The sequence below is a fragment of the Mya arenaria genome, chromosome 16 (assembly GCF_026914265.1).
Source record: "Mya arenaria isolate MELC-2E11 chromosome 16, ASM2691426v1".
NCBI classification, from domain to species: domain Eukaryota; kingdom Metazoa; phylum Mollusca; class Bivalvia; order Myida; family Myidae; genus Mya; species Mya arenaria.
In genome coordinates, this window is record NC_069137.1 from 3440027 (window position 1) to 3584205 (window position 144179).

The 144179-nt window shown below is 33.9% G+C and overlaps 1 protein-coding gene across 6 annotated transcripts; it reads right to left on the bottom strand.

Annotated features, from left to right (window-relative positions):
• Positions 1-24779: 24779 nt before the first annotated feature.
• Positions 24780-110967, bottom strand: LOC128221261 (trichohyalin-like). 6 transcript variants are annotated; one of them, XM_052929802.1, is made up of 37 exons: positions 110618-110967; positions 76210-76287; positions 74768-74799; positions 71800-71857; positions 71218-71295; positions 70713-70802; positions 70408-70470; positions 70104-70190; positions 69706-69747; positions 69257-69298; positions 65935-65976; positions 65443-65484; positions 64366-64455; positions 63980-64042; positions 63355-63450; positions 62949-62990; positions 62521-62562; positions 62046-62087; positions 60878-60934; positions 60130-60171; positions 59756-59797; positions 53046-53087; positions 51165-51212; positions 50961-51002; positions 48893-48934; positions 45483-45578; positions 44833-44895; positions 44074-44166; positions 42593-42634; positions 38523-38618; positions 37834-37899; positions 37072-37164; positions 35581-35622; positions 34648-34689; positions 28344-28379; positions 27218-27259; positions 24780-26641 (listed from the first exon to the last, which is right to left on the bottom strand). In XM_052929802.1, exons 4-37 carry the CDS (start codon positions 71826-71828, stop codon positions 26593-26595), a joined length of 1965 nt encoding a protein of 654 aa, XP_052785762.1. In that variant the 5' UTR covers positions 71829-71857; positions 74768-74799; positions 76210-76287; positions 110618-110967; the 3' UTR covers positions 24780-26592. The 6 variants fall into 6 exon arrangements, 5 of the variants coding, with proteins under 5 accessions (XP_052785762.1, XP_052785763.1, XP_052785760.1 ...); XM_052929803.1 differs by having other exon boundaries at positions 37834-37896; positions 44833-44898; XM_052929800.1 differs by having other exon boundaries at positions 44833-44898.
• Positions 110968-144179: the final 33212 nt, after the last annotated feature.

A 144179-nucleotide genomic window follows, 5' to 3' on the forward strand; every position in this document is an offset into this window, starting at 1 on the left:
ACTTATAGACAAATGGTAAAGTGCTGTACTCTTAATTTTAAGTCAAATTTAGCCTTCAAAACAGATACTTAAAGGGAAAAAAATGGGCATAATAATGCTATCGCTGCATTTTCATGTAGGCCTAACCAGTAGATTACCTCTATTGTTTGTTTTTGGAGTCATCGGGCCAAAGGCAAGGAAACAGTGAGCTTGAATGGTAAAAGGTTGTCCGAGTGATAAGTCGACATGGCCTGCATCCATGGCCTCCATTCTTAATTTGGAGGTTGGGCTTGACCAGTAGATGACCCCAATTGTTTTTGGGGGTCATCGGGCCAAAGGTCAAATGTCACAGTAACCTTGAATGGTTAAAGGTTGTCTGAGTGATAACTCGACAATGCCTGCATCCATGGCCCTCATACTTGACTTGGAGGTTGGGCCTGACCAGTTGATGAACCCTTTAGTTTTTGGGGGTCACCGGGCAAAAGGTCAAGGTCACAGTGACCTTTAACGGTAAAAGGTTTTCAAAGTGATAACTCAACAATGCCTGCACCCATGACCCTCAAACTTGACTTGGATTTTGGGCCTGACCAGTGGATGAGTCCCTTATTGATAGAAGGGTCATTGGGCCAAAGGTCTAGGTCACAGTGACCTTGAATGATAAAAGTTTGTCCGAGTGATAACTCAACAATGCCTGCTCCCATGGCCCTAAAACTTGACTTGAAGGTTGGGCATGACCAGTAGATGACCCCTTTTGACTTTGGGGTTCACCAGCCCAAGGTCAAGGTCACAGTAACCTTTAACACAAAAAGTTAAACAAATCTTCTCGCAGTGATATCTCAACAATGCCTGAACATCAAACTTCACATGGAAGTTTGGACTGACCAGTACATGACTCTTATTGATTTTAGGAGTCATCGGGTCATAGGTCAAGTTCACAGTGACCTTGAATGCGAATTTTTTTCCAGTGATAACTCGACAATGTCTGCACCCATGGCCCTCAAACCTGACTTGGAGTTGCGTCTGACCTGAAAATGACTCCTTATGATTTTATGATTCATCAGGTCAAAGGCCAAGGTCACAGTGACCTTGAATGAAAAAAAGCATGTGTGATAACTTAAAAAAGGCCTGAACCCATGGCCCTCAAACTTGACATTTAGCTTTTTGGTGACCACCTGATGACTCCTATGGCCTTCACGTACTTGTGATGCACTTAAATGATCTAATTGGTCATAGTCATATTATGTCATATAAAATGAATTTTGCCTTTGACACTTGTTAACCAAAGAAACGATGTACTGCATTTCCAGTTTCTGTAGTTGATAACATACATAGAGCCCGTCTAAAGCAGTGCCTTATTTCATATTATATTAAAGTTGATTGACTTTGATTTTGTCATGTACAGTTTATCAAAGCGTGTCACCTCTGCCCGTTTCAAATAAAATCCACACATCCGCCATATTGTTTTCAAAATCAGGATGAAAAACTTACCATGTGGTTTAAGTAAATAGTCTACTTATTGCAGGATTTGGCAGTTTACGGCTATGAATGTTTTTCTCATACTCTGCTTTAATGAGATCTCCTTCACAGTAGTCTAGTTAATTATTTCGTGGACTGATGATTTGTATTTGTTAGCTCCTATAGGGCGCCTTAAATAGGCGAAACAACACCTCAGTTTATTAGGCTAAACAGGTTAACAAGAATGTTACAATAAGAGACATGGCTCGTTTTAGCAGCAAGTTTATGACTAGACAAATTAAAAAAAAATTGGCAACAAGGGATATGAGATTTGAGATTATGAAAAATGTGATGGTACAGTGAACATATTGAAACTATACTTTGGTTGATTAATGGTAATTTGAAAGGTTTATGAAAATTGATCCTATTTCTAGACAAAAACACCTTAACAGATGTTTCATTAACAATTACATTAAGAAACAAATATAACAGTTGTTAAAAAATACATAACAATGAAGTATTAGCTGTACGCTAGTCAAAAACAATCATTAAACTGTGTTATTTTGTAAGTTTGTCGCGAGAACGTATTACAACAATACATATTTGCTCATTACTTTATAATATTACAATGTCAATTTAAACAAAAATGTTAGAGTAAAAGACAATTAAAAAAGTTGTTGAATTATACCAATTACTTCGTTTGACTTTACCTAAAATAGACCAAGAAACACTTCAGTTTATTTGGCGCATAAAACAAACACGGCGGAAGTTCGAAATTATCTCCGCCAGTGACGAGTGTTTCGTCTATAATGCGTTACCGCTATATATGGCTATTTTGTAAATATGTGTGGGACAATCGATTACAAGCTGCCAAATTAGTTGCAATATTTTCCTATTCTTAAAGCTGCACTCTCACAGATATACCATTTTTACAACTCTTTTTGTCTTGGAAAGATAGATAGATAGATATATACTTTTTATTCCTCCATAAGTGAAGAGATTAACATATATACAGATGTACAAAAAATATATACACACATCGATGATATGATATACACGAACATCAAAAGAACATTGTGATATAATATAGATGGACATTACGAACATTAAACATTTCCAGTAATCATTTACAAAACCAACATCTTCCATGCACATACAACTATGTATAGATAGTCAGATGTAGTCTAAATTGGCAAAATATATGAACGATAATTATTCAGAGTTATCTACTCAAGATGTATTACAGACAATCTCTACATGTCGCTTTCTGTGTAGAATACAGTCAAATAAAGCACATTTGTCCAGATTAGTAATAGCCAAGCAAAGTTAACACTAAGGTTGCCTTAAACAAAACGAAAATTAAGACAGTTTATAGTGAAAACCGTTTTTGAAGCTATTTAGTAATCTAAAGTTACACCCTCCGCAATAGTCTGACTATTGCAACTGTGACAGGATAGTTGACAAAACTTTCATCATAAATATCGTTACTAAGTGAAAATAGATACACACATTGATCAGTACATGTCATTGTCATTATCGACTTAAAAATGTCGATCCCACACTGTTCGTAAATTGTATCCCAAAGGGAATTACGGTACTCTTCTTTCGCATGAAAATAAAGTAAGAGATGAACAATAATATTGTCTGTCCTTAAATTACAGCATTTACAAATTTGTAAATATGAGCGTGACACAAATAGACCAAAATCACTTAGAATCTGCTTAGAGATTGATCTCAGTTTGGGTTTATTTCTTGCAATAATCCATAGTGGCGAACAATTATTAAAAGATATCATATTTTGCATTGCTCGATTTTCGTTCACGGTTCGTTCAAAATGAGTTTGTCTAGGTGGGAGTAACACGCTTTTATGAATAGTTTTTTTCCATTCATATTTGGATGGAAATTGCCCAGTATTTATATATTGCGTTATATAATCGACTAAAAGGTATTTTTGGCACAAGCGATAAATGTCAGGTACAAAACCTACAGTTTGTCTATCAAAGTTGATGTAGCGTATTAGTCTACTGTTGAAGATGATCTTCGCTAAATATTGACACGGAAGTCTGCACATTTGACCGAAAAATTGAAGTTTTTTACAATCGATAAGTACTTTAATAGATGTAATGTTCAAAGTAGATAAAACGAATTTAGTAGCAACACTTCTTTGAAATCCTTGCATGTGTTTTACACAAAATCTATGCGCAACTTCTAGTCTCTGAATTTCATTCTTTGATATATTAGTCCATAGTTCACACCCGTACAGGGCCCGTGGTAGGATCGCTGACTGGTAATATGTCCTAAGGGTTTTGGCACTGACAGTATCAGGGTTTATACCACTGCTGCATATATTTAGATAAGATCCACGAAGTTTTGTACACGCTTCTTGAACACATTCCTGCACAGAGAGAGTCTCATTGCAAATAATACCAAGATGGGTGTATTTCTTCTGTGTTGGGACGAGGTCGTGTCCTAGAGAAAAGGACGGTTTTACAGATTGTACTAGCACACCTGATTTGTTAAACACAACAATAGCACATTTACTCGAGTAATATAGAAATCGCCAACGTTTTGAGTAATTAGAGCAAATTTGCAACATATTGTCCATGCCGGTCTTCCAGAAGAAAACAAGTACCATGTCATCGGCAACTGTAGGCGCACTCATATTAATGTCATACAAACATAGTCCGTTATTACTTTGTTGTAGTTCATTAATCAAGTCGTTGATACAGATTAAATACAAGATCGGGGAACTCTTGCCACCTTGGCGGGTCCCCTGCAGTACCGGAAGTTCCTCCGAGAAGAGCCCCCGATACCTCACACGGCTTTTGGCACCCTCGTACATCTCGCGAATGGCTAACAGAGTATTTGCGTCGATCGTTGGGTTTGGAGAATTGCAGTCCAAGTTCATTTTCAGTAATTTATAAAAGAGCCCATCGTGCCAGACCCGATCAAAGGCTTGTCGAGCGTCCAAAAAGCAGAGATATACTGGAGATGAAAATTCCTTTGCGTAATGCAGACATTCTCTCAGTGAAAAACTGGTCATGATGCATCCTAACTGATCTTGGAATCCGCCTTCTTGTCTATTCAGTTTTTCCACAATATTTCCCTTACAGCGGTCAAGCAGAACAGATTCATAGATTTTGAGAATTGTAGACGACAGGGTGATTGCTCTATAATTGTTAGGATCGTCTTTCCTCTTGTTTCCACCTTTATGTAGTGTTATGATCTCCCCTTCTTTCATTTTCGCAGGTATGTAGCCAAATTTCAGCATCGCAGTGTACAAAGTAGCTAGGGGTTGTACAAGTACCTCTTTACCATATAATAAGTGTTCATGACTAATTCCATCGGGACCACAGGCTTTTCCAGTTGGTAAAGCTTTTATACACTCAGCAACTACTTCCTGTGATACACTAACGTCAGGGTCAAGAGTAATATCTGTTATTGCTTGATGAACAGTATCTTCAACTATTTGTTTCCATTCGGTTTCGAAGTCTGCTATTTCAGACGGCATGTAAAGTGTTTTGAAATACTCGCCAATTGTTTCACAATATCCTCACGGTTTCGATATGTAACACCGTTAAATATAATTCCATCTCTACTTTCATCTTTGATTGTTCTTTCCTAGCTTTTACCGTTTTCCAGAAATAGACGGAATCTGTTTCCGCCGAATGTTCTAGTCTATTGTTCAGGAGTATTAAATACTGTTCAGCGTGAAATCTATGTATTCGTCTGAACAATGCTTTCTCGGTTTTATAACGCGCCGTTATTGGATCCTGGGAGTTCCGAGGCCATCCAGCTCGACACCACAAATCACGTGTTAATTTCATATGGTCATGGATTTTTGTAAGTTCTTCACACCAGTACGGTTTTAAGAATGTTCGAAACTTTTTGACAGGCAAACTATCAGATGCATTTTGACGCAACGATTCACATAACGATTCATAGAAGCGATCAACGTCCGTTATATCTGATAATGAGTTGTTAAGTACTTCAATATCATTTCTTAATGCACTATTATACAAATATAACATATTATCATCGTTATTCACCTTTTTCCAATTAATACGATTCGTTGAATCTGCATTATTATCATAGGGGCTCTCATCACACGTAATACTCACACAAAATAAAATAGGTCTATGCCTTGACATGTTTAGACAACAATCATCAGCCACTTCGCAATGTATGAACAAATCAACAAATTCAACTGGTATACACATGTAGTCAAGGGTTGACGAAGCGCAGTCGTCATAAGACACATAAGTATCGATAGACCCAAAACATGTATCAAGCAAATTCACGGCACACAGATTACAGTCAGAAACAAAATTATATAACCTACGGTCTCTAGTTCTAAACATTTGTGCATTTAGTTTGGCATTAAAGTCACCCATAAATATAGGCATACCTTTATCACAGTACATGTTATACAAATCATACATCTTATCTAAATACCCATAATAAAATTCAATCGGGTGATTTATACAAGGGAGATATATCTGAAAAATAAATAAATATTTTCCTGGCATAATTCGCAACTGAATTCCTATAATTCTATCATCACCAATATTTAAAGGTACAACGAAATTGTCCAGACGATTATGCCATAAAATAGACTCTCCCAAAGTGTCTTTTGTGTAAGGGGGTATTTTCACATATTGTATAGTGTTTATAGTCACATGAGATTGAATCCATGAAATGTAAATTGTTTGACGTTAGCCAATGTTCTGATATTCCACAGATGTCAATACCACCTTCTGTCAAGATATCACTTAGATGGGCGGCACTAGACATAATACCAGTGATATTCCACGTCAGCATGTTTAAACATAACGCAGCCATAAGAAGAAAAGCACAATGTGTAACTGCCATTTTCAATTATATTATGATAACATTTCTGTATACATTGTTACCAATTAATCTACATTCACTGGCAGCATACTAAAGCGGTTCCCGGGTAGCTCCTCGACGAATTGCCCGCTGTCAAACGTCTGTACCATATCCGCCTGCCGTCCGGTCGCCCGTTTCCGTACCGCCAGTCGCTCCTCCGCCTGTCGTCGAGCCGCAATCTGGAACCTAGGAGGGACCTCCCGGTGCGTTCATACCGGTGTGTTCATTGGCGCTCTGTTTCCCCGCGTTGTCGGCAGGCTATCGACCCTACTACGATGTGATGTCATCTGGCGTCCAGATCGGCGTAGTGTTTCACGTGATCGCCATGGCTCGCACGTTTCATAATCAGGCCAGAATCCCTCTGTTAGAACAAGATCTGAACAGTCATCAGCAATCAACGTTAATTTAATCAATAACCTATGGCGGTTTCTCCGTAGTGGGAATACTCGTAAGGACTTAACTGTAGTCCTTTGCTATCGACAACGGAACTTAACACTTCCGTAATCACGCTCGCACTGAGACCTTGGATACAGAACCGCTCCGTGCGCTTGCGATGAACGAATTGAAATCCATCATTTTCACGTTTAGTCACGATAACTGGGTTACTGTCAGTTGTAAACCTACGTTTGTCAGAAACTCCTACATCATAAAACATATGTACGTCACTTCCGGTATCTGTGTTTGAATCAATCACAATATTTTCGGTATCCCAAGCCTGGTCATTACATACCGTTGAACAGTGGTAAGAATCTATGTCATTTTGCTGCAAGTTGACGTCGCGTCCATCTGAAAGTGGTGACACGGTCACTATATCTTCGGTGTCTAGGAACACCTCCAAATGTCTCACCCTATCCTCAAATTCTGTTATCCTTCCAACCAGGGAACTCGTAAGATGTCTCATGGCATCAAGTGTCGAAGAGGTAAATAATCGAATTGAGCTACTACACTCAATCAAGTCCTCTCAGTGCTACATTTAGAAGAGATAACTTGCTCTGATCTCAGTTTGTCATTAGCATATGTAGTTTGCTTTAAAAGAAGTAAACCAGCTTGTAGTGACGAAACAGTGTCTTTGAGTAAAGCTAATTCATTTGCACATGTGCACTTCTCTTTTTGTTGGTTTGTAGTCGAACAACTCTTGTTTCGCTGCTGGGCAACGGATGCACGACGCACTTTCCCAGCACTAATCATATTTTTCAACACACTAAAGTCCCCACCCTCAGTCACTTCAAGAATGTAAAAAATATCTTGGGCTAGCCGAACAGCAACTGGTTCACCTGTGCGCGATGTCATCCGGCGTTTCAACTCTGCATTCTGGTCAAATGGAAAATCCTCACTTGTTTGTTTTAAGTGTTCAAAATACTGGCATCTGATTCGGTCTAGGTCACTCTCACAAGATGCGTATTCTCGTACTATGCGTTGGACACACATATATTTTGGGTACTCCCGGTAAAGTTTCACAAGCACCCGGTATTCTTCGACAACCCGGAAGTCAGCGTCTTCCAAGTCATTCAATCCATCATGGTCATCAGAATCACCATGACAACTGTTGTGATCACGTGCATGACCGGTACCGTTGTCCAAAACACGTGATGCATGATCGTCTGACCACTGACCCTCATTAAATGATATAACTGTCTCGGTGTCAGACTGAACAATCGACTGATCACACTGTCCTGGAGCAATATCCGATAATTGGGTACTGGTATTGTCCATGGCGTCCAATGTGTTATAATCCATTAAATAGTGAACACTTATCACGTAAACTTACACTTTCAGACTAAATTTTAAACAAAGAAAAACACCAAAAATGTTAATTCAAACCCTTATATTCCACATTTCTAGTATTTAAGTTATATGTTCCAATAGTCCACACAAAACACTTCATCCACATATAAATATATCCGTTGTTGCTTTGTATAAGCCTTACTTTTTCAAGTAAAACCACGGAGCAGATTTTTGCACGACTTCTGCCTTCGGGTGTTTGCTTTGCTTATCATGTTTTGAAATTAAATATAAAAATCTGCGATCTAATGGTTTGTCAGCAGTCTTATATAACTGGTTTCCATGTATTTTTGCAAAAGTTGGCTCGTTCCAAGACAAAAAAATAAAATCAAAATGTCAAAACGTTCAATCTGTGACAGTGCAGCTTTAAAGATCATGATCCTTATTTGTTATCTTAATTTTAATTATCAATGATAAAGACGTAAGCGATACCGGAAGTGGAAGAAAAACAAACAAAAACTCCAGACAGCGCATTGTGTCATTGTCAAAGATTGTAGGGTCGTTTTAAGTTTAGAGACCCTGGAAAGAAGATACATTTTACCTGTTTGATAACTAATTACCCAATGCTGTCAAAGACGTTCTTTGTAAAAAAAACGTATTTGAGCAAATAGGGTAATTCTGGATATAACTACATATTGCGTCTACCATCATTTTCGGAGAGCCTCGAATACATGTACGTGTTCAATAAGGCCACCAGTTTGGTTTTATTGGATTAATTCAATAATCCTCAATGGTCTTCAATGCTATTAGTTGAAATGTTAACCCCAACCCTAACCCATTAAACTTTCTAATAGTGAGATCAATAGAACCTTTCCATAGTTATACTCTCACATCTAGGACGATCTAATAAAACATATTTCAGGTAAGTGGAACAATCTATTACACCTCTTAGGCTCATATGATAAATGTTTGTGATGCTTTAATTAAAATATTATTTATTTTTTATGTTATTTTGATATGGAATTTTCTTTAAGCATGATTTTTTTTGTTATGACTGGGCCAAAAGTGTTACTCGAAATGCACCAGTTCGCAGATAACTATCAATTTACTTTACAGGAAGATGATCTCGGCTAATCTCATACGTGACAACGCAACGTAGGAGATCAAAACCACCCTCCTGAACACCCATCTAGTTTATACAAAAATGTGCCAATTTTTTAGATGGAAGTATATGTGTATACATATCCTTGCACACAAAAAAATCCATTTTACTGACAATCCCTCGAATAGTCGAGTGTGCTGTTTCGCCCCTCCACCCTCCATGCGCTTCTATGTTGGTTAGCCTGATTTGTTACTAATCAGAAACAAACTATTGGCACAATAAAAAGCGCAAACCAGTCTATCGTTTTTATTTACATGATCAGAACAACTTAACTCAACTCAACTTATCTTTATTTCCACCACACGTGATGATAGTCATATCATATACAAATAGTAATTAATAGTGGCAACACTGTACAAAAGAAGCAGATTAGCGTTTCACTTTGGCATTAAATACAATTTTACAGTGCAAAAAACATTATGTCTCTTTCATGTTTTAAAACATAGCTGCGAGTCAGCTGGTAGTCAGAAACTTTGAGTTCTGCGCTAAGAAGTGAGGGGAAAAATGATTATCCGTCCATTAATGCTAGTTCTTGGACAAGATTGACGTCAGGTTCTGTGACGTCAGCAATGAAACACCACCACCTATCCCGTTGATGTACACTGCATTCATATACGCTGTGTATTTCTACGGTATTGACGTCTTTATCCTAGTTGTAGCATCGTTGAAGACAGTTCGTTGGTATTTTACAACAGAGCTTAGCATTTAACATTCAGATGTGTTTAAAATAGTTCGTGTCAAAAATATAATACACTGTTGCTTTGGAAACAGTTGGCTGTAACACTTTGAAATGTCTAAAATCTTCATTCGACATAGTTCTTTTGACATACAGCAAAGTTTCTTTAGAACGCACGAGACAGTTCACAGTAGTTTTCCATTGGTGTCTCGATGGTATTTGTTCAAGGTATATTAAAGCATGGTTAATAAATGTATGAAGTCCAAAGGCAAATAGAATCTTACAGATGTCAGGTATAAAACCTAAAGTAACATTCTCATCTTGGACGTACTGGAAGTATCGTCTTAAAATATGTATTTACTAGTACATTTAGAGTCAAGGGATAGGCAGTAAAACAACAAATTCCTAAAAGATACCGACGAATATAACTTGTTAAGTCCCAGCATGGACTCACACATTTCAGATCTAGATGAAAAGTGAAAACCTTGGATTTTCTTAACAAAAAAGTGTTGGAGTCGATTGATTGTAGTAATATTACTAGCTGTAATAGTATTCCTAAATTCGCTACAATATAGAACAATTGACATAATTATTTTGATATACAGGTCAACAGACACTAGTGGATTTGAACCATATGTATGGACTTATTGAGCGGTCATTGCGTAAAATGCATTTCTGACATCTCGTTTCTATTGTAGTTTTACATTTCATGTTGGAAGCTTGCTTAACACCCAGGTGCGTTGCCGAATCTGTATGTGTGATAATATTGTTTCCAAACATAATTGTAGCATTAGGAGGTTCACGTTCCTTGCTGTAAACAATTATTTCAGATGTGTTCACGTTCATATCGATTCTCCATGACTTGTAGTATGTATATATCATATCCATCATTCGCTGTAAGTTGAGGGGAGACAATGGTATCAGAGCTATGTCGTCTGCGTATGGAGGGTTGCCAGCCTTTGGTGATTGTACGGTGTAGCCATGGTTATTGTTTTCTAGATCTTTTAGTAGTTGGTCCACGTATAGTAAATAATAAAACGTGGAAAGAACGTCCCCTTGGCGGACTGATTTCCGTATAGTAGTGTTCTTTGAGGTATTACCGTTCATTTTCACTATACATTTTTAGTCACGATATGAAAACTTTTGTTTACGTTATGCTTTTCCAACTAAGCCAAATTGTCCCATCTTAAGAAAGAGGCCTTCGTGCCATACAGAGTCAAAAGCAGCCTAGAACGTCTCTCGTCTATCCACTTCCGGCGTAAGTGTCGCGCTCTGGTATGAGCCGCCTTTATTACTTCGCACTAATAGGGTTTAGCATTATTATTGAAGCGACTTGACTGGAGTACACTACTTGCTGATCGAACTGCGTGTTTTATAATCCTGTTTAAAAAAAAATCAGGGCAACATTTCGAACTGTCACATAAGAGAATACAATTCAATTCATTGTCTAGGATTTGTTGATAGTACATAAAATGTTCATTTGTACACCTGTTCCATGCTATGTTAATGCGAGGAGGTGGCCCGCCGAGTAACATGAACTCTCGCTTTATAATGGGCGTGGCTGCTATGCTATAGGTAATCGGTAAGTGGTCCAAAGATATAATATCTGAGCTATCTGCTACGACGAGGATAGAAACCATCTTTATAGATTCATCAAGAACATGGTCGATAATCTTTCCAGCTGGAATAAAAGTACATCCGTTGCTATCACCCACTGCGTATTGTTATTGGTTACAATAAAGTCTGTGAGTAAGATAGAGCTTGCACTTGCACATCGACGGTCGCTGTTTAATATATATTGGCCATTGAAATCCCCGGCCAACATTCCGTCCCCAACCTTGGTTTAATGGGAGAAGAGCGATTACAGCTAGCATAAAACTGACTTATAGTACTCAATGTTATTACACGAGGGCATATATACGTCAAACACATACACCGCCATGTGTCGCGCTGAGGATCCCAGTCGTCAGCTTCTTCTTCTTGTTCACTGAGGCTATCCCAGTAAGACTCATGTTGTCATTGTAAGCGTTGTCATGGTAACTCCTGCAGTGGGCGGGCGATGATCGTCTGTTGTTGAAGTTGTTATTATCGAAGCTGTGAGAGGCCGATTTGAAGCGCGTGTCTTGTACGTCGGTACTGTCATAAGTTTCGTTGCGATATCTGTGTTGGTAGCGGTCATGGTGTTGGGAGCGCCGATATGGCTTGCGCTTATTTAGATGTTCCTCCGTCCTCTTCCATTTCCGGTAAGTTACGCCGTCCTGCCAGAAATATTCGTTGTCTAGAATGTGTTCTATTTCTTCTGGAACGTTAATTTAGGCAGATGACACATATCGGCCATGAAAAAAACTGATGTAGGAAACATATACAAAGTACGTCACTGTCCTTGATAAAATCGTACATGTCCTTCTCGGTGGTCCTCTGATGAATATTTCCGTTGAAAAAGGCAACACTCTTTCGCCGTTTGGCAGATATTTACCCAGCAGAGTCCTTGTTACTCGGCTGGCACATGTACCGTTTTTTTGTTTGCTGCCAAGCTGATGCAGCTGTTGCCTTTGTGACATCTGCTTGACCCAGCAGTGGATGCTTGTTGAGGTGGTCGCCGGTTGAGATAGGCCGCGGTTCTGACGTCCGGTCTTTGGTCGGGTCGGTGTTGGTAGAACAGTGTGATGTTGCCATTTCCCCATATGCATTTCCCGCTTCATTGATTAGTTCGTCGCGGTCGAGGTCAGTCACTATCTGTGTAGTCACTAGTGTTCGGTCACTGGTCGTACGATCATTTAAATGGTTACTGTTTTGTCATGGTCTTTCACGATTTGAGAGTATGACTTAGCTGGCATTGCGGTCGGAGTTTGGCTACCCTCAACCAATGGCAATAACTTAACCGATGCATTGAACTTCTTTTTGAAGCTTGCATGGGTGGGAATGGGCTGTGATATCTGGGAGCAAATATGCTTCTATTCATTACTTTATAATTGCTTGCAAAGTCTGTAACGTCCGATAGGATAGATGTAAGCAACGCCGAGTCAATTGATTGCTGCATTGAGATCTTAAACACTTCCATGCTAAGGTTAGAAATAATTGCTAGTATATCCGGTTTCAAAATTTCGTCGTTTTAGGAATCGTTCTCTAGAATAGTTGTTTCACATGTACCTGTGTTAAGAAAAAGGTCATTCATTTATTTTGAATTTTCTCCAGATACAAAGGCATTAAGCGAATTAAAGTCAATCGCACATTTGCGTTCTCACGAGATCTGAGATGAGTTTTTTTCGATTCGCTAGCCAGGAACTTGGACAACCGGGAAGTTCGTGCACCCTATCCGCAAGCCTTTGCATGTAGCTGTCCACGCGGCGGTACTAACGATTGAACAGTTTCACTAACAGCTGCATATAATCGTCCTTAGCTATCCCAGAGAATTAAAGGTTCATATCATAAAAGAATCGCCGGGGGAGAAACGCCTGAGAGCAGCTATCGTCATCAGTGATACCAGCATCACTGCCGCAAAACGAACTAGGTTAAGGTGCTCGCTGTCCAGTTTTTGCCGCTTTAGACGTAGTTAGTTAGCATTGATGAGTGTTTTGGGGTCCGTCTCATTGATGTCCGCATGCAGTGACATAGTGTTTATTCAACGGCTCTTGGTTACAGTTAATTAGTAGTAAGTGCTGGGTAGCATAATGTCCCGTTAATTCACAAACGGTCCGACGCCCACAGAAGCGTGACGAAATTTTGGTTGCTAGTGGTGAGCACACTAGTCCGATTACCATGTACAAAGTTAATGCATGATGGCGTCATGAAGTTAAAAAATAAGAGACAAAAAAAATACTAATTCGTGTTTATTGTCAAGTTATGAACGAATTACACTGTATTTTCAGCGAAGAAAAACAGATTCACTAAGTGTCCTAACTGTCCGACAATTATTATCCAAATCACTTTTTAGAGAAACAGAATCAATACTTTTTCGCGAAAGCATTTTTAAGTGCGTTTTATTTATACCGGAAGCGGAAGTAAATTAGCAATTAATATCATCATGTCATCATAACACATTCATACATGATCGTGCAAAACATGAGCATAACACAGGCAAATACGAACACAGGTTAGGATTCATATTAATTACTCCACACTTCTTGTAACTGTTGTGAATACATGTCAACACATTGCAAAGACAAATTTAGGATAAACTAAAGTTTTAAATATTGGCAGTAGGACTGATCATGTTTTGCTCGTCTAACATGTCCTCACAACATCACCACTCAACATGACTGAAAGGAAGTTAAACATGTTCAAACATGTTCAGTAATGATATCATGATCAGGATTTTGTCAGGGTAGTCTGTTAAACCCGAGCATATTGAAAATGAGGTGAGGCAGCATACAGAAATTAGGCAAAATGTAACTCAGTTAAAAAAGGTTGACAGAGTCATTTTTTTTATGTAATGATATTGTATATGCTGTTATTTAAACCATGAAACAGATTCCAAATTCATAGAATCCTGGAGTCAGGATTGCCCATCATTACACTGCTGTTGACTTGACAGATCATGTGTCTGTTATGGATGTTTCTGATCTTAAAGAATTGCTTGTATATATGGACACTAGAGATAGTGAAAATGTTCAATGTTTGGGGCAAATTATCCCCAGGTTCCTGAAATACTTTCAATAGAAGAATTTGAGAACATTTCAAGAACACAATAATTCGTATGTTGTCTCTAAACTGTTCTTTGATATATTCAAGGTCATTTGTAGAACATTTAAAGAACATACATTTTCTTACATCCCTTAAATTGTTCTTAAAATAAGTTTTGATCAGTTGTGGAATATGTTAGGGACATTTAATTTCATGAATTGTTCCAATGTTCAATGAACATTTCAAGGATTATTTAAGAACTTTTTGTGTTCTTAATATATGCAAGAACTATGCTTAAACTGTGTTCTTGAGCAGTTCAAGTACAAATGTTCCTGAACAACAAACAAGCATAATTCTGGCACTGTTCTTATTGTTATAGAACGGTTTCAGAATAGTTCTTAATCATTATATAACATTAACAAATATAGATACACATGTCATTATCTAATGTTGCTATAGTTAAAGGTGTCTCTACATATCTGTACCATGCAATTGATAAATAAAAAGTTCGACTTGAAGAATGAAATTCTAAAATCACTATCCAAATAAAAACAATATTACTGTATAGTTTTTTCGTTGCGTTTTTTTTTTGAAAGTTCAATTATGATGCTATTACTAAAGGTGTCTCTACGTAATTGTATCGTGCATTAAATGAAACAAATAAACTGTTTCATTGTAAATAAAGGATTTATTCTTTTTTATTTTTTTGCAGCATGAACGCTCGGCCGCGATTTTGCATTTCCGTTAACCGCGCTAGCTGTTCTTAAAAAAAATATGCAAAATCGTGGCCGAGCGCTCATACTGCGTACATGCACCAAATATAAGAATCAGTACTTAAATATACATTTTCCTTTTTATTTTATTTATTTTTTTTCGACCTAAAAGGTTCGAGAACAAGTTTTTACTTACAATTACGGGAACAAAACGCGAAAGCAAATATAAATGGAAAGAGCAATTGGTTTTGAAGCTTCCCGTTCTTAACATTAGTATCGGAAAAAAAAAAAATCAAGATTATTTTTAATTCATTTGGTTGTTACTGTAATACATATGGTGGTCATAATGATTTCCTTTGCAATACTCTTGTTTTTATCACGAAACATATCAATATATTTCAACTTCTGTTTTACATATGCTTACTACTCGCAATATACATGAAAATTAGACTGGTTCCATTCATTTTATGTATTTAAATATTGTTGTTTAGAAGGTTTGACATTTTAAAATATTCTTCTTTAATATAAGGGACACCATTTTATTATATGCCTATCAAATTAATTTTCTATATCCAACAGTGAAAATATAGCACGCCGTATTGAAAATCCTTATCGTGATACTGTCGTTTTCAGATTCCATATCAAGCGAGTACCGTGTGTAGTCTCGGAACTACTTTCGCGTTGCTAAAAATAGCGTGACCAAAAAAACGGTAAAACCTGTCAACTGTTAAATAGAAAAAAAAATCTAATTTTACTCACGCACCAGATGTATGTCAATATTCAAGAACATGGTTCTCCAGTTCTACAATGAACCATGAGGATATGCACGAAGCAGAAAACACTTCCAATCTATATAGACAGCCATTCAGTGAACTATTTGATTGTTTGCCATTTCGAATCTTACATAAATTGTTGCACTATCCATGTTTATTCTCATATATATGAGCCGTCTACACAAAGAAGAAGGCGAATTCACGTTATCGATGGAAATAGCGTTTGACTCATGAACTACCCTCAATTTTGCATATAATGGTCATCAAAAAATCCCAAGAATATTTTCTTTGTTAAAAATGGCCGCGTTACGTCTAAAGGAAATGACAGGAATAGTGTATACTCGTAAAATAAGTACAGTTTTTTGTTGTTGTTTTTTTGTGCGGTGACATTTAATGATTGTTTACGTATAAGCAATTTGTTAATTTTGCTGAAACATAGAATATTTTGTTCTTTTTTTCTCAATAATTAAATTAAGAGGTAATTCTGTAACTTCTGATTTCGTTTCGCTGTAGTAGCCTCCCTTGACTTCATTACACAAAAATACGTAATACATTCAAATTCATACGCGCATTTGACAGATAGCGGTAAAGATAAATCAAATTGAAACCGAAAAATAAAAAGGAATAATTCAATGGGCAGATATATGATAAACGGAATATTACGATTAAATCATTTTTGGTGACCTGCATGACGTCCCGTTCAATGAGTAAACATGTATCCATCTTGCAGTCTTGACGGATACTGGTTTACACACCGAACTCGAATTGATATAGGTCACCAGAAAAGCTCCCTTTCATAATATCCCCTTTATATCATCCTATGACGAAAACATGCATTTGGACATTTTACGTGTCAAATGTTTTAAAACAGTTGTTTGTGCTATATATAGCAAAAAGTAGATCGTGGTAAAATCCTTACTCACGATGATTCACCAGCGCCTAATCAGAGCGTTGCTTTCTAGCAAAACTCTGTCTACAAAGGTCACGAAAGGTCGATTGACTCGTGCAAATTGAACGTATAGTTTAACTGCTAAATCACTGTATCAAAACAAGCACATCAATAACAAAGAAAACGTTTGAGTGATTAACCTTTTACTTCTTTTAACAAAATGCCTTTACTGCTAACACAATTACAACGTGTATTTAAAAGCTGAATACACACAAATATCAAGTGGTTGATGATGGCTAAATATTTACTACGATCTACTACGTCTAACCAAGTAGACATACTGTGTTTACTCCACCTTTTTTTAATTAAAACTCTAAGAAAAAATTGATTTCGTCATTAATTATTCCTTTTTGGTGTATTAAAAAAAAATATATTGATTGTGGTAATTCTTATGTGGGAGTGAGAGTGCATCTGTAACTCCTTTGAAGGTAATAAACGAAAGAAGCAAACGTTTATTCTAATTTTATACAAATATAATTATGCATGTTATAAAACATTTACGACAATGCAACACTCGCTGACGTACTAAATCATCTTGTTTTAGTATTAATTAAATACAAGTAAATTGTTTCTGTTTCAATAAGCCTTTTTTTTTTAAATGTTTTTTTTTCTGTTTCAATAAGCCTTTTACAAAAGCTTGTTTTCTGTTTCAATATGCCTTTTACAAAAGTGAGTTTTCTATATCAATAGGCCTTCTACAAAAGCTTGTTTTCTGTTTCAATAAGCCTTTTACAAGAGTGTGTTTTCTTTTTCAATAAGCCTTTTACAAGAGCTTGTTTTCTGTTTCAATAAGCCTTTTACAAAAATGAGGTATCCGGGTCACACATATTTGGAATGTGGTTCCCTTGTGAACCCGTATTAAGGTATCCGGTTCACATATATTTGGAATGTGGTTTCCTTGGAAACCCGTATTAAGGTATCCGGTTCACAAATATTTGGAATATGGTTCCCTTGGAAACCCGTATTAATGTATCCGGTTCACACATACTTGGAATGTGGTTCCCTTGGAAACCTGTATCAAGGTATCCAGTTCACACATATTTGGAATGTGGTTCCCTTGGAAACCCGTATTTAGGTATCCGGTTCACACATATTTGGAATGTGGTTTCCCTGGAAACCCGTATTAAGGTATCCGGTTCACACACATTTGAAATATGGTTCCCTTGGAAACCCGTATTAAAGTATCCAGTTCACACATATTTGGAATGTGGTTGCCTTGGAAACCCGTATTAAGGTATCCGGTTCACACATATTTGGAATGTGGTTGCCTTGGAAACCCGTATTAAGGTATCCGGTTCACACATATTTGGAATGTGGTTGCCTTGGAAACCCGTATAAAGGTATCCGGTTCACACATATTTGGAATGTGGTTCCCTTGGAAACCCGTATTAAGGTATCCGGTTCACTTACATTTTGAATGTGATTCCCTTCGAAAGCCGTATTAAGGTATCCGGTTCACACATATTTGGAATGTGATTCCGTTGTAAACCCGTATTAAGGTTTCCGTTTCACACATATTTGGAATGTGGTTCCCTTGTAAGCCCGTATTAAGGTTTTCGGTTCACACATATTTGGAATGTGGTTCCCTTATAAACCCGTATTAAGGTATCCGGTTCACACATATTTGGAATGTGGTTCCCTTGTAAACCCGTATTAAAATATCCGGTTCACACATATTTGGAATGTGGTTTCCCTTGTAAGCCCGTATTAAGGTATCCTGTTCACACATATTTGGAATATGGTTCCCTTGTAAACCCGTATTAAGGTTTCCGGTTCACACATATTTGGAATGTGGTTCCCTTGTAAACCCGTATTAAGGTTTCCGGTTCACACATATTTGGAATGTGGTTCCCTTGTAAGTCCGTATTAAGGTTTCCGGTTCACACATACTTGAAATGTGGTTCGCTTGTGAACCCGTATTTTGTTAGTAGTATTTGAAAGGAATTTTGTCTGCAGAAAAATAACATGTAAACTTAAATTACAGTCAATATAAAACGTCCATATTATGTTAGAAAAAAACATATATGCAAAGTGTTAAGACTTTATAAACAATGTTAATTTGGCTATTTATTTTGTATAACTATAACTGCATATTTTCTAAATGTAGTAACATTTTAGGCAGAAATTATATCATGATGAATACACACATGATTTTGTGATAGAATGAAGAACAAAAACAGCGTTGCCAAAACCTAAACTGACTTAGAGGGTGAGCGATTGCCATATAATGTAATGTGTGTTACTGAAAAAAGGTTTATTGAACTTCGTTTCAATCATGTATAAATGATATAAAAATCAAAATTGAACTTGTCCTTTTTTTTTATAAAATAAAAAAAACATATGCAATATAAAGTTTAAAATACGGCACCGGTGTGCCGTCTGCATATAATGGCACACCTGGTGTGTAATGGCCTGAGGGCTTTAGCAATTATAGACAGATGTCATAATGGACAGACGGCACACCGGCGCCGTTTATTAATCTCTAGTTCATGTACATGCATGCGCTGACATTTATAAAGGTTCAACAAAGAAGAGTTGGTTTGAAGACGGGATGGAGCGCCTGTATTCGTCACATCATGGACTGTCACGTGCTTCTTCTTTCAAACATTTCAACAGGTATTTTGTCACCTATGTTGTTTTTTTTCATCTAGTCGAAGCCAACGTTTCTATGATGTGTATGATTTCATGAAATGTTATTTAATTTTGCATGCAAGTGTTCATAAAAGCTAATCCAAGTTAAAATGCAGAATTGTATACATGCGTATAATTTTAAGTATCAGACACCCCTCCCCCCCCCCCACACACACACGCACGCACGTTAAATTATTTGGTAACGTAGGGACAAGTGGGAGTAAGTGTTTTGTCACCGGTTAAACCCTTGTTACGTCTTGTTCCGATGGCCGCTTTAAAGTGGTAGCGCCAACATTTAGTATTGAAGATATGTTGATGAGTGTGTGATATGGCTACAATATGTAAAAGCAATGCGAACTTATAATACTTATGTACACACGGAATAATCATTTAACCTGTGTACGCTCCCATAACGACTTAAAAAGGCACACCCAGGTTATCAGTGTCTTGAACAGATTATTGTAATTATTCATATGTTCGACATCGCTTGATACCTTTATTTCAAAGCGTCTGCTTTAGAAGCGGGAGATCTCGGCCGCGTTATTAGGTATAAGTGCATAGCATATGTATTGTCTTTTTTTATATCAATAGGCTATTTTATATTCATGGGCTATCTATGATCTGATCAATATACATTACGGCTTATAATACGTTGCATCGCATTGCTAGATAGATCTGCGCTGGTATCCACCGTAACCCTCTGTGAACAATCGAACACAGTGTTTGAAAAAAATATATTCAACATGTTTAAATTAGATGATCTAGTTTCTATAAAAAAATGAATTATTGGCTTTACTCAGAGGATTTTTAGGTAGTAACTAGAACGATGGGCAAATGAGGCGCCTCTTTTGATAATTATTATCCTTTTCAGTTCTGACTTGCCTGGACAATTTTTGACAATAATGAAGGATGATCAGTCAACCGATCCCTCTACCTCGCTAGCATTCAGTGTGTGTGACGCCGACCTCCCTGGTTGTCTGACAGGCAGGCAGCCGCAATTATCCGTACATTGTATTGTTTGATGCCCAAAACAAACCTTTGTGTAAGTAATGATTATCAAAGTTTTGGTAGCGTTAATATTATCTATATCGATAAATAGATAAATAACGGGGTAACGGTTTTCACATATAAAACTGTCATTATAATGTATCTGAATCAATGTATTGATTCGCACTTGTCAGATAGTATGTGAGTTACTCTGGCGGTGCGCTCAGTTGGAAGACCACCTGACCTACACACTAGTAGTCGCGGGCTCGGTTCCTGAACTGGCCGCATACCTTTCTGTAACGCGCAACGTGAGTGCCTTAGAACGGTTATATATTTGTCTGCTGTCAGGTACTGAATCGCATATATATGTCAGAGAGTATGTGAGTTATCGGGATCGGCTAGCTCAATTTGTAAAGCGCATTACTTGCGAGCGGGAAGTCCCGATTTCGATTTCTTATGTGCCTGTTACATCAATCAAAGAACACAATTGATCATAATTTATTGAGAGGCATTAATCAGGTCATTAAATACCATGTTGGGTCAAACTAAAGGGATTGAAGTACTTAACTGGCGAAGGTGTTATCTGCATCAGATACATTTACGTGTGGGCTTTTATTGGAGATCTGCGTCATTGGTGTGTACACTGTACATGTTTAAACGTCCAGTTGATATCGAATACACATTAAAGATATGTTTCTAAGTAAAACAGGTTTCAGAATGCATATCGAAAGTGAGCATACGCTTATCAGGTGTACACATTAACTGTACAGCATCACGAGGAATTCGTAAAATCGCGTACACAGACGAGGAGGGAGTCCCCGACGATTTTTACGAAACGTTCAGACTTTCAAAGTGTGCCCACATGTAATACATCTATTATAAGAGGATACTTAAATCTCCATGCTTATATAATTGAGCCGAAAAAGTTTTTTTTTATTCCCTGTTGTTTTTCGTCACCAACAAAGACATGTAATAGGGGTTTGTAGAAATCATACAATATATTTTAAGCTGATATCTTGCCTACTGGTAAACACATGACAGCTTGTTTAATTGATATTATAGCTTACCGTTGTTGTTTCAGTCCATCAACACATCGTGATATGAGCTCGATTCAAATGAAACCGGAAGCGGTACCGGCGATTTTTTAAATATATATATTTGATATAGTTCGTAATTTGGTGTTTGATTTGCATTTATTGTATTTGACCTCTCAGTAACTCATTAACTTGATGATGTGAGAATTGTATGTTGTTTATAACTTGCAATAGGTTTTGTTGTGTTATTGAAATGAATTTTGCTGTATGTATGTAAAACATTTAACCATTTACATTTTTCTTGTATATGTATCTGTTTTGTATATATATTATATGGTACTCATATATTAAGTCTAGCGAGAATATAATTTTCTTTAATATACACATGTTGTGAACCGATCATTCAATCTTATAATTGTTTCTTGATATCTTTGCGAGTATGATTTATTTTTGAAACAGAATGACTTAAATTAATTTTAATAAAACAAAAGCAACCACATCAAATTTACAATAGTACAATGAAAACTTCACGGACAAGCCCTTTAGTATTATATTAAAATATAAACCCTGTTTGGATGTACACGATAAGGGCTCAAGAGACCCTGAACGAAAAACACAACCGTACAGACACCACAAACAGACCACACACGCATCAAAATAGCTTCATCAATAAATGATGGTATTACCGCCTGTGAACGGTCAGTGAAATACAAGTGAGAACAACAGACACCACCAACATACCACTCACGCACTAATATAGCTTCATCAATAAGTGATGGGATTACCGCCTTTGAACAGCCAGTGAAACACGAGTGTACAGACACCACAAACAGACCACTCACGCATCAATATAGCTTCATCAATATATGATAGGACTACCGCCTTTGACCGGTCAGTGGAATACAAGTGTACAGGCACCACCAACAGGTCACACACGTGTCAATATAGCTTCATCAATAAATGATGGGATTACCGCCTGTGAACGGTCAGTGAAATACAAGTGTACAGATACCACAAACAGGTCACACACGCGTCAATATAGCTTCATCAATAAATGATGGGATTACCGCCTGTGAACGGTCAGTGAAATACAAGTGTAGAGACACCACTAACAGACCACTCACGCGTCAATATAGCTTCATCAATAAATGATGGGATTACCTCCTGTGAACGGTCAGTGAAATACAAGTGTGCAGACACCACCAAAGACCACACACGCATCAATATAGCTTCATCAATAAATGATGGGACTACCGCCTGTGAACGGTCAGTGAAATACAAGTGTACAGACACCACTCACAGACCACTCACGCGTCAATATAGCTTTATCAATAAATGATGGGATTATCGCCTTTGAACGGTCAGTGGAATACAAGTGTACAGACACAACCAACAGGTCACACACTCATCAATATAGCTTCATCAATAAATGATGGGATTACCGCCTGTGAACGGTCAGTGAAATATAAGGCTACTGTGGGTTTAAACTAATTGTTGACATTGTTCTTTGCATTGATACATTTGCAATTACATACATAAATATTGTATTTTGTAGAAATAATGCGTTTGAATTCAAATGTTTATTTTAGTTCTTTTTTATAATACATTTTTTCTCCTTTTTTTGCAAAGCTCTGTTTATACACCTGAACAAGTATCAAATAGTGTGTTGTTATGCTTGCTAAAATATGAATCTAAGGGTGTAAGATGCTTGGAAACGCTTTACATATTTTTATTTGGCTGTAATGCTACAAAGTAATGACCGGTGACCCCATATATGTGTGGTACATATTTTTCATTTGCTGTAATGCTACAATTTAATGACCGGTGGCCACATATATGTGTGCTTCATATTATTTCATTAGCTGTAATGCTACAAGTTAATGACTGCTGGCCCCATGTAGGTGTGGTATATCTTATTCATGTTATAAATATTAAACTATTTATTTACTTCATAAACATAACAGTACTACTAGACAAATTCCACAGAGAAGGTTTTTTCTATGTCGTACAGTAAGCACTGTCTCCACACATATGAGATAGTGATGTTCAAAATCACGTGACGTTATTCACAACGTTTCAATTGTATTTCACTTTATTATTTTTTATAAACTTCGGAAACAATGTAATATTAAGCACATTTACAAACATATTGAACTAATACGTATTGATGTTTTTTTTTTTTGTTTTTTTTTGTTTTTTTTTAAATTAGAACTGACAACTGAAATCGATCTGTTTTTAAACGTTGTGGCTGGTATTGTATATATTCATCAAGGGAGATCATTTCGTATGTGATTGAAATTTAAGGAGGTCGAAATGTTTAACAGAGGATTCAAATATTTCTAACCAATGTTCGATCTGCTTTACATATGTTGTAGTTTAGAATAGCATAACACGATTCGAAAGAAACTCAACTCGTAAAATTGTAAAACAACAACGTTTGTTGTCGTTTCCTGCATGAGACCTAGAGACGGTTGTCCGGTTAGCGCAGTGGTTAGCGCACTCGCTTCTCACCAAGGCGACCCGGGTTCCATTCGCGGCCTGGGCGTATATGAGTTTGGTTAGGGGTCACCAAGCAGGACAAGTGGGTTTTCTGCGGGTACTCCGGTTTCGCCCACAACACAAGACCACACTCTCGCGTTACATCGTGCCAACGAGAGTGACTTAGTATAAGCTATCATAGCTTTTTTCACAATCGTTAAAATGTATAATGTTTAAATTAAACCTAGAGACGGCACGCTTCATTCAGCCAATACGGGTTCGATACTTGATAAGGGTCAAGAGTTTTTAGAGAAAGTGTTGATAGGTTTTCAAAAGCGTTGATGCATTTGTGGACATAGGTGGTATTCAATCGATTTTTCTATATCAAAAATTGCAATCAGCAGTAAACATTTTTGACATGATTCATATATTTTTAATCTTACTCGAAATTGACCGTATAGTTTCAAATTCCAATTGTAAATCCACCCATCATATAAATGAATACCATTTCACAAAACAAAAACAAAAGTATTGAAACATTCAAAATGTGTTTAAACACTGAAGTACATATTTCCGAAGACGATAATATCGGATGAAGTCGCTGGTCATTAAACGGGCATGTGTCATTGTTTTGCAAAATATCGACATACTTGAAACATTAAGGAAATATTAGGGACACTTATTTTTTATTCATTTATTTATACAAACTTCCTCACAATGTCATTAAATAGCAAAAGTAAAGTTAACACTTTGATCAAATTTGTTTTTTCGGTATGTTACCTAAAGCAGGATTTTTTCTACTAAATACACCTAATACTTATACTTCAAATGTATGCCTTACAACAAATAACTCGTTTGTTAATTAAAAATAAATAGTCATATCTGTTTGTATTTACTTTTAGACACTTTTACCATTCATACAATTCATACACACATAGGAGTCACATATATAAACTAATACAAAACATAAGCTTATTCCTACTTTTGGAAATAATCAGATATTTGGACGAACAATCTTTAACATAACCATAGTAACGCAATGTTACGACTCTTATCATACTGCTTGAAACTTCCAGCAGTATCTGTCAAATACCTTTGGATATACTACATAATCGTATTACACTAACGCAAATATTTTGTATCGTCAAAATGTTGACATTCTTTGTCCACTTTGCATGGGACATAACTAAATTTCGCCCATCATTCCATACAGTTATAAATCCAATTATAGGCTTTGACTAAACATAGACTTTACTAATTTAACAAAGAAAAATCTGTAGACCATTATATTTACAAAAATAATGAGGAGGTTGGATTCGACTCGAGTGGATTGTCGCACATAAGAATTTCACGAGGCGCAAATCGAGTCAACTCAAAACCTGCAAAAATACCTGTGAGTCGAATACGACACTGATAAATAGGTAGTATCAATAACACTTGTATTTTATGCCCTCCTGGTAAAATCATTTTGAATACATCCATGTTCTTATGATAAATGTCATTTTAATGAGGCGTTTTAATTTCTAATACCATATGTGTATAGCAGTTTTTGTTATACATACACTAAACGATCAAAAACACTGTACACAATTCTTATCACATCTATGGACATAACATATAAAAACTTAAAACATCATTATTCAAATTTCATAAGTAAGTACACAAGAATGGTTGACATGTTTGACTATAAATATTAAAAAGACGCATTCACAAAAAAAATCAGGATAAAAGGTACACGATATATCGAGAATGAAGTTAATAATAATTTGACATTTTAACATTAAAACAACCTTTAATGTCATCAAAGTGAAACACTGATTGATAATAATTATATACACAATTACATAGATACTAAATTTTAGAAATATACTTAATAAAGCCTATTTAAAAACATCATCTGATGTCATATTAACATCACACATTTTATGCAGGACTCTTTTAAAGGGAGATAAATCTAAATTATGCAAAATGATAGGGGTTCCTAACCACACTAATTAAAACATAACGATAAGGTATAAATTGGAAACGTTTAAGTCTTGAAACTGTTAAATGCAGTTGTAAAAACGTAATCTTGTACCACAAAACACATTTTATAAAAGAAAAAAAAGACAAGTTCTATATAATAAGAAACATTGAAACAGGTTGTAGATGGCTTTTGCACGAAACATTTACAATCATTATCACTAAATATAATCAATGAGTTTTTATCCTTATTAGGTTTGGATAAATGATGTCCTCGTATTTGTACCTTGGTATGTAATATTCGATAAATTATCGCTGTGAGAGCAGCTGCTAGCACACTGTTATCCTGTGTCCACATTGTTATGATCCATACCAATCGAATTGAACTATTCATCGATAGCGCACACATTCAACGCGAACAAAGAATTATGTTATTTTTTGATTTTCTCACGATAGCTTACTATCGTCCTGTTGAGATGTTTATGAAGTTGAAAAAGGAAGTACAATACGGACGATTGAAACTTATTTATGGTCCTGCTGGCTTAACAATGACTTGCATTATGATAAGCGACATTGTTGGGCAGTTTCGAACGTCGCCACCACCCTCCTGGAGTAGAACAATTGAATTATATACACTAAAGGTCGATGCTTACGAGATATATGTTATTTATAGTTTTTTAAGCATTTATATAAGTTTTTCTACATCGACAGATACAAATTATATTTGCAAAGCGTTTGATGAATTTGTAAAAATCGTATCTATCAAAATTTCTAAACGATGTCCTCGAGTAGTGTATGAACACACAGCAAACTATTTAATGTCCTGTGTAGTGTACAATAACATGAAGGAAATTGGTCAGTTCAAATTGTTAATACTCCTTTTAAAACGACCTTTAGTAATAGCAATACAACATTTAAGAATATTTATGGCTTGCGAAGTTGTCAGATAGTTGAGTGGATTTCAACACTGAGGCTAATGAATCGTAAATGCGTATTCTAGAACAAAATCAGAAAAATCATATTCTTGATATATTTTAGCTATTCATTTCTTGTTAAACACTAAAATAATTCATTAAAGAGTATTCCTCTCCTCGTTTCAATGCACACTAAACTCTAACACTGCCGAATAAAAATAAATTTACAACAGCTGATCATATAAAATCATAACATAATATAAACTAACCTTTCGGCTTGTTCTCTCATATTTGAAGCTGCACTAGTTATTCTGAAATATCTTCCTTATTAGCATACTTGTATATGTAAATGTATAACTACAATATTAAGCAGCAAAGAAATGCAAAGTTATATAAACCACACATGTTTGATATGTCCAGGGGATAAAACTACTTAAGTACAACGCATGAATATACACAACGACGAAAGGGGTACATGGTAAATATGGAGCTCAGTTTATACATCCTATAATCAATAGTCAGTCTGATGTTTTAATCACTAAGACTTAATGCTAGTGACCGTATACACTTGTTCATAATATCATTTTCAAAACCGGTTCAACCGACCCTCATGCGAGTATATTTACCTCCGGTACAGTTGTCAATTTAAAGCCATTGTCAACCATTTATTTGTTTGCGGTTAAGGCGGGTCGTTTCATTTCCTAACTTGGTGTAAAAACATTAGCGTATGATTGTTTTAAACTATATTTAGTATTTTATTAACAATTCCTGAAATAATCAAAATCATATAAGTGCAAATATAAGTTATAGATAACATGAACTTAAGTCAATAATCATTTTTACTTCCTACTCTATTTAAATTGCAACAGTATTTTAAGAGTGCTGCAGAATTAAAGTCTATTAACTTCAATTGTTTTCAGTATAAAGAACGGCGTAACTCATATATCACGAAATGCAGTGTACGGAACATTGCAGTATGTGTGAACATTGTCATTGAAAATATGTGTACCAAGTGTTTTATAAAAATATTAAAGAGTCTTCCGTTGTAAGTACATCTCTCTAATTTCTGCTGGTATGAATATTTTCAATTGAAATCCAATTACAGTAAAAGAGTATAACGAACTAATCAAGACGTCTTGCATATCGCCGGACAGACCCAAGCTAGTGAAATGTATATACATGTATTTTTGGCAAAATCCACTTTTCATATTTGACAATAATTGCATTGTCTCTATATGTTGCTACAAGCTATGTAAATATACGGATCGCATCATTATCAAAGTTTCTAACTCGCTACGTATAAATGCACTCCAAATTACATAATTATTTAGGTAGTATCATAAATTACTTTCACAACTGACGATAATATGAATTCATAACATTATACAAAATTACCTTTGCAGCTCTTCTTCCACCACTGATTGTCCATACCTGAAATGTCTCCATATATAGCAAACGGCGTTATCGGTTTTCATGTCATGTCCAATGTTAATGTGTTTGTTTACCGAATACGACGCAGGTGACAACAAAATTTCCTTGATTTGTTTATATTAAAGAGAAGCGCGTTTAATCATGATAACTTAAGTCAGCAGCCGGATTACGTTTGCAAATCCGGAATTATTGCAAATTGAATTTCCTTTGTTAATGCAATATGTTTTATATTTTTTACATATTGAAATCGATTCGGTGATACTATTAAAATACATTTTTGATTCCCGAAAGTTGATTTCGAAATATGTTTTTTTTTTTGTTTAAACTGTTAATAATCCATATCAGTTATCGCCGTTATACTATTCTATGGTTAGCATGACGCTTGAACATCGCAAATTCTTTATTAACCATGTTTAAGATATGTATATATATATGTACATAATTGTATCCGATTGAACAAAACACAAACCAAAACAAATCCATTTCCATACTTTTCATAAATGCCATAAAACTCGTGTAGTTAAGTTTAATTATATTTGTCATCTAACCGAATATTTGCGAGGTTAAAGGCCACTAAAATGTTGTCAAGAGTTACCATTCTTAAAAATAATGTAATACTTTACATTATGAAGATGTGGTGTTGTTTTTTACCGTTTTGTCATTGCATTTTGGAATGGGGCCCTGGTCAGCAAAATTTGGAGTACCTCCCTGCGTACCTATCGCTTGAGTCCCGAGTATCATATAAAAAGCCCCAGGCGAAAAGGTGCCTATAGGCGAGTACGCCGTTGATTCCACATAATTCTGACAACAAAGTACAGTCCAGCAGTCATTATCATATTTTTCATTGACTTAATGTATGCTGTTAAACACACATGACCATTGAAAGTTAAATTATAAAGTTCAACGGCCAAAGAACAGAAAATAAACTTACATTTGACGTTATTAAAATAATTTGGACTAACAGAACGCCCGCAATGCATAAAATGGTACCATCCTTTTCGTAATGTTCAGGGGGTGGGAACATGCTCCTAGACCCCACTAGAACAATGGTGAATCCACATGAATATAGGGCTAGCTATGCCCCTGCCTTTAATAGTATGTTACGAACGGATCAGTTTCAGCCATTATTGCAGTTTTATGAAATATGAAGACGAATATATAAATTACACTTGTAGTTTTATGTTTGTTAAATATGACATGATTATTTTTATATGCTGATTCAAATTATAAACGAGTGGGAGAGGTGGTAATTGGGGAGAATGTATGAAAATACTTAATTTATGGTATGCATAGTTAAATTTAGTAACTAACAACTCGCGTATGCTGTCATATTTTCGTGCTATGTGTTATATGAAACCGGAGAATACCACCATGACTGATGAGATGCAATGTGCCAGGCCGCAAGTGTTATGTTGGTGGACATATTAACAGAAAACTAAAATATTACATTCCAATCCCAGAATGTAATATGAAATCAAGTCGAACCCATAAAAGAGTAAATCCAACAAGGTAGCTCAAGAAATATGGTACCATGTGCAATGCGTAGGCCGCTTAAAAATAGTTATGAATGTTATGTCAGTGGAAATATTTACAGTCAATTCAGATGTCGCATTTAAACCCCAGAAAGTAATATGAACATATGTAGCTGCCATAGTTAAAACAAGTAATTGAAACGATGTAGCTCAATGATATTGGATGAGGTGCCATGTTTCGACAAGCTTGATGCTATTTAATAGCTTGCTGTTTCTGGTGTGAATAAACCTAGATGTCACTAGAAAACTACCAGTAAGAGTTAACTGCATTTTCGTACACCACAGCGTTGTTTATATGCGTGCCGTAAGATCACAACCCTGCGTAGTGTTAAGATTTAGCATAATCAAATGAAGAGGAATTTTAGCGGATAGCTCTTTACTTTTTGTTTTAAAATGGTGAAAAGCCATAAGCTTTTATTATCATCCTCGAGTCTTTTTTTCTCGTCCTTATTTTGAAAGGCAAGAAAAATGTTCCTGGTGGAGATAAAACCACAAACCTTTGCAATGAAAGTCATAAATTTATTATAGGCTTAGCAGGGGATTCTGGTCATAGTTCGAGTGGATTTTGGTCTGAATTTCATTTGATTTTGATTTTAGACCATGGGATCTTTCACAGCGAAAGTTAGCACAAAATCAACATTATTAGTTCAAGATTAAATACAGAAATATAAATGCGTCTTTACAAACATTTATTTATTGCTCTAATATAGATACAATTAAAAATAAACACTATATACTAAAATCATAAATTGTCAATTTACAGCATCAATATATAATGCACCGGCATTAGATAACGAAAAATATTATGGAATGTTTTTAACTTTTCCTAGCACATTCACTCATTATAATAAGTAAATTCTTATAGCATAGAATTATTGCACCATAAATTTTATCAGCCATGATTTCCAGCATCACATTCGAATAAAAAATGGACTTAGTTAATATTGTCTTCGATGGTACAAAAAAAGATTCAGATTGTATGCTCATTGAATTTAACATGTTGCATAATTTTGTATATAAATAAAAAAGATCGTTCCATTTTTTTCTTGCTACTTGTAACAACGGCCGATCTTTTTTATGCAGCATTTAAACCTAGATTAAACAGTCGATGAATTGTATCATAAGATTTGCAAAACACTAGAGAAACTATTTTATTACTTAATCAGTTGCTTCAACATATACCTCTATTAATCCCTATAAGAAATTAAATCAAGACTCAGCCATTGAATTATTAATCCTATTGACAAACAGGTAACACAAAAAGTTCATATTTGTATTCATTTTTTATTATTTATTTAAAATGCGTTTGATATCAATATCGATATAATATACTTCCAACAGTTACGTTCTGTATTAATTAATGTGTAAGATGAAGTTGTACAAAATGTGTAGAACAAAGGTGTCTTTTTGAGTGTACTTATATACTTATTAATGTTCACAGTTTATAAAAAAGTTATTTCACTTCGAATAAAGGTAGAGTTCAAAGTTGCATTCTCACAGATTGACGTTCTGACAACTTATTTACTTTTTGTCTTTGCACGAGCATTTTTTTTTGAAAATCCATGGAAACCATTTATATAAGACTGCTGACAAACACTTAGATCGCAGATTTTTATATTTAAGTTCAAAAATTGATTTTTTATGCGTTTTTTTTAAACCGTTAGTAATGGTTTAAGCCATAAAACATTTATTTTCGAACGGCAATATGAAAATCGGCCATCTGATCTTTTGTCAGCAGACTTATATTATTTGTATGCAGATACGAGTATTTATGGGAATAATTGCCCTTTCCAAGACAAAAAAAAAAAAAAAAAAAAAAAAAAAAAAAGTTGTATAAGTAATTATGTGGGATAGCAGCTTTAAACAGTCATATGACAAATTCCTTAAATTGGGCCTTATCAGATGGATTGCTATTTTAAAAACTCTATTGATGTTTGAACATTCACCTGATCTGCCGAATAGTAGCTAAGTAGACTCTTTGAATTAAACGTATTTTGAGTAATTTAGGGTAATAACGACCATCTGGCACGATCCTTACAATGTTGAGGGTAGTACTTATAGAATAGAATATCTACTTGTTAAGTGAAAAATTTAATGTTAAAAAAAACTAAAAGTTCAAACGGTATTTATATATATAACAAATTTGTCTTGAAGTCAAAGTTATTTTCACAAACTGATTTGCATACACGAATGCTTCATGGATAAATGAATGAATGTCACATGGGTTGTTTTATCCAATAGAGTTGAAGCATTTACTCGCACCTGCTCAAAACAAACTTTTAGACGATTTTAGGGGAGTACGCCCCGTTTCACTCCACCCCGAGCCGCAAGTAGGGTTAAGAACAGGCCTATTATGAACGAACTTAGTGACGAGTTGTCCTACTTCTTGACTGTCCTTATAGAACAAACAACACAAATATATATGACTTACCAATGTTTGATATATCCATTTTGCAAAACCTAAGTGCCATTCAGCGTCATACAAAGCTCAATAAAACAAAATAGTTCCCTTGACACATTACAGCAGAGAGTATTAATTATTGTGACATGTTTGTGTTTATCTGGTTTGAAGGTACATTCACTCAAGTATTAATAACTAATTAAATTTACGGAATTTTACAATCAGAAGAGTTGTCCTTTTTTCTATCAATTATTTTTCTTTCTGCTTGTGACTTTTAAACACAATAACTAAACGCCTGCAAGCACGGGTTCAGCAATACAAGACATTGCGTGGGCGCAGTCATTCGCAAACTCAGCTAATGCACAAATTCAGGGGCGGTTCCAGAAGTGCCATTAGAGGGAGTGTCATGTAGGTGCGTAACCTCTTGACTTTGACTTTGGTTTTAAATAAATCCAAGACCCGAATTCTGGGCCATATATTACTTTGTTTCCCCTATATTTTACAGAGTTTTGTTTTTAAATACCAAATAAAGTGTTTAAAAATGTTAAAACTAAGATACAGACATCTGGAACCCTTCAACAGATTTTCATATATACTAAGATATAATCGTTGAATTTACCATTTCAAAAACAGTTGCTCACGCAATTCAGCAAAACAGCAAACACATGAAGCGTGATTTGTAAATTGACATTATCACTTGATGCTTTCAAGGGATAAATGTAAAAGTATCCCGTAAATTATGTTATTGTCCATATTTTTATTTCCATTTTTTCATTGTTATTTGCTCTGCAATTCTGTATCAAAGAATTAACTTACTAAAGTGTTTTCAGATGAATTACCTGGAAAATGATTATTTGGTGCCAAGACAAGATAAGATAAGATAAGATAATGACATAACCGATTCCCTTGGAATGACGTGAACAGTAATATCTACAATCTTCAGCTAGTTTACAAGTTTAAATTTCATGATTTACATATCAGTATACATCATATGTTTGTTCGCTCCTATGTTATCCTTTAGTATGATCGGCTTAGATACTGCAATGTTATAAAGTGACAATATGGCAATACCATTATCGTTTATTTTGTAATGCAATATTCACTAGTGTAAAACTCGCATATGTTTCCAATTGGAAGATTTCAATAGGAGATTTTCAATTTCTTGATTTTTCTGATATTGAATCATGGGAAAGTTCCAATTGGAAAAAATGGTCGACGGGATTTTGCTTTTACAAAAAATGATAAACAGTACTCTTAACGCAATTTTTAAAGTGAACAGTATAACCATTGATGATAATGATTGTGATTTATCACTTTTTTTTAAATGTGGAAACATTTTCCAACAAAATTCTTTGGCTGATTTTCCAATTGCAAAAAGCAGTTTCCAACTTAAAGGCCATTATCCAAATGGAAACCATTGACTTTAAATACATAAAAAAATATTTATTTATCAGGAAACAAAAATATATCATATTAATATTACCGAACTTATTGCAGTTGCAAATTAAAATAAAACAACATTGGGTGAAAAACAAAGACAATAAGTTTGCAAATATTCCGGATTTGCAAACTTAATACGGATGCTGTTTTATGATTCAGCGGATGAAGATTCGTATATATATATATATATATAAAAGACAATGGATAAGCTCAACATTGGAACATTTTTAAAGGATGTCGATCTTCATTATGATCGTTTCAGTTTCGCTTTTCGTTTCACAATAAAACGTCGGCATTTACCTGCTATGACATTCATAATTAAACACGAAGTAATGCCTTACAAATATTCGTGCAGAATGTATGCAGTACAATATGCAATACATATCGCACGTATGTATTTTTAACATCAAATAGTCATGGTATAAAATTCGAGTTATATTACCAAACGCATATTTTGATTATTCTCAAAGGTAAGCCTAAATCAACTATCATTTTAATCTCATTAACACCACACAGTATTTCAACGGTAACACAAAATTGCTGCGGATCGAACATCACTCGAAAACCGTCGATATGAATACTTTCCAATGGAATTTAATTTAAGTACAAGCAGTATTACAAAAGTATCAAAAGGACTTGCATATCTGCAGGTCAGACCCAAGCTAATGAAATGAATATACATTGTCTTCTTGGCAAAATATCTGTTCATATTTTAGAAGAATTTGAGTGTTTATATATTGCTACAAGATATGTATTGTACGTATCGCACCACTATGACAGTTTCTACCTCTCTATATATGCATATCTCATATAAATGCACACAGTATTATAAAAAAAGATAGTCGTATATATTAATTTCACAAACGAACATAATATAAATTATTCACAAACTTACGTTCGCCGCCGTTCTTCAATCACATCCTGTACATACCGCGACCTGAAATGTGTCTTTATATAGCAAACGTCGTTATCGGTTTTCATGTCATGTCCAATGTTAATGTGTTTTTTTACCGAATACGACGCCGGTGACAACGAAAATACCTTGATTTGTTTCTATTAAAGAGACGAGCGTTTAATCATGATTACTTATGATACTGCTAATGCGGACTGGTTTATATGTGACTGTCTATAAGCCCATATTTAAAAAAAATCAAGTATGCCTCAAATAGTTCTTCTTTGAAACATTCTTACATTTCTCTTCTTTTTATGAATATGTTATAAATTCAATAAATGGGACCTTGATATTCATGTTTACGTTTTATTGTTGCTTTTCCTGTTACAATAATACGTCGGAAATATCCTGATATGACATTCATAAATACACGTGACTTAATGGCTTACATATATTAGTATATTATATATGCAGTACAATGTGTAATGCATTTCGCACGTATGTATTTTGCCATCTTATCAGTTCGATATCAATAAAACTCTAATACGTTGTAATCATACGAAGTCATGATATACAATTCTAGCTTTATTAACGAACGCATATTTCGATTGGTCCTTCTATTTCTTTCCAATGAAATTTAATTTTAGTACAAGCAGTATTACAAACTTTTCAGGAGGACTTGCATATCTGCCGGACAGACCCAAACTAGTGAAATCAAAATATATTGTCTTCTTGGCAAAACATATTTAGATCAATTCCAGCGTTTTTATTAATTGCTACAAGATATGCTAATTTACGTATCGCACCACTATAAAAGTCTCTACCTCGCTTCATATGAATGCACACACACACACAATTACATAATTATTCTACTTGTTGAATATATTAATTTCACAACTGATGATAATATAAATACATAACACTACACAAACTTACCTTCGCCATCGTTCTTCTATCGGTGCCTTTTCACCCCGCGACCTGAAATGTCTCGGTATATAACACACATCTAGTGCTTTTCTTGTCCTATGTAAATGTGTTTGTACGCCGACTAGGATGCCAACGACAAGAAAGGCCATGAACATACCTATCGCAAATAAGACGAGTGTTCTTATGATACTGTGTATGAAGACTTGTATGAATTTGTGACCGTTTATAAGCCCAACTTCGTAATCTTTGTACTATTTCTACTGTTCTATCGTTTACAAAATAACGTCGGAAATATCCTTCAGTGGCATATTACTTAACTAAACTAAATACATTAAAGATATTTTAATAAGATAAATACAATATAGTATACAATACACGTCACTCATATGTATTTTCCCAATCTAATCAGTTCTATAACTTTAATATAACTTAAACGTTGTCAACGAATCAAATCATGCTTTACAATTAATTCTTATTAATCAATAATCAATTAGCTATAAGCAAACATATATTTTATAATCAATAAGATAGCAAGACAGAGTAGTCCTCACAATAAAACAACATACATATAGCCTGAAATAGACAATTGCGAGCTTCACTCTGTTAAGAGACCCTTTTATATAATGCACTAAGCATACAAAAGCATTTCTAAAAACTCTTTAAAACTTGAAATGAACAAGTGTACGGTTCGGCGTACTGCAGCCAGGATTTCAGTAGTAGCCATTAACCTATATTAGAAGCAGTCAACATATTTTAAAGTGATGTACCGTGGTGGATATATACGAAAAATAAAACAAGCTGACGGACTGATACAAACGTCGGTTGATATAATTCAAACTGAGAGGACCAGTTTAGTTGGTTGATACATTTTGTTGTTTCCAATAGCATAGAAATCTGACTCAACGATACAATTATAGCTGTTTTGCCTTATTTGTGCATCAAGATCAGACCTTTACTGCATTGTACATAGGTACACTTACGGATGCAATCTCAGAAACCATTCAAATATAATCAATTTTAAGCTGAAAAGGCTCCTTGTTTCTTTAATATAAGTGAAGTAACTGTTATAATTCAAAATGTGTTAAGCTTTTTTAAACAGTCATAGGTATACTCAGTTTAGAAAACAATTTTAGTCTTATTTGATTACATTGATTCGTCTTCGGAGTTATGCTTTATCCTAAAAGAAGAAAACACACACAATCTTAGATAAATCTATTTTAAAAGCGTAGCCAAGTAATCTATAAATCAGATAAGTATATGTTTACAACAGTCCATGTGGATCACCGAAACCACACAACTATATTTTACGCAAGAACATGTTTCAGATAGAATTGTAGTAATGTGCGGATATGTATCAAAGTCATAATATTTGCGCTATGCAATGGATACAGACTTAGGTTTGCTGTTGTTTCTAAAGAAAAAAAACACCTCGGACAGTTCAAAATGCCATTTTATTCAAGAAATATATTGTATACGCTACGCGTACTACTTAATACTTACTCAATTGATTTTCGCAAAGTTGCTAATAGCTCACGTTTTTCTTTCAATTCGTTTTCTTTAGCTTTTAGTACTTCGGGCGATGTACAATGTGTTCTGAAAGAAACAATGGTATCAACGATTAAATTCCATACACATTCGGACTCAATTTCGCTGGCTAAAACCTTCATTTTATAAGACCAATTGTCTTTATTTGTTGTTAGAACATATGCATTTAATATTTTAAAGACATTTATGTCCTATACTATCAATATATGTCATAATGGTGAGGTTCAATTGTATTATTTTCTGCACCTCCAAATAAGCTGTAAAAATCTCGTACTCATGAATAATTAATAAAATGAAATCCAGCCGCTTGATTGGTCGCATGAGACCCACCTCATGCGGTGCGAAAATGGCCGAGAAGTTACGGATGTAATCTCGGTCCGATATAGTCCAATGAGATCACGGCATACAAATCGTTTTAGGCAGGATATTGTTAAATATGACGATAGCTCTTTAAAAAGGGGATTCTTTCCTGTTTGTAATCGGCTATTGGACTGATCGGAAAATGCTTATGCATATTCAAGATTTACGAAGTTGCCCTAGCCATGTACCGAGTATCATATATGTTATAACACGCTCCAGGATGCCGACAACGAAATTGTATATGCTAAATGATTGACTGTCCTAGATTACATTTCAGTTGATAGTCTTCCAGTTGAATGTTAAAAAACATATTTAACAAAATAAAATATTTACACTGGAGAAAGTTCAAAGGCTTACCTCAGCATTAAACATTCCTCCTCCAGTTGTATTATTGTCTCGTTCAAAATCCGTTCACTTTCGCTACTTGGAACAGGATAAAAGATAATAAGTGCATCTGGTCAAACACTAAGGGGAACTTAAAACTTACTACTGCTATTACTTTCGCATTAAACAGTATGCTCCATTATGGCCAGAGATAGTGTTTAAATTCGCACAGTGTAAAGTCTGATTAATCATAGTTTGCATTCTTACAAAGCAATTCGACAATGAAATATATTATTTGGAAAATAATAGCTAAATTAACAATTTCGAAACAAGTCACCGAAAGATGTGTTACTGTTAATAATAATATTAAAACACTGCGAACTTTTGTTTCATTTTGATTATATGTACAACTCATTTCCGGTAAGAAACCAGTTTCCTTGTACGAGTGGTATTCTTAGTTTTTATATTTCTATTCAAGTACGTAATTTTGTGTGATTTTTTTTTTGCATTTTGAAAACAATGCTAAATTAAAAATAGTTTTTTTGATAAAATGTCTTTTTCATAAATGGATAAGATATAGTTTAACGTCTTCTCGTGATTTTTTTTTATTTCGTTTTTAAATCTACTTAGAAGTGAACTTGAAAACACAGTTAAAGTAACGGTCGCATTTGGCTGTATTAAGTCAGGTCGATGCATTTATCATAATTTTTTTAGTAACTTACCTATCTTGTGAAATGTCTTGTCTACGTCTGTATTTACCAGTGTCAAAGTTTTGCCCTTTCCATTGGTCGATTTGTTGGTCCTTCTGCTTAGTGTGCCTGTCAAATTTGAAAGCGATCACTTTCTATTTTCCTTTTAATTGAAAGTACATTATTGTTGTGCAATGATTTTAATTAACAAAAGGAATAGTAAGGAGTAGCTCGGAAAAAAACCCTACACGATACGAAATGAGGATTTATAATACAGCTCAACGGTATTTCCAAATTAAAAAAGGTTAATACAAATTGCATAAAGCTGAAGGTATACTTTTAAAGGAAACTACACTTTAAAAAGTCATTGCTGTGTATGAACTAAATACAATACTTTTCACTGAACTTAAAACTTTAAAAAAAAAAATCAGGCCGTACATAATATTGTACATTTAATTATCAATATATATTTGGTATAACGAATTTGCAGACATGTGGTCTGTTTGCGTGTATAATAACAGGCAGTTGACCTTATGCCGTCTCATATTTAAGAAAACCTCGTTAATTGTTCAATTTGTTTGGTTGTGATTTGTTAATGTGAAATATAATTGTAATATTGTTTAATTTTTATATTGGGCAATGATGAACTTATTATTTGACTTTATAAATATACGTTTCGATATAATGTACACATATTTGATACGATATATATGTTTTATTAAACCTTTATCACATGTAACTACCCATCGCGGGTCACAAATAATAAATGTTTATAGACATATTGTTTTCTCCAATAGATGTTGTTCAAAATAACCAAGACATGAATGGAAACATTCCGGATTCATAAACAAAAAGTAGTATATCCCTACATATTTGTCATCATTTGTTGTGTTTGCCCATATTTATATTCTTTATAACACGACATGTGTATCCTATACTGATTCGTTCTAGTAGTATGTCCATGAGTCTTCCTGTTACAATATAAACTTATGAAAGCGTAGTCCAAAAACGTCTACATTAATTAACTTATGATACTGCTAATGCGGACTCGTATACAATAGTGCTGCGGAACGAACGTCCATCTAAGTCCGTTGATTTCAGTATAACAAGAGTGCTGCAAAATGAACGTCAATCAAAGTCCGTTGATTACAGTAAATCAAAAGGGCTGCGAGACGAGAATCTTTTGAAGTCAATTAATTTCAGTATAACAAGAGTACTGCAGAACGAACAACAATTGCAGTCTTTTTATTTTAGAATAACAAAAGTGCATCAAACCGAACGACAATCGAAATCCGTTGATTTTTAGAATAACAAGTCTACTGCGGAACGAACGTTAGTCGAAGTCCGTTGGTTTCAGTGTAATCGAATACCGTTAATTTCATTACAACAATAGTGCTGCGGAACGAACTTCAATCGAAGTCCGTTGATTTTAGTACAAAAAAGTGCTGCAGAACGAACGTTAATCGATGTCCGTTGATTTCAGTATAACAAGAGTGCTGCAAAATGAACGTCAATCAGAGTCCGTTGATTACAGTAAAACAAAAGGGCTGCGAGACGAGCATCTTTTGAAGTCAATTAATTTCAGTATAACAAGAGTACTGCAGAACGAACAACAATTGCAGTCTTTTTATTTCAGAAAAACAAAAGTGCAGCAAAACGAACGACAGTGCAAATCCATTGATTTTTAGAATAACAAGTCTACTGCGGAACGAACGTTAATCGATGTCCGTTGGTTTCAGTGTAACAAGAGTGCTGCGGAACGAACGTCATTCGGATGTCGTTGATTTCAGAACAAGATTGCCGCGGAACGAACGTCAATCGAAGTCCGTCGATTTCAGTTTAACAAAAGTGATGCTGAACGGACGACAATCGAAGTCTGTTGATTTCAGTATGACAAGAGTGCCACAGAACGAACGTTTATCGAAGTCAGTTGATTTCGGAGAAACAAGGGTGATGAAGAACTAACGCCAATCGAAGTTCGCTGTTTTCGGTATAACAAGAGTGCTGCTTTACGAACGTCGATCGAAGTCAGTTGATTTCAGCATGACAAGAGTACTGCGGATCGAACGTCAATCAAAGTACGTTGATTTCAGTATAACAATAGTGCTGCGGATCGAACGTCAATCAAAGTACGTTGATTTCAGTATAACAATAGTGCTGCGGAATGAACGTCAATCGAAGTCCGTTGATTTCAGGATAACAAGAGTTTTGCGGAATGAACGTCAATCGAAGTCCGTTGATTTCAGGATAACAAGAGTAATACAAAACGAACACCAATCGAAGTCCGTTGTTTTCGGTATAAGAAGAGTTCTTCGAAATGTACGTCAATTGAAGTCCGTTGTTTTCAGTATAACACGAGTGCTGTTGAACTAATGTCAATCGAAGTCCGTTGATTTTAATATAACAAGAGTGCTGCTGGACGAACGTCAATCGAAGTCCGTTGATTTTAATATAACAAATGTGCTGCTGGACGAACGTTAATCGAAGTCTGTTGATTTAAGTGTGACAAGAGTGCTAAAGAACGAACGTCAATCGGAACCCGTTGTTTTCAGTACAGCAAGAGTACTGCGGAACAAACGTCAATCGAAGTCCGTTGATTTCAGTATAACACGAATGCTGCGGAACGAACGCTTATCGAAGTCCGTTGGTTTTGGAGTTACAAGAGTGCTAAAGAACGAACGTCAATCGCAACCCGTTTATTTCAGTACAGCAAGAGTATTGCGGAACGAACGTCAATCGAAGTCCGTTGATTTCAGTATAACAAGAGTGCTGCGGAACGAACGTTTATCGAAATCCGTTGGTTTTGGAGTTACAAGAGTGCTAAAAAATGAACGTCAGTCGAAATCCGTTGATTTCAGTTAACAGGAGTACTGCAGAACGTACGTCAATCGAAATCCGTTGATTTCAGTATAAGAAGAGTGCTGCTGAACGAACGTCAATCGAAGTCCATTGATTTCAGTATAACAATAGTGCTGCGGAATGAACGTCAATCGAAGTCCGTTGATTTCAGTATAATAAGAGTGTTGCGGAATGAACGTCAATCGAAGTCCATTGATTAAAGTACAACAAGAGTATTGCAGAACGAACGTTATTAGGAGTCCTTTAATTTTAGAATAGCACGAGTGCTTCGCAACGAACGTCAATCGAGGACCGTTGATTTCATTATAACAGGAGTGCTGCGGAACGAACGTCAATCGAAGTCCGTTAATTTCAGTATAACCAATGTGCTGCAGAATAAACGTCAATCGAAGTCCGTTGATTTCAGTATGACAAGAGTGCTGCTGAACGAACGTCAATCGAGGTCCTTTGATTTCATTATAACAGAAGTGCTGCGGAACGAACGTCAATCGAAGTCCGTTGATCTCAGTATAACAATAGTGCTGCGGAACGAACGTCAATCGAGGACCGTTGATTTCATTATAACAGAAGTGCTGCGGAACGAACGTCAATCGGAACCCGTTGATTTCAGTACAACAAGAGTGCTGCGAAGCGAACGTCAATCGAAATGCATTAATTTCAGTACACCAAGGGTGCTGCAGAACGAACGTTGATCGGGGTTCGTTAGTTTCAGTAAAGCAAGAATGCTGCGGAACGAGCGTCAACTAACGCTTTTGGTTTCAGTATAAAGAGCGACATAATCCTTATATCACTAAATTTAGAGTTTGATGCATTGCTGTATACATATTTGATGAATTGTGTCACTTAAAAGATGTGTACCAAGTGGTTTATAAATGTACTTAAGAGTTTTCAGTTTTAAGTACACCGTTCTGATTTCTGCTGATATGAATACTTTCCAATTGAATTTAATTTTAGTACAAGCAGTATTTCATGCTTATGAAGAGGACTTGCATATCTTCCGGACAGACCCAAGTTACTGAAATGAATGTACATTGTCTTCTTTGCAAAAAAATATTTCCATATTTTAGAAGAATTTCAGTGTTTATCAATTGCTTCAAGATGTGTTAATGTACGTATCGCACCACTATAAAAGTCTCTACCTCGCTTAATATAAATGCACACAAAATTACATACTTATTTTACTTGTTGAATATATAAATGTTACAACTGATGATAATATAAATACATTATACTACACAAATTACCTTCGCCATCGTTCTTCTATCGGTGCCTTTTCATCCCGCGACCTGAAATGTCTCTATATATAGCACACATATTGATTGCTTTTCTAGTCATGTCCTATGTAAATGTGTTTGTACGCCGACTTCGATACCAGCGACACGGCCATGAACATATCTATTGCAAATAAGACGAGCGTTCTTATGATACTGCAGATGCACACTTAATCCATTTGTGACCATTTATAAGCCCAACTTCGGAATCTTTTCTTAGATATTCCTTTAAATCTCCTGTTTGCTAATTGCTTATAAATCTACTTTGGTTGGAATTGATATTTACATTTAATATAAAATAACGTCGGAAATATCCGTCATGGGCATAATACTTAAACACGACTAAATACATTACATATATTCTTATATTTAATTAACTGATACGTTGTCAACAAATCAAGTCATGCTTACAACAATCAATTATTTTTAAGCGAATATATCTTTATAATCCATAAGATAGCATGACAGAGTATTCCTCACAGTAAAACAACATACATGTATCCTGAAATATGCAATGGCGAGCTTCACTCTATTAAGAGAACCCATTTTATAATGCACTAAGCATAAAAAAAACATTTCTAAAACCTCTTGAAATGAACAAGTGTACTGTACGGCGTACGGCGGCCAAGATATTTATGATAGCCGTCAGCCTATATCAAGAGGCAGTCAACACATTTTGAAGCAAGTGCAGTGTTGGATATATACGAAAAGAAAAAAAGTTGGCGGATTGATACACACGTTGGTTGATGGTTTCAAACTGAGAAATCACGTTTTGGGTTTCCAATAGCATAGATAACTGACTCAACCATACAATTATATACAATTATAGCTGTTTTGCCATATCTGTGTTACTTTGCATTAGTATTAGACCTTAACGGCATTGTACATAGTTACCCTTACGAATGCAATCTCAAAAAACAATCAAATTTCAGCAGTTTTAAGCCAAAAACGTTACCTGTTTCTTAAATATAAGTGAAATAACTGTTATAACTCAAAATGTAAAAAGCCTTTTTAAACTAACATAAGTACAAATTTACATTCAGTTAAGGTCATAATTTTAGTCTTATTTGATTACCTTGATTCTTCTTCGGAGTTATGCTTCAACCCATAAGAAGAAAACACACATAACCTTAGATAAATCTATTTCAAAAGCGTAGCCAAGTTATCTAGATATCAGATATGTATACGACTGTATATTTTTAGAACGGATAATATGGATCTCCGAAACAATACAACTATATTTTACGCAACAACAAGTTTCAGGTAGAATTGTAGGAATGTGAGACAATGTTTCAAAGTCATAATATTTGAGCAATGTAACAGATACAGACTTAGGTTTGCTTTTGTTACTAACAGAAACTCTGCTCGGACAGTTCAAAATGCTATTTTATTCATTAAATATTGTGTATACGCACCGCGTACAACTTAACACATTGTAAAACCATAATACTTACTCAATTGATTTTTGCAAAGTTGTTAATAGTTCACGTTTTTCTTTCAATTCGTTTTCTTTAACCTTTAGCACTTCGGGCGATGTACAGTGTATCCTGAAACAAAAACGTGGTATCAACGATTTGATTCACAGACGGACTCAATTTTGCCGGCTAAGAATATTTGCAATTTTAACCTTTACTTTATAAGACCAATTATCTTTATTTGTTTCTAATCATATGCAATAAATGTTTTAAAGACAGTTATATGCTATACTATCAAAAAACGCCATAATGGTGAGACTAAATTGTATTATCCTAAGCACCCCAGCGTATCCCTGAGCAAATACTGTACTGAACAAGGTCTAATCCAGCCGCTTGATTGGTCGAATGAGACCTACATCATGCGGTGCGGAAATGACCGAAAAGTTTCGAAATAATCTAATGAAATCCTGGCTGACAAATCGTATTAGGCAGGATATTGTTAAATATGCCGATATCATATCCCAAATTAATAATAAATAAAATTCCTTTTTATTATCGGCTGTTTTACTGGCCGGAAAATGCTTATGAATATTCATGATTTATGAAGTTTCCCTAGCTAATTTGCCCAGGGTATCATATAGGTTTTAATACGCTGGGGTGCCAAGGATGAAATTGTATATGCTACATGACTGATGGTCCTAGAATACATTTCAGTTGCTACAGTTACAGTTGATTTTTCAGAAGCGTAGTCATTTAACAAAACAAAATATTTTTACTGGAAAAAAATCAAAGCCATACCTCAGCATTGAACATTCCTCCTCCAGTTGCCCTATTGTCTCGTTCAAAATCCGTTCACTTTCGCTACTTGGAACAGGAAAACAGATAATAAGTGTATCTTGTCAAACAATGAGGAACTTTAATTTGCTACTGCTTTTACTTTCGCATTAAACAGTATGATCCATTATAGCCAGAGATTGTGTTTACATTCGCTCATTGTATTGTCTGATTAATAATATAATTTTGCATTTTACCAATTAATGCGACAATGAAGTATGATATTTGAAAAATATAGTCTAAATAACAATTTCGAAACTAGTCAACGAATGCAGTATTACTGTAAATAATCAAATTTAAACTCTGCAAACTTTTGTTTGTTTTGACTGTATGCACAATTAAGTTTTCCTTAAGCAACCAGTTTTCTTATCCGAGTGGTATTCTCAGTTCTTATATTTCCTTTCGAATACGTAATATGTGAGAATTATTTTTGAAACTAATGCTAAATTAAAAATATTTGTTTGATAAAATGTCTTTTTCATAAATGGAAACGACGTTTTTTTCGTGTTTAATTTTTCTATGAATTGAACTTGAAAACACAGTGTTAGTATCGATCGCATTTGGTTGTTGTAAGTCAGGTCAATGTATTTATCATGAAAGTATAAATAACATACCTATATTTCGAAATGTCTTGTCTACGTCTGTAATTCCTACGGTCAAAGTATTGCCTTTTCCAATGGTCCATTTTTTGGTCCTTCTGCTTGCTGTGCCTGTCAAAATTTCTAAGCGTTAACTTTCTGTATTCCTTTTAATTGTAAGTACATTATTGTTGTGCAATTATTTTAATTTACAAAAGGAATTTTAAGGAGTTGCTCGGAACAATAATTTTCGTACTACAAAATGAGGAGTTATAATACAGCTCAACAGTATTTCCTAATCTGAAAAGGTTTATACAAGTACAAAATGCTTAAAGATGAAGGTATACTTTTAAAGGAAACTACACCTTAAAAAGTCATTGTTGTTTATGAAATATATACAATACTTTCCAATGAATTTAACACTTTATCACGCTGAATAAAATATTGTAAATTTAATTAATAAAATATATTTGGTAACACCAATTTGCAACGAGTGGTCTGTTTGCGTGTATAAAAACAAGCAGTCGACCTTGAGATGCGGACTTACGGCTAATGTTGACTTGTATTTAAGAAAACCTCGTTAATTGTTCAATTTGTTTCGTTCTGATTTGTTAATGTGAACAATAATTGGAATTTTGTTTCATTTTTATATTGGACATTGATGAATTCATTATTTGACTATAAACATACTTACCGGTAGAATGTTATCACATATATTTGATACGATAAATATGTTTTATTAAACCTTTATCACATGATACCACCCATTGCGGGTCACAAATAATAAATGTTCATTGGCTGATATCTTTTCTCCGATAAATGTTGTTCACAATAACCAAGATATGCATGGAAACATTCCGGATTCACCAACTGAAAGTTGTCTATGCCTACATATTTGTCATAATTTGTTGTGTTTGCCAATTTCTATATTCTTTATAACACGACACGTTCTAGTATTATGTCCATAAGTATGAGTCTTGCTGTTTATATTGTTTACAATATGGACTTATGAAGGCGTGAAGCAAAAACGTTTACATAAATTAAATCATGATACTGCTGATGCAAGCTCATATATAAATGTGACCAATTATAAGCCCAATTTTGGAATCTGTTTTTCAAAGTGTGCCTTCAATAGTTCTTCTTTGAAAAATTATTATATTTCTCATCTTTTTATGAATAAGTTATAAACTCAATGAATGTGACTTTGATATCCATTTTTATCATTTTATTGTTGCGTTTCCCTTAAGGCCAAATAAAAAAATAGGTGCGTTTCAGGTAACGCTGCCAAAAAAATAAGGTAGGTAGGTTGGACTATTTTTTATTGTTTTTTATATATATTTTTTTTATATCGATTTCAGTAGCTGTTGACTCAGACTGTACCAGAAATAAAAGTCATCAATTTTCAGGTTTATCAGCAGTTTTTAAACATGTTCCATGCTTCAGAGATAATCTTTATTTGTCTGGTTAAATACTTTGACAATGATGGTTGGATTTTAACTAAGTTATGGTACACCACTCTTTTATTATTAAAGACTTTCCAGGAGGTTTTACCTTTCTTTATGCACCCTGTTGCTTTCAATCACCCGCTGTAGTATCACCTGCTCACCTGCCTGTTACATAATTACATGGAGAGTGGGACAGCAAATTTACCATATAAGCCATCAGCCAAGGAAACCTCAATGCTGTCAAGAGGTCCTGGGGATCAGGTTTTGAAGAACAAGTAACATGCAGGTTTTATTGCCAAAATTGCACACTTAAGTCTGACATATCAATCCGATAGTCAGTATCTGACACATTTGTATCTGACAAGAAAATAAAGTTCAAGTATTGAAATATACCTGTCACACAAGCACAAACTACCAGTAATTCACCTTAGAGTTTGGACACTCTAAATATTTGGACACCCATTAATTATTTCAAAAATAATTTATTTTGCTTAGTGACTACCTAATTTTACGACACCCAAAGGACATCAATTATGACTTTTACAGTAACTAAGTCTCACAGACAAAGATTATTGATCTTTATCCTTTGAAGGTATTTGCCTGGCTTGATTCTCTAACAGTATATATCAATGTGACAAGTTAATTAGTTACTACCCATCCTAAACGAGTTATTGCCTGTTGAAAAGGAAGTGTGATATATATAATGGAGGATTTAAGAAACAACAAGGGCAATCAAGGGATTAAGAAAACACAGATATGACATGTTTGTAAAACGATCCGCCAATAAACTTTGAAACTTGTACCACACTTTTAATATATACTTTATGAAGCAAGAATCGTACAGTAATACTCATTGAAACATCAATAGAACAGTAAAAAAGCACGTTCAATGATACAGGTAACTATTCAATGTGATGAATTAAAGTTAAAAATGCAATACTTCAGTTACAATCGAAAACACCACCCAGACACATTAATCCTGCATAACAATATCCATGCTCTCCACGAGATCCTCGTTGGTATAACTGTGAGTTATGTGACGTCACACAGTGTGACTGTTTAACATGAGCCAGTTTCCAGTTTAGTATTTATAAAGACATCGAAGGGGCTGTTAATTTTCAATTGCTATATCCCTTAGTTAGAACAAAGTTGTTTACATAAATCAGTCTAATTGCCTTGCCTGTTTTAAATCCTAAATTGAGTCAATTACATCTTGTAAAATCAAAATCCTTCAGAAGTGGGACATCAGAAACACAAGGAAGAGGAACAGTAAGATGACTTTGTGGTTGAAAATGTTATTCAAAAAATTGCCTTGTCAATGTTCGATTCGTAGACTATGACGTCGTGGATGAGAGTGGGAATGTGTTTGGACGACGTAGGACTAGTTTATTTTGAATAGGTTTCCAAAAATCTGATGGGGGGAAGTATTTTCTCGGAGTTTCAAAGCAAGTTTTCTTATGATTAATTGCTTGGCAGTTCTAATATTATGCATGCTATTCTAAATAAACTAGATTAACTTTCTTGTAAATGTGTCTTGACCACAAGCAGTAACTTTTACTTTTCAGATTTTCATCAGACCGCAAGTTGTTACAGCTCATACAAATACAAAGAATTTCATATAAATACAGTTTACTTATAAAAAAAACATGACTGGTAATGTCACCTGACTTAGCTCATGAACACAAATTAAAGGAAAGGGAACTAGTCGACCTGTGTTACCATTTGTTTGGTTTTCGTTGATTGAAGTTAAGACTAAGATCCTTGAATGAAACGAGTACTTGTAATATTTTAAACTGAACTTGTCCGATGACTTGTTAATATTGTCGCAAACTACAATCATTAAATTTGCTTTGCAATCGGCATCACTATTGGCATGACCATTCCAATCGTGTCAACGCGCATCCAAGTGTAAGTGCAATTCGTACCGAACCTCAATGAAGCAAAACTAAACAATAAATTATTATATTGTTATGAATACAGTATATTCCGTAAAACACTTACCGGAATTCAGGAATTTCTGGTCTGCTTTGTGCAACGTCATCTCTGGAAAAAATGTCATGCTTCAAAAACATGATTGTTAGAGTTATAATACAACAACGCTCTCCGACGTTATTATTCTTTCACTTTTATTCTAACAAATTATTAATGAAATAAGATTTTACAAGTATGCCAAGATTGGCATATTGTCAAAGACAAACCGTTTATGAAGGCTAATAACCGTACTAAGGGAAGTATCGGCGTTTCAAAGCCAGATTCAAACCCTTACGGGTATGTCTAAATTTGTGTTAAATAAAGCTTGATCCTATTTCGTTTAACATCATTATTTTTTGAAAGTATTTTTATATGTTAAACATGACTTTTATGTGCAGTGTCATGTTTAGAAATTACGGAAATAATAAATCGCTTTTAGCGAAATCTACGCTGAATTATATTGTTGTAATATTCAAAGCTTTTCATTTAATAATTTAGTGACAATTGTTTTTATCATCGTTATCATTGATTATATAAAATACTAAATAATCTTGCTTCATAACATTTTGTACAGACTTTTGTACAAGCATTCGCATGAGCGACTTTTTTTAAATCCAAAAGCAATAAAACCAAGATTGTGTAAGTTTACTGTTAATTAAAATGAAAGGTGGTAAACAACTCAGTGACATGTGTTTCAATATATAGCGAATACAAGTAACGCCTGTAACAATAATAACATATAATGAACAAGCTCAACCAATACGAAGACCGTTAAAAAGCTCATGGTAAATGTCTCACCTATTCTTAGGGTACGAAACAAGCCTATGTTCCACTATGAAAATATGTTCTGGTCATTTGATTAATGACGTATCACTTGTACCGAACCGGACCAAACAAAATAGTATTGAAGCTAAACATTCAAACGTGTAGTCTAGCTTAAGAATTTACTTACTTAAAATCTTTGGAACTTCCTTTAAACCGAGCTTTTCCATCATCAAAGAAAAGGATTGACTTCAAACACAAATGCTGGCAGTTCAAGAGACCATATGTATTGAATAACACATAACACATAAAATGTTTGTTCAAGTAATACCTCAGATACTTTTGTTCAAACTTTATATAATCTTCAAGACAACTATATAATTGCCTCTTTTATACTGATGCCTATGGCTTATAAGTTTAAACCTATTTGGACTCAGTGAATGTTTTTCTTAAAAAATGACAGCTGTATATACAGAAATTCATGATGCACAGCACACATACTGATATAATTGTTGCTTATCAATCTCAACATTTACTTCAAGATTTAATTAGTTTAACCATGCACATAACGTATGTAATTGCGCATGAACATGTAAAAGCAGTCATGACGTTAAGACGTTACGTATTTAAAGAACTTTTAAGGAACGGGTCGAATATATGTTTAGAGTATGTATATGTGATATTATCAACAAAAGTAATTTAAATAATCAACAAGAAATGTATACTGCCATAAAATATTTTCCCAAAATTACCGTTAATCCAAACTGGCAAAACATATCCTAGATGGAACTCGCAGCATGGTTAACAAATAGGGGAGTTTTAATTCCGTAAACACATATCAATGGTAACAGCCTTATTCCAACGTTAGTCCATGCTGTACAACTTAAATGTTGCAAGAGGTTAACCGTGAGCATTATTAGATTTTAGCTTGCTTGAATGTGTATTTCAAAACAAAGAGATTAAGACCAACTCTTGTAATAGCCTTTATAAAAAAATAGGCTTAATATGATAACAGTTTACTTGTAGTAACATGATTTGTAATATAACCTGACTTAAATACTGAATACAAAGTTAAAGAAATAAAAGAATCAACTTGTGTCCCCATTTCTTTTGTTTTAAATGATTGAAATTAAGCCTAAAAGGTTTAAACTAAAATAGTCCACGTGACACTTCAAATGGAACTTGCTTGTAGACTACCTTACATTGTCGCAACATATACTTTGCAAATTAAGTCATCATAACTATTTAATTCGCGTTTACGCGTTGATAATTGTAAAGGCCATTCGCACTGACACTTAATAAGCAAAACCATTATATTGGTCCAGAATGAACTAACCTGTTTTCGGAACACTCTGATGCGCTCCCCGTGACGTCATCTCTGAAATAAATCAAATGTAAGGCTAAGAAACAGACTTCTTTCACTCTGATAGTATGTTCTGGACATTTCATCTAGGACATATCACCTATACCGAACATGACGACCCGAACAGCCTAGGAAGTAAACTAGCATACGTGTTATCAAGCTAAAGCCTTTACTTACTTAACATCTTCTAAACTTCCTTTGAACTTAGCAATTTCTTCCTTCAGTCTAAAATGAAGAAATGTTTGTTATAACATTGATGTTAGAAATAAAAAATAAACCAAAGGTATAATATTTTATTGCCTCTTTTATACAACTAGGTTTAGTGAAACTTATATCAGAGCAGCGAATGACGGTTCTTTCTTAAATGAAAGAAATGACAGCATCTTATACAGATATAGATGATGCACAGCTTATACTTTGTAGGAGTAGTAGTAGTACTAGTAGTAGTACAGTACAAGTAGTAGTAGTGATAGCAGTAGAAGCAGTACTAGTAGTAGTAGTGGTAGTAGTAGTACAGTACTAGTAGTAGTAGTAGTAGTAGTAGTAGTAGTAGTAGTAGTAGTAGTAGTAGTAGTAGTAGTAGTAGTAGTAGTAGTAGTAGTAGTAGTAGTAGTAGTAGTAGTAGTAGTAGAAGTAGTAGTAGTAGTAGTAGTAGTAGTAGTAGTAGTAGTAGTAGTAGTAGTAGTAGTAGTAGTAGTAGTAGTAGTAGTAGTAGTAGTAGTAGTAGTAGTAGTAGTAGTAGTAGTAGTAGTAGTAGTAGTAGTAGTAGTGGTAGTAGTAGTAGTAATAGTAGTAGTAGAAGTAGTAGTAGTAGTAGAGGCAGTGGCAGGAGTAGTAGTAGTAGTAGTAGTAGTTGCAGTAGCAGTAGCAGTAGCATTAACAGTAGTAGTTACAGTAGAAGTAGTAGTAGTAGTAGTAGCCTTCCAAAGTCAAGTACTGTGTTTCTGCTAAACCGGCGTAATATTGTTTTTATTATTTTGACTAAGAAAAGACTGGTTTGCGTCTAGATGTTTATCATAGATATTGAAATCGTACCCATCCGCGGTGTGACCTTAAAAAACGCCATTTCAAAATGTATAGCGAAGGTTGTCATATTTCACAATATATTTTTCTATTGTTTTAGTTTACAAGAATGAATAAAGATGAATGTCAATTGTCGGAATATTGTTTATTTTATCATCTTTATCTTACATAAATTGCCTATTGTGATCATTAATATCAATTAGAATATTGGCAAGCGATGCATACAAAATACAGATTTACGTTAATCAAATTATCTCTACCAATGTCCTCACTTTCCAATGATTAGGTTGAAATGCATTGCAGAAAGCGTAACCTTATAATCAGCGTGAAAATGCATTACACCAATCGGTTTAGTGACTATTCACACGACAACTAGAGTTACCAGACACATACAAAGCTTTGACTGAGGCAAAACACGTTGTCTGTACAATTAGGTCAACATTTTAATATAAATTACATAATACATAATGGAGAACAAATATCTTAAAGCCAGGGATAAAAGATTGACAAATTGATGTTTTATGCATTATTCTTAAACCGTTAGTAACGGCTTAAGTCATAAAACATTAAATTTGGACTAGAAATATGAAAATCTGCGATCTGATCTTTTGTCAAGTCTTTCATAACTGTTTGCAGATATCTACAAAATTGCTAATTCCAAGACAAAACGGTAAATCTGTGAGAGTGCAGCTTTAAATAAATCAAAGAACGAGTATTGGTTTATATAAGTTATTGCGTACATCCAAAAATTTTCAGTAGAATTGTGCATCATTGCTCTAATACAATGATATTGCTGCCGTACGATTATAGCAGACAAAGGGGACTTATGTTAATTTGGGAGTATTGGGCTTGAAAATTGCATGGTAGCGTCAACATATGCACTATGAGTTGTGCATCTGTGTAGTGTGAAATTGGTCAGTGTTGTCGTTGTCAGTCAAACGATATTGCTACGACGTAGAATAAAATTAAGTCGTATGATTACTCGCAACAGGAGGCCGAAATTGATCTTAAGCAAAAAGCTTTAAATTCCTAAACCTTTTTATTTCCTCTTCCTTTTCCGAAAGTCTCTCAGTCAACCTGAAACAAATTAGAATAAGGTTTTATTATTTTCTTTACATACTTCTCCATTATAGTTTATAGCATTTCATTGACTATCTTAACAATTATTGTTTTAAGTGATTATTACTTTCGATAAATGTAATTGGAGTTATACAGGCTTGATGTGCGCGCAGTTGGGTAAAGGTCCCCTTGCGGTATTGACGAGAAATTAACTACTGTATGCGCATTTTCGACAGCTTAAGTAAACAAACGATTTGAAACGCTGATCATTGTGCCAGCAAACGGATTAAAGGTAAATTAAATAAGGAATTATACATGTTTATACATGTTATTTGAACAATAACGACTCTATCTTGTAGGCTTCAAACGAACAAGCAATCGGTATACACATACTCGATGACCTCAGTGTCATAATTGATGACTCGTCACTGACTGTCAAATGTGCTTTTGTGTATATCGTGTTATGAAATTTGTGAATTTTAACCATTTTTTTGAAGAATTGTATTACAATTTAAATACATCATAACATTCGGTTTCTATTGAAAATGATTGAGCACATTCACACAAAATGAGTTATGACTCATGTAAACAAAGCAAATACAAACACAGATGCTGATTTCTTAGGGTGATGCAGTTTTAGATTATGAAAATCAATATTTTGTAATTATCAGTATATTGTTCAACATTGTGTATAAATAACAAGCGACAGTTGTATTGTTGATTGTGTATAGTATTTATATTATAGTGTATGATCAGTATGCTTTTTTTATTGACTGGATAAACTTCAATAAGTCAACATTATAAAAAGCTCATAAGATGCGCATAAGGTGCAAAATCCATTAGTATAGTAAAACGGTTATTTTCTTGAAAATATATCTACGCTCAAATCATTATCAGACGAAATCATCAACTTGGTCAATTTGTTGATTAGAACAAACATATTTTGCAAGTTAGTCCGAAATATTTCCATATGAATTCAACCATTTGAATAAGTTAATATACACACGCAATTCCGCTGAATATTTTGCTAAGCTCTACAGCTGTTTAAGTTTTATTTTTTTAAGGTTCATATATTTTGAAATTAAATGGGTCATTGACGTTATAAAAAATGTTTATTTCAGTTTAATTATAATTTCAATTTCTTCAAAGACAGTAATAATGTGTCTGTTCACATGCATTGGAATAACTTTACTGTAACTTGAATTCGTATCGCAATTACTTTAATTCTAAAGTTTATATGTATTACTTCTGTCAAAATCCGCAAAAGGCATATTGCAACAAAGCATACCATTTAATAGAAATGCATTGGCTCGGAACTGCCAGTGCATAGGTAATTTATGGCATGCTTGTCATGTTCATTTAATTTTCAGTAAGTGTCACTAATGTGCAAATTTCTATGCCTTTGGTCATAGATTGAATAAAGTTCTCTCATAATAAGCTTGATCAAGATAAGTATTTCTTTACGAATTTAACAATTACTCTGTGTGATATACAAATGTTTCATATTTTGTTACATGTTTTGCAGGTTTAATTTTGTAAAACGAATTACAAATGTGGTTGACATTAAACGCGTTGACTTGCAAATTACCTATTTCATGGCTATGCAGAGACACTAACACACTGAACTAACCGGGCGGCTGGTTTTTACTTCCACACACTATTATATTGAAATCCTTTGCATGGCACTACCGTGCTAGTATTTTAAATATGGAAGTTGTTTTAATCGGCCAGTGGACTAGTCAAGGGCAACGCCTTTACCTTTTTGTTGCATGGAGGGGTACTTATGCGTAATACATCTAACAAAAATTGAAATTTTGGAACCGCCCCTGCATATTACACTGGTACTGGTACACCCCACTGTTCACAGATTCAGACTTCACATGTTTCAGTAACACAGGATGTATCGTCAATTTGATGTCTAAAATAAATACAGTAATTTGGTTACCGGAAGGATCATCATGAGCATCACTAGCAACATTTAAATACTTCGATAGTTTAATAAGAATCGAAATGATTTACTCGTTATTTTGATGATAAATACTGAAAGGGGACAGAAACCTGTGACAATGCATGTTTGCGTGATTAATTTTTATGAACTGTTTTATTGCTTAAACACAATTTAACCAGTTTTTTTTACTATCAAGCAAGACTAATTATCACATTTTTACTTACTACACATCAACATTCCATGCTGTAATTCTCATGTTTATAATATTACAGTTTTGCTATGCAGATGTATATGATTTATCCTGTAGGTATACTCTTGAAAGAACTAACCATTTTACAGTGGTATGTCAACTAACGGAACCGTGCGCGGGTGGATTACCCGTACAGCCGGGAAAATTCGTTGATGCTATCACTGTTTAAATGCCCTAATCCAATTCAGTTTTGTAATTGTATGCATGAATATAATAAAGAACAGCTTTGTAAATGTTTATATGAAAGACTACAGAAACAAGCTCAGCAGCAAAATGTTTAAACATACACCCGGTTTAATGGCACAGAGTAAACGCCGAAGACATAGAACACAAAAACAATCACAAACCAGAAACATGGAATAACAGCACAAAACAATTCAGTACATATATTCTACATACAAATCAACTAGTTGTGTTTATCAAGGATAGTAAGGTACCGTCTTGGAACGGTCAGTAAAATGTAAGTTTACATGAGGTTTAAACCAGTTTACGTGCACAAACCTCACTCTTATTCCAACAATATGGAATAACGTAAAAACGTAAAAGGTAAATCTTATCAAAGTATGCATTACTTGGAGGAATCTTAATTATAAAACAAATAATAGTAATGAATCGATAAACCCCAATTATTTCTATGCTTTGGGAGCCAAACTCTATCTGCAAATAAAAATACAATTCAGAGTACCTTATGCAACAACTTTCCAAAGATACGATGCAGTCATTGTTTGAACATATGAGCATTACACTGTTTGCTTTAGAAAATAAGTTTTAAGACTATGTGATCATATAATTTCATAATAAAAAGCATCATATTACAACAACTGGGAACAAAAAAAGAAAACATGAATAAAAATAAAAACGACATGTATTAGTTAAACTTTTCTTCTAAATTACCCCTAAACAAATAAGGCACTGCCTTGGACGGGCTCTATGAATGTTATCAACTTCAGAAAAAACTGTTTATGACGAACAATTTTCCTACGTATACAAGTGCAAATGGCAAATTTGATTGTATAGGACATACCACGACTTTGACTATGACCAATAAGATCATTTAGGTGCATAACAGGTAAGGTAAAGGCAATGCAAAATATATATTTTAATGGTTAAAATATCGCATATATACAAAAACAATAAAGTATTTATCACAATACTGGATATCATAAAAGCACGTAAGAGTACAAAAAAATTCTTAAAATTAATTATCACAGACTCTACTTTTTTCTGACACTCAACCTGTACATCACTATTTTAATATGTACGAGGGATGATCAATAATAACGTAGACTTGTCCCATATTTAGTTCATACTACTTGCAACATATTGAAATTGGTACCATTTAAAAGAGTTAACTTTATAATTAAATTTCCTATTTACTGCCTTGATAAGAATAGCATGACCTAGCATAGTGCGAACAACATGATATTATGCAACCATAGTTACGCGCTAACGGCACAAGTGACGTTTTGTCGTACGTATGCTGAATTAAAAACTTAATGAAATAAATATCAGCTGCAGAAATTCTTAAACAAATCCGCGAATGTTTGACGACGTTTGTGCGAACGTTTGGAAATTCGCGCAAACATTAAATTGTACAAAGAAATAGGGAAAACACCATCCGAAACGTATTAGCTACTAAAACTGAGACAATTACGTTTGTCGTGCATTGGTTTTCAAGTGGCATCGACGCTTTTCTGATGGCCGACAGTCCCTTGAAGATGTTGCAGGTCGTGGACGGAAGTCAACAATCGGACCGTCAGCTATGACGTTTATTGAAGAGAAACTGAAAGCGGACTGCAGAATGATTGTACGGGAGCTGTCAGAGGCTGCCAATGTCAGCTATGGAACCGAACACAGCATTTTGACCACCAAATTAAACATGCGGAATGTATTTAGCAGTATTCACTTATCTTGCATAATGATTTTTAATTTACAGTAGTATAACAATTCATTAATGTTGGATCGATTGGGGAATATTGCAAATTATTGTGATGATCACTAAAATGTTATAAATTGTTCCAAGTAAGGAAACGCAAACAGTTATTTTTATCATATTCAAAATCATTCTTTATTACTCTGATAGCCAATGTACATGCATTTGCAGGTGCACGCGCGCTGGGTGCCACGCATCCTGACCGACATCGAGAGAGACAGGCGCGTGAAGGAGTCGGGGAAGTTTTTACAGCGCATCAGAAAGAGCAATGACTTTCTGAACTACGTCATCACGACTGATGAGACCTGGCTATATCTGAGAGACCCAGAGACCAAGGCACAGTCGGCTGTATGGAAGAGAGCTGGGTCACCGCCACCGTTCCGCCGGTAAACAGATGTACAGATGTTTGCGGATTGTCAAGTAATGATCCTGTGTCACGCGGTGCCTGGGAGGACGGTAAACGCGGAGTATTATTTAAGGTAATATTCATTTAAAGTAAATACCAATAATATACATTCAGAAGAAGTTCAATTAATTTTACTTTGCATATTACATATTGTATAACATATCCAATATATCAACAATTGGGGTAAATCCATTTTGCGCAAATAGTTAATTCATAATAGAGATAATCATATTGATCTTGTAATTGCCAAACACTTGTCATGTGTCACACACAAGTATTTATCACACTTCTAACTATAATGTGACAGTATGACTCATAAAACGGTTTTAACATTGTGAACAGGAACTCGGCCGTGATCTCATCCGGGCGCTTAAAAAGAAGAGGGGTGACATTCTGATTGATAATTTCATCCTCCATCAGGATAATGCCCCACCATAAACTGCGGCGACCACTCAGCTTAAGATTAGCGTCCTAGGACTGGAGGTTTTTCCACATCCGCCGTCCTCACCTGACCTGGCTCCGTTCGACTTTGCTATTTTCCCGGAGTTGAAGTCCCACCTCAAAGGTCGCCGATTTGAAAGTTTACGGGAGCTACAGACGGCTGCAAACGCATTGATACACCAGTATCCGGCAGAGCACTATCGGGATATCATCTTCAACAAATGGCCAAAGAGACACGAAGGCTGTTTACAATGGTCCGGTGCCTACTTTGAGAAGAAGTGAGATCAGTTTGAAATGAAAATAAATCCCCTGTAGTTAACGTTGTTAACGCCATTCAAACTCATGGTAATTGTTTATAAACATACCTTGAACTATTTCGGGGCGCTATTTCGCATATCGTAGTTTCAATTGTCATGTGAATATATTATTCACGGAAACGGCGACCTGGCGATGACGAAAACTACCGAACGCAGTTACGTCACGCTCTGATGAAATGTCCGGCATTCTCGCGCTCAATATGGTTTATGAACAGAAAAATACTGGTTCCATCACCTTTACGTCTTTTTTCAGGCTGATTGTTGTTGCACTTTTGAAAGAAAGTAGTGCTTAGTGTATACGCGCATACATGAGACCTTAATAGGGCTCTGTCAAGCTTTGCTGGGTTTAGAGCCCGTATTAAAGCTATCAATATATTTTCCAATATATTTATTGGTGACCGAGTTGAAATGAAAAAAAAATCATTTGACATTTGGCATTTTTCCTGTATTTTGCCAAGACGAGGATGTTGATCTTTAAGTAAATTTTAGGATATTACATAATTTTTGGCTATATTGATGTAAAATGAGTTCATTCTATTCATCACCAGCTTTAGATTAGAAATCAATTTCCGATTTTCTCAAAGGTATTTATGAGAGACTGTCGTCAAGAAGTCTTTAGATCTTGGTCTTCCACTTCTTGGAGATTAACAGCTATAGATTCTTTTTTGAACTATGTTTCAATGTTTCTGATCTGTGTGTATTTTAACCAGTTTTCCTTGTGATTGGGGTTTTTGCATAACGAGCCATGTAAATAAATTCATGTAAGACGTAGTATTCTATTTTGGTGTTTTCAGTTTTACTGTGACATGCTCGTCAATGACTTGTTTATATAGGTGTCCGTGAGCCCAATATATATCACCCATATCCTCAAGGATGTGGGTTAGATGCAACGGTACATTGAAAATATTATTAAAAGATCTGTTATCAAAGTTCTTGTATGTCTTTAAAGAGACAATTCATAAAGGGCTCACTTTGTTCTCTTATATGTGTTGTTATGATGTTTTAATAGTTCTTAAGGCCGCAATTAAAGTTGACAGTTTTACAAAATAAATACTTTGCATTTGGTGATAATGACATCAAGTTTGGGCCTGCAGTTTTTCATAAAACATGTAGGTTCCAAGATAATTTCTCCCGGCGAAAATAATAACACTTAAAGTTATAATTTCAAAGTCTGTGTTTGATCTCTAATAGTTAACTAAATCATAACGACAATATAAATAAACTACACAGTGTGTAGTGTGACTGTGTTATGTGAAATCGGTCAGTGTTTTCGAAGTCAATTCGTTCGACATTACTTCGACAGACGTAGGATATGATTTAATTCATGTGATAAGCCGCGACTGTAAACCAAACATTTTTTTTTAAGGCAGAAAAGGTATAAATTTCCAAACCTATGTATTTCCTTTTCCTTCTCCGAAAGTCTGCTATTTAACCTGTAACAAATCATAATATTGTTATATAATATTCATTTATGACTTTGCTAATATTTATGACATTTCTTTTACTACTTTGACCAATATGATACTATTGATAACTATAATTAAAGTATATTTATGCAATCATATTCGAGTTCAACTGGATGTTAACTATCAAATGTATGTTGTTGTTGTTATTGTTGTTGTTGTTAATTATTACGAATACTTGTAATACGATGATATAAACACAGCCAAAGGTCTAAACACTTCCATTTATAATAATAATTTTACGTATTATACGGATATACAAAAATAAAAAATAAATATTAACAACGCCAATTATTACTTGCCTTTTGTTCTCATCATCCAACGTTTTAGCTTTTTTGTCCGACCTGAAGAGACAGATATAATCTTACTAGATAGTATAGCAGTAAACTAAACTAGACATTATGTTTGTTAAAGAGATATTTGTATATTATATACTTTAACTATGCATTGAAATGACAGTGATCATCCCTAATAAATCTAAGTTCAGCAAAGTTTTCAACATCATAATTTTAAAATAATTAAAAAGTGTATGTGCATCCGTTGCATCACAAACGCCTAACTATGAGGGGAGGCTTCAAATGCACCAAAGAATATCACTGAAAATAATAAGTTTTCTGTTTGCACGACTTTAATCAAGTAGGCGTGTCAATACGCGATGGGATAATCAAAATATATCGCAATAGCATGTTTTGAGGCTATGAGGTAGTTAGAGAGTTATTCAATGGGCGTGTCTAGAGGCGATGGTGTAATCAAAAGGCAATGCAATAGGCGTATATAGAGGAAACGAGATGATCAAACTATAATGCAATTAATAATTGATAGTATGAAAATGCAATATGTTTGTCTAATAAGTGGTCTGGTGAGATTATATGATCTGACGATAACGCAATAGTCGTATCTTACTGAAATGAGATGATTGTATTTCTTGATGAAATGAGATGACCAGAAGATTCTTCAAGAATACTTGTTTGCAAGTTTTTGTGCAAGTAATGCTTTTATCACACTGTTGACTATGATCTAAAAGTGATTGAAAAGTAATTCACGTTATACTTATGAAGTTTTTGCACGTGTAGATGTAGTTCTATATCCAGGTCTTCTTTCAGGCCACTGAAATTAAGTTGGTATAGCAATACATGTAACGCATTTACGTCTTATAGCATTTCCACGAAAAAAAATGCACTTGAGAACGGAACTAACATAAATAATTTGTACGTCTCCATTTGTCTTAAGGTAAATTTCCCTTGGAATATAACTTAATACATTCATTCCTATTAGTAGTGAATTCTATATTCTCCTCATTTCAATTTTGAAGGAGCTTTGATATAAAGAAATGCTTACATTGTCAGATATGTATAAATTCTAACGACTTTACCATCATGTTTAATTATTCTGTGAAATAAACTAAGACTGTTGACCAGTATATCGATTTGTATTGGAATTTGAAAATAAACTTGCGATGATTGTTATCAAATGTCATGCTACGTTCAATATGAAGAATATGCTCTTTGTCGTTGAATATAATATTTGAAATATGCACCCCATTATTCGAACACTTATAAGTATCTTAATACAAAATCAAGCTAAGCTCACTCTTGTTATTTGTTGCAAAATGTTCAATGTTCTTGTTAGAGAGATTTGAACCCTTCAATGACATTATTTTTAAGTTGAACAATAAAAGCTGTGTTTGTGTTGATACATTTGAAATAAAGTATTTTGACGAAAAAAGGGAACAGCCAAAATCCGAATTATTTCATTTACAAGTACGTTTAGTACATCCCCGAACAATCAAAGGGTTGAAAATGTACATTAAAAATATTTTTGCATGAAATGTTTTTTATTGACGGAGCACTGTGACTGATCTATATTAAACCTCTAGCATGCGCGATTACTACTAGTGTTATGCAATTAAATAAGACTACGGAACATTTAATCATCTTCAATGAAAAAATTATCATAGTGGAGTCAAAAAGAATAGAAAAACATATTATAAAACTAGTGTTTACATTCACATGAATTAATTTGTATGTACACAATTAGCATTGACTTGTAACTAAAAAAGGATACAGTTTGTGATGTACACAAAGTTAAAAGGGAATAAGGTTTATTGTCTTTTTCAAAATCGGGTAGAGTACATTTTAAACTCTAAATGAGTTATGCATCATTGCCCTTCAATTAACATATCAAAACACATCAATTAAGGTGATAAATATTGGCTTACCTTAGGTGTTCTTGTGATTCCTTTAAATCCATTTCTTTTAATCTAGGGATAAAATACATATCATATGTGTTTTATATTTAAAGAATAGACAATAATTCATCACGGTGTCTTTATCCCTATAATTCTGTGTTTTAATGATTGTTATTTCGAATTTGAATATTAAAAGAAGTATATTATTGTATTGTCTTGACTTTATGTATTCATTAAAGGTGTATTAATGTTAAGTTCAGAACTTCATGCTTAGGTATTAAACTACAATACAAATGCACATGAAACGACATGATTTGTCTGTTGTTGTTTTTTAAAAAAAAACTCTTCGACTGTGTTATCTGAAAGTTATTACAGTTTGTTTCTTGAAGAGAAAACAGAGTTTAACGGTACTCACACATTCATAGCTATACTTTTTTAACGCATTATGGCCCTTCAACTTACATATCGAAAAACACATCAAATAACGTGATACGTATTGGCTTACCTTAACATTTCTTCGGATTCCTTTAGGGCATTTTCCTTGCAGCTAGGTATAAAATGCATAGTATTTTAAAGTATTACATACTAATTCATCGGCGCGAGTAAATCCCTATAACGCTGTCCTTTAATTGTTGTTATTTCCAATTTGAATACAATACTTGTATAATCTAGTATTGTCTTGGCTTTTGTATTTTGAAAATATGTTAACTAGAAAACCTTCTTTTCAGGTATTTAACTACAATGTACATAAACGTTAAACGTTATCATTTGTGTTTTTTACAAAATTGATCTTGACCTATGGTATCTTGAAAATGTGTTTTTACAGTAGTAAGGACTTTAAACGGTACTCATACATTCATCACTATATTTTGTAACGCATTATAGCCATTCTAATAAAATATCAAAAAATAATCGAGATACATGTCTACTTACCTTAATTCTTCTTTAGATTCGTTTAAAGCTTTTTCCTTGTTTCTAAGGATATAAAACGTATCATGCCGTTAAAATGAAAATGAAAATATGTTTCTGTTTTTTTTTTCAACATTATTTGTTCTTTTATTCACGATGGTGACTATGACAAAGTCGCCCTGATGATACACTTTGAATAATATACGTGATAACTCGACTGACCTGATCAAGCAAAATGCATCAGACACACCAGTTTATGTTCAAGCGAAATAATACCATTGTTGCTAAATTGGTGTAAGTATTCGCAATGGTAAAATGTTTGAATTTTTTTTTTTTAATGTTACCTTGATATTTATATTTAATAAATCGACTTCATATGAGAAACCTTGTATAGAATGTTAACAATATCGTGTACCTATGTAATGCTTACTCTATTTGGTCTTGCAAAACTTCTAACTGCTCTCGTGTTTCTCTCAATTTGTTTGACTTTGCGGCTAGAGTGTCATAAAACTTTTTGCCTTTTTCCCTGGAAATTTTTTTGTACCAATCACTCAATTTAGATTAATTATAACGTTCGAAGAGAGGGCTTAATCAATATTAATTTTACTCGTTTTATAATTAAACACGTTGAAAAATGAGTAATAATACATGAATAATCAACACCACCCCCTAAATCTTGCTAATAATACGAACTATACTTCATTGACCGATTGCTCAGAACTTAACAACATTGCTAACTTTGTCACGGTTAACCTTTAAAACGTTCCTGCTCTGGAAGCTTGATTAATTCAGTTGTAGTCTGTTGCATTTTAAACAAAACTTAAGACAGTTATTGAGCTGTATTTGTTAAATTTCACGTTTAATTGTTAACATTATCAACACTGTTTTAAAGAAATGGTATCTTCAGTGATAAAACGCTATTTCAAGTAGCTTAAGGGCAATATCCTGTTTAAACTAGTTTCAAACCCCTACCTTAGATTTTAAACATTGTAGTCGTTTTGATTGATATAAGAATAGTTTAATCAAAATGAAAAAAATGATATACATAGCCTTACTTCAGTTCAGTACATTCCTTCTCCAGTTTCTTTATTTCCTCTTTCAGCTTCGTTTCACTTTCTCTTAATGCGACAGAAAATATACAGCGTTATATATGTCTAATTTGTTAAACACAAATTGAACTTTAGCATTAATGCAGCGATCACAAGTTTGGCCAGAATATAAGTTAGTTACCAGTTACCCAATATTAGATTGAAATAGAACGTTTCATTGCTTCTGCTACTAATAACAAAACGGTCTAAAGAGAATATGTTTCTTCTGACTAAAGATTTACTATTTTAGTCTGTTTTTCCTATACAACATACAACATATATAAAACAAAGGTTTAACTTCTTTATTCTTCCTTTGTACTAGATTTAATAAAGAATTCAACAAAACTACTTACCTAGCTCTTACTAGTTCTTCTTCCTGACCTCTAATCCGCTCCATATGCTGTATCGTCTCCATTGAACTAGCCTCGAGTTTTTCTTTGTTTCTGTTAAATTTAGTATTAACGCAACTTTAATGCCGTTGCCTGTTTGTAAAATGCTAGCGAAACTGTTTACCTAACATTCAAATGATGGTTATATTCTAAAGAAGTATCAATAATAGAAATAATTTCTTAATTGCACTAATCAGGCTCACTATAAAACAACTATATTTAATGGCTGCAAACGATATTTCACCTTTTAATTATTTCATTTTAGATAAAGTTATAATTCAATTCAATCAATATTCTATCCCAAAATAATATTCAAATCAGTGGCTTTAATTAATTAAAACAAAACATATTCATATTAAAAACACAATGTAATTGTTTAACACATAAATGATGTGACATTTTGGCCAGTTAAAAAATAATGAATCACTAAAAAGTAAGATTAACGATCACAATAATAAAAAGGAGCACAACATGGACTGGTGTTCCACAATGGAACATCCAAAGTTCGAATTGTATCATTCAAGAGAACATTTAGTATATTATCATAACTTTGAGGGCATAGTGTAGGACATTAAATGGTACTTATTGAACTAACTTTATACAATGCCGGGCCTTTGTGCCATAACTTAATGACACAAATTAAGCAAAAGTACAGAATATCAAGTATTATTTACTATTGTTTGTTCAGATTTGTTTGCATTATCAAGCAAATCTGTCCATTTATATTGCATTGCATTACTTACGATTTCACATACAAAATGACTATTGTTAACATGTATTTATAAAAGTATTTCGTACGATAAATGTGGACCGAATGAACTTTAAGTTGGTTTCGGAGAGCTGGGTCTGAAAGTTGCTAAGTAGCGCTAATATTTGAATTTTGTTTTGATCGACTGATTAGTGTGAGCTTGGTAAGTGCCGTCGAATTCAAATTCAGTAAGATATTGCTTCCACAGTAATGAAATAAAATAAGAGTCGTATGTTTACTCGCGTCAGTAGACCAAAATTTACATAAGGCAAGATAGGTATACAATCCCAAACCTTTGTATTTCCTCTTCCTTTTCGGAAAGTTCCATAGTTAAACTGAAACAAATTAGAAAATTTTAATATTGTTTTTGTTTCTGACGCTATTATTTATGACATTCCTTGAATAATTTGACAAATAGCTGCTTAATGAGATGATTGAGAGTGTATCTATGAAATCATGTTAGGGTTCATCAGGATGTAAACCATCAACTTTTTGTTGCAAGTGTTGCTGATATTATTGTTGTTGCAGTGTCTTTTGTTGTTGTTTTTTGTTGATGTTATTGTTGTTATTTCTGTTGTTGTTGTTATGGTTGTTGCTGCTGTTGTTGTTGTTGTTGTTGTTATTCCAAATTTTATTATTGTTGATATTATGGTGGATGTTGTCTGGATTTACTATTATTTGTAATAGAAAGCCAGAATTATGGACATTTGTGTTTTAATATTTTATTCTAAATCTAATTCGAAATTCTAAGATTAAAAACACTAACAACAATAATTTTCACTTGCCTCTGGTTCTCATCATTCAACCTTTTAACTCTTTCTTCGGATCTGAAGTGAAATGTATCATCCTACTTGATAGTATACAAGCAAACTAAACTATGCAACTATTATCTTTGTTTTTAAAATATATTTGAATATCATAAACTAAAATTATGCATAGACATAAAAGTGATCATCTCATTTTTTATTTCAAAACTAGTTTTCAAGATTATATTTTGTAAAGAAATTGTTTAGTGTATAAGTTACATCAAAATGTGTCGATAATCACATACGCCACACTATGCTGGGAACTGTAAAATACTGTAAAATACATCCATATAAATATAATTGAGTATAAGACCTCTGTTTGTATGACCTTATGGCCCTTTGAACTAGACTACACAAACAAGGGTGTCTATAAAGAATGAGATGATCAGAAGACAATGCATAAGGCGTATACTGGTTGACGGTACATTTCAGAACAGGGCACAAATCCCGAACACCAGCTCAAACACGCGTTTGTTTACCGTGATCGATTATTCGATGATCTAGATCAATACAAAGGCTTGCCTTGGTCACCCTTGCGAAGTTTTATCTTGTTTTGTTGAGTATTTTTCTAAAAAATGCCATTCAATGTTTATACGCTTAAAGATCAAAATGTAGCACATGGGGGATTGAGGTCAGAGGGTCTCGCGCATCTTTAGATTTTGCAGTTATGTTGACCTACATTCAAGATATTTATAAATAGAAATCACGGTTTACATTTGAAGTGAATGTTTTGAAAAAACATCGGAAACAATAAATCACTTTACAGCTAAGTGTTTATTTAACATAGCATACTTTTTAATTATGATTGTATGACCATGTATTTTTCGCTTTTCAGGTGTTCGGTATTTGTGCCCTCCATAGAATAATTTTAAGGGTGATTTACTGTCCATAAAATGAACGATTTACAGCATAAAATTGATGAGATCGTGAATCGGTACTTTGGCAGCTGTTTCCACATGAACCAAAAATGTTTCATACGAAATTTGAAGTTACTACAACAAAAACTCTCCAAGATGATTGTAAAAACACTCAAAAAGTGTTCGGATTTGTGACCTTAGCCAGTATAGGCGTATCTATATAAACAAGGGTGGTAAAATAAAATGCATTGTGGATATTTGTTTATTACAGTGTAAAAACGTATTTCATTTCACGAGTGTCATAGAAAAACATTTTTTCACGAGTGACGAAGCTTTTATGAACACTAATTAATGAAGTTTTATACGTGCCCATATGTTTCCTAAAAAAAAGGAAACACTTTAAGTTTGAATGGGGCATGAATACATAACCAAATTACTAAGCTGCCATTTAATGAATGAAAATTTGGAAGGCCAAATGTGTCAGCAAAACATATGTGGATACTCATTGGGTTTTAAAAAATATTTCTCAGTTTAAGACTGCATGTGTTTCATGATAAATGAATATTCAGTTATTTTGCAGTCAGAGACCAGTCTGTTTGGCTTGAAAACAGGTTTGTTTTTCAGGAAAAGTGTGAATATCACGCTAGTTTGTTGACCAATTTGGTGGTGTTGGTGGGGTAAACAATATTGGATTATCTGTAAATTGTTGTGTGAATTTTCCGGGAAGCTCATTTTACCGATTACAACGACAAACTGTTCAAAAATACAGTTGAACGATGATATAAAATTATATTTTTTGTTCGAAAAGTTGTTTTCTCTTTAATTTGTTTGGTATGAAATCAAATGTTCGAACTATCAGCTTCAAGATAAAGAAAATGTTTGAAAAAACGGGCTAATCGATAAAAAACGGTTAGTTGTTAATTTCCAAATAAAAAATCATTTAAATTTATAAATCATTTCTTTAAATTTTAAACATTTTCTGCCAACATTTACTGGTTCAAAGTGAAGTGTTTTGTTTTGATCAACGGAAGTAACTACAAAGGAATTTAAAAGTAGTTCTGAAATATTTTGCAGTAAAATATCAAATTTTCACTGTTGTTATTTCACTGTTAAAACACAATATTGTCGAAAAGCATGAAAGAAAATAGGCATTTTTGGCTGAAGAGATCAATTGATAGTAATACAATAGGGGTATATTCGACAGGTGGGTAAACCAGAAGATGATGCGATAAACTATTTAAGAGTATGTGATTTGATCAGAAGGTAATGCAATACGTTTATATTGGGCAGTCGGTACAACCAGAAGATGATGCGATAAACTATTCAAGAGTAGGTGAGTTGATCAGAAGGCAATGCAATAGGCGTAAATTGGGCAGTCATGATAACCAGAAGATGATGCGATTAACTATTCAATAGCATGTGAGTTGATCAGAAGGTAATGCAATAGGCGTATATTGGACAGTCGGTATAACCAGAAGATAATGCGATAAACTATTCAAGAGTATGTGAGTTGATCAGAAGTTAATGCAATAGGCGTACATTGGACAGTCGGTAAAACCAGAAGATGATGCGATAAACTATTCAAGAGTATGTGAGTTGATCAGAAGGCAATGCAATAGGCATATATTGGGTAGTCGGTATAACCAGAAGATAATGCGACAATCGTTTTAAGAGTATGTGATTTGATCAGAAGGCAATGCAATAGGCGTATATTGGGTAGTCGGTAAAACCAGAAGATGATGCGATCAACTATTCAAGAGTTTGTGAGTTGATCAAAAGACAATGCAATAGGCATATATTGGGCATTCAGGATAACCAGAAGATAATGCGATAAACTATTCAAGAGTATATGAGTTGATTAGAAGGCAATGTAATGGGCATATATTGTTCAGGTGGGTTAATCAGAAGATGATGATCAATTCGAGATAAAGTAATTTGACCAGTAATAGGAACCGCCAAAATCCGAATTATTTCATTTTCAAGTATGTTGAGTACACGGTCAAAAATTAAAATGGTTGGTAATGTACATTAAATGTTCTTGATTAATATGTAGTCATTGCTGGAACATTGAGATAATGTGATACAAATATACATATGTATAGCATGCGCAACTTCTACTATTGTAGTAAAATTATGCAAGAAGGTATTATTAGTTATCTTAACGGAACCTTTTTATGTTGTATTAAGAAACATATCACACTATTATAACTAGTATATACATTTACATGTAACTAATTAGGTATTGTTTTTACAAATTTAGTCCTGACTAGTAGTTATAAAACAAACATTCCGTGACGATCTTTACAAGAGTACACATAGTTAACTGGGCACTATTTCTTGTCTTATTTCAAGATCGGGGAGAGTTTACTAAGATTGATAACTCGCAATTTGTAAAACATTAACATATCAAAACACATAATATAATGTGATACATATTGGCTTACCGTAACTCTTCTTCGGATTCCTCTAAAGCCCTTTCTTTTAATCTAAGTATAAAATAAATATTATTTCATTTTTCATTTTAGTTATACATACTGATTTTTGGTGTGTCTTTATCCCTTAAGCTATGTTATTAAATTATTTCGAATTTGAATACAATACTGGTATTTTATAATATAATTCTGATTTCATTTATATTTTATAGAGACAGTTTATTTTTTGTTAACTTGAGTACTTGATGTTCATTTATTTAACCACAATGTTATGTCACAGATTGATTTGTGTTTTTACAAAGTTTGACTAAACCTATGCTATCTTGAAGTTATAAAGAGTGTTTTAAGAAGAGTAAGCTTAGTTTCAACGGAACGCATGCATACATTCATCACTAAAATTTGAAGTACACTACGGTCGTTCAATTTACTTATACAAACACATGAAATGTCGTGATACATACCCTAATTCGTCTTTGGATTCCCTTAAAGCTCTTTCATTGTCTCTAAGGATAAAATATTATTCCATTAAATAGAAAATGCAAACATATTTCTTATTTATGATTTTATATATAGGATTAAGGATTATACCCTTCGAAAAACAAACGAGATCACTCACTCATACTGCAAATTAGTAATTGTATTTTGTACAAATCCTGATAACTTTATCCAAGCAAAATGTATCAGGCACCCTATTACCATTTCGATGCAAGCAACATTACTACTAAATTTGAAAGTCACAAGTCTGAAGTTTTCATTTAAATTTGCCTTAAAACAAATATTTATGAAATCGAGTGTTCAGGCGAAACCTTATGTCATTTAATGAATTTAGGTTTTGACGTACAAATGTTTTAACACTTACTCAATGTTTTCCTGCAATTCTTTCAACTCTTGTCTTCTTCCTTTTAATTCCTTTTCCTTATCTGCTAGAGCATCATCTAAACTTATCCTGCAAATAGTATGAAAAATTAATTTATCGAGTTTTTAAGACCTCAACATAACATTTTACTTGTTGAAGACTTCAGTTCTATAGTATTATCGTTTAGTTAAAGTGAAGACAAACTACAAAAGTTATTCTGAAGAATAAATACTAGTGAGATACAAAAAACACAAATATTAAATACGTTTTTAACAACGATAAAGAAGTAAAAACACCGTAACCTTACTTAAGTTGGTTGCATTCCTTCTCCAGTTTCTCTATTTTCTCTTTCAGCTTCGTTTCTTTTTCTCTACACGACACAATAAACATAAAATTTATGTATTTATGCCTTGTTAAACATAAACTACTACTTCCGGATTAAGCAGCGATCACAAGTTCGACAATAAATTTTGTGAGATTCCATGCACTAAATATTTGGTTGAAATAGGCTGTTTCATGGTTATTTTTATGATAGCCAAATTGTAGAGAAAAGTTTATAGTTGTACTAGACATGGTTTTAGATTGAAAGAAGATTTTAACAAACTACGTCACCTAGCTGTTCGTAATTCTTCTTCCTGACTTTGTATCCTCTCCAAAAGCTGTGTTTTGTCCCTTTTCCTAGCCTCAATAATTTTTGTTTGTCTGTCAATATAAGTAACGTATAAGCGCAACAACTCATGTATTTTATTATCGATTTTTGAAGAACATTCAATTCTTTGCAATGATGTTTGGTAACCGAGTATAATTAAACAAATGATTTGTTATAACGCTTAATAAGAAACGATCGCAATAATTTAGTATTTGTTCTTCTGAATGTTAACACATGATATTTAATCATAAACAAACATGATTTTAAACCTTATATTATTAAGAATCCTTTTTGTGCTTTTGTTTATTTTTTTATTTAAAAGAAACATCAGTAATACAAGGTGAATTTCACTCATTTTTTTCAAAGCAGATTTTAAGCTATAGAAGTTCGACCTACCAGGTATGCCAGGGGTAAACGACTTTAAAATATAATAATAATATTGCTTGATTTGAAAACATTAAATCCAACCGTTTCACTGTATGACGAATAAATTCTTTGACAGACGCTTGGTCTTCCTCTTCTGTTTCGTCCATTGTCTGTGTTTCCCTAAAGAAAACATTTGCTATGATAAAAATATAAATATATATAATTCACTACAACAACTACTATTACTACTGCTACTGCTTCTGCTGCTGCTGCTGCTGCTGCTGCTGCTGCTGCTTCTGCTACTGCTAGAAGAAGAAGAAGAAGAAGAAGAAGAAGAAGAAGAAGAAGAAGAAGAAGAAGAAGAAGAAGAAGAAGAAGAAGAAGAAGAAAAAGAAAACAGAATAAGAAGAATTTTGCTTAAGCAAATAGACAAAATCAAACTTTATTCAATATTATATCGTATCTGCAAATTGATTCATTTTATTTCCTCGCCATCTTCTTAACTACTTAAGGACAGTTTTTCTATTATTCTTTTTATCAAATAATACAGGTAATTTTATAATCTGACACAGACCATGATTTACATACCGCAATAGTTTACGTCAAATGCAAAATAAAATATTTATGTTTATTTGGGCATCAGTCTGTCTGACATTGGTATAGTTCTATTAAATAGTGAAATACCTGTCTTGCATTGTGTCGCCTCTGAACATTCTTCGCTCCCTACTTGAAATAATTATCTCTGAAATAAGAAATCAAAGCTTCTTTGCATCATGGTTATTTCAACAATACAAAAGTAACTATGTAAGCTACTTTTAAATGACAACCTTGTTTAGAATGAAATTTCGTATTATCTTGACGCTACCACATGTTGTTTGTGATATAACATTCAAATAGCGAGTCTTTATTCACTATAATTCATTCATAGCCTCCAATAGATATGGTAATTTTATAAAGATGCTATGACCTTTTGTATAAAGAAACTCGAACGTGTATACCCAGCAGGATTTTATTATCATTTAGTATAAGGCATACGATGAAAACTTCAAAGACATACCCTGAAGTCAAATATTCCAATATCAACCCTGTTTAAACACTATGTTTTGTGAATCACTGAAGAAATATTAAAAATCAGATTTAAATGTATAGAACAAAAAAGGTCCATTGACAAAACATGTCTTTTTAAACCTTTTATTATCTTTAATAATGTGCATCAACCATAACTATATACTGAGTACCATTTAATGATTCCAAGTATGTTTCAACATTTTTTGTGATTTAAAAAGTATTACTACTACTTCCTTCCTTGCAATTACAATCTTGCGGGATTGTCGCTAACAACGCAAAATATCAGATTATTTATAAATTGTGATGTTATAAAATGTGTAACTATTATGTACAATCAACATCACGTTAATTATGTTTATGAATGTTGTTTTGATATGAATTAATTACCAGTTTCGACTATTTTAAAGTATACTATAATACAATTGCACCGTAACAAATATAATTCAATTCAATTTCTCCGTTAAGGTTTTGCATAAGTCTATTGTTCCGACGGTTAACTGAGTTTGTCCTCGGGTATCTCCTGGTTTGGCGGGAAATAGCTACGTTATATAAAGCGGTGCAATTTCTATTGGAAGAGGGATTGTCTTCCTTTGGACTTAATTGACGATATTTATACTAGTTTGAATTAGATTTAACATCGAAACACCTTTATTAAAAATAAACAAAATATTGTTGGAATATTACATTGTTTCTGGATTTATTCCTTGAATAACAATAGGTCTGTGTTTGTTAATATTGGAACAAATTACAATTAAAAGAATGTTTAAAATGTGTTTGTGTATCTCAAACTTCAGTGTGTTAAGTTAGGGGTCTACTAAAATGAAATGAACCTCGCCACAGACCGCTCGTAAAATGCATACAATCTTACACTAAAATATTCACAGCCGGTGCGCTTAAAAGTATAATCGTTCACTAGCAAATATGCTTATGCAAAATATGCTTTAAAAGTTTAATTCATGTCCAAAGCATTTGTATATTTTTCATATATCCTTTTCTATTTAATTAATCTAGTATTCCCTATTTCTCCAGGCTCTATTGTTTACCCTACAACACAATGCAATAATCTCGCTCGACATCGTTAAAAAGATTGACTTAGCATTAAGTAAAAATAAATCTTCACCAACGTTGTAAAATAAATAAGGTTTAAATTAAAGCAGCTATACAATGTTATCTCTTATTATTAGGTGGTATGTTTGCAATGCTTTTGTTAAAAAGGACTCAATTTGAGGTTTTATTACATTATATTAATTAGAAGCATGGCCTTTTGATAAGGTATGAACATTGGATTTATGGATTATAAAACTCCCAACGCAGAGTGATCAATTTAATACTGATCATTCTTTGCATAAGGCTATTATTTGCTTCACCCGATAAATGTTTGGCCTATTCATTGCATGGCTGCAATTGTTTATGTAAAGCACCACCTAAGTAGGTATATAATATACTTGATCTTGAAAGAATACACCCTTAAGTATTCATACAAAGATTGTTTTAAACCAAAATTATTTTGGCACATGCCACATCTCATTATAAAATTCAGATATTTAAAGATTCTCAAACGGTCTGCTTTAATTAATAATTTGCTAAATGGGACAATGAACGTAGTGCAATTGCAGCATGCTTTATTAGTGCCGTCTGGAAATTGTCGTCTGAACATATCAACATTTGTGTTCCAACAAATGTGGCATTTTTATAACAGTTTGGCATGTCCCTTTTATGGCTTTGATATACATTCCCAAACATTGCTTATATTTTTGAAATGAGCATCAGCGACTGAATTAACAGATAATCATTGGATTATCATTAAAGAGATTATATTATTTGTATTTTAGAAAGTATTTCATATCATTTTCCTTTCGTTTAACTGAACCATAATGAACTTTATTTTGCCTGAAAAGACATGTAATGTATAACTCATTTTCAAATTCATTTTTGCAAAATATTCATTAGATTTCTAGAGCAATACGCGATCAACATCACTTATATTCACAAATCCTGTCAACTTGATGACATACATTCTAAAATGGAATGATTATTGTGACCTAATGTGTTTCGTTTTAGCATTTGTTATTGTGTCAACATAACTCCACTGAATATAGTTTACAACTACAGTATATTAGCAAATACCAAACTATTAAAATACCACTTAGTTATAATAGTTCATGCTATCACATTCTAAAGGAATATATATGTTGGAACTATAAGTGTACTTCCAATGTATTTCCAAACGGAAATGAAATGGAATATTATCGTAGGCAAATTTCCATTGATTAGTTAATACAAATCTACAAAAAGTTACCATGGCATTATAGTCTTGTCGATTTGTTGATGTCGACTTCAGGAGTTATTACGAAGGTGTTGTTAACAAAAGTTGATTGTTCACTTGTCAAGCAAATCGACAAAATTAAATCAACGCAATTAGCATATACTATATAAGTTCGAAAATTCAGTTATGGTGGGAAAAAAATCCGCAAATCTTCGTAATCATTTGTATGTTTATTTCTTGCAATTCATATTTTCAAATACATAAAAATCATGGTTTGTTGAAATCTTATTCATTTAAAATGTAATAAAAATGTTTTACCTGTGAAAGATATATACTTAGTCCGTCCTAATCTGAAATACCAATGATAGATGCAATTAGTATTTGTATGAATAATTAAACTGGCTATTTATTGCGTGCAGACACTCTTAAAATGAACCAATAATTTGTATTGATTGCAAACGGTATCATTAGATCTATGATTAGCGATGAGCCTTTTGTTAATATATTTACCACAATGTCTTTAATCTAAGGTTAATGAATACTAACCAAACGCAAAACCATCCAATATACAGTAATCCGAGTATTTATTTAAGGAATGAATTGCAGGCTTGATGTCATTATCGGGGTATGAACGCAATTGGGCTGGTCTAAGTGTGTGGAGTCCGAAGGACTCCACGCGTACTTTGACCAGCACAATTGCGTTCATATTCCCGATAATGACATCAACCCCGCAATTCATTCCTTATATTTACACCAATAGTTCATTATTTTATTCAAGAAACGTTAAAAAAATATTCATTTCATTTCGGATTACATTTCAGTAATCCTTTCTTACCCATTCTGTAAATAGGACGACCCGACCTTTTTTTCAAATGACGTCATAATAACGCGGGAAAAGATCAACCACTTGAAATCACTTTTAAACGTAAAATTGAAACACTTTCGGAAACAAAACATTTCAAATATAATAACTTTGCACTTTCTAAAATGTTGATTTATATTTTACGGGACCTGCTGACAGAATACAAACAATAACAAGATCAAATTTTCATGTTTATTGTTATGCGATGAATTGCGATCCGAACATATCCGAAGATGTTGCGTTCATCGATGGATGAACGCAATTGCCGAAAGGCAGTTCATGTAAGGAATGGAAGTTGAGGTGTAAATATTAACTAATGCAATATATTTGACAATGCATGCAGAAATACCATACATTTAAACATAACCTTATGCCGAGGCCCTTTTTGTTAATTATTCTTATTGATAGCAAATATGGTAGAAAGATCAGAATAATGATATAGTATATTTCTTTTCTTAGTTTCACTAGTTATTGACGCCTTAGTCATCATTTTTCCGAAATGACTGAACACCTGCAAACCGCACAAACCGACCAATGACGTTGTCATCCTTTTAACGTTGTAAAACGTGTTCTACATCATTTCCAGACCTCAATCTTAGTAGTATATAATTACCAAAACATCCGTCGTATGAAAAATCGAATACGCGTATGGATTCCAGTACTTTAGTTAATATAGTATATTCGGACCACGTTCGTAAACATGTGCATTCTTAATATATAATAATATTTATTAAATGAACAACATTGTTCTGTGCAACCGAGCACCGGCTTATCGTTTTACAACTGTGCAAGTCCTTGTAGTTTTCATTATATTATTAAGAAATCATCTTTGTCGAGAGACATTAGGGTATAATATTGAAATAAAACGAAGGAAATGTATATCATGTACTTGAAATACCTTTAAGCTTTTTGCTGATGTTTCTACCTGATCTATTGCTGTTGACAATCATAGAGCAGCAGGTATCACTCTTCCGACCTGCATAAAATAAACGAATTGGCTAAACGTTCGCTTGTCACTTTTAATTCACCAAAAACCGAATCAATTCTCCTATCACGAAAACATAACAGGCCATATCACCCGCCTCTCTTTATGAACGACATCCCAATCCAGACACTCGAAAATCGTAAGCACTTTGGAATCACATTATCCTCGAGCGCAACCTGGTGTGAACATATAAACACCATTTAAAAGAATGCATGGCAACGTACCAATATCATGAAGCAATTTAAGTTTACACTCGATTGAAAACCATTGGAGATTATTTACAAAACATTTTTCAGGCCCACTCTGGAGTATGCCGACATTGTGTGAGAAACCATAACACAGGCTGAAACAGAAGATCTAAAACGACTTTGAACTGAAGCAGCTAGAATAATATCAGGAGCAACACAGTTGGTGTCGCTAAACAATCTTTACAGGCAAACTTTGTCTACTCTTTAAAATGTATCATTCACTTGCACCTACTTATTAAAACGACATGTTGCCACCATTTGTTTGTGATGTAACGACATACAAATTAAGAAACGGTCGCAATATACGCAATATTCAGTGTAACTCTCAATCACTCGCCTTATCCTTTTTTTCATTTAACCATTTCGTTATGGAACTCTCTGTCCGATTCAACAAGAGAATCACAATCGCTTTGTTCTTTTGAGCATTCACTCAATTAAAAAAAAACTTTGTTGTTTCAGACCATTTTCTATGCTGGAACCAGATACATATACACTCAAAACTCACGACTTCACATCACATGAACATCTGTTTTTAAAGAATATAATTGACCATCCATTATCTATCTATTTCGTACCAGCAGTAGTGTATAAAACACTTCAAGAAATAGTTTTTACAATTATTTTACCCACCATATCTCTAACAATGAAACCAGAAGAGAGATTTAGTAAAACTAATTATGGTCAATTTTCAATTTTGTGATATACTCACTGTTTATGCGTTTCATTACTCGTTATTTTGTATGTATGCTACGCATTTCGGTAGATCAAATGTTTATTTACTTTGTTCAATATGTTATTCAATAAATACTGGTTAAGCCAACACTCGGTGAGATTTAAATCTGGGGGTTAATAGTGATATGGTTTTGGTCTTGCTTGTTTAGAGCGCAAATCGTTGTGAGAAAATCACAAGCTATACACATATCGCCAATTGTTTATGTTTTCAATAAATGTCAGGACTGATATTGTATATCCATTTCGTCCATTGTTAATGTATTGAAAAAAAATCAAGTAATGTTTAGTACGCTAAAACGTATAAACCTATCTTGGTCTATCGCTCATTATCGTCATTCAATTGCCCGGGTATCTTTTTTTGCATTGGAAGTTGAGCTAATTATCTTCTTAATCGCTTGATCAATTAGGCGTCATATCATCGCTCGTAATGAATCAACTGACCGATTAAACCCCATAAATATTGTCTGCAAGACTTAAACGATTTCAAAGTTATAGTGTACAGCCTATATAACTAAGTATAGGTTTAGAAACTCAAAACAACATTAACATGTTCTTAAACATTTTCATTAACATTGTCTATTCACTAGCCAACTGGCATGACTCGCCGCTAAATAACTAACCTATGTCAGACTGCGTTTCACTTTTTAAGAGTTGAATATGTTATTTCGGCTTGATTTATACAATTTGAGGTGATTTATATATCCAGAAGATGAGTTCTTTGGTACCTAACAACCCTTGATAAAAATACCTATTTTTAATATAGTATATATGCACTGTGCTGTTTGTGGAGTTTTGTGCTGTTGTTTCATGTTTCTAGTTTGTGATTTGTTGTGTTTGTGTTTTATGTCTTTGGCATTTGCAATGTGCCATTAAACGGGATCTATGTTTAAACATTTGAGCGTGTTTCTTTAGGTTTTTTTGTAGTTTTTCACATAAGTATTTATGTTCTTTGTTATGATGCGAGTTTTGCTTTATACTCTGTTGTTTACAAGTTGATTGTGGCTCCGATAAAACATATTTCATTTTTGTAATTATTGATAAACGTTTTTTTTAAAGAAACCTTTATCAGTAGCATTTTCGTCCATCTATTTTAAAATTTAAAAAAACAACTACACATGATATATATGTAGCGTGGGTGTACTAAGACAAAACCACTCAACTTCGGAGTTCGAATATTTATTTATACGTAGTCGAACGAAACCAGGCACGTCTAAATAATAATTAAATATGAATGAATATTTGAGCTCAAAGATAAGAGCGAATATTAAATAAGTAAGAATATAGTAACAACTGTTACAATTGAAATCTTGACTTGCGTCGATGATGATTCAGAACGGAATGATTTATGTGTTTATATAAATAAGGGCGTGTGCAATGAAGCGGGAAAAAGGGGAAAAGGCATTATGAACCAATAACTCACTCTATAAATTTAGACAAATTCGCATAACCAGTATTCACGCTCTGACGCACTCGGACATAGACGGACAGTAACGCACAGAGGACAATAACTACGTAGCACAACACTAAACACGACGATACACAAACAATACAAAACGATATACGATATAGAACCATACCAAACACACAAACTAATAAAATACTGAAATATGCACCTTGCTACATATAGTATGGTTTTTAACCACTTTTAAGACCTAAGCAGATATGTTTTGTACTTAATAAAGCTACCTGCAAGTTTCCAATCGATAACATGTGAAGTGTTTGTTTGTTTATTTGAGTTTATCAAGGTCTTCCCGCACCCATTGGCTTGACCCCGCCGTGACGCCATCACAACTTAAATTGTGTTTATATCCCATAAGTGACTTGAGATAGAATTGACAGCAATTTGCAATCAATTCCAGAGATTGGAAGACTTGAAGAAAAAGAGTGAGATACAAGATATACGGGTGCAATACCCCAGCTCATTGCAAAGAGACCTCTTGGTTCTTTAACATGCTCGGTGTAAAGCACCGATACACGGGATACGACTTTCCTGAGTTGAACCAGTACTGAGTACACTACTTTCAAGCACTACCCTTTAAATGCCGAGCGCAAGGGAAGGGGTCACTTGTACCAGCTTTTAACGTCTTTCGATATGACGCACCCCGGAATCGAATCCACGACCTCCCACACCGTAGGCGGACGCTGTAACCACAAGGCCACGGAGACGGTTAATTTGAAGTGGTGGAGGTGCCCTTGGTTTATAACGCTGGTTTTGGAATGAATAAAAAAGGACCAGAGGTAAGACATTTCTTAAAAGAAGTCAAGGAATTGAAATATTTTAATAAGAATATGTGTAGATGTTATGGGTTACGCGAGTTGCACGGTGTTTTTAAATGTTCTTTCTTTGCATTTCATCTGCAAACTTCGCTATCTTTTTTATCACTGGAAAATATCTTATTTCTTAATTATAGTATCCATCATAACAAGGTTTAACTGGAATTTAGGGAAAAAAATATAGTGTATCGTATTCAGCGCCGCTCCTTCTGATATGTAAATCAAGTATTAGCAGCTGCAATACTCGTTTAAACGTTCAAACAGAGCTCGTTTACGGCTAAATGACGGGATCAACACGGAGAAGAAACTCAGCTGCCCGAAACACGCAAAAATATATTTTTATGATTTTGCTGTATGCGCGGCAATTATTTTTAGCATAACGCAATTATATTTTGTGATGCAAAAACATTAAAATTGACTTCCAAACAAGTAGGGTAGCTTAGCCATTTAATGCTAAACCTTTATACAATTTGGTCGTGTCCCCTGTTTGCCTTGTACTCAACAAATCCCTCAACATTGTTTTATTAACCGATTGAACCCAGACAGAAAATCAGTCAACAGTCAGTTTATTTTAACAAGGCTTTGGGCTTCAGGGCAAGCACTAGCTGATTGTGTTTTAACGCTATGAGCAGCGCTTGGGTTTCAGTGATCTAATTCAGTATTTGTCTACAGTGACCACATCATCATCATCATCAGCAGCAGCAGCAGCAGCAGCAGCAACAGCATCATCATCATCATCATCAGCAGCAGCAGCAGCAGCAGCAGCATTATCACCATCATCATCATCATCATCATCAGCAGCAGCAGCAGCAGTAGCAGCAACACCAGCACCAGCACCAGCACCAGCACCAGCATCACCACCAGCACCAGCACCAGCAGCACCAGCAGCACCAGCAACACCAGCATCACCAGCATCACCAGCAGCATCATCATTGACATCAGCATCATCATCATCATCATCATCATCATCATCACCATCATCAACATCATCATCATCATCATCAGCAGCAGCAGCAGCAGCATCGTCAAGTTGAGATAAACATTTATAGGTTTAGATTTTTTTGTAATTTGTTTACTAGCTATTTGTTGATTTGGTACAAAAGTTTGTCAAAATTACAAGCAAGCAAAATATTAAACAAGCATTCATGCACTAAACATTTGTTTCAATTATACTGCCCATACAAGAAAGTATGACAGATTGGACACAATAAGGTATTAACCAGCATTTCTAAATTGAGGATATATATATTGTCTGCACGGACGAATTGTCAAGTGATGAACAGAAGTGATCTATTCTAAAATTATTTATATATCAAGCCTTTATTTGGTAAATTCTTCAATACCGTTTCGGAGATATATAATGTACAATAAAATAAACACGATTTTTTTTAAAATTGCAGTTATATGGTCCAAGAGTTGGTAAATAATATATGTTTATCAGTCTTTTATACAACTATAGACTTTTTGAAGATCATGACGTTTAAAGATACAGCTTAATCTTAACATGCATTTTGAATATATGTCGGCAAAACGGTTAACTCATTATGGAAAACTATATGAACTTCGATCATTTTTCCGTGTATTGGAATTATCAACTCCAGCAGATTAAGCAACATTATTTGCATTTGCAGCCACAATCTATATTTCATTGATTAGATGTATGCATCTCTCGTATTTGTTTTCAATGTCGGATCTGCATCTTCTTTAGCAACATTACTTTCATCTTTGGCCTGATTGGCACAGTCGGACAATTTCATTCGGAAATCACGTATCGTAACGCCTTACATTGTTAACAACAGTGCGAATGCTGTTATATATAAGTCTAGAATGTCTTAGGGTATTTGAAGAAAACCTGTATTCAGAAGTAAGGAATTAGGAGACAGTTTGTGTCCACCTCATAATTGGCAGCGTGTTATATTGTGTAACAGATGTCTCGTACCCGATTTAAATGTATAATTAAACTTACTGGAATGCTTAAGCAATAAACAACCAAAAGCAATATAAATTAATTCATTAATATAAGTAAGTGTTTGGTAGTGTAGTATTGCATGCAACTAGCATCTTTCGTGTGTACGTTTAAGTTGATTTAGCAATCACAAGTGAGGTAAATATACTATATATAAGTAAGTAGAAAACATGGTAATTATAAGGAACCAAGCAACCAGTTACAGAAGAGATTGTCAGCCTGCTTTGCAGGAATCGATTCAGTTCTGAAGTCGCGAAAATACACGAATAGCTATGCTACGGTTTAAATGTTTCATGGGCTGTCTAAATATACTGAGCATTTCGATCTGCGTGGAGTGAAAACCTCACGCTTATGTTTACTCTGATCATCGCAGAGTAACGTATGAATCGCATTTAATAAAATTACAAAAAACTCGCAATGTCTCGTTTATAATCAATTTCATCAGGCTCCTTCTATATATATTTAATGACTTTTAACTTTGTCGTACCCAAATATATTTGAATATGGTACCAGTATCTCTATGACTGGTGTTCAGCATTACATCTTTGGGTTTATGATGGGTCAAGTGTGAATACTGTCCAATATCCTTGTTTTGAGGCCCGATATGTCTAATTACCTTATGTATATGTATGGCGTTATTGGTTGTTTTTCAACTGAATTAAAATGCACTCTGAAAAATCGGTATATACATGAGCATTTAACTGCTATACTCCTTGGGCACCGAATACCCCTTTTCAACCTGAATCCCGTGTGAAAAATACTATCGAACTATTTCGCCCACTTGAGTCAAAAGTATAAAACAAACAGCAATGTTATCGCTAATCGAAAGGTTTGTTTCCTTTTATCATTGTTTTTTGGTGCTCCATTTTGTGTTCTGGTACTCTCATGATATGACATTATGATTGAAATTTGAAATGAGTGGCGTACATGAGTCCACGATGATATGACAAACAGAAAGCCTTGTTTTGAATTACACGAGTTTTTAACTATGTTTAACAATGTATATGTACCAAAAAATGCGAAATACATGAAATAAGCTAGCAAGAGCAAAAATAAACCGGAACTCAAGAAGCACTTGTCCATTTATTGTCCAATTGAAGTGTTCTTAATACTTAATGATACTTTTACTTGCTGGGTTGTTTAAAAAACCAGCAAAGTTCCTGTTTTCGCCTATTGGAGTAAGAAATTCGTTTCAGAAATTATCTTTGTTCACGAAAACAGTTTGTGAGTGACATAATTACAGCAGCGATTTCATGGTTTCTGTTTTATTACATAATACCAAAGCACACACGCCATGTAGTATGGCGGAAAGCTTTAATCACACCATTTTAGTTAATTTGGAATTAACGCAGAACAAAAATACAAAATCATTTTAGCTGTAGTCCATGCACACTTTATCCCATGCTGCAGAATATCATTGGATCTATAAACTCTTTCAGCAAGATATAATAATATTATGTAATTACATACTTGACACATTACACTACCTTTATAACTATACAAAATCATTTCTTATGTTTGCTTGCACAGATATAAAGCTTTAATGTCATATTATAATGTTATATTATGTCAAAAAATTTCACACATTCTATTACAGACAAATTACCAAAATTGGCCCCTAATAGCCATACAGTTATACAATATAGATCTTTTAAGAAATTTAAAAAAGAAGCTTATTTGGCTTGAAATTAATGGTCTATATTGCAAATCGTTCTTAATCAATTTCATTTTTCGACCTCCGAACTCCCAACAAAAATGGATTGACTTATATGATAAGCAGTTAGAAATAGCTGATAGTTCTAATATTGGGTTTCATTTAATTGGAGATTTTAATATCAATTATTCGCCGGAAAGTGGCAAATATAACAACACTAAATGGGCAGATCTTACCACGAAGTATGGCTTGGAACAATTAATCAAATCACCAACAAGAATTTCAAAAAATAACTCTACTATAATAGATCATTTATATACGAATATGAGTAATCATGTCATTGCATCCTTCCAAGACTAAATGCATGTTAATAGGGTCTGCAAATAAATTAAAAAACACTGGGAATCTTGAACTTTGTATTAATGATGTTCAAATAGTTAATGTTGTTGTGCAAAAGTTATTAGGGTTGTATATAGATAATACACTAAACTGGCATGTGCAAATCGATTATGTTTGTAAAAATCTGAATAAGAAAATTGCACTTCTAAAAAATATAATATATTTCCTCACACCTGATACAAAACGAATGTTTTACAATGCATATATTCTGCCAAATTTTGATTACGGCTGCTTGGTCTGGGGCAAGGGAACCAATTCATATGTGAATAAAATAAATAACTTACAAAAACGAATTGCAAAAATCATACTTGGTAAATCTAAACGAGATTCATCAACAAATCTATTTAAAGAACTAAAATGGCTAAACTTCTCGGATAGATGTAAATACCACGCAGCAGTATTAGTTTACAAGACGTTGAATAGCATGGCTCCATCATATATGTCAGAATTAGTAACAGTTTCAGACAATAATGTATATATGCTAAGATCAATGGCACACAAAGATATTGTTTTACAAACTAGACCTCGTACTAATTATATGAAAGCATCGTTTACATATTACAGCAGAATTGTTTGGAATAATATACCTTTGGAAATACGAGAATCAAAAAACTTTAATACGTATAAAATAAAGGTCAAACAGTACCTCATAGGAAACTTGTGATTATACAAATTGTGATGTTTTATTCATAATTATATTTAACTGAGAGTATCTGTCTAATATTGATTCAACATCATCATCATGTCATCATATGCATCATTATCGTCAGCATCAACAGCATACTTATAATCATCATCATCATCGTCATCGTTGTTAGCATCGTCTTCATGTTTGTCTTATGATTATTTGCCATATTTGCATTCTGTTTCAGAGGGCCATATCGAAAATAAGATTCTGTAGTTTTGTACATGATCTTAATATGTCACCTTCTTAAAATAAAGATATTATTATTATTATTATTATTATATATACACATTGTCAATCATAGGGCTTCCATTATCCCGTTCGCCAGAAAGTGTGGGTCGTTCACACAGCATGACAAATGTTACAACAGAGAGCTATCCAGAACAGCCTGCCGAATGCAAGTTTTTCGCGCGATCGGATCAATTTTCTGGCCACCAGTATTAATAATTAGACATCGTATTAGAACAGAACAGAACAGAACAGTTTAACGATTTAATCAAGCAAACTATGATACATAAGGTAATAGCACAAAAGGAATATCTTATAAGGAATATATAAGTTTAAACCAATTCACTATATAAAGTATGTTCACTTTACAAATAACATTGGTGTATAGAGTATTTAGTTCAAAACATAGTGAATAATAACATAATGCAAATAGTGGTATAACATGTTGATAAAATATCTTATTACATTAAAAGTATTGAATGTGCCTTTGAAGCTTTGTAAGAATATATAATAAATTGACATAAATCTTTCTGAATTATTTTCTGATGGCAGTGACTGTACAGATTTAAAAAAAACGTTTTATTTCTCTCTAAAACTTAAGCATTGTTCAGGCTTACTCATAAACGTATTCATTGCTTTCACTTCTTTCCCGTGCAAAGTCCGTATATTAAGATTATAATTACTAGTATATTTTATTGTGATAACTACAACAATTACAATCATCTACAACGTCGAAGCTTTCGTTACCATATATCCATAACTCATACTTTAAATACTACAATGTTTACTGAGCCTCAATGATATACTATAGCATTGTGAAAACTAATTATTTTGCGTGTATCATCATTGGTTAAGTTAAACACATTATGCGTATTACCCTTGGTTCAATTAGAGGCTATTTTGCGTATAACCATTTGTTAAAAGTTAAAACTGTAATACATATCACAATTGGCTGACATGCAACCTACTGTGCATATCACGAGCGCTTAAAGTGTAGCCTTTTGTGCTTAAAACAACTAGTTATAGTAAAGACTATTGAGTTTTCCACAAATGGTTAAAGTGTTACATATCGTGCGCATCACACATGGTTAAAGTGTAGCACATTGTGCTTATTACAATTTGTTAAAGTAAAGACTATTGAGTTTTTCATAAATGGTTAAAGTGTTACCTATCGTGCGCATTACACATGGTTAAAGTGTAGCCTAGTATGCTTGTTACAATTTGTTAAAGTAAAGACTATTGAGTTTTTCATAAATGGTTAAAGTGTTACCTATCGTGCGCATCACACATGGTTAAAGTGTAGCCTATTGTGATTATTACAATTTGTAAAAGTAAAGACTATTGAGTTTTTAACAAATGGTTAAAGTTTTACCTATCGTGCGCATCACACATATTTAAAGTACAGCATATTGTTCTTATTACAATTTGTTAAAGTAAAGACTATTGAGTTTTTTTAACAAATGGTTAAAGTGTTACTTATCGTGCACATCACGCATGGTTAAAGCGAAGACTATTAAGTTTTTTTACAAATGGTTAAAGTGTTAGCTATAACACGCATCACACATGGTTAAAGTGAAGACTATTGAGTTTTTTTACAAATGGTTAAAGTGTTAGCTATTTCACACATCACACATGGTTAAAATGAATTATAATGTGCTTATAACAATTTGATAACTTGAATCAGTAGAGTGAGGGGTATCAAATTGCTTATGAAACATGTCCAATGCAGAACGTACGAGGCATAGTTTTCAATTAATTTATTTAGGATATTTCAAGGGTCCTATGCTGTATGTACAAAAGTAATCAATACATGATTATATTGGTTATTTAATGTTAAACTTATACCATATAGCATTATCAAAGACTATAAACATGCACAGCATTCTAGAACTTTGTACTTATTTGCTATTTAAAGAAAAGGCGATGAATTAACGAACATATAGAGGTACGATATATATTGTGTTGTTATCGCTAAAGTGAAAAACTCTCTACTTATCACTTCACCAGTGTTTTGTAAACTACACTCGGTTATGACTAGATTTTGTAAACTACACTCGGATATGACTAGATTTTGTAAACTACACTTGGATATGACTAGATTTTGTAAGCTACACTTGGATATGACTAGATTTTGTAAACTACAATATAATATGACTAGAACTTGTAAACTACACTTGGATATGACTAGATTTTGTAAACTTCACTTGGATATGACTAGATTTTGTAAACTACACTTGGATATGACTAGATTTTGTAAACTACAATAGAATATGACTAGATCTTGTAAACTACACTTGGATATGACTAGAATTTGCAAACTTCACTTGGATATAACTAGATTTTGTAAACTTCAGTTGGATATGACTAGATTTTGTAAACTACACTTGGATATGACTAGATTTTGTAAAGTACAATATAATATGACTTGGTTTTGTAAAGTACACTTGGATATGACTAGATTTTGTAAACCTAACTTGGATAAGACTATATTTTGTTAATAACACTTGGATATGACTAGATTGTGTTTAATACACTGCGTTCCTATAAGCTTGGATTAATGGTTGGTTCAATAGCAATTTTTTATCAAATATTACAATAGCTGAATTTATCTGTATACCACGTTATCATTTATATCAGCAGATAACGTTATTTTGAATATATTAACATACATACAAATGTCGTTCGGGTAATCTTATTTGATAGCTTGTTATCAAGGTTGATATAACTTCGGTAGGTAACTACATGTTGACTACGATGTAAGATAACTCAGATAATGCTAACTGAATAGTAAACTTGATTTATAAACTTATTAAAATATTGTTAAATGAATGATGGTAGCGGTTGAAAATAGTTATGCACGATTTTATGATCACTTATTTACAAATCATAATTATACGACTATACGTCAAGCAGAGCCAATGAAAAAGCGGACCGTGTAATAGAATTTTAAGAAATCCCACCAGCCGATACATTGTATTTGAAAGGCCATGATAATTATCTCATGTTTATCTTTCGAAAAAAATGTTTTATTTATATATTTATAAATATGTATTTATTTATTTATTTATGCATATACATGCTCACCAACATATGCAATACACTTATCGTCGTATAAGTCAAATACAGTTACTCATTTCTTCTTCAAAAGTGTCCTCTTACAGACGTGAGAAACCGTTTCGATAGGACGAACACCAATTTTGTCCGAGGCGAAACTCGTACGCGTTAGATTTAAAAGGTCCGGTCGTGGATTTCTTTGGATTTCATAAAAAAATATTTACAAATCAATTGTTATTTGTTCCTTATATTCCACATAGGGAGGAATTTTTTGCACAGGAACGTTTCATTTTTGCCACTGCTTCAACGGTAGTATGTCCGATTGTTACCAATATCAATAAAAACAATTTACTTCTATTTCTAAGATATTTTATTTTAAATGGGAATTTACATTGACACTGCGTTGCTATCAAAGATATTGGTCTTTTAGTATATCTACTACAATAATAAAACGCGTTTGCTGTTACAATTCGCATAAAGATAAGGTAAATGATTTACATGAGTAGTCTTTTCTGAATATTGATAAAGGGTTTGCGGCGATTATTGCTCAACTGTATCGAGGATTTACCTACCTTACATCGATGGCTAGTTAGACAAAACTTTAATGCGGAATAGCTTGTATGAATGTGTTCCTAATTTACGATAATCCATTTGCTTCTCACAGCAGTTATGCCATGCTATTTTAATCCCCTTTTTTTACTCGACTTTAAAATGATTTATTTCGGACAATATCTAAGGATACAATAATGAAAACGTTCAATCTGTGAGAATGCAGCTTTAAACTAAAACAATGTAACAAACACGATATGTATAAGTCGGCGCATGTAGTTGTTGAACCATGTTTTCAACTAGATACTGATTTTATTTTTAAATTGACGCTGATAAGATGTATAATTTGTGATAATATCTCTGATTATTCAATTTACCCCAATAAAGTGTTAGAATACCTTTGTCATAAGCGTTTATATTTCTATCTCTCATTGGTGTTTATATTCAGTGATATATTTCATTTGCCATTATTATCATCAATGAAAGCTATGTGATTGCTTACTTGTTTGAAGTAAATGATAAATGGAATACAATTGTAGAGGAGAGGAAGTCAAAGGTATTTGGACATATAGTCTTATATTTATATATATATATATATATATATATATATATATATATATATATATATATATAAACAAAGCAAAAAGGTGAAAAAATGTAAAGAAAATATAAACAGTATGTTCTTGTACAAAGTATATTAGTTTTTACTGTTTTTAAAACGTACGTGGTCTAGATAAACAATTTTATAACTGACCATTTTATAAGTTCTGTATCATTAATATTTTATTTTTCATAAATATTCCAAGCAAATTTTAAACTTAATGACATAAAAAGATGTGTATAAATGGGTAATAACAATGATTTTCCAACAGTGATCTTTCCAATTGGAGTTAACTTCCTTCTTTTCCAATAACTGATACATATCTTCACCTTTTCTAGTTTGCTTGTAAAATTTAATTCTATCATTTTGCTAAGATCTACATCAAAAATTAAACCTAATAATTTAAACTGTGTAGCTCCCCAGATCAATTTATATTTTGTTTTAATTGACCTTGTGCTATATTTTAGGGAAACCAATCCATATTAAATGTGTCTTATCAAAGTTAATTTTCAAGCCAGAATATAAAGAAAAATCATGTAATAAATTTAAGGTATCATTCAATGATAAATCTGATCCATCAAGTAACAGAGATGTATCATCTGCAAATTAAGATATTTTGTATTCAACACCGTCCACTGAAGTGCCCTTGATAGATTTACAATTTCTTATTTTTATTGATAAAATTTCAGCACACAAAATAAAATATAAGGGCTTATCGGGTCTCCCTGTCTACACCCTCTCCCAATTATAAAGAAATTTGACAGAAAACCATTCATTTGAACAGCAGTTTCAGTATTATTCAGAAAAAGAAATCCACTGTATAAACATTGGTCCAAAATTAAAGAAAGAAAAAGTTTTTTTAATAAAACTAAAAGACAAAGTATCGAACGCTTTCTCAAAATCTATCATCATTAACAGACCAGGTATATTATTATCCTCAGTGAATTTCATCAAGTCATATAGTAGCCTAGTATTTTCACCAATATGTCTTCCTTTTATAAAACCAGTTTGGTCTTTTGAAACTAAAAAATCTAATACAGTCTTTAATCTGTTTGCAATGGAACCAGATGCAATTTTATAAACTGTATTGAGCAAGGTAATAGGTCTGAGGTTTTTAAGAAACTTCCTTGGTTTATTATCTTATGGAATACATGTAATGATACCTTATTTTTGTGTAATAGACATTGATCCATTTTCTAAAGCAAATTTTACAGCTCTAACTACAAAATATCCAATACGAGACCAAAAAGCCTTAAAAAAAATTGCAGTGAATCCATCCGAACCCGGGCTTTTATCATTTTTCATATTTTTTAAGGAAGAAGAGGCTTCTTCAAAAGTTATAAGACCTTCTAAAGACTGTGCCTGATCAATTGACAGTTTAGGAACAAAATATTCATTCAAGTCATTTTCAATATTATTGTCAACTTCTGAAGTACTCTTAGAGTTTAATTTTTCATAAAACAAGGATGATTCTTTTAAAATATCATTTTGCTCATATACAAAACAACCACTTTCCTTTTCAATAAAAGGAATGCATTTACTAATAGAGTAATTCTTTTCAAGCCGACAAAAAAAACCTGTTGGCTTTTCACCATTATCAATAAATTCTGCTCTTGATCGGATAATATGTCCTCTTATTTTCTCTGCTCTTAATGTACTTAATTCATTTTGTAAAGCCTCTTATCTATCCTTATTTTCATCATTCAAATTATGTTCTATATTTCCAAGTTTTGTTAAAATATCATTTTCCTGAGAATTTTTACTTTTAGCTTTATAACTTGAATAGGAAATACTTTTACCCCTTATTTCCATTAACAATGTTTCTAAAAAAAGCTGATCATTTATCACAAATTGAATTTCATTATTATTGATTTCGGACAATTTATCCAAGCAATATTCAGGTAAACAGTACTGTTGTTTGATTTCTTCAGTCTTTTGGTTAATACTATTTAAATATTCTATATCACTTAACAACGAATGATTAAATTTCCAGAGGCCTTTCCCATGCTTAACTTCTTGTAGTTTTAAATCAAGACTAACAATAGAATGATCAGATCTGTAACTTATATGTATATCACAATTTCTAATATTTGGCAATAAAGCATCAGAAACAAGAAAAAAAATCCAGTCTGGCCTGCTGTAGAGGAGTAGGTCGTCTCCATGTAAACTGACTAATATGCACGTAAGAACTAGTCTATACAGCACTTATCAACTCAAGTTCATCATGTGTATGCCGTTGATTATAGCTTGTAAATTTAAGTCAACAAAAAGGCCCAAGAATAGTTACATTCGTTCAGTACAATTAGCATTCTTCATAATATCGTATGTAAGGTTTGAAATTGTTTATATCTAATTTGAGAACAAAACTTTGCAATTCATATTTTAAATAGTTTCATTTTATAAAAGTATAACTATAATACTTAATCGTTTATCCGAGTTAAATGAATTAAAGGCAGAACAAGTCTAGGATATTCACTGCACAATAATTTGTCCTCACGACACTTTCATTTCATTTCATCGCGTTTTGGCCGAGGGCGTCAGCTTATATAATTTCTTCCAAGTTAACACGGTCAGCGTGAAAAAGTTTGATCCTTTTTAATTAAATCATGTACAGAAACAAAACATATTTGTGTTAAATTAAGCCAAGCAGAAATACAAAATGATTTAAATGATTTTACTGAATAAGATATGTAAATCTCCAGTAATTGACAACTAGCCTATCTGTTCGAATATGAAGGTAAAGTCACACCACTACTAATAAGAACAGGTAATACAAAACTGCCTTTTGATTTACAATGAGTATCTAAAGTAGCGATCATTTCGTAAGGTTTGAATTGTTTCATAATTATATTGAGAACAAAGCTTTGCATGTCAAATTTTCAAACACGCCATCCTAATTATTATTTATTTGCCATCGATAACAATGAGGTTTAATTAGTCAGTTCCAACTCTTTAATGTTTTAGCACTTAAGGGGATTTCACACTTTTCAATTGATGATATAAATTAACGCCTCCCTTACAGGATATATAAAGAACTTGCTTAACCTAAGTTTATGTTTTCGTATAGAAAATTATACAATAAATATAAGACAAAGGTACGGCTCTGAAGAGTTTAAGATTAAAAAGCTTTACATATAAACTTCATTTTGCATATATCGCTTCCTTCTATTATGTAAGTAAAACACTTTTATTAGTATACAACGGGAGATAAAGTGACAACATTTCCCGAAATAAACTAAGCGAAACAAACTTAAGTATCAAACTTCATTTACCCAAATTACGTACTTAAAATATTGTAATACGGTTTGTACGTGTATGCTAGGGACTACTTCTTTATTTCCGGAGTGATAGGCATTACAAAATTTGGGCACCACTGAACCATAAAAATGAGAACCAGAAAAGCTCGTCATGCATTGTTCATATAAAGCGTGTGTCTATTATATTGAAACTTTCATCATGATGCAATAACACGGATTTAACGTTGCTTTCACGGTGAGTTGTACTTATAATTATACTTGTTATTGTAAATTCAATCGTTCATATTTTGCTGTTTGGACACAATAATGACATTGTTTTTATTGTTTTTTACGGATGATGAACAAGCTAAATTGATGCAATCGGTATCCAGATATGACCTCCAGGTCGTAATTTATGACTTTCAGGTTATAATGTATGACTCATCACTATACATGCCAAACTAACTGTTAACTGTGCGATTGTGTACTTCGTTGTATTGTATTGTAAAATTAAAGTATTGAATAAAAATGTTAAAACTTAGGTAGTGAAAACTAAATCTTAAAAAACAATTCCTTTTTCATTAAAAATCATTGTGCATGCTTATGGTAAACATGAGAAGAAAAGTGAGCCTGGTGTGGGGCTCAGACTCACGACCGCAGGAACACTAGCACGGCGCTCTTGCCAACTGAGTGAAATGGGCAGCTGGTTTCAACTCACACAGACTAGACTCGTCCGGCCATTGAAGGGGCTGTCTCACAGATAATAAAATAATGAAAAGAAAAGAAAATTGTCAAAAACTATCATTAATTTGGCATCGGTCTGTGATACAGTCCCTTAACCATTTAGGTCGACATGTAGGTTCTCCTGCCCTTTTACTGCTGCCACGATGGTGGGTAACCTGAGTGTAATTATGCCCAATTTCAAAATTAAAAAAAAGTTGACAGTATCGAATTAATATTTTTGTCATGGCGGAGTGGGGCAGATAACTCGCGAATACTTTAAGCGATAAAGATGTATGAATGAAATTACTGAAAAACCACTTCAGCACAAACAAAAAAATCAAATGTTTAGTAATTCATAATGTGATTGACAGGGGAGGGTTCTGGAGGGGTATCCCCTCCCGACAACCATCAAATTTGGCATGTTTCAACAAGCATTATTACGTGAGTATTATAGATTATGAACCCGGGGAGGTTTAAGTATAAAAGGCAGTGTTTCTTTTTGGCAGAATTACATGATAACGCTAGAGCTTATAGCATCTTACCGGTGCTTTTTGTAACAAGGTTTTCAGAAGGATACCTTTAGGCGAGATGAAATGTATTGACATGTCTCGCTTAAACTAAATTAACCTCTTTTTAAAATTAATCAGCTGAAAGAAGGCATGTTTAATCATGCAAGACAGTTTAAGACAAATTCTTTCCTACAAAGTAAATAAATGACATTTAAGTAATTAATTATTTAAATGGGGTGGGTTCGGGAGGGGTTTCCCCTCCTGACAGAACCCCTCCCGACAAGCAATGTTAATAAAACGTTTTTTCTCCAACATATAATCAGAAAATGCGGGGTCATCAGTCCAGCTCAAAAACGGTGGCGTCTTTTGCAATATTTTTCAGACGTTTTTAACAATTGCTTGTAGATCAGGGATTTTTCTTCATGCAGTGTGCAATTTACTCTTCCTAACACCTGTTTCGATTTGAGATAGAATATGGCTGAGAAATATTTTCTTCTCAATTTGTTCTTAAAATACAGTCTATATGAATTACTTAAAAAAGGATATTGTTTATGTAAAATTAACAAGACATTTACAATGCCAGCTCTAATATAGTAAAGCATAGGCATAGCAAAATTCAAAACATTTTTATTATATATGCTTTGTGGTGATTTATAGACATGTATAAACAATAAAAACAATCTTTCACTGTTTCAAACATATTGAGATATTTTTTACTGTTTGAAATTTCAGCCAGCTCTCAAATAAGTATTGAATCCCATCAATTTAAACTGGTAGGCCAGAGATGTGTTAATTGATTATGTTGTATATACTATAAGGGTGTCAATGATTGTATCTTTGGGTAGGTGTTGTGTTATTTTCATTCTTATTTAAAACAGACCCGGGAGGAAATGATGATGAACCAGCCAGACAGCCTGCCACCCCGCCGAGCTGTACTTGGTGTATGCCAACATGCCAACATGCTAAAAATTGTTTGCACTTCAAGATCATATAATGGAAAATTGTACCCAAACTGAAGTATAAAGTGAGTAAGTTTGGTCATATAAGCCCATTAATACTGTTTGTTCCATTTCTAAATGAATTTATTTCATGTTGTTTGTCAATCATTTCTGGTGAGGCTTTGACCATAACATTATTTTCTATTGAAGCTGCTGACTTGTATTAGTCTTTGGTTTGTATTGTGCATCTATTCGCACATTTTGTTTGCTCTTTTAAGCAAACATTACATAAATTGCAAATTCTATAAGCAATTAGTCAAAACTTTCTACACATTTAATGCAGAATGATGTTTTATTTTTGCACCAGTCAATTGTAACCACGCCCCCCCCCCCCCTCTGGTCCGGGGAATAGCCGGGACTTTGACTTTCAGTCCAGCCAACGCAGGGTAGAATCCCCGGCCTGCGAGGACGAACTGATGGTTAAAACCCGGCCAAATGCCCCCGCACCTCCGCTAAATTTGGCGCTAAGGCAAAACCACCGCTGTCACCTGGCCCTGCGGGGCCACCTGGTAAGTTAAAACACGGCCCTTTTCCCCGGTAAACCCCCGGACCTGGGGGGGGGGGGGCGTGGGTTCAATTGACTGAAGCATTAGTGTGCATATGATTGTCAGCTTATGGACAAGAAAACATCTACTTCACAATCACAGCAACACAATGAGATCCCTAGTTTAAAGAAATTATGCCACCTTTCATTAATTCATTAATCAATTATATCAATTATTCATATATATTCATTAATTCATTCATTTATTCAGTTTATACATTGAAAAACTTGACATTTCTCAAGGCAAAAGAAATAAAAAAGTAAGCCGCTTTCATAAAGATTAGAGCCTTGTCCCATCATGCATTAAAAACAACCTTAATACATTATAAATGTCTTAAAACCCTAATTTATTGCTTATTTCAATAGCCAGCCTGGTTGCTGTAGCCACAGAGGAACTTTCAAGGACACGAACCAGTGCTGGTCAAAATGTGGTCTCGTGTGGTTTTCCATACCGGTTCTCGGCAAGGATTTTCGAGAAAGGAATACCGTCTCCAAGTAAGAAGAAATTCTAAGCATGTCTGGTTTTAATGCTTTCAAAATGCATCTGGGTACTCAATAAGATGAGATTAACCTTTGAGTTGTTTATAACTGATTGCAAAATGTCCAAAAGACTACATATTTCATAAAATTGTCCTGAAAATCCTTGAATTCATGAACTTTTCTGCATATTTATCACATTTATGATTCATAAAAGATTGTGTATGCCTCAAATGAGTGTTTACAGGCCTTTTTCAAACTTTAACAGTAGTTGCAGATAGTTTTATAAGTGTAAAAAATTGCTTTTGTGTCATGCTTGCAGATCATGATGTGCCAATTTGCTCCAGTTAGCTGCGGCTTTTCCCCCCACCCCCGGCTGTAGTCCTGCAATCTGAATCCAGGAGATGCAGTCTGAATCCAATATCGTCAGAAGAATGAAGATGTTAATCATTTCTGTAGTACTTAATTGTGTGTAAATGATTCCAAAGAGTGAGATTTATAGCAAATCAGGTGTAAATAAGCAACTTACAATGGTGAATAGAAGTGCTGTACTCTGAATTAATAATGCCAAATCTAGCCTTCAAAACAGATACTTAAAGTATTTTTTTTAAATGGGCATAATTATGCTATCTCTCATTTTCTACATCATGTAGCAACCTCATACATGAAAACACTAGCAGTTGTCATGAGCCTTTCAGTTTTGTTTTTTTTGCCATTTCCTTTGTTGCGCAATTTGTCCCAGAAGCATACAATTTGGCATATAGTAGTGTTTAGACAGTCTATAAACACATAATCACTAAATTTCTTTTGTTAAACTAAACAGTTATGTTACCTTTGTATATAAGTGGACCAGAAAAGCCAAATTTTGACAAGTTGAAGCATTTCAGTTTGGCTCTAAGTCATTTTTTATATAAAACACTAAGCCGATGAAGTGGATTTTTTTTATTTTGCTTAGAAAAAAATCTAAAAAGAGTAAGCAGGCCATTTTTGTGGTCTGTTCTATAGACACTATTTTAAGCTACAAGGAAAACTTTACTTTGTCAAATTATTCCAATGCATAAGGAAATAATGGCTCTTCAAAGTATTGTAGCTTACCATTTGAGGGAAATGGCTGTTTCTGCATTTTCATGAAAAAATCACAGGTGCTAATACTTGTCTCATTCATTTAGTGTGTAATATATCATTGCCAAACTTTCAGTATGTGTTGCATATAGCTTTTTAAGATGAACTATAGGAGTTTTGAAGTCTGATTCTGAAAAGATGTTGCTTAAATAGGCTCAATACCACAGTTAGCTGCCCCCTGCTGACCAAGATCCGGATGTGAATATAGAAGAAGAGTGCTTGTGTTCAAGTATCAATATTTTATTAAAGTTGAATGAAAGAGAAGAAACAGGTGGCCTTTTGCATAGAGCTTAACATTATTTGACACTGTGTTGCAAAAACTGATAGTTTTCATTGTAAACAATGGAAAAATCATTGCCTGTGGAACTTTGTTAATTGGTTGTTTGTAGCCTTATTCCGTCTTGACCTCAGGGTCATGTCTTACTACTCAATTTTGTGAGAAATCGCAATAGTCCACCCTATGTTTTCTTGTTATTAAATGTTGTGTCTTGGATTGTTCTACAGCAGCCAGTTACTTGTTTTTCAATTGGGACTGTTTTAAAGTAAGAAGCCAGGTTAGTGTCTACTCTAAATGAAACATATATTAAAAATAACTGTGGTCTCACACCACATAGCATGTGCTTCTAAAAATAGGCTTTTTTGGTTTTCCCAAGTCTGACGTAGTAAGCGATATTAAAATGTATTGTGAATCTGGTTACAACCGGTGTTTGCTTTATTTCTAAACGACATTTGCCACAAAATGACAGCTATTAAATGTGAACAAACAATAATTACAGAATAAATTGATTAAACTTGAAAGTTGTGTTATGGTAAAAATATTATATATGTATATAAATGTAACTGAGTTCGGTATAATAAAATAAATATTGCATGGCTTCCAGTGTGATAGTACATATTGTCAACATTCGCGTAAATATTTATATAATGACATATTTTGGGATATTACTCAGGACAAAATCATTGTACATATATGCTTAAGAAGACTTTATATCAAAGTAATAGCACTGTTTTTGTCATAGTTTGGGGATAGAGTTTCTATCCTATTTTTATCAGAAATTAAACAGCTTTTTATGTAATTTATTTTCTGACATGTGTGATACCTGCTTTTTTCTTCATTTATTGTGATTTCTGATGTTAAAGCTGCACTCTCACAGATTGAACGTTTTGACAACTTTTTATGTTTTGTCTTCAAACGAACAAGTTTTTGCGTAAATATCTGCAAACCAATGATAAAAGACTTCTGCCAAAAGATCAGATCACAGCTTTTCATATTTCCGTCCCAAAAACGATGTGTTATGCATTTTTATTTAACCGTTAGTAACAGTTTAAGCCATAAAACATTAAAAATTGGAATGGAAATATGAAAATCTGCGATCTGATCTTTTCTCAGCAGTCTTTCATAACTGGTAAGCAGATATTTACACACAAAAAATCTAATTCCAAGACAAAAATTAAAAAAAGTGCTCAAAACAGTAAATCTGTGAGAGCGCAGCTTAAGTAACAGCAATACTTTTACTGCCTTTTGATATTTTCCTCCATAATCAAATATGTGCAGAAATGACAACCTCAAATAAGTGGATTTTTCTTTATTTTATATCAATGCTTTAAAGGAAAACAATCAAAAGCAAAAAGTACTTGCTTTAGTTCATGTACAAGCAGGAAAGTTATTAACAACTTCTAAACTTGACAATCATGTACATTACACTGCTTAATTAAGACCATGTAGTAGTAACTTTCAATCTATTCTTTTTCATTAGATTATCAGTTATTCTTAGTACAAGCTATATTTAACATTAACTTATTCATTCACTTATGTTGCCCTCCACATTCAAATTATAAAACATTTGAAACTTGTAAAGATCACTTTTGTTTTCATTTTCAATAAAAACAAATTCATGCATTTTTTCTGTTACTTTTTACATATATTTATTTTCTAATTACAGACTTATTCTACTATTGCAGATATTGAAATGTGCTTTAAAAATATACTAGTTACTAGTTTTTGAAAGTAAACCCCTTAAATCTTTTGGTTTGAAAAAATGAAGTTGAGTAATGTGCTTATGTTTGACCCTTCCCTCAATGGGCAATTTATTGCATTCATATTTAAAAAAAAAAAAAAAACTTCCTTAAAAGAAAAAAACTTCCTTAACTTTTGTTTTATTTGTATTTTTTTTCTTTGTAAACAATATAGTTTTTATCAAATGTGATAATGCTTTTGACATGTTATATTGAAAATAATTGTTTTATTATACCCCCACAAACGAATTTTGAGGGGGTATATAGGAGTGAGCTTGTCGGTCGGTCGGTCTGTTGGTCGGTCTGTCTGTCTGTCGGTCGGTCTGTCGGTTTTCATGGTTTCCGGACGATAACTCATGAAAAGCTTCGACAGATTTGAATTTTTTTTTGTTACAAAGGTGTAACATCAGAAGATACAGGTCAAGTTCAATATTGGGGCTGGTGGAGCCAAGGTCAAGGTCACTTTACTAAAAATAGAAAAACGGTTTCCGGACGATAACTCATGAAAGGCTTGACAGATTTGAAAATAAATTGGTACACAGGTTTAACATTAGAAGATACAGGTCAAGTTCGATTATGGGGCTGGTGGGGCCAAGGTCAAGGTCACTGTTACTTAAAAAAATAAAAACGGTTTCCGGACGATATATCATGAAAGGCTAGACCGATTTGAATAATTTTTGGTACACAGGTGTAACATCAGAAGATACAGGTCAAGTTTGATATTGGAGCTGGTGGGGCCAAGGTCAAGGTCACTGTTACTAAAAATAGAAAAATGGTTTCTGCTTTATAACTTTAATTGGGCATGAGATATTGTGATGAAACTTGCTGTATAGGCAGCCTCTGTGAAGACAATGCTTGTGATTGAAAATGGGGCCAGTGGAGTAAAGGTTTTTGTGCACTGTTACGAAAATAGAAAAACGGTTTTGTCTTATTCCAGAAGAGATCAGCTAGAGCATCAGCTAGTTTTTCTTGTCAGCAGTGTAACTTCTAAATTACTCAACATATTTAAATAAAACAATACATGCATGATAAAAGAAGATGCAGTGTGCAGTAACCTTGGAGTTATGGCCTCTTTTCAAAGGAATGGTTTGCCATTCCTGTGTCCAGGCGGCATTTGGGGGTATTCGTTACTCCTGTGATAGCTCTAGTTAACTGTTAATCAGGGATTATACTCATGCATTTGGTCAAAGGAATGTTTTCTGATGCTGCCGTTAAATCAACATATTTTATGAAATGGATATGGTTGAAGTTAAATCTTCAAATATGAGTATTGAATGTTATTGTTACAAGAATATAAACTCATATTTTGCTATATTTTTTAAAATGTCTTTAGTATCAGCTGAATGCTCATGTTTTATCCCCATTATAATTATATGCTACCTAGTTTTTGTTTATAATAATTGATAATTTGTCTACTGCAACATAACTGTATGCATTTCACTTTACTCATTTACAATGGCCATGTGCATATTTATCTTATATTTTATAGCTTTAGTATATAAATGTATGTAGATAGTGTACCTTAAATTAAGGACTCATAAATAAACTGTGAAATATTTACTGCTTGCTTTATGAAAGGTGTGAAAGACCAATACTTATAGGATTAACATCTGGTTATAGGAACCATTTCCTTCACACTGCTTAGCCGATTTCTTTCACTATGGTCTTAATTCTGCACCAGTCAATTGTAACCACGCCCCCCCCCCCCAGGTACGGGAGTATACCGGGGATAGCGGGGAAAATGGGCCATGTATTTACCTTTCGGGTGTATTTGTTCAAAGGAATGTTTGACTAATGTTGCAGTTAAATCGAAATAGTTTATGAAATGGATACTTTAGTCTAAATTATGCACCAGTCAATTGTAACCACGCCCTCCAGGTCCGGATGTATACCGGGGATAGCCCGGGAAATGGACCGTGTTATTACCTTTCGGGTGGCCCCGGAGTGCCGTTTAAATGCGGTGGTTTTGTCTTCGCTTAAAATATAGCGGGGAATTGGCCTTACCTAGGGTCCAAGGGTTACGGGGCATTTGGCGGGGATTTTACCATCAGGTTCCCCCTGGGTTCTAAAAAGTTGTCGCCACTTTTTCGCGGGGGGTTAAGGGGACCACGATAGGCCCCCTTACGGATCAAGAGCAGCGCCCTTGTGGGGGCCAAGGGGGCAAAGCCCCCTGAAGCTCATGGGGTTTAAGCATTTTAAGAGCCTTAAATTGCATTTAATTAGCACATTGTCGTGCAAAAACATAACATTTTGTTGTACATGAAGCACCAGATATTAATAGCAAATTGTTATTATGTTGACAAAATACATTGTATATGGACTAGTATATAAATAAAAAAATGTATTGCAAAAAATGTGACATAAACATCAATATGTTGATTTCAGTCTAATGCCTGCATACAATAAAAGAAAACATTTGTGAAATTATGATATAAATTTAAAATAAATGGAAACTCAAAGAAATATACATTGTCAAACTAGGGCCATAACTTTCCTAATAGAAATTTGTATACCTACTCTTTACTCCAGCCAACATATTAGATGCCTTATCAAATGGGGTTTAATCCTATTTATTTGATTTCTGTTAATCTTTTTGACACTTTTTGAACTCTTAGAATGTTGCATTTATAGCAATTACAAATTGCGACAAAACCGAAAGCAAGTCTATTTTTAGCGCGTAAACGTCATTACGAAATTTGCATATCACGTGACTATCCGGCAACATAAAATTCTATGATTTGCATATTTAAAACTAACACGATAATTACGCAACAACAAGGCTGTTGAGCTAAATGTTAAAATTGTTTGCTAATAAGAGACATAACAGTTAAAGGATGTCATTGTTTATCCGTGAAAGCAATAAACTTCTGCAATAATTAGCGAGGTGTTGACTGGGCCGTGACTGCTTGCCCTAATTATCGGATTATTTTTTGTTGTCGCACCAGCAGATGCGCTTGATTTATGACAGTGACAGAATCGATTATCATGCAGGCCGCATGGTCACCACTTACGTCATTTTAAGAAAATATTTTAGAAAAAAATCGTTGTCGCCATAAAATCGCCAAATTTGAAAAGTTTTCGCCACTTTTGCGATTTGGTCGCAAATGGCGACAATGGCGATCGCCAGCGGGAACCCATGATCTATTCGTACCCGCAGGGAGGGGATTTTAGCCGGGGTTGGCTGGACCGAAATTCAAGTTCCCCGCTATTCCCTGGACCTGGTGGAGCCGTGGTTACAATTGACTGGTGCATTACTAATCAAAATACTAAGAGACCATGCAAAGTACAGTGTGTATATACTAGTGATGGGCAATCGGCTTGGATTTTTATAATCGATTAATCGGAGACCCTGATCGATCGATTATCCGACAGTATCACAAAAGCATCATTTTTGATGTATATATCAATAAAGACCTTAGTTTTCATGTGTATTTCATTACTTATGCTTCAGTCAGAAAACAGGTATTATTTCTGGCATGTTGAATAATCGGGGGGGGGGGGGCTTTGTTACAATTGACTGGTGCATTAATTAAACCAGTTTTGAAAATTAAATTGAAAAAATGAGACATAACACATTGGTTTTGGATGGTATAAGCTATTAAAAATAACAAGTAATTGGAAATTAAATAAGCAAAACTTTTTTCACGTATTCTCGGAGTTGGACGGCAAACATTTCCATTCTTCAAACAGTTTTTACATTGATCTTGACGTTCATTTCAATATGTGAGCACAGCTGGGGTCGATCAAGCCTAGTTTCATAAGAATATGGGCTTGAATGACCCTAACCATTTCGCTGGAACAATTTGCACTTGTCCAGCACCTGGACGACCGATGTCCAGGGTAATCAAATATTTTTAGATCGATGTCTCCCCTGGCCGTCCGCCATCATAAAGCTATTTGAACGCAAAGAAAAACCAAATGAAAGTACTGTAAAAACTCAAAGTATCGGTTACTTCCCTTAGCTCTAAGTTACTGCGCTATATAAAGTTGGAAATTTACTAGATTCAAGCAAACCTTTTTTTCGATTATTCGATTATGGAACGATGAGGTCGCCGATCGCCAAATTACGAATGTCTACCGATATAATTTATTATCGGCGATCATCGGCCCATCACCAGTATAAAACACGTTACGTTATATATTATGCTTCGTCGGAAGGCAAAATTGCTTAAAATGAAGACTTAAATCAAAGATAACTTTTCATTTACAACACCATTTAAAATGAAACAAATGGCTGTCTATGCTGCTTAAAACGCCCCGCATTAGTTTTATTTCCAAATTTGATGAGGTAAAAAATAATGATTTGACAGTGCTCCGTGAGACGGCTGAAAGGTTTGTCGAAGTGTTTTAAGAAACTAAACCCGCAATCAAAATTTGGTTAAAGAACGAAGGTAGGGCTCCGTAATCGACGTGGACTGCGCTATGTTTCATTAACAATGGTGATGAAATAGCAAAGTCATCTTTGTTTAAAGATTTTTGTTTTTAAATCATAATATTGCCTTCCGAGGTAGCATTTATGACGCAATTCATCACATGGTATACACACACTGAAAGTATGGACTGTACTGGACTGTAGACCAGATATAAAAATAATTATACAGCTGAAAAGCACATTCAAAAAGTATCTTCGTCCTTGCCATATGAATATTCATAAATTAAGGCTCTGTGCTAAACTTGAAAGAACATGAACTGAAAAGTTTGCGACTTGTTTATATAAAACAGCTATTTGTTCTTGATGGCCCAAGAGGCCAAAAATGCCAGCCGCGATGTATTGTACAACATGTGTTTCATAAAAGAACAACAATTCCGGCAATAACACTTCAAGCCCGTAGAGGCAGCGCCTTAGTTCATATTATATTAATACCAGGGGTTGATGCACCCGTCAAAATGAGATCTGTTTAAGAGAGATCAAACATATAAGTCCGTGAATACCCAGATAATATAAGCTTTGTAGAGTGTACTACTTTTCCAAATGCAAAAGCTAAGTAAGATATTTCATTTTGTGCAATTCCCCATTTCCCTTAACATCTGATTTCTTGTACCATAACGCACCTGAATATTCCTTAGCATTAATAATGCTGTACCAAATCACACACGTTAGAGGCTTTACTTCAACATAGGTAATCTATTAGACTCATCCACAATTCAAAAGCGGCGGCGGAATGCCAAAAACTCCAAATTCCAAAGCTTAGGTGTAACTAAGTATTAAGAAACAAGCTTTGTGAACATTATTTGTTTCAAATATGTTGGTGTAATACCGCGTTAAATACTTAAGTTTTTGCAGAGCATCGTTTGCTTTGTTTTCAAGGAAGTCATTAAACCTTTAATTGGTAGTAATGGAAGTCTAAGTATAATTTAGATTGATGCAAATGGCCACACTACATCCTGTTCCGATGATCATCATCTATACAAATTCACCTTTATCAAAAGTAGTACAGCCATTGCTGTCATGGTTGAAGAGTCATGCAACCTTATTAGCAGCTATCCTCAAAGACAGTGTATGTTTGTAATGATTTCCTTTTTCGGCATTATGTTTGTACTAAACTGCTCATGATACTTGCATGACATATCATACTCACATAGTATGTGTTTACTGTTATTATGTCACGCCGTCATTAATTGTATGACGTTCTTTATTTGATTATGCTTAATTGCCTTCAACTGATAGAGGCGAAATAAACTCGAACCGCATTATTGCAACGACAGCATCTCCAATTTTATGCATATCCTTTAATACAAGAAATCACTACTCCGTACACATTTGAACGTCATTCTTTTTTATGATGTATATGCGCCGAGGGGAGTCCATACAACTGCCATAGTTGCTTTATTGAACCTAGCGCATGATAGGATATCACATAATTGAAAATCAATAAAAACCCTTAATTTCACACAAAAAACTTAACATTCAAATGATGATCGATTTTATTTCGATGTTGTACGTGTTCGGACGAAATAAATAACTTTTGATTACATGCCACATCAGACCTTAAAGGGTAGTATGTAGATAACACCCGCTAACATGGAGCAAATCAATATTCCCTTTGTGTTTATACTTATATAATTCTGGATTTAATTTTACTTGAGATATCCGGATTTGATTTAATTCATGTTACCTACAATACAGAGACATCTATTTTATCACTGAGACTCAGAACATAGTTTTAACATATTTCTATGTGAGCGTTCATGATTTAAATTTGCCTTGTAGAATATCATTTGTATTTTGCCTCCTTGCCTTTTTTACAAAAACGAAACGAATGTATATTTCAACATTATTCACGAATTTTTTAATTGAAAACGAGCAATAAAAATTCTAAGACCATTTACGAATGGTTCACACAAAAACTATTGCGTAGAATTGAGGTTCTTAATGTATTTCATTATGCGAGCTTCTGCGCTCTCTGTACTCAATTGACCGTAACGACTTTTGACCTGACGGGTTCTCAGTTACTCAGTGTGCGTTAAACGGACTAATAAATTCTTATAAAAATAAATAAATGGATTAGCAGTGAAAATGGCGAAAGGGGGAAATTAAGAAAATGGAATTGTTGCAGACAAAATATGGATTTTAATTTTGATATGTGGGCTAGTGTTATATGTGAGGCATTGACACTCATTGAAAGATCGAACATAACTTTACAAAAGAGCATACTGCGATTAAAGACCTGAAGGAGCTGGGCGTTCCACGTAGCTGGGTTAATTTATAATGAAGGATATTAACAAATGGATCGGTTTCGTTAAGGACACCAGTGCGGATACAGCATCCGTTTTCCAATACCGATCCTCGAAACCTGCACTTCGAACAACGACGACATCCTACACGAAGCAGGTAAAACATTAGAATCATTGTTAAATAACAATTTGACAAGCCCAAACGGTGACGTTATGTTTAACGCCAATATTGATCCAAGGGTGATTCTTATAATGCAATCAACGTCGCGTGAACAGTCCATCCTAAACAATTTCTTACGGAAAAAGTGCAAAGGACGTCGCCAAACCCGGTCGAAGAAGTATGTGTTAAGTTCAGACCAATTCAAACAGGAAACATTGATTCTTAAGACGGAATACAAGCATCCATATTTGGGAATTTACCTCGAGGAGTGGGAGGCAGCAAACACGCGGCTAATGAATGTCCTATTAAACAGTGGCCAGCTAAATCGCTAGGAAATAGAGTTATATTTAGCGCACACAGCAAGGATGTTTCAGTTTTCGTCAATATACGAAAGGAACAGTGGGTTGAATTTCGACTAAATCTATTGGGAACTGCAGACTAAGCACGTGTTCTAGTTGGGGACGACCTCACCCCACACTGGGATGCAAATACAGGGACCAAAATGCACCAAGCAGAACGCGGTCGTAGTGTCAACTCAGAATCAGAGACAGCAGAAAAAATGATTGCAATACATTTAAGACTAGAGTAACGTGCCCCTTTGTTTCCAACTGCCGTTACTGCCATATGCGAAACCATAACATGACATCAACCGCCCCAAACACTCCCGGGAAAAATACATCGAGGGAGGCATGACGATGCACCACAGATTTGAACTTTGAGGCATGGGAAATGAACCTTCCAGTGGATTATCAATTCAGGAATTAAAGATGAATAAAATATTGTGGATTCGGACAAAATAGCAATATCGGTTAGCGTAGGCAATTACAAGTCTGCCATTGTCGGACAAATGCGAACCAAATCCCAAATGAAATACGAAATCAAATATGGGCACTATTCAATTTTGCACGATAAGCCAATGATTGTGTCGGCGCTATCCCAAAGAATGATTCCGAGAAGATTGGTAATCAATGACTGTTATTCTATCGTCAGGTTCCGCCATTAATGACGCCGCTGGTACCAAGCACTTTCAATATCAATCAATTCAAGGTGTGTTAAACATAATGACACACGGCAAAAACTGGCCGTGTTGGTGCTTAGAGATCAGTAAAAGTTCACTCGTCACATTTTAAAGAAACAGGCTTACACAGGCGATAATTATTACACGTTTATGATTAATATGTAAATAATTATAGTATAAGACAAACTGCAATTTCATACCAAAACGTTACCTCTGTGTCAAACGTTTTAAGCGTTGGTTTAATTTATTACGATGTTTGATTTATATTTATTCTTTATAACAACCTTAAACCGAAACCTTTTCATTGTGTATATGGAGCACAATAGGCTTAATTACAATTTATTATGTTGAAGCAAATAATAATTGATAGCTATCTCGGGATCAAGATGATACTGGAATACTCTTCATGAGTTGAATAGTTGTTATTGTAATTGTTTGGGTTAAGAACAAAGAGGCTATCAAGTAGTATTGATCTTGACGGAATACACCCGTTAATCTCCATACCACAATTGTTTAAAACCAAATTGGATCCATTCCTTTGACAACTCATTATATGTTTCAAATAGTATTGAATAAAAATTCAAACTTTAAAACTTAATTAATCACAGACCGAAGCAAAAACATGTTTGGCTACATTGTGTTAATTATGGCAAACATTAAAGCTTGAAAAGTTGATTTTTTTTGTATCTGTAGTCTCCAGTGTGGCAATCTGAGGGCAAAACAATGAAGTTAATATACATGAACTGCGCCACACATGCGCAACATGAACTATAGTAATATTACATACACAGTAGGCACATGATATAAGCACACAATAAATAATCATGACAGAGTGTAGAAATTTGATCTTTATAAATGGCCTTAATCCAGTCGTCAGAAGTGGTGATACCAATATAAAAATGTGTATGTATTTACGGTCGTTTGGTTGGATAATTTAATATCCCTAATTAATAGTCTAAGCAATATATGCTTTTTACACAAATACTTATTTATGTTCGACGTATATCAAAAACATGTATCTTGTCTGTTGAATCATTTAGTAAGAGGTGTGAATTGTAACATGTGTTTGCACAAGCTTAGGTTTTTCGTCATATTTCGGCCATCAAAAGATATTAATCATATATTTTTTTTAAAACTACCTCTAATAAAAACCCGAATTTGATTCAAATAGGTGTATCGCTGTGCAAGCGGCATACCATTGATTGACGCAATTGTAGCGATACTGAGTATGCGATATCATGCCAAGGGTTAAGTTAATTCCGTTAAGTTATAACTTTTTGATACCTTTAATTCATTCAACAAGAACTACATGACTCTTATCACGCAATAATATCAACAAAGGGATGATATTTAACGATGATTTTGATCTACATTGAATAGTTTCTCAAATAATTTATATTCTGTCTGTATCATATTACAATGTTACAATGTGTGTAAAATAACTTAACGTGGGAAATAAATGGCATACTAATCAGATTCAAGGAACGTCTGTAGCTGGTATTATGGATATTTAATTTTAAACTCCATGTTAAGGTTTTGAACCATTTTATTTGACACAAGACATATCACCGAAGAAGACAACTATCACATAATCTGCATATATCGACAGCAAGAACTGCTGAAGTTGCCAAAACTATGGTAAACATATTCAAACAATACATGCAAAACGAGTATTTAAATAATCCAATTGAACAAGAAATATATGTAGGAGGTCAACGTAACAGTTCGACCTAGGGAACTGTAGTAGATTCAATCTTCCCAGTACATTTATTGAACTAACTCAACTGGAAGCTGACTATATTTAATCAGGCGAAGCGATAGATATTAACAGTTGATGACATTTGATGACTAAGTTTGTAGGTAGTTTACAAAATAGCATATAGACCACTAAAATTAGATTGTTAGGTTGTACTTAAACGAAATAAGTGGTTATGCTACTGAAACTTGTAAGAAATACTAACACTCTTTATAGTGTACATTAAGTCCTAATTAATGTCGTACTTACTTAAACGGCATTTAATAGAAGTGTTAACCTCAAAACAGTTTTGCATTCTAAATCTTTGCCAATATATGTAGTTAAGAAATACCTAGTTACAATGGAATTTCTGAGGCGTTTTCTATCAGAGCGTCACAGTAATGTATAATTAAGACATAAATAATTGGTATTAGAAGACATATGCAAGATTCGAGACAGGGTAGTCGAAATGTGGGTGCTATACTGATCGATTTATGAAGCTTATGAGATACGTCAATATTGAGTAGTGTAGTATATGTAATGAAATTGTTGTTCCGTATTCACGCATTTGGTTATTTTAAAATGTGATTTGCAATATAAGAGTTATATGCTATCAAGTGATATTCCCCTTTTTGGTTTTATGCAGAATGTAAATATGGGCATCGGCAGACCTAATAAATAACAATCAAACACTTTCGAAGCATCGTTGCATTTCATTCACAGGAGCCATTCAGTGTTGTCATTAATATGTGTAAAGATGTTGCCTTCGTTTTTGATAGCAAAACTGTTCACTTAATTATGGACATGCATGCAAAAAGCTGGACGCAGTGAATCATTATTGTTTCTTGTAAAAGTGACTTTAACATAAATGTATATTCACCAATAGTTATTTTTCTACATCGCATATAGGACTGGATTCCGTCGTGTATATATACTAACTGTCCATTTTGTAAAGAATGGACTGTTCAATATTTCAAAAATGGAAATCATTGTTTAACTAATTGACATTCAGTTTAAATAGTAGAACAGTGTGTTTAACGTACTGTAGACACACGATGTGTGTCGACAAACATGTAATTCTTGTAAATGCTATAAATATCTGTTAAATTTATGCACTATTTTGAAAATAATACCATAATATAGAATTTGCATTTGAAATAATGCATGAATTGTAGATTTTGCATCAGCAAAATAATATTTATCTCCATATCTTTGAAAACATTTTATGATCACATATTTGTGATATTTCTGCACTTAATTGAAAAAAAAACCTATCAAGAAACGTCCTAAAAGTATGACATGTTCGTGTAGAGTGAAACAATAGTAATATTCGATAAACACCAAATTCCGGAACCACCGAATATGTTTGAACCAGCACGTTGTCGGAGATGTCGGAGAAGGAAAGAGTGTCGTCGTTTCCTTTTTATTTTTATTTATTTTTATCAGGGTCAACACGTAGAACTTTCCTTAAAATGTTTTATATATCACAATTACTATTGTTCTCGTAATATAAAATCTGTATAAGACAGAATAAATGCTGTCAACAAACATCTTATAAACAATTTTAAAAGTGTTAATTGCGTGTAAAGCGAATAATGATAACACATTTTGCGCTTGTTATATATACACATAAGTTTCAGTTTAACAATGCGTTCGTTCATATAAAAGACTTGATATCTCCTTAAAACAACTATGTATCTAGTTAAAACGACTAATTGCATCGTTGATTTTGATTAGTTTTTTACGAAAGCAAGATTAATCGATTAAGTAGTTTGCTTTTAATGGGACACCGGTCTGAGTAAAAGAGATACTAGGTCGTTAAAAGTAAATACAACGTAGGAGTTGAATAAGATATTAGCTTGTTTGAACAATATACTAAGCCGTTTAAAACTAATACAAGTCCTTGTTCCGTCAACTTCGTCAACTTTATACCAATATTTCAAACGTGACACATTAAGGGTTTCGTAAACCACGTTTAAAATTTACTTTCACGAACTACTAATTTTTTTTAAAGTTATTTAGGATTTGAACATTTTCTTTCAAGTTTAAAGTTAACATAACCTATTGCATTGCTTTGAATCATATTAAAATGGTTGTAATTCGTCTTTATGTCATTTTTAGGCATACCACTAAAACATGCTTGTTACAATGTAAGATCGCAATAAAGTTCGCCACCAACAGTTATATTAGACTCAACACCTCCAGTCAAATTTAACTTTTCTTGCTCATTCGATGAACTATTTTTCGATCTTACACTAAATCAAGTATCAAGTCAATATATCAATCAATATATTAATCGAACATTTATTAACAAATTCTTTAACAAGCTAGCATCATTGTCAAATCGCTTGAAATGTACACACATCGTTATATAAGCACATGCTCTCTTAGAGCTTTTTCACAATACTAAATACTTTCTAACGAGTCACATGACTTTACAGCCAAACAAGTCTAGAAGGTTCACAGCGCATGCGCTTTGCAACTAGTCTATACGACACGCATTAACTCAAGTTTATGTGTATGCCGTTGATCAAAGCTCTCAAATTTAAGTCAATAAAATGGCCAAAGAAAAGTTAAAATAACATTATGTAGTACAATAAGCAATCTTCATTATATCGTCTAATAAGGTTTGAAATTGTTTATATCTAATTTTAGAACAAAGCTCTGCATATCAAACTTTAAAAAAGTTCATTTAATTAGTATATACATTATACTTACTCGTTTATCCGAGTTATATAAATTATAATTCCGAACAATTCAAGTAGGTTCCCTGCACATGTGCTATAGCACTAGTCTACACGTCTCTTGTTAATTCCATTTCATCGCGGTTTGGCCGATGTCAAAGGCTTATTTAATTATGGTTATATAAAACAGCTCAAGATAACACGGCCAGCGTGAAAATGTTTAATCATTTTAAGTTTATGAAATCAAACAGAAATCGTTCAGAAATACACCCCGTTGATATTAGATTAAGCTAAATAGAAAAACAAAATATTTTAATTTTATAAGATAAATCTCCAGTATTAGACAACTAGCCTATCTGTTTGAATATAAAGGTAATGTCATGCCACTACTAACGAGAATAGGTAATCTAAAAATGCTCTTTGATTCACAATGAATATCTTAAGTATTGATCAATTCGTAAGGTTTGTATTGTTTTATATCCATACTGAGGACAAAGCTTTGCATGTCAAATATCTAAACACGCCATCCTAATTATTATTGATTTGTCATCGATAAGAAATACAGTTAAATTAGTCAGTTCTTAAATATTTAAATGTGTTAGCTCTTAAGGTGACTTTACTCTTTTTAGTTGATGATATAAATTCTGCCTCCCTTACCAGATATAGAAAGCGCTTGTTTAACCTAAGTTAATGGTTTCCTACAGAAATTAATAAGATGAATATGAGACAAATGTACGGCGTTGTATATTTTGAAACTAAAAAAGGTACACATGTTAACATCATTTTCCTACATACATTTTCGAAACATCGCTTCCTTCTAGTATGTGAGGAAAGCGCTTTAATTAGCAACTAAGTAGTGGATAATTGACACATTTTCCGAACCAACCTAAGCAAACCAAACTTAAGTATCAATTTAGCCTAATAACGTACATCATACAGTGTAGTCTTCTCCTTAAAGACAAGTGTCGTTAAATGTCGCAGAACTCTTCAAATTTAAAATACTTCTCAAACTGAAACAAACAAACAAAAGACCTCATGTTTGACACTTAAGAAAGTTTGAGAAATTAGAGCACGAAATGTACAACACATGGAACTATTATATTCCATATATATAACGATATGCACAATACATGTGGATTGTATAAAAGTATGTATAATATGCATCAAACTCTTAAAAAACAACAACAATAATACGTTGAAGGATATTATTGCCCAATAAAATAGTAATGATATGATACTAGGCTCCATGGGACAGCCCAAAAAGATGGAATGATACGTTGGTCGATGAGTTTGCCCCATGCAAGAATACTGTTATGCTATAAGGGTCGATAAGACTGCAAAACATGGTGATATGATAAGTTGATCGATCGTTTGGCCCCGTATAAGAGTAATGATATGCTACTAGGGTCGATAAGGCTGCCCAAAATAATGGTTGGATAAGTTGTTCGATATTTGTGCCCAATATAAACATATTGATATGCTACTAGGGTCAATAATATTGCCCAATTTAAGATTGATGGTATTAAAACTGCGTCGATAATATTCTCCATTATAGAATGGTGGTATGATACATATGTCGATAATGTTGCCCCATATAAAACTGATAGAACGATACGTGGGTCGATAATATTGCCCAATATAAGACTGATGTGACTATACGTGGATCAATAATATTGCCCCATATAAGACTGATGTGACCATACGTTGGTCGATAAGATTGCCCCATATCAGACTGATGTAACGATACGTGGGTCGATACTATTGCCCCATATTGATTGATTGAACGACACTTTGTGGATAAGAATGTACAATATAAGACTGCTGTGACTATACGTGGATCGATAATATTGCCCAATATAAGACTGATGCGACTATATGTGGATCGATAATATTGCCCCATATAAGACTGATGTGACTATACGTGGGTCTATAATATGGCCCAATATAAGACTGATGTGACTATACGCGGATCGATAATATTGCCCCATATAAGACTGATGTGACTATACGTGGGTCGATAATATTGCCCAATATAAGACTGATGTGACTATACGCGGATCGATAATATTGCCCAATATAAGACTGATGTGACTATACGCGGATCGATAATATTGCCCCATATAAGAACTGATGTGACTATACGCGGATCGATAATATTGCCCCATATAAGAACTGATGTGACTATACGCGGATCGATAATATTGCCCAATATAAGACTGATGTGACTATACGCGGATCGATAATATTGCCCAATATAAGACTGATGTGACTATACGTGGATCGATAATATTGCCCCATATAAGAACTGATGTGACTATACGTGGGTCGATAATATTGCCCAATATAAGACTGATGTGACTATACGCGGATCGATAATATTGCCCAATATAAGACTGATGTGACTATACGCGGATCGATAATATTGCCCCTTATAAGACTGATGTGACTATACGTGGGTCGATAATATTGCCCAATATAAGACTGATGTGACTATACGCGGATCGATAATATTGCCCAATATAAGACTGATGTGACTATACGCGGATCGATAATATTGCCCCATATAAGAACTGATGTGACTATACGCGGATCGATAATATTGCCCCATATAAGAACTGATGTGACTATACGTGGATCGATAATATTGCCCAATATAAGACTGATGTGACTATACGCGGATCGATAATATTGCCCAATATAAGACTGATGTGACTATACGTGGATCGATAATATTGCCCAATATAAGACTGATGTGACTATACGCGGATCGATAATATTGCCCAATATAAGACTGATGTGACTATACGTGGGTCGATAATATTGCCCCATATAAGACTTATGTAACGATACGTGGGTCGATAATATTGCCCCATATAAGACGGATGTAACGATACGTGGGTCGATAATATTGCCCCATATACGATATAAGACTGATGTAACGATACGTGGGTCGATAATATTGCCCCATATAAGACTGATGGAAAGAAACCCTGGTCGATAATATTGCCCCTTTAAGACTGATGTAATGATACGTGGGCCGATTATATTGCCCCATATAAGACTTATGTAATGATACGTGGGTCTATAATATTGCCCATATAAGACTGATGGAACGATACGTGGGTTAATAATATTGCCTCGTTTAAGAATGATGTAACGATACTTCGGTTGATAATATTGCCTCATATAAGACTGATGTAACGATACGTGGGTTGATAATATTGACCCAAATAAGACTTATGTAACGATACTTGGGTTGATAATATTGCCTCATATAGGACTGATATAACGATACTTGGGTTGATAATATTGACCCAAATAAGACTTATGTAACGATACGTGTGTCGATAATATTGCCGCATATAGGACTGATGTAACGATACGTTGGTAAATAATATTGCCCCAAATAAGACTGATGTAACGATACGTGGGTCGATAATATTGCCCCATATAAGACTGATGTGACCATACGTTGGTCGATAAGATTGCCCCATATCAGACTGATGAAACGATACGTGGGTCGATACCATTGCCCCATATTGATTGATTGAACGACACTTTGTTGATAAGAATGTACAATATAAGACTGATGTGACTATACGTGGATCGATAATATTGCCCAATATAAGACTGATGCGACTATACGTGGATCGATAATATTGCCCCATATAAGAATTGATGTGACTTTACGTGGGTCGATAATATTGCCCAATATAAGACTGATGTGACTATACGTGGATCGATAATATTGCCCCATATAAGACTGATGTGACTATACGTTGGTCGATAACATTGCCCAATATGAGACGGATGGAACGATACGTGGGTCGATAATATTGCCCCATATAAGAGTTATGTAACGATACGTGGGTCGATAATATTGCCCCATATAAGACTTATGTAATGATACGTGGGTCTATAATATTGCCCATATAAGATTGATGGAACGATACGTGGGTTAATAATATTGCCTCGTTTAAGAATGATGTAACGATACTTCGGTTGATAATATTGCCTCATATAAGACTGATGTAACGATACGTGGGTTGATAATATTGACCCAAATAAGACTTATGTAACGATACGTGTGTCGATAATATTGCCCCATGTAGGACTGATGTAACGATACGTGGGTAAATAATATTGCCCCAAATAAGACTGATGTAACGATACGTGGGTCGATAATATTGCCCCATATAGGACTGATATAACGATAAGTGGGTCGATAAGATTGCCCTATATCAGACTGATGTAACGATACGTGGGTCGATACTATTGCCCCATATTGATTGATTGAACGACACTTTGTTGATAAGAATGCACAATATAAGACTGATGGGTTGATGAATATGCCCCATTTAAAAATGGTGGTGCGATACGTGGGTCGATAACATTTCCTCATATATTGAAGATGTGTACGATACGTGCGTCGATAATATTTGTTTTAAATAAGAAATAATATTTTACACTTTTTAGCTATGTCAGTATCTGCAGTTTCAAAATACCTAATTAAACTCAAATGTTTATCGCATTATGCACCATAGCATCTGTAAATATAATTAACATATTTGACATGTTATCAAGGTACATGTGCAAGCGACGGAATAGGTAGTCAACATTGAATGCTATGATGACCGACTTATGAGTTAGGTCAGAAGTATTTTTATTTTAACCAAAACTGGTAATTAGTTATGCTAAGAAACACGTTGCGTTTGTTTTCAATTTCCATATTTTTGTATCATATATGCATGTGGAAGCCTGTTCGAAGTATTATTTCAAGAAAATTATAATTATTTTGTTTTAACAACTAGATATATGTTAATAACGACCTAGTATCTTGTTATAACGTCTAGTATTTTGTTATAAAGAATAGGTATCTTACTATAATGTTATGATATAATAAGTAAAGTTATGTCTGAAGGGTTTGGTTTCTCCTTTAAGCAATTTCAACTCTCGCTTTTACGACTTAGTTTCCCGCTATAACATATTCGCATCTAGTTTAAAGTATTTTGCTACTATGAAGTCGCATCTCATTATAACGATTTGATAGAACGATTAAACGATATATAGGTATCGCGATATCAGGTGATGTTTAAGTTTGTTTAAAAATATACTTAGTCGTTATAACTGGATAAGTCGGAATAATATGATAACAATGTTTTGTTTTAAATAAATACTATTTGACACATACAGGTCCACAAAGTTTACCGTTTAACAGATGTGTTTTACTAGTGATATACATTATTATTCATAATAATGAAACATCTTTTAATGCTTAGAATATTTCCATTTAACTTAAAATATGTAATTACGTTTAGCACTGTAATTATAATTATCAAAAAAAATGCCATTCATGTTTATAGTTGAACACTTATCTTATTCTTTCAGTTTAAATTATTATTCCACCTGACGTTATGTTCGCATATATTTTACTTCTTTTTTCTGGAAAATACAACTTATGTAATTTTTACTTTTTAAAGAGATATTTGAAAAACAATATACCTTATACAGTGTAAAATCATAATAGTTATACGCAACTCATAAAATATAACTTTTGATGCTTACTCGACGAAATATATTGCGAACTTACTATCATCCTGTATTTGATTTATTAAATAAACATTTATTTAAATGTAATTAAACATTCTTACGTATCAGTTTATCCGTTGAGTTTACGATAAAGTCTCCGTTTAGTTCACTTTTGGTTTTAATATTCCTGTGTGCACTGTTATTCCACTGGCTATATTTTGACATTCGCGCATGCGTCAGTGTAACGAGTAGACACAATGCATTTAAGTGTACTGCGCAGTAGCTTTAAATATACATCACGTCATACAACAGGCACATGCTCTGCCGAGGCATTTTAGGAATATCAACTCGTTTTATTCGAGTTATAACGAGTCTGTTCACTACTCTTGAGCTAGGGCACTTGGCTACACGACTCTTGTTATGTCATGTGCCGAGGGATAAAGCATATTTTATATTGGTTTTATAAAATAATAATAAGAACCAAATTTAAACACGTTTTATCTTGTTGTGTTTAGGAAATCATGTACATAATCAGCAAGCATTTACGTTACCTAAATCTAAATGGTAATACAAATCTCGTTTAATCGATAACTAACCATTTGTCCGAATATAGAAGTACAGCTATTCAAATACTAACGAGAATAAGTAATCAACAATGCACCCGATTTAAAATGAATATTTTAAGTATCGATTACCTCGTAAGAATGGGTATTCTTATACATCTATTTTCAGGACAAATACATATCTAATTTCGAAACTATTTATCATAAATATTGTATCTTCAGGCCGAATGCCTTCTCCTAAAGGCTCATTGACTATAATACTGAATAGATAACTTTCGATTTCTAACACGAATATACGACAGAACAACGCATAATTGTGACAATAATGGGCGTAGATAATAATACATTTTACTTTCTTGATAGTTCATAGATAACATAACAGTTGGTTCTATTATAATATGCGAACTTCCAATAAAAGCTGTCCCCCCACCCTCCTCGCCAGATATATGAAGCACCTGATTAAAGTAAGTAAATGTTTTCGTACAAAACTGAATACAACGAATAAAATACAACGGATTGGCAGATTTTTAAACAAATAAGGTACACATATCAACGCAACAATTTCCTTTTTAATACATCGCTGCCGTCTAAAATAGAAGGAATTATCCTTCATTACCATTCTCGCAAATCTCCAAGAGTAAAAAATGTATGTAGTTTTGTTTGATTAGCCAAACCATCGTTATCGCCATCAATACAATTTTCACAAAACTCTTCAGATTAAAAAGATATCTTAAACTTTACCAAACAAACATAGATTGCTTAGCTTGATTCTGTCTGACATTTAAAAAGGTGTTATCAGTTTGTAATAGCAACCACATGTTCGTAACTAGCAAGCATGTACGTAAAATAACTAACGCTGAAAGGAATTAGGAAAATATTAATACTCTATCAGATAAATCCTGTGAAATCGGTAACTAGCATTTTTGTTCGACTATGTAAGTGCTCACCCAAGTTGCGAAAATAGCTACGCGGAAAATACAAATCGATCAAAATTATTTAGCGCCTTTCAATATATCGTTTTGAAAGGTTTGGTATTGTATTACATCTATTATGAGTACAATGCTTTGCTTATTAACTTTCAAATTGCTTCTAAATATTGATTCTAAATAGCATAACTTAATCCATCCTTTCTACAAGCTTGGAAACATCCAATTCTTTCGACAGTAAGCCACACATGCTTAATCTAATAAAACGACGGTTTAAACACATAGTAGATTTTTAAACCCCATTTTACGACATTTTTAATAATAAAACAGATTATAAAAGAGTTAATTTACAACCTCGATCAAACATTCCTTTTTAAGCATCAGTATCCTTATCTAAACTATATTCATACGCTTTTTTGCCTTTCAAATTGCTATTTTATTTTTTGGGAAACGGAGTTTCGTCAACTAAGTAGCTGGCCTGCTTCTGAATAAAACCGAAGATGCTATTATTCATACTTTGAATGTAGTTTGATCTAACCAAAACCTCGCTCAAGGATTTTGACCTTGTATAATATAGCCTAACCCTTACACAAGGACTTAAAATGTAGTAGCATTTAGACAAGCCTTTACAAAAAGACTTTGAATGTGGTTTGATTTAACCAAACCCTAACACTAGGACTTTGAATGTAGTCGCACTTAACCAAGCTCTAGCACAAGGACTTTGAATGTAGTTTGATTTAACCTTACCCTAACACAAGGACTTTGAATGTAGTCGCATTTAACCAAGCACTAACAAAATGAATTTGATTGTTGTTTGACTTAACCAAACCCTAACACAAGGACTTTGAATGTAGTTGGATTTAACCAAACACTCACAAAATGACTTTGATTGTTGTTTGATTTAACTAAACCCTAAAATAAGAACTTTGAATGTAGGTGGCTTTAACCAAACCAGTGCACAAGGACTTTCAATGTAGTTGGATTTTAAAATACCCTAACACAACGTCTTTGGAAGTAGTTGGATTTAACCAAGCCCTAACACAAGGACTTTGCAAGTAGTTGGATTTAACTAAACCCTAACACAAGGACTTTAAATGTAGTTGGATTTAACCAAACCCTAACACAAGAACTTTAAATGTAGTTGGATTTAACCAAACCCTAACACAAGGACTTTAAATGTAGTTGGATTTAACCAAACCCGACCACACGAGGACTTAAAATCTAGTTGGATTTAACCAAGCCCAAACACAAGGACTTTGCAAGTAGTTGGATTGAACCAAACCCTAACGCAAGGATTTTAAATGTAGTTGGATTTAACCAAACCCTAACCCAAGGAATTTGCAAGTAGTTGGATTTAACCAAACCCGAACACAAAGACTTTGCAAGTAGTTGGATTTAACCAAACCCGAACACAAAGACTTTGCAAGTAGTTGGATTTAACCAAGCCCGAACACAAGGACTTTGCAAATAGTTGGATTTAACCAAACCCTAACATAAGGACTTTGAATGTAGTTTGATTTAAACAAACCCTAACCCAATGACTTTGAATGTAGTCGCATTTAACCAAGCCCTAACACAAAGACTTGGAATGTTGTCGCATTTAACCAAACCCTAACACAAGGACTTTGAATATAGTTGGATTTAACCTTACTCTAACACAAGGACTTTGAATGTAGTCACATTTAACCAAACCCTAACACAAGGACTTTAAATGTAGTCGCAATTAACCAAACCCTAACACAAGGACTTTGAATGTAGTTGGCTCTAACCAAACTCTAACACAAGGACTTTGAATGTAGTCGCATTTAACCAAACCCTAACACAGGGACATTGAATGTAGTTGGCTTTAACCTAACCCTAACACAAGGACATTGAATGTAGTCGCATTTAACCAAACCCTAACACAAGGACATTGAATGTAGTCGCATTACACCAAACCCTAACACAGGGACTTTGAATGTAGTCGCATTTAACCAAGCTCTAACACAATGACTTTGAATGTAGTCGCATTTAACCCAGCTCTTACACAAGTATTTTGAACAAGGTACGATTTGACCAAACACTAACCAACCATTATACCAAATAAGAGATAACTTTCAATCTAATCGATTTTAGTTTTCGTTTTGTTATTATATTGTTGGTATCAATAATTACGTTGGGAGTGCATTGAAACATCCGGGATTAACGCATTAAATAGTAATACTGTTTTAACAACAACAAACATCTTAATTGGTGAACCCGATACTATTAAGGCATAGAATGTAACGTGTGCAGTTATATTTGCAATGTTTGTATTGTTTGTGCATACGTGCGCTCGTCCGTGCGCGTGTGTGAATGTTTGGGTGGGCTGGGGTATGCCACGTTGTGATTATGTGAATGTCTGTTTCGGTTAGCTCCTAGTTTAAATATCAAAAATACAAATATAATTCAGAAAATGTATTACTATAAATTTAATTTATTTATTCAAACAAGAAACACCAGTTGTTTTCAAACACTTGGAAGTTATAAGTTAGTAGTATTTTCATCAAGGGTTTTGTTCAATGTAAAAAAGGTCGTAAATTTAACATGGGAAAATATCTATGTAAACCATTTTCCGATTTTGTAAACTTTTTACTGAAAAATTCAAATTGCAAAAATATCATCCAATTAATCTGCATAATCCGAAGTTCATATTTCCCTCTAAATTTTTTTGGAAGATATTGACTTTTAAAACCAACCATTATTCTTTTTGAAATACATACCTAGTGTTTTGCTTGTTTTGACCTTGGTATAAAAAAGTATTTGATGCAAGTTTTTAAAGCCATATCGAACAGGTATACTTTTAGTTTTTGTTTCAATTATATTGAAAAATAATCAAGAAAACAAAAATGTAGGTAATAATTACTAGCACATTGTGAACTATTCATTATCGTAATGAACAAACTAAAAAAACAAACATGTTCAATGTCAGTAGTAAAGCGTTTCGATCAGACCAATGCATGTCATTTCATTGATTTAGCAGAATGTAGACTTTTCAAAATACAAATGGTTCATGTTTTAGTCACAAAAAAAGTCAATGGGATAATCTTATCAATAAAGAAGTAAGTTTATAAGAATGATTACAATTTCAAATCTAATGATAAGTTCACATTGTCATCATCAGCTTACAGAAAAACATACGTGAAATATAGTGTTTTTTTTCCAAATTAATGTTAAAACCAAAGGAGGTACAATTAGGGCATTCGGGTCACGTAGCTATGATTCTTCAAATGGTTACATACACATAAATAACAACCATTTTCAAGGTTTTTTTTTAATATTCCACCTTGAATAATTTGCAACAAAATTCTTTATATGCCAGGGGCAACAATTGAGCAACAAAAACATAGTCATTGTTTTTAAAACGTACACGGTCCATATCACAATAAGCAAATAGTTTAATTGTCGTTCATTTTTTGCTTAAATTAATTAATAACTCAGATAATTTTAATATCAAGAGAAGTAATTTGGTACAAATTTGTTCATAAAATAGTTATGATGAATATTGTACTACAATTTGATCATATTGCCATGCATTAAATCATTAAATTTCATTCACTTAAAGATTTCAATTTTTCGAGTTCTACTAAAAAGTAACTTAAACGAATTACAATATTCTACTTATGAAACATTTTAAGTACATATAGTATCGATAACTATATACACCGTTAATAACTTTTCATTAGCAAACAATTATCCGTTAAAGCAGATTTTTTTTAGAATTCGAATCATAATAAATGTTTATTGAAATTTTAAATACATGGATTGAGTTCATGTTTCGCTCAGTCATTAAATAAAATTGTAGAAGGCAGGCATTCATATTTCGATGGAAGCGCTGCGTAATTATGAAAAGAAGATACTCGATCAATACTTGACAAAACTTTATTTTCAAACAGTACAATAATCGTGTCACTTTATATCATCGAAATATATTCATGTTATATAAAAGGATTGTTTTGATGTTTAAATATAACGCGCATATTTTGCAATCAAATACATTTTTTTTTATTTTTACGATTAATTCTGGCAGAGAAATAACATCGATCCGTTTATTATTCTATTTTCTACGCTTAAAGGTTTTAAACCATGTTTAGACTTTAGATTCATGAGTCATCGTTAGACAAACAACATTTCTGACCTGCTTGTAATACCTTAGTAACAATATTTCAAAGTGGGCGTGTACAAACCTTGTAAAATACAATAACAAGCTTCTGTAGCATCATTGCCTTTCATTCACAGCCGCCTTTTAGTGTTCGTGGTATAAACAATACTTGTAGTTAGATATTGCTAATGAACACGATGCTTTCATTTATGATAACCTTAGTTTTCATATAAAACGTTTTAAAGTATAAGTATCTAGTTATAACGATTTAGTATGTCGTTATTACGACTTAGTATCTGGTAATTACCACTTGTATCTTGTTTAAACGATATAGGTTCTCGATTAACAACTTCAAATGCCACTTAAACGACTAAGTATCTCGTTATAACGACTAAGCATCTTGTTTTTATAATTTGTTATAATCTTATTATTATTTATTAGCTCGTTTATACAACTTAATATATCGTTAAACCATTTAGAATCTCGTTGTAACGACTTGATAACACATGGATACGACTTAATTTCTTGTTAAAGGACTTGATATATCGTTTAAGCGACGTAGCATTTTGTTGTTACGAATGAGTTCATTGTTTAAACCACTTGACATCAGGAGTGAACGATGAAGTATCACGAGCTTAAATAAGAGTTTAGTTTGTTTAAACGAGACAATGAATCAATAGAATAGAAATATGAAGTCGTTATTACGGAATACTGAGTCGTAATACCAAGATATCAAATTTTAAAATAAATACTACGAGACACGTCATTTATATTATTTTTAGGCATATGATAAAAAGAAAAATTGCTTGTAACAGTGTTATATTGCAATAAATTTCACAAAGGTGAACACCACTCGTGAAATTTATCTTTTGGTGCTCACTCGGTTATATGTATTATGATCTTACTCATGAACGAGTTCCTGCATCTAATATATATTAGAGTTCATACTAATTTATTATTGGCATAAAGAAGCTAACATACGTGATTCACGGCTTAGTTTACGATTTAATCTTCTTTTTTTCCTCCCGTTATAGTTCCATTGCGCTCGCTGTATTTTGACATTAGCGCATGCCTAAATCTAACCAGTAGAACCAACGCATGCGCGTTCACTATCCAGTCGCTGTTAATAGAGATTACGTCATTACATAAGCACATGCCCTGCTGAAGTGTTTTCGCAGTACCAACCCGTTCTATCCAAGGTATTTGAGTCATTAGGCCGAACAAGTCTAGCAGGTTCACTGCACCTGAGCTTAAGCACTAGTCTACACGACACTCGCTAATTCCATCTCATCACGTTTTGGCCGAGAGTTAAAGCTTATTTAATTTGATTATATAAAACGGTCCAAGTTATCACGGCTTAAGTTAAAAAAAAAACGTTTTATAATGTAGTGTTTATGAAACAATGGACAGAAGCAGCAGGCATTTATGTTAGTTAAAGCTAAAATTAAATACAAAATGTTAATACTCCATGAGATAAATCTCCTGTTATCCATAACTAACATATTTGTTCGAATATAGAGGTAAAGTTATTCCACTATTACCGAGAACAGGTAATCAACCACTGCAACCGGATTAATGATGCACATTTAAAGTAATGATTAACTCGTAAGGTTTGGTATTGTTATATATATATATATATATATATATATATATATATATATATATATATATATATATATATATATATATATACTGAGCACATAACGATAAGCGAATACCTTCGATTTCTAACAAAAATACAATACTGAACAGATAACGCTAAGCGAATACCTTCGATTTCTAACAAAAATACAATACTGAACAGATAACGATAAGCGAATACCTTCGATTTCTAACAAAAATACAATACTGAACAGATAACGATAAGCGAATACCTTCGATTTCTAACAAAAATACAATACTGAACAGATAACGATAAGCGAATACCTTCGATTTCTAACAAAAATACAATACTGAACAGATAACGATAAGCGAATACCTTCGATTTCTAACAAAAATACAATACTGAACAGATAACGATAAGCGAATACCTTCGATTTCTAACAAAAATACAATACTGAACAGATAACGATAAGCGAATACCTTCGATTTCTAACAAAAATACAATACTGAACAGATAACGATAAGCGAATACCTTCGATTTCTAACAAAAATACAATACTGAACAGATAACGATCAGCGAATACCTTCGATTTCTAACAAAAATACAATACTGAACAGATAACGATAAGCGAATACCTTCGATTTCTAACAAAAATACAATACTGAACAGATAACGATAAGCGAATACCTTCGATTTCTAACAAAAATACAATACTGAACAGATAACGATAAGCGAATACCTTCGATTTCTAACAAAAATACAATACTGAACAGATAACGATAAGCGAATACCTTCGATTTCTAACAAAAATACAATACTGAATAGATAACGATAAGCGAATACTTTCGATTTCTAACAAAAATACAATACTGAACAGATAACAATAAGCGAATACCTTCGATTTCTAACAAAAATACAATACTGAACAGATAACGATAAGCGAATACCTTCGATTTCTAACAAAAATACAATACTGAACAGAAAACGATAAGCGAATACCTTCGATTTCTAACAAAAATACAATACTGAACAGATAACGAAAAGCGAATACTTTCGATTTCTAACAAAAATACAATACTGAACAGATAAAGATAAGCGAATACCTTCGATTTCTAACAAAAATACAATACTGAACAGATAACGATAAGCGAATACCTTCGATTTCTAACAAAAATACAATACTGAACAGATAATGATAAGCGAATACCTTCGATTTCTAACAAAAATACAATACTGAATAGATAACGATACGCGAATACCTTCGATTTCTAATACAAATACAATACTGAATAGATAACGATACGCGAATACCTTCGATTTCTAACACGAATACACGGTTCTAAGTGTTATGACAGCGATTACGCATACTTGGAGTAAAAAAATGGAGTTTACTTTCGTGATAAAGTATAAGTTAGTTTAATTATGATATGCGAACTTCCTATAATATCTGCCTCCCTCATCAGATATATAAAGCACCGGAGCAAACTAAGCAAATATTTTCGTACAAACTGGATATAAGACAACGGAATGGCGTAGCAGGTTTTCAAACAAATAAGGTACACATATCAAGGCAACCTTTTTCTTACATGCATGTATAATACATCGCGTCCTTCTTTAATGGAAGGAAAACTCCTTTTCATCCATTATCATTCTCCCAAAACGCCATGAATAAAAAAATATGTATCTTTCTTCTTTTGGCCAAACCACCGTGATCGCTCTTCAAATTAAAAATATATGTCAAACTTTACCAAACAAAAATAATTTGCTTGAATGGTCCTGTCTGACATTTAAAAGTGTATTAATTGTGTAGAAACGACCATATAGGTTTTGTATCGTATTGTATATTTTATGAGTACAATGCTTTGCTTATTGAATTTAAAATTGCTTCCGCATAATGATTTTAAATAGCATAACTTCAGTCAACCCTTCTACAAGCTTGGGAACAACGAATACTTTAGACAGTAAGCACCACATAATAATTCTTAGTTTTCAAATGCTAAACTTAACATAACGACGGTATAAAGACTTGGTATATTTCAAAGTAGTATCCCCGTTTTACGACATGTTTTGATAATAATATGCCCAACCTCGATCAAACATTACTATATTAGCATTAGCAGCCTCATCCAAAATATCTTGATACGCTTTTTTTCTGATCTTTCAAATTGCTATTTTATTTTTTTGTAAACGGAGGTTCGTCCAGTCAGTAGCTGGTCTGCTTTTAAATAAAACCAAAACTGCTATTATTTATATTTTGAATGTAAATATATTTAACAAAACCCTCGCTCAATGACTTTGAATGCAATTGGAGTTAACTTAACCCTAACACAAGGACATTGAATGTAGTTGTATTTAACCAAAACCTGACACTAGTACTTTGAATTTACAAATGAAGTTGGATTTCACCAAACGCTAACACAACGATTTTGAGCATAGTTATATTTGACCAAACACTAACCAGCCATTATACCAAATAATAAATAACTTTCATTCTTATCGATTTAGTTTTCATTTTGTTATTCATGTGTGGGAATCAACAATTACGTGCTATGAAACACATCCGTGATCTAAGATATTAGATTATATTGCTTCAACAACAATAAACATCTAAACAGATGAACGCAAGGCTTTTAAGGCATAGTTGTAACGCGTACAGTTATATTTGCAATTTTCGTTTTGTTGTGCATGCGTGCGTGCGTCCGTGCGCGTGTGTGAATGTTTGGGCGAGTAGGGTTATGCCACTTTGTGATGATGTGAATCTGTGTTTCGTCTTAAACATGCAAATATAATTCAGAAATAAGTATAACTATGAATAAAATTCAAACATAATTATAGTTAATATGTTTGTTTAAAACAGAAACACCAGTTGCCTTCTAACATTTAGAAGATATAAGTTAGTAGTATTTGCATCAAGGGTTTTGTTCAATGTAGAAAATTGTCGTAAATATAAACAGACCATTGTCAAAAGTCAATTGGATAAGCTTATCAATACATGGCTATTATATTCAATCATTTTAAAAACCCACCCGGCATACAAAACACACAAAACGTTAGATAATCATAGAAGCATGTATTTTCTTTTTGATACATGTGTAGCCACTTTTCCACATTATTATATTCCTTCTGATAGCAACAACTCACAGCCTGGTTATTGTAGTTATTAGTATACTGTTGTATAACCTTTTATCACATGTATGTATGTGCTAAGTGTACCAATAAACTTGGAAACTTGTAAACTTGATTGTCACATGTTTATCGATGTCAATTACGCGATAGAATGCCTTGTGTAAGGGTTAGTCGTAACATATTCATATTTTTTACATTTAATAGACAAACACGAATCATATCACGCAAAATTAAACTCAAACAAAAAGGAAGATATTGAATAGAATCCTCAATGATATATTTTTAAAACAGTTTCATGAAACATTAGAACTATGTTAAAGAATCCAAGATACAATATAAATGGTATTCAAGGTAGATATAGGGAGTCTCTGTATTTTATAAAATGAACATTTTTCATTCTCAATTTTAGGTGCTGGATATTAACCAGTAATTTGTCGACGAAATACATATCGCCAAAAGAGAGTAATTTTCAAACAGTATGCATTATTCATGTACTGAGGAGGAATTCTAATGTTTATATAGACAGTTAAAATGTTTGAATTTCCAGCATTGTTCTACTAATAGTGACACAAACCATGTATTCGCACCAACTTATCTAATTACTATTTTCGAAGAAGAAACACATGCTTTTTTTATAATATTAAAGTGTATTTGACTTGCGATGCAAGACTAATTGTCACAAAAATAATTAAAATATTAAATTAACATTTCATTGCAAGTTTAAAAAACAAGCTAAAGTACCTGTTTCTCGGTTGAGTTAACAATATAATCTCCTTTCATTTATATAACGTTTTTAAAAGTCCCGGATGCACTCCTTTTTCCGCTCGCTGTATTCTGCTATTCGTGCAGGCATAAATCTTACCAGTGGTCGCATTTGCACGTTTACTGCGCAGTCGCTTTAAATCTATATCACGTCATGCTATATGCACATGCTTTGGTGAAGCGTTTACGCGATACCTACTCGTTTGATCCGAGTCATTAGCCAAACATGTCAATGATTGTATTATGCACTTGTCTACACGATTTATATTTGAAATAGTAATGCTTTTTTTTGTATTACGAAAGAAATATCTGGAAGAAGAAAGCATGTAGTTAAACTAGCGTTGAAAGGAAATACAAAATGCTAATATTCAGTAAGATAATTCTCGTGTTATCAATAACTTATATATTTGTGTTTTGTTATGGAGGTACACTGCGTTTGTCCACACGAATAAAGAGAGTACAATAGCGGTAAATGCTGCTGGATTTTAAAGGAATATTTTAAATAAATCTCGATCAACTCTTACTAGCGCTTTAAGAATATCGTTCTAAAGCCTTACATGCAAAATTGAGGCAGTTAGATTGTCCAAGATGAGAGAGATTTATTTCGAATGCTTAATCTAAAATGCGAAATTACAAACACAAACTAGGTATAAAGTTTAAACCCTGATTTACGACAGTGTTCCATCTATAATCAACACTTTATGACAAAGATTTATGACAACAATGACTTGAGACTTGTTGATGATATCTTTTGAAATAAGAAAATTATTAAAAAAATAATGGAAAAAATTAAAACTCATAAGCATATTCATTTTAAAATCTTAATGCTTTTTTATCGGAAATCGGATAAAATCTTATTTCGTTAAAATTCCTTATCTCTTTATTTCCGCTTTACATGTTAAAACAGATATATGCATTATACTTGCTAAATATTGAACCTTAAAACCAAAGAAAAATGATTTTTTAAACATTTTAAATTTTGGTCCTTCAAACGATAGTGGCATTGTGGCCGGCCCTTAACCTTAACTTTACCCAAGGACTTTGAACATAGCTGGTTTTAACCGATCCCTTCCACAACGACTTTGAATGTAGTTGGAATTAACCTAACCCTAAACACAAAGACATAGCTGGATTTAACAAAAAAATACCGAATCTGCAAGTTTACCGAGACCTTCTATTTGTGATCTACGTAAATCAGGTATAAACTCTTTGTGCAAGTTTAAAGCATGTAGTCGACACCAAGCATATATTTAGCCATTTATTGCAACCAGATTTGAGGCGGCTCGCGCATGGAGAACGGAAGAAAGCGCTACAAGATCTAAAGCGAACGTTTAGCAACCGAATTTGACTGTGGCATATATTTTGTTATCTCTATTAATACAAAACACATTATTTAAACTTTCATTTCAGATATGTTCTCTTTATGTTAGAAATGGAGACCTTTGGTTCATTGACCATGAGGAATCGTAATTCATTATGTGCAGATTTAAAGCTAAAAACAAATTCCATAGGTTCCGATTGTTAAAGTTGATATGAATATAGCGAGTGTAAAATATTGTCGAACAAAAACGTATTCATTTGATAAATTCATATTGCACAATACAATCTATATATGGTCTATCAAAAGGATTGCCGCAAACTATTATTTTGATTACATGCAGTTTACTTACTCATAAATTCATATTGATTTCAATCCACCCTCCCTGATCAGTGTCCATATCACAGTAAACACTCTCATTTTGGTGTGTTTTCCATGTTGTCACGTGAAAGACGCCCGAGGGCACTTTGCCAAGATGCTGCTTTATTTCCCAACAGTCAACGAAAGCTGAAACAAAACGTGTTGTGCTTTAATACAAATGCAACGAAGAAAGTATTTACATGTTCACAATCGATAGAGTGTAAACGTATTTTTAAATGGAACGAAACGCATTGTGTTTTTCCTTTTAATCCGAAATGGCCTTTATTCGAAATTTAGCATGGTTACACATAAGCAAATTGTTACCCGGAATATTCGCTGATCAGGTGAACTATGCATAATCTATAACCAGTTAATTCTAGGACTTGAGCTACTGACATAAAGAAAATCTTTCTGATCAAGTATCAGATATGGAAATTGATAAGCAGCCTCTATTGTCTTTGTTACAAATTTCACTTTGTAACCAATTTGTTCATCCCCAGATAACCAATATCTATACATGATGTTTTGACCGCAAGTTTTTTAATTAAGTCTTACAAAGGTCTAATAGGTTTTCTTACATTGCCATATTTATATAATTTTTACCCGAAATGACCAATATTCTAATTTGTCCGATGTCAAATTCTCAAAAACATTACTATAAAATTGTGGCATCCAAAGTGTACAGAAAACCAAACTTGATGAGAGATGACAAATGACGGACGATGGAAAACCCCCAAAATAAGAGTTCACAATGCGCTAAGACAAGCCAGATATGAACCATCCTGCATGTAAACATGTTAAATTATTGTGTCTTGTCCTTCTTACACAACGTATGATTCATTAACAAGCGTTCCAGCATTTAAATGATACAAACATTATTCGCTCACTATTGTTCTGTACATACATACCCGAACAGCAAAAGGAAATTTCGACAATTTGGGTTATGTAACGACAGTACCACACCATACCTATGGTTTCTATTTCATCTCCAGTACAATTTGCGCCGCCGTCAAGCGGGCCAGGATTGTTACACATTCGTGTCCTGAACTGCTTTCCTCTTTCACATTTCGTATCACAATTTGTCCATCCGACCCAGGATCCCCAGTCTCCATCCACTGCCACATAGATTTTGCGTAAATGAAAAACACATCTTGAATATAAACACTGTTTTGCGTTTCTTGTCAAACAAACATTGACAAAATCTGAACTTATATATTTAATACAAAGCAAACTGTAAAAGAGAAATATTTAAGGAAGATTTATTTTAAAGACATAAAGTTAAGGCTTAACAGAAACGTACTAACAGACACTTACAGACATTACTTGCGTACAAAACAACACGGACAGAGCATCGAACTATATACTAATATCAGTAAAAAAACTGTTTTGTTTTGATACATTACTCAAACACACACATCTATGGAAAACTATTAAACTTTTGAAAAGTTGAATAGTTCACTAGGTTTAAGTATATGCACACTTTTACCAACAATATTCATAAAACCGTTAATCAATCCATATAAGCACGAAAAGCTAAAACGTATTAACACAATCCTGCTTAAAGAAACACTGTAATTTATACTAATCGAGAGCAGTGCACTGACACAAGACACCATACATTATGCACTTATCAAAAAGACTTATTGATAAAGGTTTCGGAAGGTTGAGCATGTGTAAATGGCCGCTACCCGAAGTCCCACTGTGCCCCTAATTGCACAAACCCTTAACAACAGTTACCTCAAGATTAAATTTGTTACATATTAGAGTAAGTAATAGTTTGACATTAAGTCTCTTTTTTATTACACGGACAATTTGTCTTTTACTTTAGCGATTATTCTTTATATGGTACTGGTGTTGTAGACATAGATTTCAGTAGAGTTTTCGACAAAACAAAACCATGTGCCAGGCGATAATTACCAGGACTCAGTTGAACACACGCCTTGGTCAGGGCATTTTCACCAATACATTGTTTTCAACCGCCGCTCGGAGAGGGGTTATTGCAAGCCCTAGTCCTTGTCTCTGTTCCTTGACCACACGTTGCACTGCACGTTGTCCACTCAGACCAAACCGACCATTCGCCATTAACTGAAAGTGTTACAAACAGCTTTATTTAAAATGTATAAGAATACGAATAGTTGATTCTTAAATATCAGCACTAAATCTGTCTCGCTATAAAACTATTGAAATATTATTGACCGCGGTTTTGATCGCCTGCATATTAAAAGGTCAATATCTTCTTCCCGACCATCAACGAAAATAATTAAACCAAAAGCATTATTTTTAAACAGAAAAGAAATGAAAAAGGGTAATGTAAGTAGAAGGATTGATTCTTATTCTTCATGCGTTCGTGCAGTATGAACACTCGGTCGCGGCTAGCGCTTAGCACCTGATTAGGCGTTAATCTATATTCATAGCATCATTTAGACAGTGCCCATAGCTCCTAGGGACTTGAAACGAATAAATACGCGTTCAGCGAATATCAGATGATTTTATAGAGGCATTCAATAACAGAGGCATACAATTTATGATATATATTTGAATGATAACACTTACATAATGGGACGCATTTGTCATTACAAAGGTCACTTGAGCAACATGAGGTACAACCACGGCTGTCGCCAGACCTTCTTTCCAAGTCCGAAATTTGCCGTCGACCAATGAGTATTTCGCCCGAATGGTGTGTGTTGCATGCCTTAAAGGTGCAAACAGTCAGCTATTGTCATTTATGCGTGTGTGTTTTACAAATGTTGCTTTCATAAACGTCAATCAAATTGTATTTCAAATGACTAATAAAGCCTTAATTAACAAAATGTGATTAGTATGACTGATTTTTTTTATTTAAAGTAAATGTTCTTTAACGTTCAGCGGTTAACACGACACATGTTTAGCACAACTATCCAATATCTTCATTACTGTAGTTATTATATTTGACAATTTCATCAGGATGCTTCGGAGTCAGAAGGTCTTATATTCAAGAGGAAATATTGCGATGGAATACGTACAAATTGGCATTTCGACGAGAAAACCATTGTCCCAAATACTTCTCTTCCAGCCACAATGCATACCTACAACGGTGAACATAAATTGTGAAAAAACACAATATTCAATTTTCTATATTTTCGATTAAAATTATTTCTTTTTTTAGCTAATGTTATTTGCAAGCGCGTTCAATATGACTCACACTATCACATCAAAATATAAACAAGATGAAGTCATATGACTCAACGTTTTTGGAACGCGACGTGATGCGACGCGACGACATGTGACGGAAAATATCCTATATAGCCACTTTTATATACTATTGTTAAACAGCTCTTTATAATATCTTGCTTAAGAGTTATTCATAATCAAACGAAGTCTTGCTCTAGCTGTTTACATATCGATTCTATGATTTTTCCAGATATTCTTATTTACTTCGTAGTCGACCGCAGCCTATATTTGATGTTTATATTGATTGGCATCGCAGTTTTCCCCAGCCTATTTATGATAAAACTATGAGTTTGTTGCAGTTGAACGCGGCCTCTAAGTATGCTGTAGCTATTTATAAACTTCGCAGACGACTGCAGCCTCTATTCAAAATAACTTTTAATTGGAGTCGTAGTTGACCACGGCCTCATTATAATGATACTATACATTGACTTCGAAGACGACCACGACCTCAATATAATGTTATTATTTATTGCACACAACCAGGGCCTATATTTGATGAAACTATTTATTGTATAATTTTGATTAAGATAAAGATCGGAGTATTAGCATGTACTGTCCCTTAAGGTCCTTTCAAACTAGACCCAACCGTCTGGGGCAGAGAAAAAAAGGTTCATTAATCATTTTTGTTCCAAACGCCCTTGCAAGTATGTCTCAAAATTCAAATTAGCAAACGGTTGTGTCTGCTGTAAAGCTTAGGTCAATCTAGTCATTTATAATTAGTAAGTGTGTCTTTTAAAATGCTAAAATATTTGAAAAGTAATAAGCCGAATGCAAACATCCCAAAACTACAGGGACAAACACATTAAAAATCTAAAAAAAAATACATGATATATGTTCAATAATTTATTATACGCTTTATGATATTACTGAAAGTGAAGCTGTGAATGAGACGGTGTGATGGTATTTCAGTAGTATATCTACATAAGCTTTGCGGAGGTATTTTAACTGACATCAACAATGCCTACCTCTCCTGATCGACAAAAGTCAATGCTATGGCACCTGCAGGCTGGTACGGGGTCATGACAGTTGAAACAAAGAAGTCCTCGATATGCCGGATAACCTATATAAACAAATTCAAAGTATAATACATTAACTATTCACCTTTTCCTAAATGTTTATATATATATATATATATATATATATATTAGGTTGTATGTTGAATGTGATGGTAAATGTAGAACAAATGACACCTCTAACACCGGCTTAAATGCCTAAAGTATTGGGATGGTTGTCACGGTAACCCCCAGCTATGAGTTTATTCCCTGTTTATTGCTCTAGTGTTAAATAGCAGGATAACACATTTCCGCTCGAGGATTATTAGTTTAGTAAGGGACGTGTTCAATGAGTATGTACACTGGGGCTATTGATCTCATCAAATAAAGGCCATAATAAAAAGGGACAATTAACAAGCAGTGCAAAACACATGCAAAATCATATCTTCACAGTAATAATTTACGTAATAACGTATATAAATAGTTGAATTTCATCTTAAATATTTTAACTGTAATAATAGTAATGTATGAGCGTGACTTTAAAACATTGAATCTTCAAAGGTGAAGGATGGAAGGGGTATCATGCATCTCTTCAGTTTAAGTTAAAAAAACAGAACCACAATCGTTGCATATCTTTAGATTTGCGGCTTGCAACATTTGCACCATTTTTCATGTAGTTGTATTAAGCGGTTTTTGAAAAATGTGTGTGCACTCCGATTACTTCGCAAATGACAAATAGGCTTAGACAATACTAAAATTGTTGGCATAAAATGATGGCAAATAAGTTGCTTGCCCGGTTCACCACAGCCCTTGTTGTTACAGAGCGGGCTGTCACAGCAGTGTTTACATCTGCTGAACTGAGAGGTTGATGAAGAGTTTGAACATGTCTGAAATTTAAAATAAATAATATGAATAACTTTACTCTCTTCTCTTTGTTTGTTTTTTATTGCTAAGGGGTTGCTGTTTATTTTCACATGAAGAAAGTCAATTAATCAAATCGAACCAAATCAACACGCGGAATAGTTCAAAAGACTGCATAACACAACAAAATGTGTTGACATTTTCTGGTTATAACATGTTTTTAGCATACATTTATGAAAATTCTTTGCTAATGGGAGACCGATTTTATATTAATTTTTTCAGTAAAAATGCATTTAACATGTCCATTAAACATGTCGGTATTGCCTTACGGCGGAGGGAGACTTAAGGGCGAGGAGAAATAGGACATATGGAAATAAGAAACAAATACAGGGACAGTCCAATCAGTTGAAACCTTGTTTAAAGGTAATGTTAATAAAGTCAAACGTGTGTATAACGAAACAAACGAAACAAACATGACGTCGGAGGACAACTAACACAGATTTTAGAATTTTGAAAAATCGTTATTAATTAAATTTGATGAAACAGTTACTGGCTTTAACCCTTACATTGAGAAAAACACAGTTTGCAAGTGACTTTTATCCATTTCAATCCCTCAATCTTTCTAAAACATTAAAATCACGTAAATTAGTTAAAATACAGAGTTGAGTCAGCCAAATGTGTACAAATACCCCGTGTGTCTCATAACAGCCCGACGTGTAATCACACGTATGGCCACTTATGGTTACATCTTCCCTACTAAAGCAATTATTAGTATACTAGGTTGTCCATGAAGTGTACATACTTTAATTGAAATACTACAATATTGTAAGATATGATAATAAACATTAAATCAATCTAATTTTTTAAGTTTTATAAAAATAACTTTCAAAAATACTTGCCTGTTTTGGCGTACATTCCAATGTTTAAGCGACCTCGTACAGGTCATTTACCGTTCTTTCGGCGTAACACACCTAAAGTAGATATACTTAGGTTGAATAATTTATGCCCATTTTATTGTAAATGTGAAATAAACACGAACTTATTGAAGTAGTATTTGAAAACATAATTATATCACCCGAAACACATTTTTTTTCATGTGTACGTCTGTTGTGATGAAACCAATCAAAGCGTGTGTTTGAAAATTGAGATGATCACGGACAAAATGGTACGCTTCTTACAAATATATAGTATAGTGATCAACCGCAATGGCTTTTATAATGGTATTTTTTTTAGGTTGACAAATTCATACCAACCTCAGAATCTGCACAGCTGACAGGGTTCATGCAGTGTCGTGGCTGTACAACCCAATGGCATTTCAAACACATCAGACCTGTAATATAAAAATATTTAACTCCGTGGTATTTCAACGGAGATTGTCTCTTGTCATGGTGTATCGAACAATGAAAACCGGTAATGCAGAGTTAAAGGAGTTTGTCCCTCGTCACGGCGGTTTGAACACTAACGAAATATAATGCAGAGGGGTTAACTCAATGGTATTTTAAGGGAGTTTTCCCATCGTTATGGAGATTCGAGCACTAACGACTGATAATTCAAAGTGGCTTACTCAATGGTATTTTAAGGGAGTTCCCTCTCCCCCCCCCCCGTTATGGAGATTAGAACACTAACGACTGATAATGCAAAGGAGTAAACTCAATTGTATATTAATGGAATTTGTCCCTCGTCATGGAGTCTCAAAAGGGGGTTACTCAATGGTATTTTAATGGTTATTCAAACATTGACGACCTGTAAAACAAAGGGCGTTCAGTTAATAGTTTATAATGGAGACTGTACCACGTGATAACGTTTCGAACACTGACAACCTGTAAGGCAAAGGTTGTTATCCCAATGGTAGGGCTTGCAACTGCAAAACTCATAAATATTTCAAATATGAATGTACATACCTTGTGATATATAAACATGAAAGCCTATCACTAACACAAGCAAACGTAATTAATTCATACTGTCAGCCGGGTAGCTCCACTTCGACACAAAGCATGACCTAAAATTAATCGCTTGTGTTTCTCTTGGCTGTATCGTGTAATGATGAACTTGTGTTGGTATGAAAGTTAATAATTGTGATCTTCATCATTATCACTTTTATAAACTACTAATATTCGCAAAAAAATCAGTTTAAGGTAGCAACACAATATTATATAAAGCATGTTCATATCAGTTGTTTCGCTATTTACCTAATATCGGCCAATTAGGGTTTTTATTATATGTGTTTGATTGGTCAATATTTTACCATATATTGTTTTTATATGCAAACTAACCATATGATAACCTGTGTATACTTATCATTTTTGTATAGAAGTGACCCCAGATAATATGCTAATATTTTAAGTGTACCTCTCATAGGCAAACAAACAAAATAATACACATAAAGGAACCCTTCTAAGACTAATGGAAGACTGTAAGTCTGCCTTGACAGACATGAATATGTTGCAGCCGTTCTTATGGACCTGTCCAAGGCATTCGACTATCTCCTTCATCAGCTGATTGTTCAGTTACTTCCAACCTATGGGTTTTTGTCTTCTTCTGTCTTACTTCTTAATGATTCTCATCTTTCAAATCGTCAATGCGTAAAAAAGGCAATTTTCTTAGTGCGTAGATGCCCATTACTAAACAACTGCCTCAGGGATCAATTATGGGTCCTCTGATCTTTGAAGTTATTTCTTAATAATAGTTTCTTCTTTGTGAAAAATGCCAATTGTTTCAATTGTGCAGATGATAACACTCTCACCAACTGCGACAAAACTATCGCCCATTTGAAACTTGTTCTAAAAAGTGAAAGCGCAGTTTTAATGTCATAGTTTGAAAGCAATCATGTGTAAGCCAGTCCTGAAAGTTTCAAACAAATTGTATTGGTAAAAAGACAAGTTATTGCATTAAGGATTTTAAAATTGATATAAATATCTGGTCATTCCCGGCTGGCACTTACTCACCGATTACAGATGAGCTATGTATAATCACGTTGGGCTATGAATAATCACTATCTAGAATAAAACATTCATCTATTGGGCTAGTCAAATTTTAAAACCTTCGGCCATTTGGCGTACTCTATACAGCCTGATCGAGAATGATCAGCATGAATGACGCAACGCCATTGGTCCAGGGCTGGTCACGCGGTGACCCCATATTTTTTCCATATTTGGTCACCAAATTCTGATCGTGGCAAAATGGCGCTAATTTTTCGATTCCGATGAATAAATGAAATATTTAAACATGTACACAGGTTGTCGACGTGGTATATACGTTACGGGGTTAGTAGGTGACCCGATATGGGTTATAAGGGGCGCAGGAAATCATATTCGATATGATATTAACACGTCATTGGTACGACTCTGTACTCTATAAAACAAATAGTATACGACTTTATTAGCAATAACAACAGTACCTTATTATAACTAGGAACGGAATTTTGGTTCAAATCATGCTAGAGACATAAAGTTTTCATCTTTACTAATTGTCTTTTCAAATCTATCTTTACATACTCAATTCCATTCATTGTCTTTTTACTGCGGGATATGTTTTTTTCATCCTTTTTCAGGAATTGTTTATATTTCACAATTAAAGCATTAACTAATTGGTCTATAACGATCAATAATATAATACCTAAATGCATGTGTTCTACATATCTCAAAAAAAATTGGAGCTAGCGCCTCCTAAAACATGAACGAATGTCATACCGTAGTGTAGCTAAGCATGTGAAAGTGTGTTCCTGATATTCGCTTGTAAATGCAATATCGTAGTGTAGCATAGCATTTGAAAGTGTGTTCCTAACATTCGCTTGTAAATGCCATATCGTAGTGTAGCTCATCATGTTAAAGTGTGTTCCTGACAATCGCTTGTAAATGTCATATCGTAGTGTAGCTCAGCATGTGAATTTGTGTTCCTGACTTTTGCTTGTAAATGCCATATCGTAGTGTAGCACAGCATGTGAAAGTATGTTCCTGACATTCGCTTGTAAATGCAATATCGTAGTGTAGCTCAGCATGTGAAAGTATGTTCCTGAAATTCGCTTGTAAATGCCATATCCTAGTGTAGATCAGCATGTGGAAGTTAGTTCCTGACCTTTGCTTGTAAATGCCATATCGTAGTGTAGCACAGCATGTGAAAGTGTGTTCCAGACATTCGCTTGTAAATGCCATATCGTAGTTTAGCTCAGCATGTGAAAGTATGTTCCTGATATTCGCTTGCAAATGTCATATCGCAGTTTAGCTCAGCATGTGAAATTATGTTCCTGACAATCGCTTGTAAATGTCATATCTTAGTGTAGCTCAGCATGTGAAAGTGTGTTCCTGACATTCGCTTGTAAATGCCATATCGTAGTGTAGCACATCATGTGAAAGTGTGTTCCTGACATTCGCTTGTAAATGACATATCGTAGTGCAGCACAACACGTGAAAGTGTGTTCCTGACATTCGCTTGCAAATGTCATATCGCAGTGTAGCTCAGCATGTGAAAGTATGTTACTGACAATCGCTTGTAAATGCCATAATTATCGTAGTGTAGCTCAGCATGTGAAAGGATGTTCCTGATAATCGCTTGTAAATGTGATATCGTAGTGCAGCTCAGCATGTGAAAGTATGTTTCTGACATTCGCTTGTTAATGCCATATCGTAGTGTAGCAAAGCATGTGAAAGTGTGTTCCTGACATTCGCTTGTAAATGCCATATCGTAGTGTAGCACAGCATGTGAAAGTGTGTTCCTGACATTCGCTTGTAAATGCCATATCGTAGTTTAGCACAGCATGTGAAAGTATGTTTCTGACATTCGCTTGTAAATGCCATATCGTAGTGTAGCTCAGCATGTAAAAGTGTGTTCCTGACATTCGCTTGTAAACGTCATATCGTAGTGTAGCACAGCATGTGAAAGTGTGTTCCTGATATTTGCTTGTAAATGCCATGTCGTTGCATATCACAACATGTGAACGTGTGTTCCAGACAATCGCTTGTAATGTCACATCATAGTGTAGCTCAGCATGTGAAAGCGTGTTCCTGATATTCGCTTGTAAATGCCATATCTTAGTGTAGCTCAGCATGTGAAAGTGTGTTCCTGACATTCGCTTGTAAATGCCAAATCGTAGTGTAGCACAGCATGTGAAAGTGTGTTCCTGACATTCGCTTGTAAACGTCATATCTAAGTGTAGCACATCATGTGAAAGTGTGTTCCTGACATTCGCTTGTAAATGCCATGTCGTAGTATATCACAACATGTGAACGTGTGTTCCTGAAAATCGCTTGTAATGTCATATTGTAGTGTAGCTCAGCATGTGAAAGTGTGTTCCTGATATTCGCTTGTAAATGCCAAATCTTAGTGTAGCACAGCATTTGAAAGTGTGTTCCTGACATTCGCTTGTAAATGCCATATCGTAGTGTAGCACAGCATGTTAAAGTGTGTTCCTGACATTCGATTGTAAATGTCATATCGTAGTGTAAATCAGCATGTGAAAGTATGTTCCTGACATTCGCTTGCAAATGTCATATCGAGTGTAGCTCAGCATGTGAATGTATGTTCCTGACATTCGCTTGTAAATGCCATATCGTAGTGTAGCTCAGCATGTGAAAGTGTGTTCATGACAATCGCTTGTAAATGTCATATTGTAGTGTAGCTCAACATGTAAAAGTGTGTCCCTGACATTCGCTTGTAAATGCCTTATCGTAGTGTAGCTCAGCATGTGAAAGTATGTTCCTGATAATCGCTTGTAAATGTGATATCGTAGTGTAGCTCAGCATGTGAAAGTATGTTTTTGACATTCGCTTTTAAATGTCATATTGTAGTGTAGCACAGCATGTGAAAGTGTGTTTTTGACATTTGCTTGTAAATGTCATATCGTAGTGTAACTCAGCATCTGAAAGTGTGTACCTGACATTCGCTTGTAAATGCCATATCCCAGTGTAGCTCAGCATGTGAAAGTGTGTTCCTGACATTCGCTTGTAAATGTCATATCGTAGTGTAGCACAGCATGTGAAAGTGTGTTCCTGACATTCGCTTGTAAATGCCATATCCTAGTGTAGCTCAGCATGTAAAAGTGTGTACCTGACATTCGCTTGTAAATGCCATATCCTAGTGTAGCTCAGCATGTGAAAGTGTGTACCTGACATTCGCTTGTAAATGTATTCAGTAAGACCAGAGTTAATTAGACAATTCGTGCAATTAATTTATCGTGCGTATCTCAAAATAGAATTTCGCCTGGGGTCATTTCAACTCTATAAGGTATATTGATGAGGATAAGAGATATGCTTGGTGGGCAATCTAAATCTAAGCTCATTGAATGTCATTTGCGAGAATAAGGCAGTCTAAACTCCTTTCTTTACTTTTTATATTGAGTTAAAGCTGTATTGCGTTGAGAAATCGAAATACATACTTTATTCACTCCAAAAACATCTTTGAAATGAAACACACGTCGATCCCTATCAGATATCACTAAATGATAAACATTGAAGGAGCCTAACTTCTTTAAATACGTCTTTACGGGGAAAATCGTTTTATTTGATGCATTTAAATTTGAATATAATCTGACTAGGAGATAGTCCAACCTCAGATTTCTTCCTAATTGGTCAGATCATTCTCAAAAAATATAAGTCAGGAAAAGATATTGTTTATTGGAAGCAACGTTTTAGAAAAAAAACGTGTTATAAACATAACATATATATGACTTTGATGTACTCCGATACATACGCACACATACGGGTGACATAAGTAACCACAGTTACATAATTTGTGATTGTTTTTCATTATAATATCCGTTTAAGCAATGCATAACACTAAGAAGGAAACGTGCGCCCTTTGAATCGAAACAAAGAAAATAGGTGGCCTTAGCGATTGAGCTTACCAGTCGGTTGACTGTAGGAATCACGCAAACACGGTATGATTATCACACTGTTCCACATTTTGTTACAAAACAAATTTGTCGCTTTTTGTCGTTATAATGAGCAAAACGAGGATGTGATATATCAGATGGCTTTGTTACTGAATCAAAACCATATATCTATAAGGGACTGTTGGTTTCAATCAGTTGTTTTTTAATTATCGTTTACTATGTATGGTGATCTTGTTTCAGTAAAAAAAAAAAAAATTCTCTTTGATAGTATAAGAAGGTTTTCGTCCAAATTTGCTTTAGTGCTGCAAATCAGATCACATTACACGAATATTTAGAGGAGTAACTGGTTTATATCTGCCAACAAGGAGTTTCATATAACAAAATGTTCGCAATGATATGTAGTTTTTGGAAAAGTTAATCGTTTGGGTCAAGACCGATGCAGAGCTGAGAAATCCAAGATGGCGTCCAAGATGGCCGCCAAATCAAAAACATTTAGTAAGTATTCGTATTTGCCTATTTCCATTACTACATTTAAGTTTTCACTGACATATATCTACTGATATGTTAGAAGGTATATAACCAATGCAAGATAAGTGTATTTTATTACTATTTTTGGCGTTTTTGTTTATTTTTTAAGCTAAAATATGCTTAATTATGCGCAAAATAGGGGTTTGAGTTAGCATTTTTATATGTAGACTGAAAAAAACATTTGTTTTTTTTTTCTGTTTAAATGACAATACAGAATATGGGTATGCATGTATAATGTTTTCCTGAACAAATGTTGAATACATGTGTATGAAATGACAGCAAAAGTCAGATTTAATTGATCACATGGCAATATATAAGTAAAATTCACGTTTTAAATTAATTTAGTACTAACTGCAGTACAATGTGTTATAAATAACATCTGTTATTTATGAAATGCGTTATAGTTATATTACACTGGGAACAAGTGATGGCATTCTTTTTGTTCATCGTCGGAGCTTTCGCCGTCCTCGACAAAGACGGATTCAAGTGTGTAAACGTTCGTGCACATCATTTCGTCTGTGTTAGTGTTTCTGACTTCTTTGTTTTGATCATATTTCCTCCATCACTGAACCTACTCAATGTTACTGTGGTATTTTCAAAGGAAAATACACGTTCAGACGGCACCTTCTTGAATGCATTTATTGCCAATAATCGTTGAAACATTGCTGCCCCATTAACGATTAGTGCCTTTTGTTTCTTTGTTTTTTTCTGCTTCATGTCTGACATGGTTTTTACATTACTTCTTTGCATTGGAGCAAACACGTTTTTCTCAGATGGATCTGAGCCGTCACTTTTTGCAATTAACCTTTCAGACACAAATGTTTCGAACATCTGATGTCCTCTATCTAAACATGTTGTCATCGATTGCTGAACTTCCTTTGTAGCATGAACACCTGTCGCAAAATTAACAAGCTTTTCAGGCTCGTCGGTTAGATCGAAAGGGTCGATGAAATTGTTGTCAAGAAGGTTAGCCATTTTTGTTACAGTTTTGTCATAGTTGTCTCGTTTTGCTTTTGTATCACTATGGTGTTTGTTGTTGTCCTCGACGTTTCGGCTGTCTATACTCTCATGAAATACCGTGGAATATCGGGATGCTAGAGGTCGTGCCAGAAACCAACGTGCAAGGGCATTTTCTCTTAGTGTCAGTCCGATGATTCCACCGGACCCCTTAAGGGCTTTATTTTGAGTTACCTCGAGCTTGTAGTCTAACCATTCATTGTTAAACTTCCCGGGTGCCAGTTTGGTCGTGAAAAGACCTGCAAGAAATCCCTCTTCGACTTCCGTCGGCATAAATTGTACGATTGGCGGCAAACAGTAGAGGCATAAGCTGTAATTTTGTATGTTGATGTACTGTCCAACTTGGAGACCTTGTAGAAGCCAGGAGAAGTTTAAGGGGTGTTGATACTCTTGATAAATAATTGTCCCATACCTGGAACGTTGGGGACACTTTCCGAGCCTCCTCTCGGAATTCGTCGAGCAAAGGCACCACATGAGTTGCAATAGCTTGGCAGAAACTTTCTATTTCAGGCTCTGAGTAAGAATCATCATTCATACATCTGAGAGTTGACAAGACCGATGTAACGTCATGATGTAGATGTTTGTTGTTGTTTATACACCAGCTTTCAAAGTTAATGAGCAGACGGCTGTATAACACTTCGTCAATCAACTTGAAGGCTGTCAATGCCCGGTCGAAATCTTTCCCAGTCATGATGTTGGCTGCTGTAGCTTGGGCATATGTTCCAGCATCGGTTAAAAGATGCTTCAGGCCTGCTTCTCCGTACAAGTAGCCGATTCCAGCAAAGATAGACATGAGAAGGTGCATCACACCTTCGACGGGAATAACGCCTTTCAGAGAAATGTCTTGACTCCATACAATTTCACAAGCTTTTGACAGCAGTCCCATGTCAAAAATTACAGGGATATGACTCTGTCCTAACTCATGCATAACCTCTTTGGCCCGAAGAAGTGTTGTGTACACAGTGCTGTAATCTGTTTGTTTGGCCATGATGAAAATGCTCCAGTTTGGAACTTTTTTATCTTCAGCTAAGTCATCACAAAAGACAGAGCCCCGTCCCAATCAGTATAGCAACTCCTTCAGTCTCGCACATTTTACAGCATTGGGCTCTACTTGATTTATTTCGTCTAGTGTGACAGAGCTTTCGAAAACGGGAGTTGGTCTTTGACTCGGTTTCTTGTAAGCAGTGAGGCAGCATAAACTACCACCTGGTAGGCACTTTTTGTCAAATGTCCTTCTGGATGATTTTCCTAATCGTTGACTGATTCTGTTTACAACACTTGTACTGGACACTAGAATACTGGTCATTGCATGATTAGTCCTTTTCCCATCAACCGTCCTCTCATTATGGTCCCAATTATCTGCCACGGCGAGCCCAAGATGCTTCGGTGATGGGGTTGACGTAACTAGAGTAGTAAAGTCGCAAGCGAGTGTTATACATTTTCTGTTTGTGGTTTCCGATGCGGCATTGAAGCATTTCCTGTCTGATAGCCAACATACAACTGTCTCTTAAAGATATTGAATGTGAAGCAAAACATAAAGAAACATACTTTATCAATTCTATGAAATGATATATACCATAAAAATTACTTGTCTCCAATAATATCAATAGCATCAAATGTGAACACCATTGACTTACAAACTTACAGTAGATTTTTCTATGGCTTAATTATATCAAGGGGGAGTAACTGCTCAGATATATTGTAATCACCAGCAAGCAGGTTTACTGATAATTTCGCAGTAAAAGGCAAATGTAGCATGCGCCTTCTGTAAAAAGAAATAAATTAAAGAAGCAACACAGATTTATGATTATATTCATTTTTTTAAATGTACTATATTATGATGGGTCTGACCTTT

Excerpts from the sequence above, each read along its gene's own strand:
- LOC128221261 (XM_052929800.1), bottom strand. The coding sequence starts at position 71,828 with ATGTTCAGAGGCGACACAATGCAAGACAG. Across the intron at positions 64,043-64,365 it reads GAAGAACTAGTAAGAGCTAG|AGAAAGTGAAACGAAGCTGA; the intron begins GTAAGTAGTTTT and ends TGTCGCATTAAG. Across the intron at positions 34,690-35,580 it reads ATAGAAGAACGATGGCGAAG|GTCGCGGTATGTACAGGATG; the intron begins GTAAGTTTGTGT and ends GACACATTTCAG.